We start from the raw sequence: 144,179 nt of genomic DNA on the forward strand, positions 1-144,179 counted from the left end.
TATACATTACTACAAATGTACCTATAAATTAACAGGATATCATTCAGTGTGGAGGAGAGCAGCTGGAACCTAATGACACCTTGGAGGTCTCTTGGTTACTCTTTTTAGAAAATAGAAAAAAACCTGCCTCCTTCCAGGTAATACATAAAAATAACACTTTAACACAAAGTGTTCATCCTGCCTGTACGCTTCCCCTAAAATGCCGTGTGAGCAACTCAGAATTAAATAAAATTAGGACATAAGAATTAACAAGTACACCTAAAACAGACAAGAAGTGTAAGGAAGGACTGCTTCCTGTAATCCTAACCATATTGTTTCATGGATAATTTTCAGAACATAAAAATACAATAAATACTATAATGGAAATATAGGGATTCATTTATTACTTTTTGGTTTACAAACAAAGGCACACAATAATGCTTCTATTTCCTTCTTATAAAAGATTATCAATTTACATTAAAAAAACCCCCACAAAACAAAAAATCCCAAGTTAATTCCTACAGACAACACAAAAAAAGGGGGAAAAGGAAATTCTTTTCCCTGCTTTCAAGCTTTATTACACAGGTTCAAAATGATTATTTTATGCCATCCTTAAGTCAAAGAACGTACTGCCCATGCTTCTCTGCACTGAATCTTAGGACATGTTAATGTTGTCAAGTCAAATTTAAATACAGTCTCAATGACATCACAATTTACAAATGCGTATTCCAGGATTAAAACTGAATGGGGGGAAAAACCCCAAATGTTTCATAATACAGTTTAATCAAATGAGTTAAATGAAATAAGAAACATTTAATTTAGTAGGCTATCCTGTTAAATAACAAGTTTGTGTAGGAAACATAATCAAACAACTAAAAATCACATCTAGTAAATGACATAAATGACTTCTCAAATCTTTAAGTCTGACTTAAGTTCAAAGTCTAGTTGGTGGGGATTAACAATCTATATACTCTTTATACTAATCTTAGAACTTTAAATTCTAGAATGACAAACCAATTTATTCATTAGTTTTCTTTTGACCACAGAATTCTAAACACACAAAATTAATGCAGCGGCCTCAGCACCCTCTCAGTTAACATTTCTTTAAGCTAGATTACAAGAACAATAAAACAGTTCAGAAGACATACACTCCCTATGCACTTCACAGGCCTGCCCAAGTTGTCCCCAACTCTTTTGCAAGACACAAAGACAATTCATCTGATTCTAAGTCTATTCGGCAAAAGTATAAAAATCATACAAACGTCAGCATGTTTTCGACACATTATGGAAATACATTTGGAGAGATGGAGTACTCAATGTATATTATGTGGACCACTTTAAATAAAAGGCATCATTATTTATTCCATTTTCAGACATTGTCATGGTCTCTTATACCTTTATATAAGGTATGGTCCTAGACCAGAGACTTTAGTATCATTCCAAAGAATATAGAGATATTTATATACATATTTCTTTTAAAATAATATTTAAAAGTTTTACTACACAAAATCTGGCTTCAACATGGAAGCATTTTTCCTTTTCAAGATTATACACCTGCATGAAAGTAGGTGATTTCCTTTACATTTAGTTTTTCATAATAGCAAAATAAACTTCTTATACATTGCATTTAAATTGACAAAGAAAGTTAAGATGTAAAGCTCCATGTAACTTTTTGTATTGTGAACTGTTGTCTTTAAACATACTCCAGATACACTGTTGATTATTTAATATAGTACAACTTGATCAACTTAATTAGAAGTGTTATGCTGAACAATTTGTTAAATCAAATGTATGTTAAAACAGTAAGTAGAGTTAACTATTATGATTAAAAGGGAATTTTAATGTATCATTAAAATATACATCAATTTTCTTGCTATTGTTTCTATAATGCATTTCTTTCTAAAGCTAAAACCACATGCATAAAAAATAAATGATACCTTCAAACTCATTCAACAGTTTGCTACTGTTGTGGCATGTAAATAAAGTCCTTTATTTAATTTCATACACATTATCTGAAGCATTATTTTATTTTTCGTGAAGGAATTCAACTTTCAAAGTCAAAATTAGTATGTGTTTACACACGAGGACATTTTCTTAACGTTATTACTACCTGCAAATACATTCTTCCATAATAATGCACTTTCAGTTTTCATTGGAAAGATAACACAAGCCTTTTAAAAGTCCTAAGAATAAAATTTATAAAGGGAGGAGAACACAAGTATGGTGAATCCCTCCCAACTCCCACTTCCAACAAAGTCTCAAGAAATCCTCCTGCTTCAAAACATACACGCAATCTCACAGGATTTTTATTGGATCATAATGTGGACAAGAAAACTGTATTCCTATTCTTTTTGATACTAACAGTTTTACTGAATTTGTTTTCACTTTCTGTCAAAAAACACGTAGCATATGTTGTTGATATGGATTCTCAAACCCATTTAGATGCAATAGGGTCATTAGAATAATATAGCCTTCTGATTTTAAAAGCAACTGATTGCTAATTGAAAAATGATATGCATCAGACATTTAATCAGAAAAAGAAAAATGAAGACATGTCTTTCATGTTTGATATCATTTAACTTACAGAATGATGTGAAAATAGGTTGGTTATAATTTTAACAAAACTAAAACCCACTTCAACTCATGAAAAAAATCAAACAATGAAGAATCAAATATCTACCAACTTAGCTAGTATTACTGTCCAAATAAATGTCTTCCATTGCACTGAACATTAGAATTAGAAATTCACTATATGTTAAGGCATATTTTAATTAATATGTTCCAGAATTGCACAGTTATACTGGTCAGTGTTCCTATTTCCCCACTCTTGCCCTCAGCCCATCCCTTTCTTCTAGGGCTCAAAATATTAAGTCATGGTTTTGGTGGCTATTGTAGATTTGAGCTGGCATAACACAGTGTGTTCACTAAGTTTTATGAGCATAAACATTAAAATGTTACATAAAATGTATCATAATTTACTTCGCACTCTGATCTAAGATGGTTTAATGTCTTGAAAAAAGGTGAGATGACTTAAGTACATTTTACATTTTGTGCATTTAGATCACCACATGTATAGATGTTCTAATGCTGAATTCTTGGTCTTCAGTATCTCATAGTGCTGGATGCTCGGAAGTATGACAGAAACTTGTAACACAGACTAACCACAAAGTACCAGATGTTTCTTGCCATTTGTGATCTTGCAATAAAAATGCGCCAGATGAGGATCACAAGGATAGTATTAAAACCATAACGTATATTCCGCAACCTGGAAAGCAAATCAAGAGATATGTTAGACAGTATTTTCTAGAATAAAGTATTGTTAGATGGCAGCTAATTAATAGAGTTTCTAAATCAAAGCTCAAATCCGTATTAATTTGAAACTTATGCTAGACATTAAGTATACTGTAAATAAAACAGATACGTTCCTTGAATTTCTAGAGCTTCCCATCTAATCTAAAAAGGTTCATTCGTTACATACATCACAGTACAGACAAAATAGAGCAAAGTTTTTTTTTTGACATCTTTAGTTGCTTACAAGTTGTCAGACAAGTAACTTACTCCTTCAGTTAGAGCTGACAGTCATAAGATCACAGGCCAACCGGACAAGCCCTCATCCAAGTATAAAACATGGCATTAACTTGATAAAGGAGGATCTTCCCTTTTCTCAAAGAGTAACAACATATTACTCAGCTCATGTTTCAACAAATTTTGATGTTTCTGATGGTGTTTCAAAGAAATACAAACCTTTAGATATGTAATAATGCTACATAAATTATACTCACTTCAGCAGGCAGTGCAAGATAGGACTGCAATGTAAGAAAAATGATGTAGAGAAAAAAGCTTCGAATAAGGAGTCAAAGATCAATATTCTAGTTTGCTTTGCCACTCAATACAATATGGCCTAGGCAAATACAACTTTCCTAAGCCTCGATTTCCTCATCTATTGAACTGACTGCCCTGCAAAGTCTCACAGAGTTATGAGGCATGAGAGGGATAAAAATGTGAAAGTCTTTAAAAGTGTCATAAAAATCATATTAAAAAGCACTACAAATATAAGAGATTACCATTAAAAATTATCTGCATCTTTGAACGATAGATTACCAGTGATTTTTCCTCTTCTATTTTCTGAGTATTAAAAAAAAAACCAGTATGTGTTACTTGTATAAAGAGATAAAGATACAGCTCTATTTTATGTAAGAAAAAATATTCTATGTTGAATAATGTATTTTCTTCTCTTCCTCCAAAGATTATTGAGGATTAAAATAAAAAAAAACCTTTAAAATAGATTATCTACATTTTCTTTCTTCTAATATCTTTACCTTTTAAGTAGCAATATAAAGAAAGATAATAGTAATTTCTGAAACTCAATTCCACCTGAACTTCATACTAAGAAAGATATAAACTGAAGACAGTAAGTTTCAACAATCTTAGGCTAAAGTAATACTACCGTAGTTCCAGTCCAAAGGTAAGTAATTTTCCTTAATATAATAGATTAGCAATATCTTTTATTCAATATACCAGTTTACCAAAAAAATTGTGGAATATTTCATAAGGAAGACAAGAAGCAATCAAATCCATGCATCAAACTCACTTGTTCAGATGTTTTCTGGCTGCAGGGAGGCCAGACATTTCTTCATTCAATACGTACTTCTTAGTTCCCAAGCAGTAGTTCTCTATATATTCTGCCCAATGTAACTGCCGTACATCAATATTGAAGGTCTACGTTAACAAAAAAATTACTGATTATTTTCTTGACTAATTTTTCTCACAACCAGTCAGAAGTTCATACTTTTTCTGAAGGCCAGTTCCAAGTGACATAATTACAAAATTCTTAAATACAGAATTAACTTCTGAAATCTTACTGCTAGTCACAGAAAAGTTCTTATTCCTAGTTCATACCATCCATTAAACATGGAAACATTTGAGAAGATAATCTGGAAACTAATGTCAGCATTTAAAGAGAAGTAGGTTAAATGTAAGAAGAAAAAAGCCTGTACCATTTTGCTAAACAAAGAAAAAAAAGACAAAATTCTATTGTCCAAATAGATCTATGTATTCCTCACTACTTTATGCATGTACTGATACATTTCCAGTTCCTTTCTATCCGCAGTCTCTTCTCTCTTCCTGTACATCAAGCCTACTGAACAGACCAATGTTCCTGGAGAATATTTCTGACATCAACAGACGTTATAAAAACAACATCTGACATCATATCTTGATGAAAGCTGGCAAAGGAGTTTGGATAACAGTAATTCGACTATTTGATGAAAATGATAGGTAAATCCAGAAAAGAAAGCCTTCAGAAATGTTACGGCAAAATAAGAGGGCTATGCACTGCTCAGTGCCCCTTAGCATATAATCAGATAATTTTTTGGAGTTACAAAGATATTATTTAGTATATACCATCACTTATTTAAAAATAGCCAATTCTAGGAAGGGAAAAGCTACTATAAAAAATTAGTAAAATATAAAAATGCAGTAACTCTGCATTAAAATGAAGACTTAGGAGACATTTTGAGAAGGTATATGTGTATGTTATTGGGAATCCCATAAGAACAGTTTTTTAAAAAAATGGAAGAGAAGCAGTATCTGAGAAGACAATGCCTGGAAATTTTCCAAAAATGATAAGAAACCAAGTCACGAATTTAAAACACAAATACAACTCCCACTCCCCCATCCCTGCCCCAATACACATCTAGGCATATGAGAATCAGAAAAAGGTCCTATAGATTACTTCCAAAAGAATAACTATTAGACTGTAAGTTGACTTCTCAATAGAAGCAATGAAAGCCAAAAGACTGAGAGATGTTTTCCAAGTACTCAATGAAAATAAGTGCTAAGGTAAAACTCTATGCCAGTGTAAATATCCTTCAAAAATAAAGGTGAAATAAAGATATTTCTAGAGAATAAAACCTGAGACAATCTGACATCAGCAGAAAACCCATGCTAGAGAAAGTAAACTCAAGGATATTCTTTAGGCAGAAGGAGAATGATTCTAGATTTAAGTCTGGGGATACAGGAAGAAATAAAGAGCAATAAAAGGACAATTAACTCTGGTAAATTTGTATGAATATTTACTGCATAAACCACAATATACCGGCTTGTGTGGCTTAATATATATATACAGAATTAAAACATGCATTATGGCCAAAACCGAAATTACTTTTGCACCAACCTAATAACAACAATAACAGATACATGCTGATCCTTCACTATCAGAGAAGGGTAAAAGTATCAATTTATATTAGACCTTGCTAAATTAAAGGATACTATAATCTCTAGAGTAACCCACTAAACCAAAAAGGAACATAATTCTATGCAACACACATAAGATGGGAAAAAATAAAATTATTCAAAATATAATCTAAAGGGCAGCAAAAAAAAAGAAAAGAAAAGAAAAAAGGACTTAAAACCAGCATGACAAATATAAAGCACAAGTCAGGCTAAATCTAAAATGATAGGAATTACATAGGAGTTAAGTTCTCCAATTAAAGGCCAAAAATTGTGAGACTGAAAACAAAAACTAAGAACTATATGCTGCTTACAACTAACTATATGCTGCTTACAAAAGACATATCCAAACGATAAGACACAAAATGACTGAAAATAAAAGAATGGAGAAACACACACCATATAGTTCTACCAGCAATGTATAAGGATGCTGATTTGTCCAGGGACTCACCAGAGTACATTGTCCAAGTTTTAATTTTTGCAAATTTGATAAATAGTAAATAATATCCCAGTCTAACTTTAGTCTGCATTTACACTGAGTAAAGCTGAGTATCTTTTCAAACTTGTGAATCATTTTCTGTAAACTATTCATCTCTCTAATCTATTTTCTGATAGGATTAATTACTTTTTCTTTTTCTTTTTTTTTTTTTTTTTTTTACAATTTTTATATAAGCATTGTATGTACTAGGGAATATATCATTTTGTTATACCACTATATACCACCTAAGTGACTAAAAATAAAAATCAAAATTAAAAGGCCAAGTGTTATGGAGGATGTGGATTAACAGGAACTCTCATACACTGTCCTTTGGAATGTAAACTGATACAACCACTTTGGAAAACTGCCATTACCTGCTAAACTGAACGTATGAATGCCCTATGCTATCCTATTTCTAGGTATATACCCTACACAAATGTGTACATATAAACATAAAGAATGATCGTATGATAATTATTCCTAATAGCCAGAAACTGGAAATAACTCAAATGTCTATCAACAGAAGAATGAAAAAATACTGTATAATACTATTTATGTGAAGTCAAAAATAGGTAAAACTAATATTTCGTCCTAGAATTCAAGAGCTGTTCCCTTTGGGAAGAAGACAAAGGAGGTAGTGATTAGGTGCATTAGTCCATTCTCACATCCCTACAAAGAACTACCTGAGAATGGGTAATTTGTAAAGATAAAAAGGTTTAACTGGCTCATGGTTCTGCAGGTTGTACAGACTTCTGTTTCTGTACCCACCTGTGCCTCTTGGGCACTTTTAATATGGCTAGTCCAAACTGAAACATACTATGGAGTATAAAATGCACCCTGGGTTTTGAAGGCTCAGTATGAAAAAACAGAAAGTAAAATATCCTTTAAATAAGTTTTAGATTTTTGATATGTTCAAACAATATTTTTGATTATATATTGAGTTAAATAAAACATTATTAAAATTAAAAAAATAAATGGGAAGAGAAAGGAAGTTAGTACTGTATGAAAAAAGAAACTCTTGAGAAACTGTAATGAACCAAATCTACAGTCTTTTTTCTTTCTTGGAGACAGGGTCTCACTCTGTCACCCAGGCTGTAGTGCAGTGGCACAATCTTGGCTCACTGCAACCTCTGCCTCCTAGGCTCAAGCCATCCTCCCACCTCAGCCTCCCAAGTAGCTGGGACTACAGGCATGCGCCACCACGCCTGGCTAATTTTTGTATTTTTTGTAGAGAGAGGGTCTCACTTTGTTGCCCAGGCTGGTCCTAACTCCTGAGCTCAAGTTATCCACTGGCCTCCCAAAGTGCTGGGATTACAGGTGTGAGCCACCACGCCTGGCCCCTACTGTCTATATAAGACCTACATTAATCTGAGTTGTGCTAAAAACCTAATCAGATACTTTAAAGGGGCCCTGGCTTATAAATGCCAGTTAGCTAATTAACTAGGCTACTGGTAGAAGCAAAGGCAAATCCTTATCAGAAAACTGTAATTTCAATCCTGGCCTCAAAAAAATTCTCGCAGAAATCCTCAAAGAATATAAATTTATAGTCAAACAAATTTTTTTTTAAAAAATTAGGTGCCATGGGTGACACCCAGCTCAATCAATAGATGGCAGAATCAGATGCTGCAAATCATCTGGAAGTTTAAATTATCAGAAGCAGAATGCAAAACAATCATATTTAATATGTTTCAAGAAAAAATTCTAGAGACTGTTTAAGAAACATTTATAAGATCTGAAAAATAAATTATACTTTCTAAAACTGCAAATAAGACAACTAAAACTCTACATTCAATTGGATAGTTTAGACACAGCTGGCAGACTGCCACAGAATCTTAAATTATCTAGAGTTTAGCCCAGAAACACAGAGATACAAAATAGGAAATTAAGGTTAAAAGATTTGGAGGACAGAATAATCTAACATACACTAGGAATTTTGGAAGAAGATATAAGAATAGTGAAGAGGCAATATTTGAAGAAACACTGGCTAAGTATTTCTCTGAATTGCTGAAAGACACCAAACCTCAGATTCAGAAAGCCCAATCCAATCAAGGTAAATTTTTCAAAATTACACCCACTTTCATAGTGATACTGCCAAGCAGCAAACATAAAGAGAAAATGGAAGAGGAGACAAGAATAAAAGATCACCTATAAAGGAAGAGTCAACTACTGACTTTTCAATAGCAACAACGTAAGACAGAATATAAATAAACAGGTTTTTTTGTTTTTTTTTTTTTTTTGAGACTCTCACTCTATTGTTCAAGCTAGAGTGCAATGACGTGATCACATCTCAATGCAGCCTTGACCTCCTAGGCTCAACTGATTCTCCCACCTCAGACTCCTGTGTAGCTGGGACTACAGGCACAAGTCACCACGCCTGTCTCATTTTTTTATTTTTGTGGAGATGGGTCTTGCTATGTTGCCCAGGCTGGTCTCGAACTCCTGGCCTCAAGCCATCCTTCCACCTCAGCCTCCAAAGTATTGTGATTACAGGCATGAGCTACTATGCCCAGTAAAAAAGTTCTTTAACGTGCTGAAATCATGTTCCAAAACCAAGGGTGAAACAACACACATATCAGACAATCAAAAACTGATAATTCACTATAAAACAGACTCCCTACTAAAACATATTCTTGGTATGCTGAATATATTTCAGACAGAAAAAAGATCATAAGGAGAAAATCTGAGAGCACAGACATTGGTATACATATATACATATTACACACACACACATATATAGAGAGAGAGAGAGAGAAAGAGAAATCTAAATAAAAACTAAATGAACAAAATAATATCTCATCATGGGGTTTAAACAGAGAACTGGGCTGGGTGTGGTAGCTCACGCCTATAATTCCAGCACTTGGGGAGGCTGAGGAGGGTAGATCACCTGTAGACCAGCCTGGCTAACATGGTGAAACCCTGTCTCTACTAAAAATACAAAAATTAGCCGGGTGTGGTGGCGTGTGCCTGTAATCCCAGCTACTAAGGAGGCTGAGGCGGGAGAATCACTTGAACCTGGGAGGCAGAGGTTGCAGTGAGCCGAGATTGTGCCATTGCACTCCAGCCTAGGCACAGAGTGAAACTCATCTCAAAAAAAAATAATAAAAAAAATAAATTTAGAGAACTGAAGTAATGTATTAATACAACCATTTTAAGTGAGTGGGAGTGGTAATCACAACTAAAACATTTTAAGGTTCTAAATAATATTAAGGAGGAAGCTATAAATATTGCTTAATTTAGTCTGTGTTAGATATACATGTTAAAACATCTAGAGTAAGCTCAAAAAGAACATACACAAAGAATTTAAGTTCCAAACTAACAAAGGGCAAAATGTGGAATAACAAAAAGTAAAAGAGTTTATAAAAAACAATTTCTTCGAGAAGCGTTTTCTCAAAACTCAAAGAAAACAAAGTGTTTGAAAGAAAAACACATAAAGATAAAATTCTCTCTGAAAGCAACATTAAGGGAAAAAAAGAATCAACATTTCAATCATGCTTTGAAAATACCTTTGCCACTCTAAAATATTTGTATTAGAAATGTTAAGATACAGCAATTTTATTTCACCACTAACAATTATGACTAAAGCTTTATGAGAGACTATAAATAATGGCTTTCTTGTTGCATAATAGCTGTGGAAAATATTTCTCAGGTTGCTAATGGTTCTGTAATTAGTATCCTACTTATTTTCTAATATAAAACAGAAAATACTTGCTTGCCTTTTTATCTTCAGGGTTTAGTTGATTCATTAACATATTGACATTGTCAGTATTCCAAACCCAAGAATTACTTGTGAAATATTCAAGAAACACCATAGCTTTGTGAAGACGAGTTATTGTTTTCATCATCCTGTATTGTAAGAAAAATTGACAGATTTATATTTTGTATAGATTAGGAAAAATCCTATTACCACCCAGGGTGTAAGTTTCCCCCAATATAGACATTAATATTAAAATTATAACATTTAATCATTAAGTGTACCAAATCAGCAGGGAATAAGAATATTTCTGCATCTTGAATGAACAACTTATAAATCCAAAAGGAAACTAAATGCTTTTTGAAAGCAGCAGCAAATGCATTTAATACTACCTAAACAGAGTTCTGCTGATACATAAAATTAATTCTCAAAGGAGACACAATACTCTTAAATTTTCTACACAAAATACTAAGCAAATGAATGGATTCAATTAATATTTCGTTGCTTTCTATTCCTTAAACTACATTTTAATTCACAGCTGCATTTCCTAAGATTTCCTGTGAATTCATAACATACTGTGTTATATTTATAATTCCAACTCTTCAGCACTGCTGAAGCAAAGAATACAGAAATGTTCGTTTGCCACACAGTCAACTCTATTCATTTAAAAAAACAAAACAACTTTTCTTTAACAATGATTGGCACCACTCTTGATCATCTGGATATGCTGTGAAATCAATGACTCATGCTGAAAACTATCTGAAACAGATACCCACTCACCTCCGCATACCCCACCAATACGCATCCTTATAGAAATAAAGGAGTGTGACACCCTTTTAAAAGTGTGTCTTTAAAGAAAGAGTGTGATTGTTTTTGAAAGTACAAGGAGCTTTAATCTTCAAATCTGTCATTTTATATATCATGGCTCACTGTAAGTCATTGATATCATAACACTAACTTAAGCAGTAACATCTATACAATAATATTTATGATAAGTAGGGAAAGGGAAGAAAGAACTTTTTGAAACAAAACAAACACCAAAAAAATCCCAACTTCTGTGAATAGAAAAATAATTTGTGGAGAAGTACTTTTTAGAGATTTCATTTATATTATAATAACAATTAGCATTATATGTATCGAATAGTTTAGACAGTCTCAAAATTAGGGGCTTTAGAAATAGGAGGGGCATGGAGGAAAATTACATTAGAAATGAGGAGAAAAAAAACAAGAAAGTATCATTAGCTAAGCAATTCTGATAACACATTCAATACATTTAGAAATAAACTATGAATCCAGAATAGTGGAAGAAAATGAAGCAATATAAATTAGGTAAAGAAAAACTATATTTCATTCAATAAAGTAATTTCAAAATAAAATCTCAATTAAACGCAAAATGAATTATCAAGCATCAAAGGTAGTTTTTGAACAGGGATAGTTCTGTAGATAAAAAGCATCTGAGGGGGAAAAACACATGCTGCTCTTAGAAAAGGTTAGGTGATTATTTTTTTCTAAAAAACAAAAAGATACAACAAATCTGTCACTAAATCAACCCATACTCTCATGCCAGTTTAGCATACTTAAATCTCTCTCTCACACACAGTTAACGTGGTTTTCCTATATATATCTTATTAAAAGTTTTTTCTTCTTAACTTTTTTTCACTGATAATTCTCTCACCTAATCTTATCTTCAGATTCATTCAAGTGACACAGTCAACCCTAACATCAATCAGTAATTCAGCCATTCAAAAAATAATTGCAATAAAAATTGGGGAGGGGGAAGATATTTGGAAGGCCATATATTTGTGTGTGAAATTTATTATTTATTATGCAACAAAAATACTGGATTGAAAACAGTTGAGGAATAAGAAGAAATGTAAAACTTTGCATCATCACTCCTTGGTTAAACATACCATAGAACAGATGTTTATGACTACATTGCCTGTTATGTTCTGAATATGTATTTATTCTTTATTACGGCAACTTAAAAATAATCACAATCCTTTAGACTAAGTCAAGATCTTAATGATTCTCTAGTCCAGGGTTTCTCAACCTTGGCACTATAAATATTGTGGGTCTGATCATTCTTTCTTGTGGAGGGCTATCTTGCATGCTCTAAGATGCTTGTCACCATCCCTGGCCTCTAGGTGCTGACAGCAGCCCTTCCCCAGTTGTGATAACTAAAAATACCTGTGAACATTATCAAATGTCTCCAGTTGAGAAGTATACAGATTAAAAATAGATATCTGGTTTAGAGAAGTTAAGCTAGATAAAGTTATGCTAGTCAACCAAAACATAAGATCATGGAGCCATTTTTTAAAAAATGTCAGGTCAGATGCTTACCTAGCTCACATTCAGAATTACGTAAACGAGTAAACTGGATGAAATGAATGACATGACTGACATCAGTTTAATGTAGAATTAGGCATTATAGTAAGGCCCCCATATAAGGTATAAAGTCTATTACTGTGCTCAATAAATTTCTGAACAAATGAAATAATATAAATTAAAGACTTTGTATTTAACATTTATAAAATTGTCTAAGTAAAAAAACCTTTATATTCCTTGTTGCCTTCAGACTATAAGCTCCCAGAAGTCAAGGATCTGTCCTGCTTTGATACTTAGAAAGCCTCACACAGCACAAACCTCAGGTAAGAAGATTGTTTACTTAATATTTCCTATTTAGGAAAGATGAATTTCCAAAGGTGCCTATGATATGATCTCCCATCCTACATGCCCACCTACAATACAATGTCACCTTGACTGTCTTCTCAATGAAAGTTGAAAATAACTTAGAACCAACAGAATGAGGTGGAGGTGACACGATGTGACTTCCGAGGCTAGGTCAGAAAAGGTGTAGAGCTTTCTGTCTTGCTCACTGAATACTCACCCTTGAAGCCTTCAGTCACCTTGTATGCTGTCCAACTCTCCCTGAGGCTGCCATGCTGCGAGGAAGCTCAAACTAGTCCACAGGGAGAGGCCACATGGAGAGGGTCTGACACTACTGGAGAGAGAGAGATGCCCAGCCACCCCAGCTACTGTCCCCTTCCCCCCTTTACCACTCCCTCCACAGCAAAGCTACTCCAGTCCCTGTCTGACTACAATCATTTGAAAGATCCTGAGCCATTACCATCAAGCTAACCCTTCTAGAATTCTTGACCCACAGAAATTGTGACACACAAATAAAATGATTGCTTTAAGACACTAAGTTTGAGGTGACTTGTTATGTAAAACAGATTAACAAATCTCAACACAGATCTCAATACTAAGAGGGTCTGCTACAATAAAAACCTAAAACATGTGGTATTAGCTTCAGGGTCAAGTGGTAAACAAAATCTGTAAGGCCTGTTAGGTGAGCAGTAGTGAAATGTGAAAGGACAAGGAAAACATTATTAATGGAAGCCTTAAAGGGTTTTAAGAAAGCTGTTGGTGAGGGCTTGAAGTAAGGACAACAAACTGTCACTTCTGGTTATATGGAATATAGAAAGTGTACCTAATAAACTCAATGATCTAGCCGAAATTTGCTGAAAGAGGGCAAAAGAGGATAAAGATGATCTTTAAAAAATGAATTATTTGAGTGGAAATTTGGAAGAAATGTAAAATGTCAGCCAGGAATTCTTTAAGAAATGGTGTCTGAGCATAGCAGGGTAGGGGAAGATGAATCCTTTGCTAAGACTTTAGAAAGACCTAGGTAGTACCTTTTAGAACTTTCAGACAGACAAAAGGCACTCTCTAAATCTTAAATGTGTAACAGAAACTCTTACTGTTCAAAAGGCGGGATCTAAGAGGCAAGGATCTAAGATTTAAAAGTGTTGTCCCACTTTTAGAGGACCCAAGATAGAGAAGGGCTTGTGTCAAAGAGATTTATGGGTATGGCTTTAGTCTAATGGATTAGATTCCTTGAAAACAGATACACCGGAAACCCACACAATTTTTAAGCAATCATGTCAGATTAAATGTAAAGGGATAGACAAAAAAAACAAAACAATGAAGAAACTGCTATATTAACGGTCAGCAAACCAGGGCCTATATACCAAATCCAGTCCACCAACTGTTTTTGTAAATAAAGTTTTACTGGGACACAGTCATGTTCATTCATTTACCTATTGTCTACAGCTGCTTTCATTTTTAACAGCAAAGATAAGTAGCTTCAACAAAAACCTTATGTCCTGCTAAACCTAAAATATTTACTATATGGCCCTAATTTACAAGGAAAGCTTGCCAGTTCCTGCCCTGATCCCCTAACCTTTCATGGGCAGGAAGCAGGATAAGAAGGCTACTCGGCTGCACACAGAGCCCACAGGCCAGTTTTTATGCATAAAGAAGGATGACTCAGAGGGCAGAGGCAAGAACCTCAGAGAACTCCCAGAGAATAAGACTGAGCTCCTAATCAAGAAATCATCAACATATATCTGACTGGAATTCAGAAATGTTATAGACCAGTGTTTGCTGGGTGTCTCCCAATTTCTCTCTTTTTGAATAAAACTGTCTAAAGCCATTTCCTATGCTTACCATCATTTATAATGGGTGTATGTAACTCGTTGCTTTAGTTCACAGATCAATTCTTGAGGAACTATACTTGAGGAGCTATACTGACAAAATCACGCCTAAAAAGCCTCATCTTGTCAATCTCAATTGACCAGATTTAGAAGACAGAACCCTGGCTTCCAGCTGATGTCACAGGGATCTAGGGCGGTAGGGGGGTGGGGACGCATGAAGGGGAAGGCAGGATGAGGAGGGAAGAAGCAACTGTCCTTTCCATGTAGAAGAAATATGAACTGTTTTGGCCAGAAGGTTGACTATAGCAGATTGTACTTTCCAAAAACGATGGCAACAATATCCTTCATCTTGACTACTTTCTAAATCCCCTTATTTGGACACAGGGCGGGGAATATCACACACCTTGGCCTGTTGTGGGGTGGGGGAAGGGGGGAGGGATAACATTAGGAGAAATACCTAATGTAAATGACAAGTTAATGGGTGCAGCACACCAAAATGGCACAAGTATACATATGTAACAAACCTGCACGTTATGCACATGTACCCTAGAACTTAAAGTATTAAAAAAATGTGCTATGTCAGGCACCAAAATAAAATTATGAACATATGAAAAAAAATTTAAGAAGATTTGTGACTCACTTGTGACTAGAAGAATGAGGCAAAAGTGATGCTGCATGACTTCTACGGGTAGCTCAAAAGGCAACACAGCCTCCACCTTACTTGCTAAAAGACTTCCCCTTGAAGCCATCAGCTGCCTTGTAGGAAGTCTAATTCCCCTAAGGCTATCATTAATCCTTGCAAAGAACTACATGGAGAGATCCTTATGACATGACAAAGAGTAACATCGGTCCCCTTGCTATTCCATTGCCTCTCTGCCCACCTGCCTCTTTCATCTGATCACAAACACACGAAAGACTCCAAGCCAAAACTGCCCAGCGGATTCTTTCTCAAATTCCTGATCCTGACAGAAATAACTGAAAGAAGTAATAAAATGACTGTTGCTGTTTTTAGCCTCTAACTTTGAGATGATTTGTTGTGCAGCAACATCTCCTCTGAATTGTTTAGTAAACTAGCTGCTCACTTATTTTTTTAAAAGTTTACTAAGCCCCCTTTCTTTGTGTAAGGCAATGTGATATATTTAACTTGTTTTATTTTTTGACCCAGTTTTTACTTTTCTGCCCTAAATTATAACAATCTTAATGCAAACAAAGCATGCACTGCCATCATTCATGAATTTACACCTGCTTTTTAGCCATGAAAGAATGCTTCCAATGGCAAGTACTGCATTTTGCAGATCATTCTAGAAAAGTCTGAAAATATTTCTTTATCTGTGCTAAAGTTGTTCAACACCTCTCACATATTTCAGTTAGCTAACATATAGGGTTAGAAACATCATGGAAAAGCGAATCCACAGACAATACCTACAAGGAACTCAGATCCTGATACACTGTAATTGGCAGATACTTCACTTTTATTTTTTGAGTAGTTGATGGAAGTTCTGGGATCAGCATCTTCTTTATACAAAAATACTCAAATCCTGAACTCTCCAATCAAAGACTCTACTGTAATGCCATTATAGTTTAAAAAAATAAGTATTTTTATAGTATATCCCACTGTAATTGTGTGGTAAAGACAGTAGGAGATCTTTAAGTTTGTGGGATTTCAACAAAAACAAAAAAGAAAGAAAGTAAGGCTATAGCAACTATAAGAAAACAAAGTTTTCCATTTGTTATTAACTTTTTTTTTCATAACTATGCCATTCCAAACCTGGAAAATTAGTCAAAAACTGAAATAACCATATTATAAGCTGAATGGGCAGTTGAGATATTTCAAGTAATTTTCTAGAAGCATCCTATATTTTTCACATAAAACTGCACCATCCGTTCAAAGCAAAACCTTTGCCCTTAATCCCCTATAATAACTCATCCCTAGGTTTTTAAGAGGGAGAGAAGGGCTCAATTTCAGCTTATAATAACTATGATAACCATGATGTAGGACATTTCCTATATTATGGAATTTTGGAGGATCAATGACCCAATACGATGTGGTCCATAGTTAGTGTCCCCAAAGACCTCCAAATTCTAAGAAATGTCCTAGCATTCTGATTGTGATTAATCAGGTGAGTAAATCTAAAGGTAAAACTCATGCTAGTGATTTTCCATCTCTCCAGCAAGCTTCCACCACCTTACCAATACATAGTGTATTTACTGCTATTCTTCTTACCGCGGTTTCTGACCTGTCAACATGAGTGCAATCGAGCAATAATGCAGATACTCTATGGCTGACACCCTTCCGATAATGGTGCGATAGGCTGTTGGAATTAAACTTAAAACTGGGGCACCTGAATACTTGGTTTAAAGGATTCATCTTGAAGGAATGACTTACATAATATCCTGTAGGAAAAATAAGCGTCAAAGCATTTTAAATATTGTTATTTAGAAAGAAACCTAAAGTAAGACCTAGAATTCAATACATGACGATAACTTATCCAAACTTTAAACAAATTAGAGTGACTTACAACACTACCTTTGCTTTTCTGACAAAGTCTTAAATTCAAGAGTCTTCTCATTCACAAAAGGCTATTAAGCCTTATCATAAGCATAAACAAATACAGAGTTAATATGCATTTTAGTGTAAGCATGGGTTGTTTAACAGTCAGAGGAACAGATAAGACAGAGCTAGTCACCATTACCTTGGGCTTCTTCCAGTCATCCTGAGGTAGATATCATACAGGAATGCTGGGGCCTTATGGCTTACAGCAATCCAGTAATGATATAAAAGATGATTGGAGGTTAGATTTACATTGGGCCGTCTGAAGGCCTGTTCGAGAGGATTCCTCTTGAAAGTGGAAATTACATGGTACTCTGAAGAAGAAAAGTTGTGTAACAGCTTTGATAATAACCATGTAATGAAGTTTTGAAAAAAAAAAATCACGTTTTTACAATGCAAAATATTTTACCAAAGATGTCAGAGTTCGTTCATTTAAAAAACAAACTTTTCTACTCTCTAGTAGCTAAGAGAATATGGTTATTAGACTGCTAAACTCAAGTGGTTTTATAACTGCTGCTATTCATGAATTTTAATTAGATGAATGAATTTTTTCTAAAATTCACTCTTAAAATCCTTTTAATGTTTTACCTATGTCAGTTTACAGTGTCACTTTCTATATTTCACCTCTCTCGATAGCTTCTTTCTTTCTGTTCCTCTTTCCAGACTCTTATTACTGTACTTACTTAAAAAAGAAAAGGAAAATAATCATCCTTTGCTTAAGATGCTTAAATTAACATACATCAACAGGCTTAAAACAACCCAAAATTAATTTCTGTTGTAATTTACATAGGCTATGTAATGTCAACACAATCAAACCTAGTATCATCTATATTAATACTTTACTGGAAATGTATACTGAGATAGTCACTAAAATATAATGCTCAATTTCAGCTTTTACTAAACTTTATGACACAATAAAAGATTACCAAAAAACCTAACTCATTAAAAATGTTTATTCTTAAAAGAATACTGAAAATAATTAAAGTTAAAATCACCTTAGATTTTATCTTTTTCTTATATGTTCTAATGGTCAATTTTACACTGAAATAAAAATGCCATAGAAAAATTCTAGGACAAATGTCATACAAAATTTACATTGAAATCAAAATTGTTCTGCAGGGGTAATTATTCAATTAGAGGTTAAATAAGATCTATCACTAAATCAATGCCAAAAAAAATTTTACTTTAAATTTGAACTCATCAACCAACTATTTAAAAATGATTCAATTTCAATGGGTTTTAACCATTTCTATTTAAGTTATACTATTCCTATAGAACTAGGAACACGTATATCTGCTGTGAATCTGTGAATTTAAATAGATTAATAAAGGTTAATAGAAAATATTCTGGCAAACTGTATCCTACTTCCTAACTCCTTTATTTATTACTCTGAGTACCACTTGATATACCACCTCTTGTAAGAAGTGATACTGTCTATGGATAGGCAATATCAAGACCAAGGGTGCTCACAAGGGAGAAAAAAAGCACTGTTCCCATGCTATAGGTATCTATGAGGGCTACTGCAGATGGCAGCAGAAAAACAGCAAGGCTTAGACAAGGGTAGGGTGGGTGGGTAAGAATAGACAGCAGGATACTTTTAAATTTGTGAAACATTATTAAGGACCACAAGGTAGTATTGGTAGATATTACTTCTAAGATGACAATTAAGAACAAATTGGTAACTCAGTGGCCTTAATGTCTCATAAGTATTCTAACATTAAAACTTCAGGGAGCTTGGTTCTTTAAGATTTATTCTAACATTCAAAAACACAGGTAAAATCATACCAACTTCGCCCCAGTGGAAGGGATTAGTGCTGCCTGTTGTACAATTATACACCATGATGTTTCTTGGTCTGCAAAGACAAAGATGAAACCAATTAATCATAATAAGAGGCCAAACATATCCAATCTAAGTCCTACATAGTATTCGAGAAGACATGAGGATGATGGGCATCTTTTCTATACTAATTATTATTTTTTTAATTATCCTTAAAAGATTAGTTTTTATGTTAATGACTATTTACAATTACCCTTTCTTCTTCCCCTACCAAAAAGAATTACTTATTTAAAAAAAATACATTTTTTCTTTCACATTTTTCCTCCTTATATTATTAGGAATATCTGTTTTTAAACATGAGGAAAACATCAAACGACCTCAGCTCTTCTTGTCTTTTTCAGAGGATCTAGTTGAAAAAAAATTATGGACTAAGTTTCCTTATGCCAGAAACAACATATTCACATAATCCTATCTTTCTTTTTTTAGGACAGAAAATACTGATTATCAAAAATAAGGGTAGTTTACTACCTAGAAAAAAGAAGTTATTGGGAAGTTTAAAGTTTAAGTGTTACCTGTGAATGCTACTATTACCTTTTAAAGGAAAGATGCTCATGGGTTGATTAAAGCTGCTCTGGTTTAATCAATCATGTTTAATATATGTAACACCATGTTTAATACCATGTTTAATATATGTAAACCATGTTCTGTGAATTTCAGCTTTTTATATATACCAAGTTTTAGTTTGGATTAAAAAATCATCCTTAGGGAGTTTTTTGTTGTTGTTGTTGTTGTTGTTTTTTCCATTTTTAACCTCTAGTGAACTTGTCTATCTTGTAAGTAATACATGAGCATTAACATTAATTTTTCATTACTACTGATGGGAGCACTTGCTATTGTCTGTGATAATACCAACTTTTGGAGTTGGCAGTGCTACTGCCTAAATATTGGTATGGCAATATCTGGATGGAGGGATTAATTAACATTACTCAATAGGTATGTCTTCCCTTTTCAGTTACTACATATTTAATAAGCGACATTGTCACCTCATATACCTATTAACTCCGGAATACCAGGCTGCCGCAAGACTCATGTTGACAACTACATCTACAGGAACAAGATCTGCAAGGGCATTGTTGGAGGCACGTATTGTTCGAAGAATTCCTTTCCCTGCCTTTGTTGAAATTAAAAACAACACCTTAAGATATATAAGCCATAGTGTATATTTAAAGATATACAAAAAGCAGAAAAATGTATAGAATATTAAATAAATCAAAAGGTTTACTTACCGCAATAAAGAGACCACTTGGTCCATTAAAGTTATCAATCCATCCCTAATACCAAAAATTTTAAAAGGGGGAGAAGCTTAGAAACATTATGAAGCTAGAGACTTATTATTTGAACTCTACAACCCCAAATATATACTTGGTAGCTGTCTTCTAAAAACTAAAAAACATACTAGATTCAGGCCAGACTATTTCTACCAGTTCCAAACAGAAGCAGTCTTCCTCTGGGATCAAAAATGATTGAGTAAAATCATTTTCAAAGGGTTACCTACTACTCTTCCATTAACTCTCTGCAAAGAGAAATTTATAAAAGAGGGTTTATATTGTTAAATACTTTGGTAAAATTAAGCTTGTTCAAGTTTGATTTTATGCTATTTACTAATTCAGTATCCTGAGACTAGGGAAAATGGTAAATCCTCCTCAAAATTATGAATAAAACAGAAAAATAGAATAATTGTCAAAGCAACAAGAGATGCTGTCACTTACTACCAATATATAGACCTTGGTTTTGCCTAAATCAATTTACCCAACTGGTTTATATTTCTGCTTTCTCTCATTCCAGGAATTCACAAATACCTTAACACCCTGTACCTTTTTTAGCTTTGTGATCTACAGAGGAAGGGGTCTACCTCTTGGAAGATCTGCTTCTTTTTGGTACTAAGAAACAAAACAAATCTCCTCTGACTTAAGAAAATGTCACAGCTTCTGATTTAATTTTCAATTAGGATTTTTAAAATGTTGATCTACATTTCTATACACCCAGCATCACATTATAGAAATGAAAGTACCAATAAAATTAACTCTATGAACACAAAACAGCTTTGCCATGGTAATTCACCTTTAGTAAATAATACCTGTTCTTAAAGAACTGCCAGCTCTTTTTATACAACTTAAAATTCTCAACTCCAATTATTTACAAAGGTTTCTAACAACTTACTGGAAAAGGTTCTTTCCAACTGGCACCAACAATCGATGGCCTTACAATTGCCACATTTAGTTTTGCTCCTTCTTGTTGTACAACATATTCTGCCAATGCTTTTGTGTATATGTATGTATTAGGTCTGTCTCCTATCAATTTTGGCGTGATATCATTTACTAGGCCATCATCCATCCACCTGGTAAAGAAATTGCATACAAATATATTTCCAGATATTTTACTATAAAATGAAAAGCTACTTAATTGAACTTTGCACATTCAAACATACCTGTTGTTCTGACTCAAATCATTTGACAATTTTTACTGAAAAATGGAACTCAGTCTTATTTTTCTTAAACATCAACTACAGGTCCACAATCCCTTATCAGCAATTTCTATATCCAAAAAGATCTGAAAACTAAGAGTTCTTTTATAAATCATACGGTGGATAGCAAAATCTGATCTACACTGACTTACGGTCTTCTTTTTGATACAACTTAGTTTAAACGTTCATATATTTTATACGTATTTGATGAGGGATACTAACCCAGATCAAGTTAAAGTTTTTTCTTATTACATAGTACATAAGTTATATTCCCTCTCTAAAGTCCAAATAAATTCCAAAATATATCTGAAACCTTTTAGAAGGTTGCAGATTAGGAAATATAGATCTGTATATAACCACCTAATGAAGTAACATGTTAAATTATATACAGTTACAATTAACATACACTTATAATGAACATAAAAGGCATAAAAGGCCTAGTATGATGAACAATAAAAATAAATTGAACCATGCTATAAAAATTCAATTAGCAACCTACTATGAAGTCAAAAAATTCCTCCAATTCTCTTTGAGGAAATGGTCTACTCTGTTCATCTGTAAAAGGAGGGTGGTATACTAGGTGGTGTCCATGGTTTTTCCTAAACTTCTAATTCTAATACGTTATGTACTTGTTTTCAGTTCTAATATGTTATGTACTTGTTTTCAGTTCTAATACATTATGTACTTGTTTTCCTTCTTGTCGATAATGTTATGTATGCAAGTAGACTCAGTATATTGTCATACTCTAATGATACCCATACTAATTGACAAAAAGGCATAAAATGGAGATCAAGATAAAATTTTCTTCTGTATATGGAAGTACTTTTTGTATATGAAAGGAAAAGAACATTAATTAAATTGAAGGGAAATTGCTACCCAACTTAGGAAAAATTCCACCATGGAGATGAGATTTGAAAAATGAAAGGGATAGTTGACACGTGGGGGAAAAAAAACCTGCCTAAACTCAGGAGAAACTTTAGCCAGTACGCCTTATTACTAGAACGAGTTTACAGAACAAACCCATGAGTTATCTTAAAATTATGTTACCTAGATTTCTTTGCGCAAGGAAAGGAGATACAGCATTAGCTTACAAGTTCTTTTTCAGTTTCTCAGATGTTTGTATATATTGTTAGTAAGAGAAAAAGTAAAATGCTTCATTAACTTCCACACTCAACTTTTCCCACAGATATTAAACACTTCTGTCTATTGACCTATGAAGAAAATGAAGTAGATATTTGGGACCATCTAAGAAAACGAGTGAGAAAATAGAAATTAGGGAATTACAATGAAAATGTCTTGGTAATTTCTCATACTTATTTTTTTTTACAATCTGTTTCTTCATATTAGCAGGAAAGCCTTAAAGAAAAGACTGTGCTTATTTTAAGAGAAAGCAGCAGATGTTAACTAAGTAGTTAAAGTGGATAGAATCTCTGGAAAGAAAGGACACTAAAAGAGACAGAGAAAAAGAAAGGACGAAAAAATTCAAAGATATTATATAAGGATTAACAAATGCGAAAATATGGTGGATACTGGAATGTTTATATAATTGCAGTCTATAGAAGTAAAAAAGATCTCTCTTTTTCTTGGCTGAACCTTGTCTGTTTGATGAGAAAGCCTAAGCTGCAGCACATGAGAACAAGGTCATGGTATACACTACCTCATTTAATCCCTATCTATCAATACTCACAAATAATTTTCATGTAATAATTGCTGACAAGATCTCAATCCTCAGAAAGATGATAAACAGTAAGACAAAGGGTATGAATTAAAAGACTATGATTCCTCTGATTCTCTAATAATTAAAGGCCCCTCTATAGATATACTCCATGGGCGGGGGGTGGTGAATGCAATCCTTTAATAAATTAGAGGCCTGCTATTAAACAGGCAGTCATGGGTCTCCACAGGTACTTCTTGGTTGCTAAGATTGATTCCCTGAAAAAGAGAGCACCTAATATCACTAATAAGATGTTCAGGAGCCTTCCTCCAAATGTTACCATTATACTTGGTCAAAAGTGAAAACTACACATTGACTTCACTAACATTTATTTAGATATTAATCTATACAATAAAGAGAATATAGGGGATATGCAAAAAATTTTTTAAGAAAAGAGATATACGTATGTGTGTGTTTGTGCATGTGTATATGGGGTGTGGTGACGAATAGAGGGAGAAGAGTTTGAATCCAAAGGTTGTTTTTTTTTTTTTTTTTTTTCTGAGACAGAGTCTCGCTGTGTTGCCCAGGCTGGAGTGCAGCGGCGCGATCTCGACTCACTGCAACCTCTGCCTCCCAGATTCAAGCAACTCTCCTGCCTCAGCCTCCTAAGTAGCTGGGACTACAGGCGCCCGCCACCACGCCTGGCTAATTTTTTTGTATTTTCAGTGAGATGGGGTTTCGCTATGTTAGCCAGGCTGCTCTTGAACTCCTGACCTCATGATCCGCCCGCCTTGGCCTCTTTTGGGATCAAAGTAAACGTATATAAATTTCAAACAAACATACTCTAAAGAATCAATCAGCTTCTTGGGATCCACAGGTGGTGGATAGACGACTTCATCAATATGCTTTCGATTACAGTAGGCGTATGCTGTTGATACATGCATGAACACTTCCAGATTCTTCATTTGTTGTGCAAGGAGAATAAGCTGTCGCGTTGCAATCACATTTAACTGAACAGCATCTCTGTTTAAAAAGAAAAAGTAACAATAGAAAATTAGGAAACTATGTTATTTATTTTACCTGTTTAAAAAAATCTTATTTTCATTAGAAAGGTAGAGAAACAGAGACAGAAATTTTTGTTTCTTTACAACTTAGCCTTTAGCTGTGATTGTGTGTATTTTATTTCCATATTAAATATGTTCACTCTATCAGCTGTGTTAAAAAAAATTTTTGATTATAAAATAAACTGCATTGCAGCACTTAATAATTAAAGTAGAGTGCTCGCTTTGGCAGCATATATACTAAAATTGAAACGATACAGAGAAGATTAGCATGGCCCCTGCGCAAGGATGACATGCAAATTCGTGAATCGTTCCATATTTAAAAAAAAAAAATAAAAAAAAAAAAATAATAATTAAAGTAGAAATTTAAAAATTATGTAATTGTCCAGGAACAAACAGATAATTTCAGTCTTTAGCTTCTATGCACACATTTTGAAGTCATGCTGGACTTATTTTTAAAAAGTATAATCTTGCATAATATGGATGTGCCACAGGGAGAAAAAAACAATGGCTAAGTAATTTTAAAATGTTAAGGTACAGTCACTAATAAGGGTGATACAGCCAGAGAAAACTCAGAAACATTAAATTATATTAACATACGATCAAGAAAGAATATGTGTATTTCCCTCTTTGTAGCAATCAATCCAAACACTTTTCTAAGGCTACCTTATAAAATTCAAAGGGACATTATAATAAAACTGGTACATTTGTTACAAGGCATATGCAAAACCCCAAAATAATCTATATATTCCCTTCTTGGAATTTACTTGAAGTAAATAATTCCACAAAAGCAAAAGCATATAAGCAGAAAAGTTATCAATGAAGCATCATGTAATAATAAAAACCTAGAGAGCCCAAATATTCACTATGGAATATGGAATGACTCAATAAAGTAGGTATTTTATCACAATGAAAGAATATAAGTCACTAAAATAATTATGTGAAGTCTATAAAAACATGAAAAATTTGTATGAATAATACCAAAAAAATACATAAATATGATGTGAAGCAGGATTAAAAACAAGGCTCTGGAATCAGGACTGTGTTCAAATCCTGACTTGGCCTACCTATCAGGACATAAAGTTACTGAAGCACTCAGGCCTCAGTTTTCTTACCTGGAAATGGGAACAGTAATGAAACCCACCTACTAAGACTGGTATAAAATTAAACAAATAGCTTGCAAGCATTTAGCAGTATTTCTAACATAGTCACCAAACAGGCAGTCAACAAATATTTCTTAAGGTAATGAGATGGTGGATAGATTTGCTTTGTATTAATCTTCTGTTTACAGCTTTTTAAAAACTGACCAAGAGATCTATTGTACAACATAAAGACTATAGTTAATATCAACGTATTGTTATTTTTAAAAATTATGAAGAGAGAGGCATTCTCACCACACAAAGTATGAGATAATGAATATGCTAATTAGCTCATTTGACCATTACAATGTATACATATTTCAAAACATGTCGTACACAAAAACTTTGGTCAACTAAAAAAATAAAAACAAACAAAAGACTTAAATACTCAATACCAGTGAGAAAAGTGGCAAAGTAATACACTGTTGTTGATACTACAAACTGACACAAATGATTTGAAGGAACCTAGGACATGTTCAAGTACCAGGAATTACAGAAAAGGTATATTTATTAATCTAGTTAACCTGTTGAAATTAACTCAGAGGAAAAACTTGTTCTAATCTTCATTTTTCAAATAAAAAGAAACTAAAATTCCTTAAAGTTTATTCTAAGTGAATAATACATAAACTGTGGTATGTCAACATGATGGAATATCATCAAATCACTAAAATTATAACTACAGAAAAACTTAGAAATACAAAAATTGTTTCTATATTAAGTTTTAAAAGTAAAATTAGAAAGTCTATATTTATAACAAAGAAAAATACTGTTCAAACACAAAGGAAATTTTTTTAAAAAACAAAAATAGTTTTCAGTACTTTCCAAAATTCTTTTATTTTCAGTATTTAAGAAAAAAATCCAACTATTGTTTTAAAAGGCCAGGATATTTCATAGATAGAATCCAGTCCACTTCACTGTAAAGCAGTGCTTTGATGTCTATCACATTTGCAAAACAATGGGGATAGGGAGGGTGCTGTTTGGGAGAGGAATACAGAGAATATTCTGTTACAGGTTCCTGAGGACAGGACAACAAGTTCTGGGTCACCAGGAACAAGGAATAACTCCAGGAGAGAAAAAAAGTCCTGTGCCATATTTTTTCTTTTAATTTAATAGTATCCGAGACTCTATGAAAACATACTAGAAATAATTTTTTTTAATGAAATAATTGGGTTGAGCTCTTAAAATCATGGATGCATCTTTTTATTTTTCTTCCTTGTCTCAATTGAGGGAGAAAATCTGTTTAAGTGAAAATCCAACAAGAAAGACATTTCACACAGAAGATACTGTCCACTAGACTATAAGGGAATGCACTATTTTCTTTTGCATTTGCAAAACAATAGGGGCAGGAAGAGCAATGTTTTGGGAAAAGTACACAAAGGATATTCTGTTACATGTCCCTGAGGATGGTGACAGAGTTTCTAGGTCACCGAAAATAAGGGATAACTTGAGAGGAACACTTCTGTGCCTTGCCTTTTTCCCTTTGCATCTGTACCTGAGAGCCCAAACTTGAAGCCATTCTGCGCCCACATGAGTAATGTCTAGTATCTCTCTGCCAGGCTAGTCAACCTAACTCTGTTTTACCTCAATCCAATTTCTACTCCATTGACCTTCAGAATGAGACTCTGACATGTGATATCAGAAGTCATTTAGTACTAAACAAAAATAATATTTTCGTTGTTTTGGTCATACGGAGTCATAAATGTATCTTCAATAAGACAGGCTTTTGGGAGAGGGGTACAAAATGAGAAACTCTTTGTAATTAGAATCCTTCACTAAATGAAGACATGGAAATCACTTCAAAGAAAAATTTAAGAAGAAAAAAAGCTCAATGACCTGAAATGCCAATACATTTTCTTGTTCGTTTTTCTTCTACAGGCATCTTAGGTTCTTCAAAGAAATCTATGTTGATAATATTTCTAACGACCTTAAATCAGGGTTCTCATACTTGGCATAACATATACCTGGCAGTGTATTAAAAATGCAGACTCCTGGACCTCATCATCAGATACTTTTAACACATGAAATGAGGTCTGGAAAACTATTTTAAATAAGTTCTCCAGGCATTTTGACACAAATCTCTTTTCCACCCTCCTGCCTCTGAGAAAATATTGTCTAGATGAGATCTCATCACTACTGCCACCATTTTTTAAAAATCTTAATGAAAATACAGACACAGACATTTAGGGAACAATGAGTCAATCTTAGAGTAAGGGGCTCAGTCATCTGTAATTTAAAACATGTCTCCAAAGCTGATTCTGACAGCAATGGTCCTAAAGGGACAAAACAAGGTCCAACAGTGACTAAATCACACCTAAGACTCTTGCTAAAAACAAGAACTCTGGAGTATGCTTCCAAAATTAAAAAGTCAAACTTTGGCAAGTCTAGGAATATGCATTTTTAACACACTTTCCAATAATTCTTAAGATTCTTAATACTTTCTAAAGTTTGATAATCAATGACCAACAAACTCAATAGTTTCTTGATCTTTTCTAAGCATCAATCTTAACTTCCATTCCTTTCTGAAAATCTTCCATATTCATACCTTGGGTCTTATCACCCAGAATTCTTCTATTTCTAAAATTTTGTACTATGAATTTTCCCCAAACCACACCATCTGTCCATCTATCTCTCCCTTCAGCCTGGTTTTTGTCCTCACATTCTCCAGTTTCTTGCCTCTCCATTACTGTCAACTCTATTGACCCTGTCTTACTTGCACTTCCTTTACTAGTACCTTCCCTTATACCAGATCCCATGATGAACTACTTAAGTCACTCCTTTTATTACCTTCACTTCTCCCCTCGCTTTTTTTTTTTTTTTTTTTTTGAGATGGAGTTTCGCTCTTGTGGCCCAGGCTGGCAATGGTGTCATCTCGGCTCACTGCAACCTCCACATCCCAGGTTCAAGTGATTGTTCTGCCTCAGCCTCCCAAGTAGCTGAGATTACAGGTGTGCACCACCATGCCCGGCTCATTTTTGTATTATTAGTAGAGACGAGGTTTCACCATGTTGGCCAGGCCGGTCTTGAACTCCTGACTTCAGGTGATCCACCTGCATCAGCCTCCCAAAGTGCTAGGATTACAGGCGTGAGCCACCAGGCCTGACCCTCCCCACACTTTTTGTCAGTATTTCCTTATGAATCCTAAGCCTGATATCTATTTTTCACCTGTCTCAAGATTTAGGAACCACCACATCTGAAAATAAGTGAGCTCTATCTACCTTCTCTCAACTCTAATAGCATTTCACATATGTTCCTTAATAAATCCTTATTTTCTATCTATATTATGGTTATTTTGCATATCCTATCTCCTCTAGATCACATGCACTTTGCAAATAAGATCTGTGTGCAATTTATGTTGGTTTCTCTCCCAAGGTATTGGGCTTAACGTTGTAGTAACATCTGAAAACTTCCCCCCAACAGTAAAAGCTTCATGCCATTTTTTATTTGTGGGTTAACTTAACAAGTAGTTATGAAGAGTAACTGTTAGTGAAACCCTGTCTCTACAAAAAATACAAAAATTAGCCAGGCATGTTGGCATATTCCTGTAGTACCAGTTACTAGGGAGGCTGAGGTGGGAGGATCACTTGAGCCCAGGAGGTCGAGGCTGCAGTGAGCCGTGATCTTGTCATTGCACTCTCAGCCTGGGCAATAAAGGTGAGACCCTATCTCAAACAAAAACAAAAACAAACAGTAATTCTTTCATACGAAGTTGTTATATGCCTACCGGGAGTATTAAAGAGTGTCTGACCCAAACCTAACATCCTATCACCACTTGGATGTCAACATACATTAAAATTGCTTCCCAGAAATAATTTCAATGTAATGACAAGGGCTAGATCAATGAACATACATGCCTTGAAAAAGGAAGAGAAGAACAATGTAATATGTAAGATGCCTTCTGCTATGGCATCTCTAGTAAAATAAGAAAATAATAACGAGAAGGTGTCCTTTTCATTAATGGTAGCCTTGCTTACCCTAGGGGGACAGAAAGTAAGTTCCCTGAAAGTGCTGTACTTTGATCCTGCTTGTAAAGCTTCCCTTTATGAGTTTTACCCTAATCAATGTTTCCTGTTCACCTTTCAAAGCATATAACTTCCCCCATTAAGTCAATGAGGACTATACCACCATTAGCCAATATCTACATATGCTTTTCATGAAAACATGCTAAGCTTCATAAAGCTGTGTGAACTCTTTCTTTTGTCTATGAAGGAAATAATAAAAGCCAGAACTATGGGGGCAAAAAATCTATTATACTGACCACTTCACACTAATGAATTTTAGGAAAAGATAAAGCACCAAAAATTAGAGATCACATTCTCAATCTTGGAAATGCTAGTTAAAAACAAACAGTTAGACCTATATACAAAAATATATACACACAACGAAAATTTTAAATGTAAAAAATAAGGAGTTTTGTTAGTTTATGAGGGTATCAGTCCCTTTAAGATTTCTTATAGGTGTTACTTTTAAAAATAATTTTTAAAAGTCATTTGTATACAGCTTTATTTGAAGATTAATACATGTTCATAGTAGAAAAAATAATATGCAGGTAAGACTAAAAATGTACCTGTAACTGCAACATTCAAAGATAAATGTATTATCAGCAAATATAGAAAGACATGTACATAAATACATCTACACATATATTTTATGAAAATAAGATATTATAGTCCTAATAACATTCTTTTGTCACCTTTGAATCATTAACACATAATGGCTGCACAATATTTTACCTGTCGGCTGCACAGAAAGAGCTAAAAAATAAATAAAGTAACTGCTACACATTCAGATTTCCTGTCATGGACAGGCAAACAGACATCACTTAAACTTCCTGAAGGAAAAAAAAATAATCTTTTGAGAAATGTTACTTCAATTTTATAAATCAGGAAGCTGAGGCTTAAGGAGGTTAATAACTTACACAAACTCACCAGTAAATAAATGATATGGTCAAGATTAGAATTAGTGTATGTAATTCCAAAGCTCATGGCCCTTCCATTACAATGCTGCCTCAGCTTCCTCAAGCGTACAATGAATTTGCCTATAATATTATAGTAGGTAAGGTGACCATGGAATAAAATAATTAATGAGAAAATACCTTGAAAACCCACAAAGGACTAGATCTAAGGGACTATTACAGTGCCCTCACCTGGAATACAGGCAAAACATACTGTAATGCTTTGGCACTGAACTGTCACCTTATATAATGTTGACTGATGTTTATACTTCCGTATTAGATAAAGACAATATGGGGAATAATATCAAACCTTTTGTAATTAGAACTTAATTTTTAATTTTTTTTATTCCTAATTATTTTGTTTGTAGAGACAGGGTCTCATTATGTTGCCAAGGCTGGCTTCAAGCGATCCTCCCACCTCAGCCTCAGAACTCAATTTTTAAACTTCTAAAAATGTATTTTATTTTTAAAATTGGCATAACTGTACATATTTATAAGATACATAGTGGTGTTTTGATGCATACAATGTATAGTAATTAGATCAGGGTGACTGGCACATCTATCATCTCAAACACTTACCATTTCTTTGTTAGAGCATTCAATATCCTCCTTTTAGTTATTTATCTTTAAAACATTTTAAAGAGAACGTTTTACGTTTCAAATAGCTTTGAAACCTATACCAAGTCCATACCATTTTAATTGGCATGAGACTATACAATTAGATTGACATTATAAAAACTGTGTTTTTAGCCACACTGTCAAAAAGAATGCTCTGAATTCAGAACCATTATTTGAAATGCATACTCATTACATTTTTTAGGAATAGTGGACATTTAGAGTCTTTTTCTTGCAACAGGCATCGTGAAAGATGTCTAAATTATTTTTTAAATTAATGTCCAACATACCTTGCCCCTAGCACTACCACAAAAGTTTGAAAATAAAAAAACTTTATTATTTTAATTTATAAGTGTGTGATTTAAATTTATAAGCAATTTTACCTTATCCTGTAAAACCTGAGCCTAATTTTGTTTATTTTCATAAGGATAGGATGTGAATTAGAAGAATAAAGCTGCTGGGGTTTAGGCTTCTGAAGAAAGAGAAGATAAACACTATTAGTTGTTAAGACTAAGTTTTCTTCTACTCCATTTTTTGCCTCTTCCCTGTTGCATGTTTAAATTCATGGCAACTTCTTCCAATAAACATGTATTAGTTATCCAAGGTTTTTAAACTGAGAAGAAGAAGAAGAAAATTCTTTTAACACTTGGTAGGACACTGAAAGCCACAGTTAACATATGGCAAATAGTTTCAAATCACAGTCAAAACAACTTGACTAAAAAGTAGAATTAAAATGAGATTTTTAAATAACTATACTGAAGTCCAAATATTATATAATTACCTGTACTTACCTTAAATTTTCATTAAACCTTACTGTAGCTGCACAGTGGAATATAATATTTGTAGAATCTATGATCACCTCTTTATCTTCTTCACTAAGAGCCAGTTTAGGTTGGGTGAGTTCGCTGTTGATTGCTATAATTTTCTCTCTAAAATCTGGATTTTCATCTCTCAATCTGTCAAAGAGCTATCAAAGGGGAAAAATATTTTAGGGCAGTATTTTTCCACTTTCTAACACTCATTATCACCATTTTTTCCCACCAAGGATGACTATTTTTTTAGAAACTTAAACTATGCAATTCCTAAAGTTGCTATTCTTAATTGCTATTATTCTATATAAAAAACACCCTATGAGTCCTACACTATCATCCCCATTTTGCAGATAAGGAATCTGAGACTCAGAGAGGTTAAGGAGTTTGCTAAGTACATAAAGCTGGTAGTTCAGAGTTGAATTTGAACTGTCCATGCCTTGGCTGATTAGATTGTATCACCCCTCAGAATAGACTTCAGCAATAGACATCAGGACAATGTTTAAAATGATCATTCAGATTTCTAAAATCTAGATCTTAATTTTTCACTTCACTTCATTTTTATTTTATTCCCTTTTGGTAGATTAGAGAAAAACATGATTTACATTCTACCTAAAATTTTAGAACAAATTTTTAAAAAGGAAAACAAAGTCAACATGTTAAAGGAAAAAGTTGGTAAGCAAATGCAAACTAGAAACTGAACAAACTTTGGAAGTATTACATATACAGGATTTAAACTGCAAATTCAACATTCTTTAAGTGTACCCAAAGGAATAAATTTTGCTAGACAATCAGATCACAAAATGATTACAGTTTAAAGGCATATTCAATTGTGAGTCAAGTTAAACTTTTTATCCCAGATTTGACAGAGGAACACTGATGCTACCTCCAGGTCACTGCACTAACACATTTGAAGTTCATACTTGAGGTTTAATGGGAGTCTTAACTTAAGGAGAAAGACAAATAACATATCAGTGCTCACTTTTACCTTCCTGGATGACTTTAGTATATAACAGTCTTCTCGCTCCTACTGATAGCTTCTACTGCTACTTCCACTGCTAGCACATGACTTGAATATTAATGTATTCTTATATTAATAAAAACTTACTATTTCATATGAGCCAGGCAGGAACCTTCTAGATTCTAAAGACACAACGAAATGGCCGTTGGTCCAAGTAAATGTACAATTAAAATATAGTGTTCTAAGTAATAACAGATAAGTGTTATGGGCCTGCATAGGAGAAACAACTAACCCAGCTTTGAAGGAACACACACAAGCTGGCTTCTCAGAGAAAATGACACTTAACAGAATGTGTGTGTGTGTGTGGTATGTGTGTGAGTTAGGGACAAAAGTGAGGGAGGAAGGCCCTGAAATTGCAAAGTAGAATAATAGTGTTTCTAGGCAGAGGAAGTAGTATGTATAACCCTTAGAAATCAGAAGGCATTAACATGCTTGGGAAATTAAAAATAATTCAGTCAGCCTAGAACATAGAGTATGCAGGAAAAAGCGGCCAGAGTTGTATGGAGATAAGAAAGGCCAGATAACTGTGTCTTTTAAGCCACGTTAAAAAGATGAATTTTATTTGGGAGTAATGGTGAGCTACTGATAGATTTTTTTTTTTTTTTGAGATGGGAGTCTCGCTCTGTTGCCCAGGCTGGAGTGCAGTGGTGCGATCTTGGCTCACTGCAAGCTCCACCTTCCAGGTTCACACCATTCTCCTGCCTCAGCCTCCTGAGGAGCTGGGACTACAGGCACTTGTCACCACACCCAGCTAATTTTTCTTTATTTTTAGTAGAGACTGGGTTTCACCATGTTAGCCAGGATGGTATCGATCTCCTGACCTCGTGATGCCCCCAACCTCGGCCTCCCAAAGTGCTGGGATTACAGGCGTGAGCCACCACGTCTGGCCGCTATTGATAGATTTTAAGCAGAGAGGTGATACAAGCACGTTCATAATTTTTAAAAAATCCTTTGGCAGTAATGAGTTTTAGGACACTCTTGTGGTTACTCATATCAAGATATTTACTGGTCTGAATCAAAATAATGGCAATGAAAGATTCAGGATGGAACATTCAGGATTGTGGCCAATGACTGGATTTGAGAGATAAGGAATGCAAACTTCATTAGGGTAGGGTCCATATCTATTTTGCTCAGCATACAAGTCCAAGAGAGCAGATCTTGCCTGGCAAGATAAATACTTTAAACATTTGTTAAGTGAATAAATTCAGTAGACTGAGGAACACAGGGAGAGAAAGAAGTACTGTTTTGGAGATACAAATTCAGTCTTGTAACTGTCGAGTGTAAAGTGCCTACATGACACCCCAGAAGACAGGTCTAGTAGAGGTGACTGGCTTTGTGGGTCTAAGTTCAGGGAGAGCGCTAGACTATCAATATAGATTTTATTAACCACATACAGGTCGTAACTGAAGCCCGGAGAATAGGAAAGAGTTTATCCAGGTAGCAGCAATAATAACTACCCAAGATCCTAACTATATGAAACTAAATCCAAATCTAATTTAAAGGACATCCATTCATCTCACATGAAACAGAGGGAGGCTGAGTAACCATCTCACTGGACCTAGTAAGATATCAAGGCCTAAGCCTGAAACTTGAAGAATATCAATCCTTATAGGGCAAGCAGAGGAAAAGTAACCTAAGGAATGACTAAAAAAGTACTTTTTAACACCCTAAAGTCATATTTCTTCATTCTCCTGATTGCTCATGACCTTTAATTCCCTTTAATATCAGCTACCTATACCACTACCACGAGGACATGATCATGCTGCTCTTAAATTTGCTAGATCTTAAATGTGATATTCTTCCCTTCTTTAGCCAACATCTCTTTACTCAATACCATCTTTTCTGGTGCTTTCAACCCACTAGTACCCAATTAGTTCCTACTTTACTAAGTTTACGAATGCCTTTTTAATATCCTTGATTCTCTTTCCTGAATTTACTTTATGATCAACTACTTCATTTTAGTTTTTATTTTTTTGAGACAGGGTCTCACTCATCACCCATGCTGGAGTGCAGTGGCACAATCTCAGATCACTGCAACCTCCGCCTCCCAGGTTCCAGCGATCCTCCCACCTTAGCCTCCCGAGTAGCTGGGACCACAGGCATGTACCACCTTGCCCAGCTAATTTTTGCATTTTTCAGTAGAGATAGGGTTTCTCCATATTGGCCAGGCTGGTCTCGAACTCCTGGCCTCAAGTGATCCACCAGCCTTGGCCTCTCAAAGTGCTGGGATTATAGGCATGAGTCACTGTGACCAGCCATGATCAATTATTTTAATTCAATCTTCATCACCCAATGGAGTTTCTGTTACCTGAGACATTCCCATAAGTCAGTGGTTCTCAACCAGGGGTGATTTTGGTCCCCAACAGACATTTGGAGATGTCTAAAAACATTTTGGTTGTCACAAGAGGGAGTGAGGCCAGGAATGCTGCTGATAACCCTGTAATGCATAGAATAGGCCTCCAGAACAAAGAACTAGCCAGCCCAAAATGTCAATGGTACTGAAGCTGAGAAACCCTACTATAAGTCAATGTCCCATATGGTGGTATGTGCTCTTGGAATTATGTTCTTTATTCCTATTTCAAATCAGGTAGACCATACCTAAAATTTCCTACTAACTTTAAGTGCACACACACTGCTATCTGACATAAAAAGGGCTCATTTTTATGGACTCACCAGCAATGCTATACATAATGGAGAATACATGGCTTTAGGATTAAGTGGTAGGATATGCCAGGAGGTAACTGAAGGCATAAGATAAAATTACATAATTTCATAAAGTATCAAGTTTAGTCAAATATTTGGGGAAAAAAACTTTTTTTATATTGAAAATAACAGCTGTATGTTCAGGCTAAACCACTGAAGTTCAATGAAACCTCAGGCTCTAAGTAGAAAATACTCATTTTCTTAGGCTTGGTGTGGAAGAAATTTTAGAAGCACTGCTCTAAAGACCCTGAAGAAGATGCCCAAGTCTTCTTCATGTTTTACTCAGACCCTCAATTCTGGCCAGCACATCAACTTAAATATCTGTTCCTATCTCCTCCTGACACGACTATCACTTCCTCTTCCTTCCCTCTTCCCTCTTAAAAACTGTCTAAAAGGCCAGGAATGTATCTTACTTATCCCTGAATTCAACCCCCTGCAACAAGTCAAACCCCCAGGACTAAACAGGCACAATAAATATCATCTAAAAAATAAAAAGTGAGTCAGAACAAATAACCCCTCACAGCGGGGAGAGGAATATTAGGAGAAAAATTAAAACATACCAATTACAAGAGGTTCATAATAAAAATGCCAACATGAGTAAACAAAGGGCAAAGGGCAGAGACAGCAACAAAACACACATGTAGACATTTTACTTAGAACAAGTCTTGTGGTTTTATAGCCCCATTGATGACTCCTTCCTTATAGGTTTTAAGGGAAGCAAAGGATTCCAGAAGGGTTCAGCAAAGAATCAGAGAGAAAAAATGATTAAGGGAGACTAATGTCGACTAATTTGAATAATTTCAAAGTATAATAATAAATTTTAAACTTCTAAGAAAGAATCTTACATCCCATCATTAAAAAATAAAACCAACATAATGAGGAATATCTGTTGCATGGTGTCAAACAAATGCTAATGGGATATGACAATTAATTCCAAAGAACTATCATAAAGGTATATGAAGTTCATTCAAAGTCAAACTCTAGTTGGTTGCTATGAAGAGGGTTGCTACAGTTTCAGGATTTTTTAAGAGGCCTATAAGAATGTAGATATTCAAATGAGTGTTATTCTAATTATAAAAGAAATGTTCTACTTGAAATTCCTTTTTGAGATATGCCTGCAGTCAGATTCCTTATGTGTACCAAAATTGAGCTTATAGCTTTCCGATTCAACTTATTATTTATTAGTAAATGCCAGATAAATTCATTCACTTTGAGAGAATTCACAAACTTATGATAGTGAAATAATTTTACTCCAGCTCATTTCCATTTTTTCTTACAATATTTTTCCCAAGGCTCAAAATGTTTGACATAGTCTTATATTCTATATGGCCCCTCTGTCATCTATCAAATGGGAATATGTGACTTCTCTACCTCCTAATACTGTTGTGGGGGAGTAAGTGGTGTTTATAAATTTTATCAAAGCACAGTCTCTCACAGAATAGTAGGTAGTCTCACCACCTAATTACTATTATTGTCAAAAGACTATTTAAATTATTTAGTAGTTACAAACAACCTCCCTAAAAACATACTTTAGGCCGGGCGCGGTGGCTCAAGCCTGTAATCCCAGCACTTTGGGAGGCCGAGACGGGCGGATCACGAGGTCAGGAGATCAAGACCATCCTGGCTAACACGGTGAAACCCCGTCTCTACTAAAAATACAAAAAACTAGCCGGGCGAGGTGGCAGGCGCCTGTAGTCCCAGCTACTCCGGAGGCTGAGGCAGGAGAATGGCCTAAACCCGGGAGGCGGAGCTTGCAGTGAGCTGAGATCCGGCCACTGCACTCCAGCCCGGGCTACAGAGCAAGACTCCGTCTCAAAAAAAAAGAAAAAAAAAAAATACTTTAAATACCTACCATAAAGGTAATTTAGAGCTTGTTATACAATTTTGCCAGTCACAGAGGAAAACTTTTTCTCCTTGTGATTCACAAGTCATATCCAGTTTCTTGCCATCCTGTAGGAACTTACTAAATTTTTTTTACCAATTTTTTCAGAATACGGAAGAAATATACTAAGCTACTGACGGTTACAATAATTACACACACAAGCACACACTTTTTTCTCCGTTCCGAGTGCTCATTTTCCATACTTACCTTGCCACTAAGGACTTCTTCCACTCGCTCTTGTGGTGTCTGTCCAGCTTTCTGCCTCACCAAAACATATACTGAATTCACCTTAGGACAAGACCTCAGCAACTTTTCCAGAAGCACCTTCCCTAGAAAACCGGTAGCTCCCGTGAGGAGGACATTCTTGCCTTCATAGTATTCTGGGATTGAAACCATTTTGATCCTAAGAAAAACATGGCAAATAAGCATTAGTTTAAGGATTCACCATCATTCTTACATACTAAAAATCTCTTGGTATTCAAATAAGTATTTTTAAAAGCAGGCAAAAGTCAAAATAGAACATTAACAAGAGAGGACTCTAACCTCTAGTTCAATGTAGTAAAGTGGAAAGAAGAATGAGAACTATAGCTTATTTTAACCCTGTGTTTTACCCTTGTATCACCTCAGACAAGTCACTCACCTTCTCTGGAACTGAGTTTCTTTGATACAATTTGTACTAAAGGATGTGTAAAAATTCCTTCCAGCAGTAAGAACCCAAATCTTCATTCAGTCTCAGTTACACCCTAAACACAAATGAATGGTGTTTCTCTGACTCCAAAGGGATTTATAACACCAAATACAGGTCAGCAGCAAGACTCAATTATCTAGCTTGTGTAACACTGGAGGTGTCATATTCGCCTATCAACACCAACTGAAACAAGAAGAGGTAACACCAAGCCCTTTCTACTACGTGTCTCTTAGTGACAGTATATCCAAAAAGTGCTTAAATCTCCCTTTTTAAAAAGTTAGAGTAAGAAATACATGAGCTGACTTATCTTCCCTACCCAAATTCCACTGAAACAGCAGAAAAGATATATTAAGAAAACAAACCATAATGAAAGGAAAAATAAAAACAAGGTGAAGAATTCATGCATTATATCACTACAAAAAGCTCTAACACATTCAAAACAATGCTCTGTATTGTTTAGAAATGCATACAGATGGAAAAATATTAATAGATGCATGAGAGGGAGTGCAATACAACCAGAGACAGAATAAGGAGTTTGAATTGTATTTATGTTTTATTTAAGCTGGGGAGTAGATACATGTGATTTCTGTCCAAATTTTTCATAATTAAAAAATATATATATTCCCATTAACAACCTGGAAAAAATAGCTCCATTAAACCAAGCCAAACAAAAAGGAAGAAAGAAAAGAAATAGAAGAATTTCTAGAAGAAATAGATAAGACTGAATTGGTAGAAGAGCCATACCAAAAGAAACAGCAACCCAAGCAAAACAAGCACAGGAAAGGACTATAACGAGGCAAGAGCTCTTTTTACCAGTCCCCTAAATGGAACCTGGGAGAAAACACCAAGGTCACGATCCAGAAGCTGGACTAAAGCATAAGGAAATCAAGGTAATTAAAAGACTGTTCATAGAACAGCAGAGCTACTCATGACAGTCTTACTTTCTGCATAAACTTTGGCTCCCAGGCTTAGTATCTAGATCTGATTGAGAAGAGCATCCAGCATGGGTACCAGGGACAAAACAGAAGTGGAACTGATCCTGATGGTTGCTTCAAACCTCCACAATTGAAGGTGGGGAAGGCAGTGGATCAGGAGAGAGCTAACAAAAACTACCAAAAGAAAAAAGCATTTACAGCACTCAGAATACATTTTAGGTCCTCAGCCTCTGCTTCTGGCCTTAATGCAAGCTTGTCCAACCCGTGGCCCAGGATGGCTTTGAATGCAACCCAACATAAATTCATAAACTTTCTTAAAACATCATTAGTTTTTTTTGTGATTTTCTGTTTGTTTGTTTTAGCTCATCAGCTGTCATGAGTGTCAGTGTAGTTTATGTGTGGCCCAAGACAATTCTTCTTCTTCCAATGCGGCCCAAGGAAGCCAAAAGCTTGGATACCCCCACCTAAAAGGAAACTCATGCAGAGCTCTCAACCATACCATCTGTGAAAAAGCTCTTTTGAGGAAATAGACCTCAAAAAACTAAAGGAAGCCAGTATCAGCTACCAAAACCAACCACCCTATTCCATTATAAATACGAATAGATAACCACAGATCACCAGATATTTTAAAGAAAAATACCTACAAAATAAAGAAAGACCAAAATGAAAAGCAATAGAACTACAAAGGAAACTAAGGTAAGGAAAAATGTTAAGAAAACTTAAATTCCTATATTCTCCAAGTTGTTCACAAGACTGCTGCATCCATAATTACTAAACAAGGAAACAAATAATATGAAAGCACTTAGAAATTGGAAATTCAGGTGTAAGTACAAAATCCAATAAATAAATAGACTATTAAAATTAATAGCCCCCAAGTGAATTTAAGAAGGTCACCAGATTACAAGGTTTATATGGAGAAAAAATGTATTTCTATATACCAACAACAAATAGTGAAAAATTTTAAACTCAAAATTACACCACTTAAAACACTACAAAACACCAAAATTACAGAAAAAAGTAAGTGTTAGTGAAGACGTACAAAAATTAGAACAATCATACACTGTTGGTGGGCCTGTAAAATGGCTCAGCTCCTGTGGAAAAACGTTTGGCAGTTCCTTAAAAAGTTAAATGGAATTATAGTATGATCCAGCAATTCCACTCCTAGGTAAACACACCAAAAAATTGAAAACAGTACTCAAACAAGTTGACACAGGTTTGTAAGGTTAATTATCCCCTATCCGAAATGCTTTGGACCAGAAGTATTTCATAGTTCAGATTTTTTTCAAATTTGGAATATTTGCATTATGCTTACTGGTTGAACATCCCCAGTATCTGAACATCTGAACATCTGAAATCTGGAAGCATTTCCTTTGAGCATCACGTTGGTGCTTAAAAGTTTTTCTTTTTGGATAAAGAGTCTCACTTTGTCACCCAGGCTAGAGTATAGTGACGCGATCTCGGCTCACTGCAACCTCCACTCTCCCGCCTCAGCCTCTGAGTAGCTGTGACTACAGGTGCCCGCCACCATGCCAAGATAATTTTTGTATTTTTAGTAGAGATGGGGTTTCTCCATGTTGGCCAGGCTGATCTTGAACTCCTGACCTCAAGTGATCCACCCACTTTGGCCTCCCAAAGTGCTAGGATTACTGGCATGAGCCACTGCACCCAGCCAAAAGTTTTGAATTTTGGAGCATTCTGAATTTCATATTTTTTGATTAGGGACACTCAATCTATAGCAGCACTGCTCACAATAGCCAAATGGCACAAATAACTCACATGTCAATCAGCAAATGAATAAACAAGTTGTGGTATACACAAACAACAGAATACTACTGAGCCCTAAAAAAGAACAAAGTTCTGATACTTACTACAGTATGGATGAACCTCAAAAACATATCAAGTGAAAGAAGTCGGACACCAAAGGTCACATATTGTATGATTCCTTTCATATGAAATATCCAAAACAGATAAATCTACAGAGACAGAATGCAAATTGGTAGTTGCCTGTGCCTGTGGCATATGGGAATAGAGAGTATAGAGAAACTGCTAAAGGAGTTTTACTTTCAAATGATGAAACATTTTGGAATTAGATAGAGGTGGCAGTTGCACAACACTGAATGTACTAAATGCGACAGAATTGCTCACTTTAATGGTGCTATGATTTGAATGTGTCCCCTCCAAAAATCAGTTTTTGCCAATGTGATACTATTAAGAGGAGGGTTAAGAGGTGATAAGGGCAGGAGGGCTCCTTCCTCATCAATGAGATTAAGGGCCTCATAAAAGTGGCTTCACTCAACATTGGGCTAGTTTGCTCTCTTGCTTTTCTTTTGCCTTCTGCCAGGTGAGGACACAACGTTCCTTCCCCCTGGAGAGTTCAACAACAACATGCCATCTTAGAAGCAGGCAGCAGCTCTCACCAGATAACCAAAACAATTGGTACATTTTGATCTTGAACTTCCCAGCCACCAGAATGGTGAGAAATAAATTTCTGTTCTTTATAGATTACCCAGTCTAAGATATTTTGTTATAGCAGCACAAAACAGATGGAGACAAATGGTTATTTTATATTATATGAATCTCATCTCAATAAATTATTTTTTAAAAAACCATCAAGAATTGGAAAGGGATAGAAAAGATATATAAGACCTCTATTCTAAAACCTACTAAATACTGACAGAAATTAAACAATACCTAAGTAAGTGGAGACATATACTATATTCCTAGATTGGAAGACTGAAGATGTCAATTTACCATCCTTAGAGTCAATATAATCCCAATCAAAATCTATGTTGTTTTTTTAATATAAAAACTGAGATTTTAAAATGTTTATGGAAATACAAAGAGCCAAGATTAGCCAAGACAAACATAAAGAACAAAGATGGAGAACTTACATTACCACATATTGAGATGTATTATAAAGTTACAGAAATGTAGTATTGGGACAAGAAGAGAATGGTGCAGAGTCAATTATCCATAGAGAAAGAATGAAATTTTGACCTCTATCTCACACTATACACAGAAATTCAGATAAACTGGAGATCTAAATGTGAAAGGTAAAACAATTAAGTTTCTACAAGATTACAGAGGAGGACCATTTCCATGACTTTCATGTAGTCATTTCTTAAATAGAATATAAAAAGGAAAATATTGCTAAACTGGACAAAACTAAAATTACATTTATCCCAAGACATTAACAATAAAGAGAAAAGGCAAACCAAAGTAAAAGATAGTTGTAATCTATATATAATGAAAACATTAATATCCAGAATACATAAATATGTAAATTCCAAATCAATAAGAGATAAACCAATAGAAAAATGGGCAAGGTTTGAACAAACAAGGAAGAGTATACAAATGGGCATTACAAAAGAGGATCGGGCCAGGAGTGGTGGCTCACACCCGTAATCCCAGCACTTTGGGAGGTCGCTGGTCAGGAGTTCAGAGACCAGCCTGGCCAACATGGTGAAACTCCGTCTCTACTAAAAATACAAAAATTAGCTGGGCGTGGTGGCACACGCCTTTAATCCCAGCTACTTGGGAGGCTGAGGCAGGAGAATTGCTTGAGCCCGGGAGACAGAGGTTGCAGTGAGCCAAGATCGTGCCACTGCACTCCTGCCTGGCCGACAAAGCAAGACTCTGTCTCCAAAAAAAAAAAAAAAAAAAAAAAAAAGGATCGAAATGACCAATTAGCACATGAAAAGGGGCTCAACTTATTAGTTATTGAGTTAAAACCCCTATGTGATCCCATTCCACTGACCCTCAGAATAAGAGTGCAGAATAACTGGAACTCTCATCTTACTGCTGGAGGAAGTACTGGTTGATATAATACTTAGGAAAGGTGGTACTACCTGCTAAAGCTGAACATTCACATATCATATGACCTAGCAATTCCACTCTTAATTATACACCCAATAGAAATGAGTACATATGTTCATCAAAAGAACAAGCAAGTATGGTTATAACAGCATCATTTCCGTTGGCCCAAAATAAAACCAAAGTGTTCATCAACAGTATAACATACACAGTGTGGTATATGCATATGATGAAATATTTAAGAACAATAAAAATGAAGGTACGATCGCTAAAACACAACGTGAAGGGATCTCACAAAGGGAGCATTGAGCCAGTAAGGGCAGGTAAAAAAGTGTGTACTACTATATGCCATTTGTATAAAGTTCAAACTAGGCAAAACTTACCTATGGCCAAAGGTCTTGCAGGGAAGAAGATGGAGTGACTAGAAGGTAACATGAAGGAGACTTCTGGGATACTGGTGATGTTCTATTTCTTGATCTGGGAGGCTCATTTTTTAAAAATTCATCAAGCTGTCCACTTAGAAAATATGGACTTTCTGAATTTATTATATTTCGATAAAACATTTACTTTGAAAAATAAAAACAAACAGGGTGACCACATGTCCTAGTTTGCCTGGAACAAGCCTGGTTTATACATGCTGCTCCTACTTAATTTTGATTAATTAATTTCTCAAAAATGTCTCAGTTTGCATAATAAACTATATGGTTACCTTCATTATAATCTACTTCAGGTTTGAGACTATTTCAAGATTTCAATGACAAAAAGCCTAATTAAAACTATAGAGAATAGCTGAACAGTCCCAGCTATTCTGAAGGCTGAGGCAGAGGGATCACTTGAGCCCAGGAGTTCAAGGTCAGCCTGGGCAACACAGAAGACCCCCATTTCTTTAAAAATAAATAAATAAAATGGTTTGATGTCAATAATCTCATATGGGAGATATGAAGAATAATTCTGCATCAATATAGTTCCTAACAAGTAGATATTAATGACAATTACATACTCAATATATATTAAATAGTATACTTAGAACATACCTAGGACAGCTAATTGTTTGAGCTTTTTGTTTTTCTTATGTAAAAATTTATTCAACAAATATTTTTTAAGGACCTACTAGGTACCAGGCACCAGAAAGTTTTCCATAGGTGTACATATGCATCTAAGACAGGGAAAGATATTAAGCAGTTTTCCCTCTAACAATTGAGAATTTAGAGCCTGAATATGTGATTAGTTCAACCCTAAAAAAAAACCAAAATGATGTACTTCCTTCAGTTATCAAGACATCTGCCCTACCAAAGCCTAAACAGCTCATCTCTCACCACCAAATAGCAGAAAATTTTTACCAAACTTAATTCTCCTCAAGCCTAACAGAATAAAGATTGCTTTATTCAATAAAGAGAGTTGTAGAATGAAGTGGCTTCTTTCAAAGCTATTAACAAATGATTTTATACTACTATAATGACTTACGGTTTTCCTCCTAGGGAAAAAAAAAAAAAAAAACAATTCCCACAACTTAGCACAATGCCACCAAAAACTTTACAAGCACTAAATATTTTTAAACTCTGCCTCTGGCTCAAAGGAAAGCCGCATTAATTTGAAAAGGAATGTACTCTTGGCTTCCCCATCCAAACAATACACTTTACCCTACAAACTTACTGGCAAAGCCAATAAAAATGAGAGTTCTTTTAAGGGAAGTTCGGACTTGTCCTATCTTCCACAGTTCTGCCAGAGTGGCCAGAAGCAACTAGAAAAGCAAAAGCCATGAAAGGAATGCTGACAATCCTTCCAGAGCATGCTGTTCAGATTCCTACTACACAGCAAGATATCTACAAGTGCCTATCATCTGTTGAGAAGTAGCTGCACCACTGCAATAGGAGAAAAGCTGCAACATTAGCATTCACACACATTTGGTGAAGGCGATGACAGGACTGTGGAAGGTGATTCACATTTATTTTCACTGTTCTTGGGCTGCTTTAGGAAATATCACCTAGCAGTTGTAGCTAGCTATTTTGTTCAAAACACACCTTATCTTTTGACTCAAATTAAAGAAGCAGAAATCTTTCTGAAGATCAGCAAAATGCTGAGTACCATGTATCACCATTATTTTCAAGGAATTCACTTAGGCTTACTTACAAAGTGGGTTTTCCTAGTGGCTGTAAAAAAAAAAAAAAAAAAATCACTTATTTGCATTTGTAAGTGCCTTAAGAGAAACACATTACAAAGCTACTTAAGATATATTTACTTGCTAGGAGTTCAAGTCCAAACTCTGCCATTTAGCAGCTATGAGATCCTAAGATAAAGCTACTACTCTGAACCTGTTTCCTCATAGGCAAAAGAACACGCAGGTCTCATGGACCAAAAGAGTCTGAAATGATCACAAATGGAGAATCACAGAGAACTTCCAAGGTAACACCCCACTCAATATAAACCTGCACTTTTGTAACATGATTGTATTCTCTTAATAAATGCCCTAATATTAATGGAAGGTTAATCATGTTGTTTCATTAGTTTTAGAAATTTTGGGTAATTAAAGACAAGCTCCTCTCATTTTCAACTTTTTAAGAGTTTTTTAGGCCGGGCGCGGTGGCTCAAGCCTGTAATCCCAGCACTTTGGGAGGCCGAGACGGGCGGATCACGAGGTCAGGAGATCGAGACCATCCTGGCTAACACGGTGAAACCCCGTCTCTACTAAAAATACAAAAAAACTAGCCGGGCGAGGTGGCGGGCGCCTGTAGTCCCAGCTACTCCGGAGGCTGAGGCAGGAGAATGGCGTAAACCCGGGAGGCGGAGCTTGCAGTGAGCTGAGATCTGGCCACTGCACTCCAGCCCGGGCTACAGAGCAAGACTCCGTCTCAAAAAAAAAAAAAAAAAAAAAAAAAAGAGTTTTTTAAATAGATAAAGCAATTAAAATGAGAGATTGGAGTATTCTAATAATCAGAAAAGTATATACCTGGTCCAAAGATCGTGAGTTATCACAATTGATTGTTCACAGTTATAGATAGAACTCTTTGTTCTACTCTTTCCCTTCTCACTACTGCACTTGACTAGTCATGTTTTAAAAAGCAGAAAAAATTAACATTTTTTTTTAAAAAGGCTGCTTTTTGGCGCCAAGAAATAAGAATTACTTTTTCTGTATTAGAATTTAAAACAGCTCAAATTAATTAAAACTTTTACCATAATGTTAGCTGATTATTTCAGATACTTGCTAAGCAGTAAGACAAATATGAACAAATATATAAGAAGTGGGGGATGGGGAAAGGAAATGAGAGGAAATTCCATGGGCCAGCCAGGTAGAATAAGAATGGAGTTTGAAAGAAGACTCACCAGTGATGAGAAAAATATATAGTGAAGAGAAGAAAGGGAAAGAAAAATTTATTTAGCACAAACTGTCTCTCTCTCATGCCTTCAGATACTATTTTCCAAGTCTCCTTAATAACTTTTCTTGCCTAAGGTCCCTCAGCTCATGTATATGGGTAGGGTGAAATTGGAACCAAATCTTCTAACTAAATCCCACTTTTAGAGAAGGCACATAAAGTTTCTACTTGTCCTTCAGCGAGGTGAGGCATCACAACATGAATGAGAATTGGGTGCACAGCACTAGAAGTTCAGAGAAAGTGAAGGGGTTAGAACAGATGATCCGGAAGGTCCTACCCAGTTCTAAAGTTGTATGACTCACCACAGGAGGAAACAACAGCAGTCTCCACTACAAGGCCTCAGCTTTTACTAACTGAATACAATAGACAAGAATCTGCTCCACAGAAAACTTTAACATATGAAATAAGACAAACTTTGCTGAGAATCCTTAAAAATTCCACATCATTGCTTTAATTAAAAGTTGATGGGCCAAACAAGCAACTCAGTATAGAAATTTTACTGTAAAAAAATTCAGGCTCTCTCTTCCTTTCTCCACCATCATTGTGTGTGCTCGACTCGGCTTCTCACCAAGTCTTCTCACAAGAGTTTCCAGATTAAGCGTTTCCTGGCCAAGAAACAAAAGCAAAAAATGGTCCCATTCCCAGTGGATTTAGATGAAAACTGGTAATAAAATCAGGTACAACTCCGAAAGGAGACACTGGAGAAGAACCAGACTGGGTCTATAAAGAATTGCACATGAGATGGCACACATACTTATGCTGTGTCAAGGTCATGACCATGTTACCATATCAAGCTGAAAATGTCACCACTATCTGGACAGTTGGACATGTCTTATTGGGAATATATTTTTTTCTCTCTGTATGTGCTATGAAGGTACCAGTTGGCTGGGTTCAATAACAAATATGTGAGACCTTGCATTTCAAAAAAAAATAAAAAATCAGGTAGTTAAAATCTAAAGGCAATTAGACTTTACCAGGATTTCCCTGAGGGCCATTTCCAGAGGCAGCCAATAAGAGAGAGAAAAGATAAGTGGTCTACTGTCAACCTTAGAACACTACTCAGAAGACCATGTTCTAGGTAGATTTAATTGACACTATCAATTTGAATAAAAAGACAACATTTTCAGGTAAGATGCACATATCAAAGATTTATTTCCAACCCCACCCTACCTGACCCACAGAGAGAATCTTACCTAGAGAGAATCTTTTATTGAAATACTAGAAACAAAAAACCCCCAGGGCAGTAGAGGTAATAAGGTAAGGTAGAAGGTAAGAAGTTTTGGGGTCTCGCTTAAGACTAATAATAAATTCAAACATGTTTCTACAAATACCTATACCAAGGTAATCCTATGTATCACTTCAGTTTGAAAATATGCATTGGAACTTAAATGCCTTAAACTTAAATGGTCACCATGTTCACAAAGCAATAAAGTACACAGACTAGTGAGCTATTAGGAAACTAAATATTTAGTGAAAACATTTTCAATACTGAATGAAATGAGGCCCAGCTTATAAACTGCTCCTTCCTAGATAACGTAGGCCCTTCATAGAAATAAGCCTTTCAGATAACCCGGTGCCAAGACACAGCAGAAATCCTTGGGGCACCGAGTCTAGCAGGTTTAGGTTAGAATCTAAACCTACCTGTTTACCTTGCCATTGAGCTTGCTTACCTGTTTGGGTCCGCAGTTTCTTTATCTTTAAAATACAGATAAAACACCCAGTCCACCCAACTCCACCTCATAGCATTTTTGTGAAGTTAAACACAAAACACTGGGTAGACAATTACATTTCCTCATGCATCTTCCCTTTACTTCTATGATAATGATTATCAGTATGGTCCTTCAGCTGTCAGTCTGATCTGTAAGATTTCAGAAATAGTCTAAAAATTTTTAATGTTATGCTCAACCTATATTTTCCTTCTTTTACTAATCTTTATTACTTAAATTCATTTCACTTCTTTATTAGATGGAAAATGTACTAAAAACATTACATGGTTACTTATGTATGAAACAAATAATTCACAGGACGCTAACAGGACGGATTTCTTGAATGGAGTGTGAAAAATTATTCTCCCTCTTGAGATAATGTTGATCTTGGGATTCGATGTACCTTCTTCTATCTCCTGTGAGATTCACCTCGTTCACAATGTTCACTATGTTCACAAAGCAATAAACTACATAGAATATACAAATATAGTACAATAATCAATATAGTACTGCAGTCAAGTCTAGACTGGCTCTGCTCGTATGCATCTTTCTGTATCATCATTTATTGTACAAACCCAGTAACTAACAACAGGTATGTTTGTAAGGCCTCTTAGTTCCATGTTTTAGCTGCTACACATTTATTTAGGGAAACTAAGTACTGCAACGGAAAGTCTCAAATTGAATATCTAACCATTAAATCCAGTTGCCTAAAAATTTTACCACCTATAGCTATACCTGGAAGTCTGGCCCATTTACCTATTTTTTTCTATTAAAATTGGCTCTTCTAAATCAAAACCTACCAATGAAGCTGGGCACAGCTGTTCGCGCCTGTAATCCCAGCACTTTGGGAGCCCAGGCAGGAGGATTGCTTGAGGCCAGGAGTTTGAGACCAGCATGGGCAACATCGCGAGACCCCATCTCTATGAAAAATTGTTTAATTTCGAGACCAGCCTAGGCAACATCGCTAGACCCCATCTCTATGAAAAATTGTTTAAAAAAACAAAAAACTTACCAAAGGAGAGACAGTGGGGTGAGCAAATGGACAAAGAACAAAATATTAATATTTCACCTGTTTTTTTTTTCTTTTTTACTCCCAATCAGGTGCAATTCCTGTGTTTAACACAGCCATATCCAAGGCTGCTTTGTCATTAACTCTTTTTTTTTTTTTTTGGGACACAGTCTTGTTCTGTCGTCCAGGCTGGAGTGCAGTGGCGTGATCTCGGCTCACTGCAACCTCCGCCTCCCAGGTTCAAGCAATTCTCCTGCCTCAACCTCCCAAATAGCTGGGATTACAGGCACCCACCACCACGCCTGGCTAATTTTTGTATTTTTAGTAGAGACGGGGTTTCACCATCTTGGCCAGGCTGGTCTCTAACTCCTGACCTCAAAAAATCCACCTGCCCCAGCCTCCCAAAGTGCTGCAAAGTGCTGGGATTACAGGCATGAGCCTCCGCTCTGGTTGTCATTAATTATTTAACTAATTCTGCTTATCTCATTATCTTATCCCTTTCGGCTGGAAGACCACATGGTAGGAGTACTGAAAGAAATTCTAGCAGCAGATAGAAAGTTAAGTTAAATAATCTTTTAATATTCATTAGATTGCATGACTTTAAAAGTAAAAGAAAAAATAACTTCAAATGTCCTTTAAAAGGGGGAACTGGCCAGGTGCAGTGGCTCATGCCTACAATCCCAGCACTGTGGGAGGCCAAGGTGGGCAGATTGCTTGAGCCCATGAGTTTGAGACCAGCCTTGGCAACAAGGCGAAACCCCATCTTGAAAAAAAATACAAAAATAAGCCAGGAGTAGTGGTGCACACCTGTGATTCTAGCTACTTGGGAGGCTGAGGTGGAAGGATCACTTGAGCCCAGGAGGTCGAGACTACAGTTAGCCTTAATAGCGCCACTGCACTCCAGCCTGGGTGACAGAGTAAGACCCTGCCTCAAAAGTAAAAAACTAAAAAAGTAAAAAGGATAATCAACTGAGAAATAGTCTAAACCAGGAGCTGGCAAAGGTTTCTGTAAAGGGCCAACTAACAAGTATTCTACTTTGTGAGCCATACAATCTCAGCAACAACTTCTCGGCTCTGCCACTGTACCACAAAAGCAGCCATGGATGATAAATAAATGAATGGGTGTGGCTGTGTTCCAATAATACTTTAAAAAAACAGGAAGACAGTTTGCAGGCCATAGTTTGCCAACCTCTGTTTTAAACAGTGATTTCCAATATTCCACAAACATTCAGAAAAATGAAGTATAAATGAGAAAGACATCAAAGGGAAAGCAGTACAGTCTAAATATTCGTTGTCTATGATTTCACTACTACTATTGTTACTGGCACAACACTGTAAAACGGGCAATAAATGCTTGTTTGATACAATAATACCTTCATAAACAAAACAACAAATTAATGCCAGGCTTCAGAAATATAGATATGCCAGAGGCTGAATGCAAAAGGATGACATTACCTATAGCCTTTTTCTAGGTATATACTTTTTAAAATCTGTATTTCTAAAAGGAAAGTCCATTAAGATATGCAGGGATGAGGCTTGGGCTGCATTATTTTGCAGAAAAGACTACAAGTGAACAAGAGCACAGAATATAATCCTGTCACAAACTCAGAGAAACTCTTGCCCACTACTTTGTTCAAAAACTTCATACAACAATAAAAAAAAAAAAAAAGCAGAGAATTTAAAAGTATGGATGGGATAGTAGTGTTGAATGGACAGTAGTATTCTGGCTACCTATCACTAGGTAACAAAATCACTCTAAAACAGTGTTTTCAAACAACCACCATTTTTTATTTTCTTTCACAATTTTTATGAGTTAGCAATTTGGAAAGGGCTCAGCTAAGCAATTCTGGCTGAGTGGTTCTAGCTCCGGACTTTAGCCTCTTTGATTTTCCCAATGAGATAGTCTGGGCTTCCTTATAGCATGGGGACCTCAGACTAGTCAGATGCTTACAAAGCTGCTAATGACTTAAAGACCAGTACTCTTGTGAGCTAGGCAAAAGCTCTCTCACCTTTTCTGACCTCGCCTTGGAAGTCATACAGTGTAATTTTTTGCCACATTCTATTGGCTACAAGTGATTCACAAGACTGAACAAATTCAAGGGAATGAGAGAACAGTTAGGGTATGTACAAGCTCACACATGTGCAATGGGAAATACTGTTGCAACCATCCTTAGAAAATACAGTCTGTCACAAAGAGCATCAAGTAAAGTAACTGCCTGTTACTCTTGAGACTGTCAACCACCAACCCATGTTGGACCTATTTCACAGGTCTATGGTACAACAAAGAGTTGTTTCTTACTGCATATTTTTTTAGCCACTCAAAACCCATTTTAAAAATATGGACTCATGGACCTCACACTTTGAAATATTCTGTCTACCCAATAACCTCATCTACTGAACAATAATTTCACATTCCCATGTTCAATTAACTTTCCCACGTTCAATTAACTATGAACTCCTGAACCCGGTTTTAGCTGAACTAAGGAGCAAAGTTCTGCAGCATTACCATCTGGAGTTGACACAACTCTAGTCAAAAGCAAGACAACTTGTTTTACAGAAGTTAGACTACGAAGAAGCCTCGAGCTAAGTATATCCATTAAGATTTTCTGATTCCCATCTGAAACATATTGAAAACCAATGATCCAGTGTTTTTTCTACTATATTTTGGTAACTGTAGTCATCACTTAATGTTTTGATTAAGACTGCTATGGTTTAGACATGGTTTGTTTGGTCCCACCAAGTCTCATGTTGAAATCTGATTCCCAATGTTGGAGGTGGGGCCTGGTGGGAGGTGTTTGGGTCATGGGGACAGATTCCTCATGAATGGCTTGGTGCCACTAAGCATTCTCACTCAAGTGAGAACTGGCTCAGTTCTCAGCCACAAGAACTGGCTGCTAAAAAAGGCCTGGCAGCTCCTCCTCTTTCTCTGTTGTTTCCTCTCTCACTGTGTGATGCCTGCTCTCCTTCACCTTACACCAGGAGTGGAAGCCTCCTGAGGCCCTCACCAGAAACAGATTCTGATGCCATGCTTCTTGTACAGCCTGGAGAACTGTGAGCCAAATAAACCTCTTTTCTTTATAAATTACCCAGCCTCAGGTATTCCTTTATATCACTACAAATGGACTAAGACAGACTCAACATCAAAGAAAACACCATCTGAGCCAGGCACAGTGGCACACAACTGTGTGCCCAGCTACTTGGGAGGCTGAGGCAGAAGAATCGCATGAGGTGAAGGGTTTGAGATCAGCCTGTGCAACAGGGCGAGAACCTATCTCAAAAAAGAAAACCTCACCTGAAAGAAATCTATAAGCAACAAAAAAAGAGCCAAAATGCATACCCAAACTGTACAATTTAGTGTAGTCAAGCTCATAATAACAGTGGGTTCCTTTCTCCTTTTTCAAAAATTAAGGCTTATTGAGCATTTTCCACAAGTAAAGATTAGCTGTAGCATCCTGGTTAACATTTCTTTTTTCAATAAAAGATGCTAGTGTCCAACCCTGTGGTAAGTACCCATTGAAGTAGATATAATGGCCACTCTGTTTGCCTACACAAGCACTGATTTACCAATATTTAACTGTCTATATCCTATTTTCCCCAATACTTCCCCCCTAAGGCACTTCTTGGTACTAAGGAATCTAAAGACGTTCATGAGTTCTTAGGCCACTATACAACTGTTTCATATAGTGATGCTATTCCCTAAGCATGGCACTTTGACAAGAGTTAAAATGCTTCTAGGATCTTACTATCCTAGGAAATGTTACACACTGAGAAAAATAAGATTCAGAATTCCTCTGAGTGATGTAAAAATCAAACATAAAGACACCTTTAAAAAGTCAAATTCTACTCTATCAGAGAGGAAATGTCAGTTTTGTCGCATTAAAATTATCTGCTGATCAGAAAACAAATTTTTCAATAATATACATTTTCCTTTGTTTCTGTTTCTGTCCTTAAGGCTAGAACCAGTAGGGTAACTTCTCTACTATAAAGCCTACAGAAGGCGGGCTGTGTTCTTGTTAACACACGGCTTGATAACACTGAATAACAAACAGGAGGAAGCACCCAAAATAACAAAGAAGTAAACAGTTCTAACAATTAGTAAAGTTAGTGAAATTGGAGGGAAAAAAAAAAACAGTCTGCTGCTTGCAAAAACATGTATTCAATTTTCTTTTAGGGGAAGAAAACAGTTTTTTAAATAAAGTAATTCCCGTAAGTCATATATGACTCTTTTTTTAGGTAAACTATTGTTTACCTAATAATACTTTTTACCTTAATAATACTTTTATTACCTTAATAATATACTTTTATATTATATATTATATAATTATACTACTTTTATTACCTTAATAATACTTTTTACCTTAATAAAAATGTTTTCATATTAAGACATGAAATTGTAATCCTAATACTTTCAGACTCAGAGAAGTGAAACATAGTATTCCAATATACAAAGATATACTAATATTTTAAGTGTACTACCAAAGACAGAGCTTTTCAAACTTTTATAACAGAATTGCAATATCTTTTTTGCTTAAAAATTTATAAAATTTGACTTCACGATATACCTAAAGATTTATATAAAATATTTCAAATTACTGAGTAAAACTGATGTTATAGGAAAATGTACCATGTTTACCCTGAACACTACATATACACTACACACAGCTTCACCCGAAATTAACACAGGTAAATTATGTATGCTTCATATATATGCTGTATTTTCTCTCTCTGTTTCTTGTGTCACTTTCTTATTGCTGCCTTCTGAATCCGTTCTCAAGGCTGAACCTAAAAACAGGACTCAGTTCTTTAAGGCAGCATTTGTAAAGGTAAATGGGAAGTGTATGCCTTATCCCAAAGAGATTAAAGATGTGTATTAGCATATCAAAGACTACAAATGTCCTGAGGTTAAAAACAAACAAACAAAACAAAAACTCACTAAATTCTATCTAAGCCCCGCCCTTCATAAATTTCCCAACACGGCTAGGAAAACAATGCTCATGAGAAGCTCAAGGATTACTAAACCAGCCTTCAAAACTAATGATTTTCCAAGAAAGGGCCAAGACTCCTGATGGACTATAAATGATTTAGAAAGCATGACCTTCCTGGTCGGGTGCAGTGACTCATGCCTGTAACCCCAGTACTTTGGGAGGCCAAAGCGGGTGGATCACAAGGTCAGGAGATCGAGACCACCCTGGCTAACACAGTAAAACCCCGTCTCTACTAAAAACACAAAAAATTAGCCAGGCATGGTGGCGGGCACCTGTAGTCCCAGCTATTAGGGAGGCTGAGGCAGGAGAATGGCATGAACCCGAGAGGCGGAGCTCGCAGTGAGCCGAGATTGCGCCACTGCACTCCAGCCTGGGCGACAGAGCAAGATTCAGTCTCAAAAAAAAGAAAAAGAAAACATGACCTTCCTTTAATCCATAAAGCTACTTACGAATAAACTACTAAGCTAGTTATTAAGAGTTGCAAAAATGAGGACTTTACTAGAATGTAAAACTTCAATTTGTATTCCACTAGTATGTCCAGTTGCTGCAACTGGCAATGCTGGAAGCTCCTACCACATATGCACACTCAAAACGTAGAAGTCTGTAACTTTCAAGAGGGGCACTTGCCATCAATGAAACTGTGTTGTCTTTAGTTGGTCTTCATTTTCAATTGTCATTATTCTTACCTTTTAATTAAAAATTACCATTAGGTTTGGCTCATCATTATCAATTTAGTTTTTAGTTATTTTATTATAACTGTAGAGAATATACTGATACAGTTCCATCACCAAGATTTGAGGCCTGCAGTTTTCTAATTAGTCTAGACTTTATGACAAGTATATTTTTTGTGACTCAATTAAGAACCATCCATATCGCTCTTCCCAAAAAATGCTTATACCTTGACAATTGTTATTATTCCATTAGAATAAAACATTTTTATTTCTAATTATTCCATTAGAAAGTAGAAATTATTGAGCTAAAGAATGACTCAGCTAAAAGGCTAGGATTAAAAAAGCTCGACAGGCACTGTTCTAAGGGTTCTCACTCTGGCTATGACGTCGCTAATGTACGGGGCAAGTCTTAGCCCCAGCCAACCTTTCCACATGAACCAAATGTGGCAAAAGAACTCAGAATCGGAATCAGTCATGTAAGTAGTAACTTCTTTGAACCTGGATGTCAATGATCCTTCCAGTGTCTAGTTTTGAGTGGGGAAAAAACAGCTTTTAGGAATGAATTTAAATGACTAAATCCCATAACAAATTCTCTTCTCAAAAATCTTTTCCTAGTTTATTTTTAAAACTATGCCAAGTTCATAGACACAGCTTGCAACTAAATGCTGTTGGGCAAAGATCACCCCAGAAAGGTATAAAAAAGCATGATGAAAATGTTTTAAGAATTGTGGATTCTTAATATCTGTTTCCAACTATGGAATGGAATTAAGCTCCTAAAACACCTACCCCAATAAATCTTGTAACTATGATTATGTTAAAGATGGAAGGAATATATGACGGCAAAGTAAAAACATTATGGTATAACAGTTCAGGAAATTCTTAGCCAATTTATCAATAACTTAGTTACCATGCTAAAAATCCTAGTGTTAATATACTTCCTTCTCCAAATACTGAGATCCAGAATGAAAAGACAGCCAAAATAAATAAGCACAATAGACTTACCAAAAATCAGGTAATGAGAAACAACGCTGTTGGGATTGCCATAACCAACAGACCTTAGGCAAGTCAACCTCTCTGGTCACTCTTTAAATTCACTGAAGGAGAGGCCAGATCACTGATTGCTAAAATCTCTTCTGGCTCACACAGTCTGTATTTCTACTACTATGTATTGGAATAAGTTGTTTCCTACTAGTAGATTAGGTACTTGAAAAATTATTAACTCCAACAGGTCACAAGGGTATCACTTTAAAGCAATTCACCTAATATTCACTGAACTTGGAACAGTCTGTGCACAGCTCTGTGGGGTCAAATGTCCCATTACCAGCTAATTCACCTGTTCCTATCTCCTGAGAATTCTGCTTATGCTAACAATCATTATCATAATTACATTTTAATTATAATCCACAAGTTTTTAAAGCCATATATTTCTAAGAAACTCATTTAGGGCCACTCCTCAAACTAAGTGAACGATGAGCACTTGTATCTCAGGGCTCCAGTGAGAATCAATCTTTTGTCAGCCAAAAACAGTTTCTAAGCTCCTGCATTACTTCCGGTTGTTTCAACACAGATGTGAACCTCAAAATACTTTAGCAGATCCTTCCCTCCACAGATCTTAACTGCCTAAGGACACAGTAAGTCAAAGTTTTTACTTCTAGGGAAAAAAAAAAGTATTTATGCATTTATTCATTCGTACGTCATATATTCTACTTCCTGTTAATACAGGATGGACAGGAGCCATTAAATAAAGTACGGTTTCTAAGCTCCTGCATTACTTCCGGTTGTTCCAACACAGATGTGAACCTCAAAATACTTTAGCAGATCTTTTCCTCCACAGATCTTAACTGCCTAAGGACACAGTAAGTCAAAGTTTTTACTTCAGGGGGGGAAAAAAGGTATTTATGCATTTATTCATTCATATGTCATATATTCTACTTCCTGCTAATACAGGATGGACAGGAGCCATTAAATAAAGTACCACACGCTTATTCCAAAATCTTCAGTGAAATAATTCCTATTTATTAAACTGGCTACAGCTTGTTTTTCCCCAAGAATTCAATTAAGAATTAGTCTAATTTTTTAATTAGGCATTTGCAATAATAAGCTTTATCATTTTATCACTCCTAATAATTAAAAACACTTGTTTGTAAAAGGCAAGCAGAACACACAGAAAGATAACTGAGTTGAATTTTAGCAGTATGCTTTCTGCCTACATATTAAAGAATAAATTATTAAGCCAGAATCCACAGACTCCAAGGATATCTGAATGTACATTTTTCTGATGAGACGGCACAACACTTTGAGGAGATGCTCAGAGAAGTTCATGACCTTTGACAAGCAATTTCTGCATTAGGGAATATACTTTAAGATTTTATTCTCAGAATACTTCAAAATAATAAGCTATAATGATAACAATTCCCTAAATTCAAGGATTTCTCATGAATTGTCATGCCAACTTTTCTGGAAAAAATTTCATGTAAGACAAAAATGATCTAAACTAGGTATTTCAAAAAAATCTTAAAATTGTCAAATAGTTAACATTTAAATTAAACACACACACACACACACACAACTGCACACCAAAGCTGATGGCACAAACCCACAAACATTCTAACAAGAATGGATCCATTAATACATGTGGTATTAAGATATTTAGAAGGCTTTTTAACAGAATGTGCCAAAAAATTAACCACAAACAGAGATATATTCACAAAGGAGTGTGTCCTAATTTCTACTACAGCAATTGGCTTAGTTCAAGTTCTGATGTAACATCTACACTGTGCCAATTACATGTTGTAGTGGTCTACAAGATAAAGAGAGAGAGATACAGAGTTAGATATAACTTATTCTATGAAGCCAAAGTTAGATTTTCTAAGTGCATGCTTTATCCACGTGATTACCCTCACCTTACTCCTAAATGTTCTTTCTCTCTATTGCCACTTGTTTAAGTTCTACTTTCATTCTAAAATAATGTCAGTTCCCACTTAAGAGTCTCCACCACCAATTTTGGCACATGATTCAGTGTTGCTACATTCTGTTTCACATATGTACATAGTCTCTTCAATTATATTATCCCTGCCCTACAGTAGCTTACTATATCTAATTTCTCGTGCCCAGAACAGTATAACGCTCGTCTCAAAATACATTTATATGAACAAATTTGCACCTCACTTGGATTAACATGTCTATTATTATACTTATCACACTGCATGGTAATAACTGGTTAAAAAAAAAAAAGTCTAGGGATTTGCTTCAAAATAAAGAGGGAAGTGGGTGGAGGTATGGATGAAGCAAGACTGACCACAAGTTGGTAACTCTTAAAAGTTGGTGATGTGTGTATTATGGCTGTCGATTTTCCATAATACAAAGTTTACAGAAGTTTGCTTCTCTTACTAGAGGGCTTCTTAAACACAAGTTCAAGGGTTTTCTTCTTTGTACGTCTATCCAATACAGAGTAGACAAATTGAACTTTACTAAAACACATTTCATTCTTTAGGTAGAACTACTTTTCAATGAAACTTCAACATCTTTTTGACGGTACTTTATTTAAATAATTTTTCATTAGCTCAAATAAAACATATATTCATTCATTATTTTCTGGGTCCCTACTTCCTAAGATATGCTGTCCTGGTAAATGTAGGATACCAAAAATAATTTATCCTCTCTAATAAATTAAGAAGGGAAAGAAGGAAGATGAAGAGAAAAGAAAATACTGTAAAATGCAGTAATACGGTTTTTAAGAAAGACATCTAAGGCATCTATGTTTTTAATTAGAAAGAAGGCATACAACCCATTCAAGGCAGACGGGTTTAAAATTTCTTCTCCCCTCCATTTTACAGATGAAGAAACTAAAGCCCATAGAGGGGAAGTGACTTGCCTAAAGTTACACTTCAAGTAGCTAACAAAATAAAAATTAAAGCTCAGATCTACCGATTCACAGTTCAATTTGAATTTTCTTTCTTTCTTTTTCTTTCTTTTTTTTTGAGACAGAGTCTCGTTCTGTCATCCAGGCTGGAGTGCAGTGGCGCAATCTTGGTTCACTGCAACCTCTGCCTCCCAGGTTCAGGCAATTCTGCCTTAGCCTCCCGAGTAGCTGGGACTATAGGTGGGTGCCACCACGCCTGACTAATTTTTATATTTTTACTAGAGATGGAGTTTTCACCATATTGGCCAGGCTGGTCTCGAACTCCTGACCTTATGATCCGCCCACCTCGGTCTCCCAAAGTGCTGGAATTACAGGCGTGAGCCACTGCGCCCGACCCAATTTGAATTTTCTCCATCATAACGCTTTTCTCTACACTATAATGTTAACTAACAAAAGATAATTAGTTATTTTATTGGTAGTAGACATTTCAATTATTTATTAAATCATTTTTTTTTAATAATAGGATAAGATGGGGAAGCCTAGGAAGAAAAAGTGCACAACAAATTGGTAAGATACTTATGTGTGAAAACTATATGTATATGCCAGGCTTCATCAATTTTGAGATACATTTAAGACATAGTATCCATTTCACAAATATTTTGAATACAGACAAGACATCTTCAAAAAATTCTAAAATATGAATTTAGAGATGGAAAACATCCATCTCTAAAGCAAGAAAATATAAGATATCCTATGAGACACCAAAAAATCACTGTCATTTATTTACAGGCAGTGTCACAGAGCACAAACACTGAGAGCAAGAGTCTCACCTTCTAAGGTAACAAATAGTTACTAAACACCTAAGGCTTGTGGCATTTTTTTTTTCAATTGAAGGTATAAATCAGTCCTCCTTGCTACTAGTTTCACAAGCATGAGTTTTGGAGTTAGACAAAGAAAGGTTTGAATCCTAGCCATGTCCCTTTAACTCTCCAACTTTGGAAAGTTACTAACTTCTCTGAGTCTCATTCTCCTCATCTGTAATATGGTATTCACATTTTAGAGAAATTATATGAGAATCAAATGTGATAATTTATTGAAGGATTATGGTACAGTGCCTAGATGAAATAGGAATCACATTAATATCATTTCTTCTCAGAATCCCTATGGGCTAAGTGAAATTAAACTAAAAGCTAGATTAATTTACGCAACTCTTTCCTCTCTGTTTAGGAGACTATCATAAGTCTGTATTGATCCTAGGGCAAATCCTACTAGTTTGGGTATCATTCTTTGAATAAGAAAAGCTTATTTTCTTGAAGTCTGTCTCCACCCTTCAATTGAGAACCAAAAAAATGGTGAAGTTATAAGTGTTTAAGTTGATCAGCTCTATCTAAATCCAGCACTTTCATTTTGTCTTACTGAACTGAAACTCTAAGCCTATTACAAACCCACTGATGAGAGGAACTATAGAACTAATGTGTAGGAAGAAGAAGGATATAAAGCCAAAAGAAACAGTTAAAATGACACAATTCTATCAGTGGTTTGTTGGGTTTTTTTAAACTTTAAATTCATGTATTAAACTCTTAAGAAAACAAATGTTCAGGAAAGCCAAGACTGTATCTCCACCATTCGGGTGTGTTAGTTAGTAACTGGATCCTTCAGATTAAGCAAATACCATCTTTCACTACATACAGTTTCAGTTTCCATCAGTGACAATCCAGTCATTTCCAAGATGGGAACACACCTACCAAGGTGGCTCTTACGGAGTAGGGACTGAAATAAGACTATCTTCTCTCCTACCCCAAGTTCAGACTAGCCAACCCACATTTTCCTGAGTATTCACTCATTTCAGTTGAATGCTTGTCCCCACTAATTATAAAAATAATGCTCACTCTTTTTTTTTTTTATTTTTTTTTATTTTTAGACAGGATCTCACTTTGTCACTTAGGCTGGAATACAGTGGCATGATCAAGGCTCACTGCAGCCTCAACCTCCCGGGCTCCCACCTCAGCCCCCCAAGTAGTTGGGATTACAGGTGCGCACACCACCTTGCCCAACTAATTTTTTTTTTTTTTTTTTTTTTTTGGTAGAGAAGGAGTTTTGCCATGTTGCCCAGGCTGCTCTTGACCTCTTTAGCTCAAGCGGTCTACCTGCCTCAGCCTCACTCATTTTTTAAAATTTGAAAAAATACTAAAAAGTACAAGCATTTTAAAGCATCCATGATCTTTCCAGTCAAAGATTAAAACATTACAAAGGGCCATACCATTATCTTTCCTATGAATTTGACCATAACTGTGAAAACATTTAAGTTTGTATAGAGTACCTGCCACTAAACACAATTAACTACCAACCCAAACATTAATATCTTTATTCCAGCTTTCTTGTGACTAAATTCACATAACTTTTTTTCTTACTTAACTCAATGGTTTCTTCTCAATTGTTCTGAATCTCTCAGCTATATATTTTGTTGCTAACCACCTCCTCTTTAAAACTCTATCCCAGGTTTCTCTAGTGTATTCCTCAGTATCTATAGAAATCTCTCCAACTAATCTTTTTCTTTCTTCACTGGCTCTTCTTACATAAACTGACAATCTCTAGAAAATAGATAAGGTCTGACTTGAATTTTCTTGTCAACGTTGAATACCCAGCACTTAGTACAGTGCCTGGCATCAAGCAGATGCTCAATTAACGTTTACTGACTGATTCTGCCAATCCTGACCTGTCCCTTCCTAGCTGTGTGAGCTTGGTCAAGTTATATCTCTCTGAGCCTTATCTCCCTCATCTATAAAATACAGATAATCAGAAGATGATATAATAAATATTTGGAAGGTTCAAAACAGTGTCGGCCACAAAGTAGCACCCAATAAATTTTGCTATTATCAATACACTCTAGCACAGGACTCAAAAATGTTTTCGATTATGATATATGTTTGACCGTTAAACCTATCTCTCAATAACCTTACTTTCACTTCATTCTCCTATAACTATCAAATAATATTTTTATGCTCTTTCCTGTATTACCTATCTCCAATCCATTAACTGTTAATTTTCTCTCCTAACCAACATAAAAAAATTATTTATCAGCTAAGCTGCAACATAGACTTACTTGATTTCCAAACCCTTAAATCTTCATTCAAATCTTCAATTACCATTTTTAATTTGTCACTCTTGTCCATAGTTGCTTATACCAAGTACAAACTCCCGGAATGTCATCCTCATGTCTTCTAATAACCCACATCCCAACTTCTGGTTCACAACTTCTAGTGATGGCTCAAAACTCACCTCTTTCAGGAAACCTTCCCTGATTCACTCCACACCACTCAGATTACTATTCTACTCCAAGTCGCCTCAGCACTTAGGTATTGTTATACTAAGGGCAAATGTGATCACAGGAAATAGCATCACTAAGAAATCACTTTCACAAAATTGTTTCTAGATCATAAATAATGGTCCATTAGTTAAAATGCTTTGCTGATCTCGTTAACAAGGAAACATGTTACACAACAAATGCTCTCTTTGGCTTCTGTCCTTGACTCTCTAACTCTTCACAAACCTTTTGTCCCATCCTCAAACAGAAACTCTATCTCCCATTTAAATACACTGGAAATATGGTAGTGGGCCACCTTCTTTTCTACTACTTCTTCTCTGACCTCAGTCTCTGCCTCCAGCCTCTATCCACACCCCATAAATAAAAATTCCAAAAGCTTCATATAGAATAGCAGAGATGCATACATACTATGTCTTTCCTGAGTGAAAAAAAAACAAAACTGAATTTACTTAACTACAAAATTCTTCACAAGGGTGATAAATTTCCCAACAAGCCTAATACACAATCGAACTCCAGAAAACTTATATGGAATTTTTATGGATAAATTTATGGAATAATTTTGGCCGGCGCCGTGGCTTACGCCTGTAATCCCAGCACTTTGGGAGGCCAAGGCGGATAGATGACTTGAAGTCATCAGGAGTTCGAGACCAGCCTGGCCAATATGGTGAAACCCCGTCTCTACCAAAAATACAAAAATTAGCCGGTGTGGTGGCATGTGCCTGCAGTCCCAACTACTCGAGAGGCTGAGGCAGGAGCTGATCACTTGAACCCGGGAGGCCGAGGTTGCAGTGAGCCAAGATCACGTCACTGCACTTCAGCCTGGGCGACAAAACGAGACTTTGTCTCACACACACAAAAAAATTTATAAAATAAATAAATAAATAAATTTATAATTTTATGGAAAATGTATGGAATAACGGGGCCTGGGCAGAGTGGCTCACCCCCGTAATCCCAAGACTTTGAGAGGCCACGCTGGGAAGATCTCTTGGGCCCAGAAGTTTGAGGCTGGAACGAGCTATGATCTCGCTAATGCACTCCAGCCTGGGAGACAGCAAACCCTGTTTCTGTTTACTTTTTTAATTAATTTGAAAAAAAGACATCAGGATTGTACTTATACGTTAATTCTCACTTGTGTTACTGTGAGAGATCTTGCATCATTTTTATGTTATATTACACATGCCCAACATGACAGTTGAGAAACTCCCCTGGAGGGCAGTTTTTCTGAGAGTATCTTCTGATGTTGTCTTTAAACCAGCACTTTTTTTTTAAATATAAAGAATTAAGGGATTCCTGACTGCCATCCAGTCAAAAGCAAACAATATGTATGCCATTACTTCGGAGGGAGTGAGTTTTTGTGCTGCTGAGGCAAAACAAAGAGATGGACTGTCACAGGGATGGCAGGAGGGGTGGAGTGCAGGAGGAGGATCAGCCCCGGTAGTGAGAATTAAAAACTTTTCAGTGTTTGGCCCTCGACTAGCAGTAAATTAACCTTCAAACCTAACCAAGACACTACCTGAGACCTCTACTCTCCCACACTGCAGAATCAGACAACTGTTCTTGCTCAACTACTCATAAAAGATTCACAACCTTCACCTACCACACATAAATCTACCGCGTTTGCTGCTAGTATACTTTGTCCTAACAGACCAACTAATGCCTTCTAGTCCAACAGCCTCCCGTCCACACCTCACATAAAACCTTCTCGCGGCCACCTTCCGGTTTCAGTAGGTGCCTCTTACTCCAGATCCACGTGTCCCCAGTTCTCCAGAAACCTTCACCTTCAAACCCCAAGCCCGTCCTCCCTTCACTCCCAGCTGATCTCTCCCCAAGCCCTATCAATGCTTACTTCTAAGAGGCCAACCAGACTCCCTGGCCCCGTGCCTTCTCCCTGAGCACCCTTTTCAGAGCATCACCTTATTTCCCACCACTTTCCTCCTCCCCAGACCCGAAATCCTGCAATCACAGGCCTCCCCCTTTGCCGCCACCCTCCAGCAAGCACGCGAGCCCGCTGCTCGGTTAACTACCCCGCCCCACCTTCGCCACCTCTACGCAGCCTCCTACCCCAGGCGGCCCCCCGGGCTCCGCGGCTACAAACCAGGCCCCACCGTACGTCCCCCTCGCGGTCCCGGCCCCGTGAAGGGCGGTGGCGGGGCCAAACGGCGCAGAGACCACCCGCGCAGAGGCAGGCGCCCTCACTTCTGGGCGTACCCGGGCGGGGGCGGGGGCGGGACGGCTGGTCGTCGCCCCCACCTCGGCCCGGCCTGCAGCCCCGGCTCCCGCAGCCGCTGCCCCAGCCAGGCGAGGAGGAGCCCGCAGCCCGGCCGCTCCCGTTGGCGCACCCGCCTCTCACCTAGACGCAGAGGCTCAGACCTCGCTCTCCCACTGGCTGTCCAGCGATAGCTGCGCCGCCGCCGCCGCCGTCGCGCTCTCTTCACTCGCTTTTCCACCGCCCCCGACCGGCTGCTGAAGAGCGGACGGGCAGTGGCACGTCCATTGGCTGAGGCCCTCACTCGCGTCAGCCGGCCCCGACCGCACCTCGCGATGTGAGTGGCTGGCGCGGCGCCTCTTTTCCACATCCGCTTCTGATTGGCTCTCGCGCACACCCTTAGCAGGAGGACCACTCCTCCTCCTCCCTGCTTTAGCTTCCCACCCCCAACCCGGTTTCCCTCCGGGCGGGAGCGGGGCAGGAGCGGAAGCCAGCGGAACGCGAACGGCCAATGGGGGTGAGGAGGGAGGGCCGGGAGGTGGGCCCTACGGCCGGCCAGCTCGCGGGGGAATGCTCAGCCAATGGGCCCGCGCCCCACATCCCGAGTCCTGGAGCGCCCCCGCCGGCTGCTGGCGTCCAGTCGGGTCGCGCCCAGGGCCACGCCCGGCTGTCCGTCGCGCGGGAGGGGCGCCAACCCCTAAGGTTGGGAGCAAGCGGCGAGGCCCGCGCGGGAGACAGCGGGGCTGCCGTTGTGGCGTGCTTAGCGCTATTATGGTGGGGCCTGGGGGCCCTGCGGCCAATGCTGGGCGTGAGGGATCCGTTCAGAGAACTACCAGCTTGGCAGGTGTGGCCCGGGTCGGTGAGAGCGGAGAGCTCTGTGGACCCCTGGAGCCTCCACGGGTCTCATCCAGCCCCAAGGCACTGTGGGCCCATTCATTCCATCTTCCACTTCCTCCAAAATAATACCCTACAAAACTTACCGGTAGTGACAGGAGTTAGAATAACGTTTACTTCTGAGGGGTGGGGGCACACGAGGGAACCTATAGAAAGCTGGAAACATTGCGTGTTGATCCTGGTGGTCGTTCCGGGCTGTGTACACATGGAAAAATTCATCGAGCCGGACACTTAATAGTATTACCAGACTCATACAGTTCATTTTAAAAAATAATAAAAGGATCTTAAGAATTCTGTAATAATATTACCACAACCTTTGGGCTCCGTGGGACTCCATTGTATAAACAGTCGGCATTAGGATTTAGCTGTCATTCAAAACAGGCAAGCCATAGGAAGAAAATAAAGGATTTGTGAGAAGCAAAAATGAGTGAACACTCTTGGCAAGGTGAATAGCATGCACAGGTTGGTATTTAGGGATGGGCCAGGATGGCTCAGAGTGATTTTTCGGTGGGGATTTACAGCTTGTTTCAGTGCCTGGCCCTGTTAGTAGCTAAAAGCAGTCATAGTGCTGCATCCAGTTGGAAACTACAAAAGCTCACTGAGCTGCCTACTTTGTGGCAGATGTTAAGTTCTGGCTCAGGAAACTAATTTGAATGCCATGGCTTCTGCCTCGATGAGCTCACAGTCTTGCACCAAGTACTGTCATTTCTGGAGGAGGGCACAGAACACAAAGCTAACACACTTTCTTACCCTCAGGGATGTCACATTCTCCTACTTGAGGCAAGACACTGTATGCCTGGAACCCATCCAGTCCAATAGCCAAATTCATAAATAGCCAGGATCAGGTGAAACACTTCTTAGAAGTGGGTCAAAATAGTCTCCCAAAACAAACGTAAGAACTTTGGACCAAATTCTAACCTGTAAAAGAACACAAGCAACAAAACAAAGATTACAGTATTCATATTTATTAATTTAGTCATTAAAAATTGTTTAAATCAGGTAAATGCCTTTATTTAAAGTGCTTGTCACTACACTAAGCATATAAACTTGAATAGGACAGTATTCCACAGAACATAGGGTTTAATGGAGAGACAGACGTAAACAATGCCAGTGTAATACAGGATGAGGGAATACCTAGAAAGAAGATGTAACTCAGCATGGGGGATTCGGGAGCATCTTAGAACACGTGTAGTTAAGTCAACCACTGATGAGGTTTATCAGTACTGATAGGGTAATATCACTATAGAAAATAGGCACTATTTCCAGAAAATACTTCATAAATTTTTCGTTGTTTGTGCATACGTCTTAATTTTAACAATTGATAGAAGTACAAAACCAAAGTAGTACTTAGTTCTGAGGAAAACATGATATAAATAGTAAGTAATCACTTAATAAATGATTCTCAAAAATAGCTGTACACTTGAGAGCATAAAGGGATCTCATTTGATTCAAGTCAATGTGTATGAAATGTGTACCTCCAGCAGACCCACACAAATGGACAGAGTGCTTTCTGGAGGAAGATTTTTAAAAAAATAGATCACTCTCCAAGATGGTACAATTTCATGGGTAGGGCATGTTGTATGACTTGAATCTTCCATAATATACCATCATTCTTAAATGAATTCAGAGAATTAACAAATCTACAAAGAGGGAGTAATTAAATAAAAGGCAGTGAAAGATTTTGCACCAGAGTTTAAACTAGAAAAATGTAATGACATCAATCATTCATTCATCTGCCTTTCCCATCTTTATTCAACAAGATCCCTGAAATTGGGCTGCCAAATATTGATTGGTATCAACTGCATTATAATTTTATCCAAACATGAAACAACTCTTCATGCTTTTGATCCATGCTATAAAAACAATATCTTGTAAATGAAGGTAAATTACATCAAGCCAAAAATGTACTATTATAGTTTCTAGCCTAAAGGGAGACACTATATATCACTGAGATACTATATATCATTGAGAAAATATATAGGAATAAAAACCAAAACCAATATGCTACCCTTAACGTGGTTAGCATATTGGCCATAACGTGGCTATTATGACTCTCAGAATTTCATAACTTTTTAGAAACAAAAAACAAGTTCAAGCATTTTTATGCAAATACTGCTCTGAGGAAACACTTTTCTTCTGGCATGTATCATTTTCTAACACATTTTTTTTTGTGGGAATGTCTTATTCAGTATAGTTATGATGAAGTCTTCACTTTATCCTCACAGCAACCCTATGCAAGTATTCATCTATTCATCTAAATTCTATAGAAGACAAGCTTGAGGCTCAGTGAGACAAGTAACTTGTCTAAAGACATATAGCTGTTAGGTGGCAGAAGTGGGATTAAAATCTAGATCGATTTGATGGCAAGCCCCATTATCTTTCTACTCATGCTACATTTGCCTCTTCCAAAACCAGACCAAGTCATTATGTCTTGTCATTATACATCTTTGTATTCCTCACAATGAGTAGTACACAATCTTTTTTTTTTGAGACGGAGTCTCACTCTGTCACCAGGCTGGAGTGCAGTGGTGCAATCTCGGCTCACTGCAAGCTCCGCCTCTTGGGTTCATGCCATTCTCCTGTCTCAGCCTGCCAAGTAGCTGGGACTACAGGCACTCACCACCACTCTCTTGACCTTGTGATCTGCCCGCCTTGGCCTCCCAAAGTGCTGGGATTACAGATGTGAGCCACCATGCCCAGCCTTCAGCCTTTTTTTTTTTTTTTTTTTTTTTTTTGAGACGGAGTCTTGTTCTTGTTCTGTCTCTCAGTCTGGAATGCAGTGATGCAATCTCGGCTCACTGTAACCTCTACTTTCCTGGGTTCAAGCGATTCTCCTGCTTCAGCCTCCCAAGTAGCTGGAATTAGAGGCACCCGCCACCACGCCCGGCTAATTTTTGTATTTTTGGTAGAAATAGGGTTTTGCCTTGTTGGCCAAGCTGGTCTCGAACTTCTGACCTCGTGATTCACCCACCTTGGCCTCCCAAAGTGCTGGGATTACAGGCGTGAGCCACCACGCCTGGCCCAGAATCTTATATACACACCCCTCACGGAATTCACCAAATTAATCCTTCTTTTCACCATGCTTTACTTTACAGATTGCATGACAATAGAAAATATAAACTATTTAAAAGTAACTATAGTACATTAAAAATATTTGTTTTGATAAAACTAATGAGAATACAACTTTCTTTGTAGTTGCTGTAGAAAACCCATCATAGCTGTCTAGAATGCACCAGAGATGTTCACTCTCAGCATAGACAGAGTTACAGGCAACTTTTCCCAAGTGAACTAAATTTTAATGAGAGCAGTATTCTCTATAGTTCATTTTATGATATCTGCCTTGCCCTGCACCCAAAGATGCTTCCAGAATAGGTCCACTTTAAAAATATTTTTAAAGCCTGTTAGTAAAAACAAAAACAAAAAATCCTGTTAAGGTCTATTAAGGTTTTAACATTTCCACCAGTACATCGATTGCCTGTCTAGGCAAGTACACACAGGTTCCTGTGGCTTCATTTCCTCAGTATCTGTTCTGGGTGTTTCAGAGATGTGTGAAATAAGTTTGGTTTTCATCTAAAAGGGAGTGCTCTGACCCTCAGATATTCTACAAGTTTAATCTAAGTGGAACAAAAATGGAGCTGCTATGTCCCTCGATCTTCTAAATTATTCTTTGTGTCTTGACTATTGACTTTCTGGTTCTCAACTATCTCCTCTAGACGTTTATTGTTAAAAGTGCCCTGGTATTACTGAGCTCCCAGGTTTTGGGAAGAAGAGGCACAGTATTTGTAACAAGTTTTAGATACCATCTGTTGTCAATTTCCCAAGCATCATTGTGAAAAGAAAGTAGCTTGTTGGCCAATTTATTTCCACATCTCATTAGATGGTCATTGTTCTGCCTGTCTTTTGTGGGTAGCATTGCCATGGTTTGGAGTTCATTTGGGAGCAATAGTAACTGTACAGAACTCTGGAAATTATTCTTCTTTTTCCTGTCTTCTTTTCTTTTTCTTTCTTTCTTAGGGATTTGCTCCCTTTGCACATGAGTCAGAACAGAGCTGCCACAGATGCCCAGAAATGAGAATGACTAATTTGACATATTTTATCTAAGGTCATAGCATGTCCAAGGTGTAAGCCCCAGACTCTGACTTGCCCTGTTCTTTGCGGGGTGCTTCTTGAGAATAGCACCTAAAGTCTCTAAAGTCTCTATCAGCACACCCTTGGGCTTCTAAGGTAAGGCCTCCTCCTGGGTAGATTTGCAAAGAAAGGCCCTAGACTGGGAGAACTTCACACAGCCAACCACACCTATGTGTAAAAAAACTTGTCAGTGTCTACAAAGGCATGACTCTAAGGAAATAAAACATTTGACTCATTTGCTAATCTCCAGTTATCCAAAGTAGAGAACAGTGCACAGATTACAGTTTCTCCATAAACAAAGCCATTCAATCATTCTATTATGGTATTTCTTAGAGCAGCCAGTTATTTATATATATATATATAATTAAAATTATTTTCATCTGGTTTTTTACATTTTTTATGTGCCTACTAGAAAAGTTAAAATTATATGTGGCTGTTAGCCAGGAATGGTAGCATATGCCTATAATCCTAGCTACTCGGAAGGCTGAGTCAGGAGGATCACTTGAGCCCAGGAGTTTGAGGTTACAGTGAGCTATGATCATACCACTGCATTACAACCTGGGGAACAGAGCAAGACTCTTTCTAAAAAACAATAAAAATAAATTATTTGTGACTTGTATTATCTTCCTGTTGGACAGCATTGATCAAGATGGCAAAAAAGGCCGAGGGTGGTGGCTCACTCCTGTAATCCCAGCACTTTGGGAGACCAAGGTGGGTGGATCACTTGAGGTCAAGAGTTCAAGACCAGCCTGGCCAACATAGTGAAACCTTGTCTCTACTAAAAATACAAAAATTAGCCGGGTGTGGTGGCAGACACCTGTAATCCCAGCTACTCAGGAGGCTGAGGCACAAGAGTCACCTGAACCCGGGAGACGGAGGTTGCAGTGAGCCAAGATCGTGCTGGTACACTCCAGCCTGGGCGATAGAGCAAGATTCAGTCAAAAAAAAAAAAAAAAAAAAAAAGGCAAAAAATGATAAACACAATAAAATGTAACTGCTACAGGAAAAGTCAATAGAAAGTATTGTGGGCACACAGAGGAACAACTGTGTAGGAGATTCTAGGAAGGCATCACAGAGGAGGTAATATATGACTTGAATCCCAATGGGTGAGTAAGGGTATTGATACGTATTTCCCAGGCAGAAGATGAGCATGTAGAATGTTACATTAACATGAAAGAGTGACTAGCAAGTTGAAACGTTAAAAATAGCTTGCTGTTTCTCAAGTTTGGCATAGAGGGCAGGGTGCTCACTGAAAAGTAGTAAGAAATGAAGTTGGGAAAATAGATTAAAGCAAGATGTGAAAAGTCATGAAAGCCATGCACTATTGATATTTTTAATAAAAAGGATTGATGTTTTTTGAGCTTTAGAAAGGTAACTCCAGTGGCCACATGGAAGTTGAACTAAAGAGAAGAAAAGACTTGGGGTGGGAGAATAGGAAACAAAGGTAGGAAGTTTAAATGACTATAATTTTGGGCAATGGTAGTGGGAATGCAGAGGATAGGGCCACAAAAAGTATCTCAGAAGTAGAATTGACGAAAACTGGTAACTCATGTAGGAGAAATAAAGGAAAGAGAGGAATTAAGAGAGATGGCCGAAAGTGTTCCCACTAGGTCATAGGCTGGAGTGACAATTTCCTTCTGTTCATTCAACAGATATGCTGAAGGCCCATACGGGTGCCAGGTAGTAGGGTATTGGTGCTTAATGGGCTGCCAGTGACAATGTCATAACGTTGTGTGATTCAGTTTAAAACATTTACTAGAGATCAGGCATGAGCCACGGTGCCTGTAATCCTAGCACTTTGGGAGGCTGAGGTGACCACTTGAGGTCAGGAGTTCAAGACCAGCCTGGCCAATATGGTGAAACCCCATCTCTACCAAAAATACAAAAAAAAAAAAAAAAAATTAGCCGGGCATGGTGGCACGTGCCTGTAATCCCAATTATTTGGGAAGCTGTGGCAGAAGAATGGCTAGAACCCAGGAGACAGAGGTTACAGTGAGCTGACATCATGCCATTGCACTCCAGCCTGGGCAACAGAGAGAGACTCCGTCTCAAAAAAAAAAAAAAAAAAATTTCTATTTTATGTACTGTTCCTTGTGTAAGAGCATGTACTTACCTTAAATCCTGTCCTTAGGTCTAAACAACCTTGACCATAAATCAGGCCCTAGGCATATTCACATAACATTTTTGGCTTTTCCTACAGTTGCCCTACACATTCCCTCCCTATGGTATATAAGCCCTGGGTCTAGGAGGTAATGTTATAGGGGTCCATCTTCTTGTCTTGCTGCTGCCCAAAACACAGACATGGCTTCCTCTTATAAGTCCCTATTAAATGTTTTTTGTTTTGTTTTTGAGAAACTTAGTTTTTCAGCCTCTTTCTTCAACCTCTCAGCTCCCTTGGACCTCTGTGGGTAGATTTGCGTAGACCTGCCCACCACAGATATGTGGCAAGCCAGGCAGGAGCTGAGAGACCAAGAAATGGGCAAAGGAAATAAAGCATCCATGGGGGAAATCCCAAGGTGGCCAGCCACTTCAATGTGGAGTGGTGTGGCTTACCTGTTAGACATTGGTAGGCCACCAAGCAAATCCAGAAACACCCTGAAAATGCTGATGGATTTAGAGCGATCATTAACTGTGAGCCATCTGTCACACATCACACTGCTGTAAGGAAGAGTAGTGAGTAGCTGATGCAGTCAGTTGGCTGCTTCTGTGGGTAGTCCATTTGACAGTGGAAGCCCAGCTAACAGCAGAAGCAAAGTAAGATGGCTTGAGGAAACACTTTTAAAAAGTGTTTTTTAAAGAGCTCTATAGTCAAAAGTACATGTATACTGTTTTAAGACCTCTGTTCTCTCTGTAAAACTTCTCAGTTGACTGAATTCTGTTTTTCTATCTGTCTGTCCCTCCTTTCTCTTGACGCCCTTGATATCACATGAGGGACCTGAAAAAGGGAATTTGAAATAGCTTGGTGTGTTAGTCCATTCTAACACTGCCATAAAAAAATACCTGGGACTGGGTAATTTATAAGAAAATAGGTTGAATTGGCTCAGGTTCTGCAGGCTGTACTAGAAGCATATCCGCTTCTGCCTCTAGTGAGGCCTCAGGAAATTTATAATCATTGCAGGAGACAAAGCAGGAGCCAGCATTTTGCAATGGCTGGAGCATAAGTGGGGCAGGGAAGTGCCGCACATTTTTAAACAACCAGATCTCATGAGAACGCTATCTCGAGAACAGCACTAGGGGGAAGGCGTTAACCATTCATGAGAAACTACCCCCATGATCCAATCACCTCCCACCAGGCCCCACCTCCAGCATTGGGGATTACAATTCAACATGAAATTGGGTGGGGACACGGATCCAAATTATATAATTCTGCTCCTCATCCCTCCCAAATCTCATGTCCTTCTCACATTGCAACATAAAATCATGCCTTCCCAACAGTCCCCCCAAATCTTAACTCATTTCAGCATTAACTCAGAAGTCCAAAGTGTCATCTGAGACAAGGCAAATTCCTTATGCCTATGATCCTGTAAAATAAAAAGCAAGTTATTTACTTCTAAGATACAATGAGGGTATAAGCAGTGGGTAAGTACTCCTGTTCCAAAAGAGACATCAGCCAAAAGAAAGGTGCTACAGCCACCAAGCAAGACTGAAACACAGCAGGGCAGCCATTAAATCTTAAAGCTCCAAAATAATCTTCTTTGGCTTCATGTCTTACAATCAGGATGCACCTGGTGCAAGGGGTGGGCTCCCAAGGCCTCAGGCAACTCTGCCCCCATGGCTGCTCTCATGGGCTGATATTGGGTGCTTATGGCTTTCCAAGTGCATGTTGTAAGCTGTTTGTGGCTCTACCATTCTAGGGTCTGGAGGAAAGTGGCCCTCTTCCCACAAATCCACTAGGCAGTGCCACAGTGGTGATTCTGTATGGGGGCTCCAACCCCACATTTCTCTTCCACACTGCCCTTATAGAAATTCTCCGTGAGGGCTCTGCCCCTGCAGCAGGTTTCTGCCTGGACATCCAGGCTGTTCCATTCATTCTCTGAAATCTAGGCAGAGGCTCTCAAACCTCAAATCTTGCATTCTGCACACCCATAGCCTTAACACCATGTAGAGGCCACCAAGGTTTATGGCTTGCACCCTCTGAAGCGGTGTCCCAAGCTGTACCTGGGTTCCTTTCAGGCACGGCTGGAGCTGGAGTGACTGGTATGTAGGCATCAGTGTCTTGAGGCTGCACAGTGCTGCAAGGCCCTGGGTATGGTTCACAAAACTATTGTTTTCCTAGGGCTCTGGGCCTGTGATGGGAAGGGCTGCCACAGAGGGTCTCTGAAGTGCCTTCGAAGCATTTTCCCCATTGTCTTGACTATCAGTACTTGCCTTCCTTTTAGTTATGCAAATTTCTGCAGCTGTTTGAATTCCTCCCCAGAAAATGGGCTTTTCTTTTCTAACACATAGTCAGGCTGCAAGTTTTCCAAACTTTTATACTCTGCTTCCCTTTTAAATATAAGTTTGATTTTTACATAATTTCTTTGTTCACATATATGAGCATAGGTTGTTAGAAGCAGCCAGGCCACATCTTGAACACTTGGCTGCTTAGAAATTTCTTCCATCAGATACCCTATGTTATCACTCTAAAGTTCTTTCGCCGATCCACAGGGCCACAGGCAATAGTGCAGACAGCTTCTTTGCCAAGAGGTAACAAAAGTGACCTATGCTCCAGTTCCCAATAAGTTCCTTATCTCCATCTGAGACCTCATCAGCCTGGACTTCACTGTCCATAACACAATCTGCATTGTGGTCACAACCATTCAACAAGTCCCTAGGAAGCTCCTAACTTTTCCTCATCTTTCTGTCTTCTTCTGAGCCCTCCAAACTCTTCCAACCTCTGCCTATTACTTGGTTCCAAAACTACTTCCACATTTCCAGGTACTTCCACATTTCCAAAACTACTTCCACATTTCTTTGTAGCACTGCATCACTCCTCAGTACCAATTTTCTGTATTAGTTCATTCTTGCACTTCTATAATGTAATACTTGAGACTGGGTAATTTATAAGAAAAAAGGTTGAATTGGTTCATGATTTTGCAGGCTGTACAGGAAGACTGTACAGTGGCTTCTGCTTCTAGGGAGGTCTCAGGAAACTTACAATCATGGCAGAAGGTGAAGGAGGAGCCAGCACTTCCCATGGTTGGAGTAGAAGGAGAGAGATAGAGGGAAGTGCCACACATTTTTAAATAATCAGATCTTGTGAGAACTCTATCACGAGAACAGCACTAGGTGGATGGTAGTAAACCATTCATGAGAAACCACCCCCATGATCCAGTCACCTCCCACCAGGCCCCACCTCCAGCACTGGGAATTAAATTTCAACATGACATTTGGGCAGCGACACAGGTCCAAACCATGTCACCTGAGATCTCTGGGAAAAACAGGGAAAGCTGACAAAGACTCCTTTTTTGGGAAGGAATCTCTGTTTTTCCTCATGGAACCCTAAAAGTTGTAAATGGATAGATTCCACTCAAGTTTAAAACTGCTCTCTTTTGTATTGTTTTATCTTTTGTATATTTTAGGTATGCGGGGACATAAGAGGTTACTTTGTACTATGAGAGGACTTGACATCAGTGTGTATAATGGCTGGAAGTCATGGGCAAGAGCTACAGTGTTAGAGGTGACTGATGACAGTTGCTTACACTAAATGGTTATTTCCACAAGGAACTACCTGTGTTTCTTTGGTTTATGTATCTAGAGGATACAGAAACTCTTGATACTGAGAGATAAAACTCCATGGGGGACGGGCTGATCACTGAATTGGCTGATTGGCATGGGGTTGCCCACCAGCCTCAGGGAAATGGTCTTGCAGGAGGTGCACTGTGGTAGCATTGCATTAACCAGGTCATGGTTTTTCTTTTTAAGGACCCAGGATTCAGCATAAAATGGAATCCTTGATTTCGTGGGATCTAAGTCTTCTGCCTTTCAGTAAACATTAGGCCCTAAAAACTGCATGCTTTCTTTCCTCTGTTCATTGAAGGGTCATATAGTTTGGCTCTGTGTCCCCACCCAAATCTCATCTTGTAGCTCCCATAATTCCCATGTGTTGTGGGAAGGATCCAGTGAGAGATAACTGAATCATGAGCGTGGGTCTTTCCTGTTCTGTTCTCGTGATAGTGAATAAGTCTCAAGATCTGATGGTTTTAAAAATGGGTTTCCCTGCACAAATCTCTCTTTGCCTCCCACCATACTCCTTGCCTTCCCCTATGATGTGATGCCTCCCCAGCCACATGGAACTGTAAGTCCATTAAACCCTTTTCCTGTATAAATTACCCAGTCCTGGGTGTATCTTTATTAGCAGCATGAAAACAGGTTAATACAAAGGGCTTCACCCTGAAGCTGGTAATCTAATTAAGAAGCTAAGTTAAAAAGAAGATACTTTCTGTCAATCTTATCTTCAGATAATGATGTTTAGGTCTAAGTTCTGTGCCTTTGAAATTAAACTTTTCCTTTTTTTTTTTTTTAATACTTTAAGTTCTAGGGTACATGTGCACAATATGCATGTTTGTTACGTAGGTATACATGTGCCATGTTGGTTTACTGCACCCATCAACTCATCATTTACATTACGTATTTCTCCTAATACTATCCCTCCCCCAGCCCACCACTCCCCAACAGCCCCCAGTTTGTGATGTTCCTCTCCCTGTGTCCATGTGCTCTCATTGTTCAGTTCCCACTTATGAGTGAGAATATGTGGTGTTTGGTTTTCTGCCCTTGTGATATTTTGCTGAGAATGATGGTTTCCAGCTTCATCCATGTCCCTGCAAAGGACATGAACTCATCCATTTTTATGGCTGCATAATATTCCATGGAGCATATGTGCCACATTTTCTTTATCCAGTCTATTATTGATAGACATTTGGGTTGGTTCCACATCTTTCTACTGTGAATAGTGCCACAATAAACATGCATGTGCATGTGTCTTTATAGTAGCATGATTTCTAATCCTTTGGGTATATACCCAGTAATGAGATTACTGGGTCAAATGGTATTTCTAGTTTTAGATCCTTGAGGAATCACCACACTGTCTTCCACAATGTTTGAACTAATTTACACTCCCACCAACAGTGTGAAAGCATTCCTATTTCTCCAAATCCTCTTCAGTATCTGTTGTTGAGATGGTATCTCACTGTGGTTTTGATTTGCATTTCTCTGATAACCAGTGATCATGAGCATTTTTTCATATGTCTGTTGTCTGCATAAATGTCTTCTTTGAGAAGTGTCTGTTCATATGCTTTGTCCACTTTTTGATGGGGCTGTCTGTTTTTCTCTTACAAATTTGTTTAAGTTCTTTCTAGATTCTGGATATTAGCCCTTTGTCAGATGGGTAAATTACAAAAATTTTCCCCCATTCTGTATGTTGCCTGTTCACTCTGATGATAGTCTCTTTTGCTGTGCAGAAGCTCTTTAGTTCAATTTGATCTCATTTGTCTATTTTGGCTTTTGTTGCCATTGCTTTTGGTGTTTCACTCATGAAGTCTTTGCCCATGCCTATGTCCTGAATGGTATTGCTTAGGTTTTCTTCTAGAGTTTTTACGGTTTTAGGTCTTAAATTTAAGTCTTTAATCCATCTTGAGTTAATTTTTGTATAAGGAAGTGATCTAGTTTCAGCTTCCTACATATGGCTAGCCAGTTTTCCCAGCACCATTTATTAAATAGGGAACCCTTTCCCCATTTCTTGTTTTTGTCAGGTTTCTCAAAGATTAGATGGTTGTAGATGTGTGGTGTTATTTCTGAGGCTTCTGTTATGTTTCATTGGTTTATGTGTTTGTTTTGGCACCAGTACCATGCATTTTGGTTACTGTAGACTTGTAGTATAGTTTGAAGTCAAGTAGTGTAATGCCTCCAGCTTTGTTCTTTTTGCTTAGGATTGTCTTGGTTATGTGGGCTCCTTTTTGATTCCACATGAAATAAAGTAGTTTTTTCCAATTATGTGAAGAAAGTCAGTGGTAGCTTGATGGGGATGGCATTGAATCTATAAATTACCTTGGGCAGTATGGCCATTTTCACGATATTGACTCTTCCTATCCATGAGCATGGAATTTCCCTTCATTTGTTTGTGTCCTCTTTTATTTCATTGAGCAATGGTTTGTAGTTCTCCTTGAAGAGGTCCTTCACATCCCTTGTACGTTGGATTCCTAGGTATTTTATTCTCTTTGTAGCAATTGTGAATGAGAGTTCACTCATGATTTGGCTCTCTGTTTGTCTGTTCTTGGTGTATAGGAATGCTTGTGATTTTTGCACATTGATTTTTGTATCTTGAGACTTTGCTGAAGTTTCTTATCAGCTTAAGGAGATTTGGGGCTGAGACGATGGGATTTGCTAAATATACAATCATGCCATCTGCAAACAAAGACAATTTGACTTCCTCTTTTCCTAACTGAATACCCTTTATTTATTTCTCTTTCCTGATTGCCTTGGCCAGAACTTCCAATACTATATTGAATAGGAGTGGTGAGAGAGGGCATCCTTGTCTTGTGCTGGTTTTCAAAGGGAATGCTTCCAGTTTTTGCCCATTCAGTATGATATTGGCTGTGGGTTTGTCATAAATAGCTCTTACTATTTTGAGATATGTTGCATCAATACCTAGTTTATCGAGAGTTTTTAGCGTAATAGGCTGTTGAATTTTGTCAAAGGCCTTTTCTGCATCTATTGAGATAATCATGTGGTTTTTGTTGTTGGTTCTGTTTATGTTATGGATTACATTTATTGATTTGCATATGTTGAACCAGCCTTGCATCCCAGGGATGAAGTCAACTTGATCGTGGTGGATCAGCTTTTCGATGTGCTGCTGGATTCAGTTTGCCAGTATTTTATTGAGGATTTTTGCACTGATGTTCATCAGGGATATTGGCCTAAAATCCTCTTTTTCTGTTTTGTCTCTGCCAGGCTTTGGTATCAGGATGATGCTGCATAAAAAGAGTTAGGGAGGATTCCCTCTTTTTTGATTGATTGGAATAGTTTCAGAAGGAATGGTACCAGCTTCTTTTTGTACCTCTGGTAGAATTCAGCTGTGAATCCATCTGGTCCTGGACTTTTTTTGGTTGATAGGCTATTAATTATTGCCTCAATTTCAGAACCTGTTATTGGTCTATTCAGAGATTCAGCTTCTTCCTGGTTTAGTCTTGGAAGGGTGTATGTGTCCAGGAATTTATCCATTTCTTCTAGATTTTCTGGTTTATTTGCGTAGAAGTGTTTATAGTATTCTCTGATGGTAGTTTGTATTTCTGTGGGATCGGTGGTGATATCCCCTTTTCATTTTTTATTGCGTCTATTTGATTCTTCTCTCTTTTCTTCTTTGTTAGTCTTGCTAGCGGTCTATCAATTTTGTTGATCTTTTCAAAAAACCAGCTCCTGGATTCATTGATTTTTTGAAGGGTTTTTTCTGTCTCTATCTCCTACAGTTCTGCTCTGATCTTAGTCATTCCTTGTCTTCTGCTAGCTTTTGAATTTGTTCACTCTTGCTTCTCTAGTTCTTTTAATTGTGATGTTAGGATGTCGATTTTAGACCTCTCCTGCTTTCTCTTGTGGGAATTTAGTGCCATAAATTTCCCTCTACATACTGTTTTAAATGTGTCCCAGAGATTCTGGTGCATTGTGTCTTTGTTCTCATTGGTTTCAAATAACATTTTTATCTCTGCCTTCATTTCGTTAGTTATGCAGTAGTCATTCAGGAGCAGGTTGTTCAGTTTCCATGTAGTTGGGTGGTTTTGAGTGAGTTTGTTAATCCAGAGTTCTAATTTGATTGCACTGTGGTCTGAGAGACTGTTGTGATTTTTCTTCTTTTGCATTTGCTGAGGAGTGTTTTACTGCCAATTATGTGGTCAGTTTTAGAGTAAGTGTGATGTGGTGCTGAGAAGAATGTATATTCTGTTGATTTGGGGTGGAGAGTTCTGTAGATGTCTATTAGGTCTGCTTGGTCCAGTGCTGAGTTCAAGTCCTTGATATCCTTGTTAAGTTTTTTGTCTTGTTGATCTTCCTGTTTTGTTGATAATATTGACAGTGGGGTGTTAAATTCTCCCATTATTTTTGTGCAGGAGTCTAAGTCCCTTGGTTGTCTCTAGGAACTTGCTTTATGAATCTGGGTGCTCCTGTATTGGATGCCTATATATTTAGGATAGTTAGCTCTTCTTGTTTAATTGATCCCTTTACTATTATGTAATGGCCTTCTTTGCCTCTTTTGATCTTTGTTGGTTTAAAGTCTGTTTTATCAGAGACCAGGATTATAATCACTGCTCCTTTTTTGCTTTCCATTTGCTTGGTAGATCTTCCTCCATCCCCTTATTTTGAACCTATGTGTGTCTCTGCAAGTGAGATGGGTCTCCTGAAAACTGCAAACTGATGGGTCTTGACTCTTTATCCAATTTGCCTGTCTGTGTCATTTAATTGGGGGCATGTAGCCCATTTACATTTAAGGTTAATATTGTTATGTGTGAATTGGATCCTGTCGGCATTATGTTACCTGGTTATTTTGCTTGTTAATTGATGCAGTGTCTTCACAGCATCGATGGTCTTTACACTTTGGCATGTTTTTGCAGTGGCTGGTACTGGTTGTTCCTTTCCATGTTTACTGCTTCCTTCAGGAGCTCTTGTAAAACAGGCCTGGTGTTAACAAAACTCTTGGCATTTGCTTGTATGTAAAGGATTTTATTTCTTCACTTATGAAGCTTAATTTGGCTGGATATGAAATTCTAGGTTGAAAGTTCTTTAAGAATGTTGAATATTTGTCTGCACTCTCTTCTGGCTTGTAGGGTTTCTGCTGAGACATCTGCTGTTAGTCTGATGGGCTTCCCTTTGTGGGTAATGCAACCTTTCTCTCTGCCTGTCCTTAACATTTTTTCCTTCATTTCAACCTTGGTGAATCTGACAATCATGTGTCTTGGGGTTGCTCTTCTCGAGGATTATCTTTGTGGTGTTCTCTGTATTTCCTGAATTTGAATGTTGGCCTGCCTTGCTAGGTTGGGGAAGTTCTCCTGGATAATATCCTGAAGAGTGTTTTCTAATTCGGTTCCATTCTTTCCATCACTTTCAAGTACACCAATGCAATGTAGATTTGGTCTTTTCAAATAGTCCCATATTTCTTGGAGGCTTTGTTTGTTTCTTTTCACTCTTTTTTCTCTAATCTTGTCTTCTTGCTTTATTTCATTAATTTGATCTTCAATCACTGGTATCCTTTCTTTTGCGTGATCAAATTGGCTATTGAAACTTGTGCATGCTTCACGAAGTTCTTGTACTCTGGTTTTCAACTCCATCAGGTCATTTAAGGTCTTCTCTACACTGGTTATTCTAGGTAGCCATTCACCTAACCTTTTTTCAAGGTTTTTAGCTTCCTTGCAATGGGTTAGAACATACTCTTTTAGCTCAGAGAAGTTTGGGATTACTGACCTTCTGAAGCCTTCTTCAGAAGGTTTCTATTACAAGGTAATAGAAGTTAGCTCATCAAACTCATTCTCCATCCAGTTTTGTTCCCTTGCTGGCGAGGCATTGTGTTCCTCTGGAGGAGAAGAGGAATTCTGGTTTTTGGAATTTTCAGTCTTTCTGCTCTGGTTTCTCCCCATCTTTCCAGTTTTATCTACCTTTGGTCTTTGATGTTGGTGACCTACCGATGGGGTTTTGGTGTGGATGTCCTTTTTGTTGATATTGATGCCATTCCTTTCTGTTTGTTAGTTTTCCTTCTAACAGGCCTCTCAGGTGCAGTTCTGTTGCAGTTTGCTAGAGGTCCACTCCAGACCCTGTTTGCCTGGGTATCACCAGTGGAGGATGCAGAACAGCAAATATTGCTGTCTGACCCTTCCTCTGGAAGCTTCATCCCAGAGGAGCACCCACCTGTATGAAGTGTCTGTTGGTCTCTACTGGGAGGTGTCTCCCAGTCAGGCTACACAGGAGTCAGGGACCCACTCAAGTAGGCAGTCTGTCCATTATCAGAGCTTGAACTCCGTGCTGGGAGAACCACTGCTCTCTTCAGAGCTGTCAGGCAGGGACTTTTAAGTCTCCAGAAGTTGTCTGCTGCCTTTCGTTTACATATGCTCTGCCCCCAGAGGTAGAATCTAGAGCAGCAGTAGGCCTTGCTGAGCTGTGGTGAGCTCCACCCAATTTGAGGTTCCCTGCTGCTTTGTTTACACTGTGAGCATAGAACCACTTCCTCAAGCCTCAGCAATGGCAGACGCCACTCCCCCAGCCAAGCCCTACCATCCCAGGTCAATCTCAGACTGCCATGCTAGTAGCGAGAAAGCCTCCATGGGTGTGGGACTTGCCGAGCCAGGCATGGGAGGGAATCTCCTGGTCTGCCAGTCACAAATACCATGGGAAAAACCACAGTATTTGGGCAGAAGTGTACCATTCCTCCAGGTACATTCACTCTCAGCTTCCCTTGGCTAAGAAAGGGAAATCCCCCAACCCCTTGCACTTCCCAGGTGAGACGACACCCTGCCCTGCTTCGGCTCACCCTCCTGGGCTGCACCCACTGTCCAACCAGTCCCAATGAGATGAACCAGGTAACTCAGTTGGAAATACAGAAAACACCTGTCTTGTGCATCGATCTCGCTGGGAGCTGTAGACTGGAGCTGTTCCTATTCAGGCATCTTGGAAGCAACCTGAAATGAAACTTTTCTATTTTTTTTTTTAACTAAAAGTCATGTCTCTGGAAATGACTGATAGTCTCCAACAGGGGTAAAGAAACTATTTGAAAACTGGCAAATGAAGAATGTTATAAATCTATAAGATCAGCTTCTGTCTGTGTCTCTGTATGTCTTATATGTGTCACATGTATTTGATATTTACTACCAACTTATATGAGAGAACTCTAATTGATTGGCTTAACGAAAAAGCACACCTGGGGCAGAGCAAGATGTCCGAATAGGAACAGCTCCAGTCTCCAGCTCCCAACGCGAGCAACACAGAGGACAGGTGATTTCTGCATTATCAACTGAGGAACGCAGCTCATCGCCAGCAACGGATCAAAGCTGGATGGAGAATGACTTTGACGAGATGAGAGAAGAAGGCTTCAGTCCATCAAACTTCTCAGAGCTAAAGGAGGAATTACGTACCCAGCGCAAAGAAACTGAGAAGCTTGGAAAAAGAGTGGAAGAATTGATAACCAGAATAATTAACACAGAGAAGGCCATAAACGAACGGACAAAGATGAAAACCATGACACGAGAAATAAGTGACAAATGCACAAGCTTCAGTAACTGACTTGATCAACTGGAAGACAGAGTATCAGCGATTGAGGATCAAACGAATGAAATGAAGCAAGAAGAGAAATCTAAAGAAAAAAGAAGAAAAAGAAATGAACAAAGCCTGCAAGAAGTATGGGATTATGTAAAAAGACCAAATCTATGTCTGATTGGGGTGCCTGAAAGTGAGGGAGAAAATGGAACCAAGTTGGAAAACACTCTTCAGGATATCATCCAGGAGAACTTCCCCAACCTAGTAGGGCAGGCCAACATTCAAATTCAGGAAATACAGAGAACGCCACAAAGATACTCCCCAAGAAGAGCAACTCCAAGACACATAATTGCCAGATTCACCAAAGTTGAAATGAAGGAAAAAATCTTAAGGGCAGCCAGAGAGAAAGGTCGGGTTACCCACAAAGGGAAGCCCATCAGACTAACAGCAGATCTCTCGGCAGAAACTCTACAAGCCAGAAGAGAGTGGGGGCCAATATTCAACATTCTTAAATAAAAGAATTTAAAACCCAGAATTTCATATCCAGCCAAACTAAGTTTCATAAGTGAAGGAGAAATAAAATCCTTTACAGATAAGCAAATGCTTAGAGATTTTGTCATCACCAGGCCTGCCTTACAAGAGACCCTGAAGGAAGCATTAAACATGGAAAGGAACAACCGGTACCAGCCATTGCAAAAATATGCCAAAATGTAAAGACCATCGAGGCTAGGAAGAAACTGCATCAACTAACGAGCAAAATAAGCAGTTAATATCATAATGGCAGGATCAAGTTCACACATAACATTATTAACCGTAAATGTAAATGGACTAAATGCTCCAATTAAAAGACACAGACTGGCAAACTGGATAAAGAGTCAAGACCCATCCATCTGCTGTATTCAGGAGACCCATCTTACATGCAGAGACATACATAGGCTCAAAATAAAGGGATGGAGGAAGATCTACCAAGCAAATGGAGAACAAAAAAAAGCAGGGGTTGCAATACTAGTCTCTGATAAAACAGACTTTAAACCATCAAAGATCAAAAGAGACAAAGAAGGCCATTACATAATGGTAAAGGGATCAATTCAACAGGAAGAGCTAACTATCTTAAATATATAGGCACCCAATACAGGAGCACCCAGATTCATAAAGCAAGTCCATAGAGACTTACAAAGAGACTTAGACTCCCACACAATAATAATGGGAGACTTCAACACCCCACTGTCAACATTAGACAGATCAACGAGACAGAAAGTTAACAAGAATATCCAGGAATTGAACTCATCCCTGCAGCAAGCAGACCTAATAGACATCTACAGAACTCTCCACCCCAAATCAACAGAATATACATTCATCTCAGCACCACATCACACTTATTCCAAAATTGACCACGTAATTGGAAGTAAAGCACTCCTCAGCAAATGTACAAGAACAGAAATTATAACAAACTGTCTCTCAGACCACAGTGCAATCAAACTAGAACTCAGGACTAAGAAACTCAATCAAAACCGCTCAACTACATGGAAACGGAATAACCTGCTCCTGAATGACTGCTGGGTACACAATGAAATGAAGGCAGAAATAAAGATGTTCCTTGAAACCAATGAGAACAAAGATACAACATACCAGAATCTCTGGGACACATTTAAAGCAGTGTGTAGAGGGAAATTTCTAGCACTAAATGCCCACGAGAGAAAGCAGGAAAGATCTAAAATCGACACTCTAACATCACAATTAAAAGAACCAGAGAAGCAACAGCAAACACATTCAAAAGCTAGCAGAAGGCAAGAAATAACTAAGATCAGAGCAGAACTGAAGGAGATAGAGACACAAAAAACCCTCCAAAAAATCAATGAATCCAGGAGTTGGTTTTTTGAAAAGATCCACAAAATTGATAGACCACTAGCAAGACTAATAAAGAAGAAAAGAGAGAAGAATCAAATAGATGCAATAAAAAATGATAAAGGGGATATCACCACTGACCCCACAGAAATACAAACTACCATCAGAGAATACTATAAACACCTCTATGCAAATAAACTAGAAAATCTAGAAGAAATGGATAATTTCCTGGACACTTACACTCTCCCAAGACTAAACCAGGAAGAAGCTGAATCCCTGAATAGACCAATAGCAGGCTCTGAAATTGAGGCAATAATTAATAGACTATCAACCAAAAAAAATCCAGGACCAGATGGATTCACAGCTGAATTCTACCAGAGGTACAAGGAGGAGCTGGTACCATTCCTTCTGAAACTATTCCAATCAATAGAAAAAGAGGGAATCCTCCCTAACTCATTTTATGAGGCCAACATCATCCTGATACCAAAGCCTGGCAGAGACACAACAAAAAAAGAGAATTTTAGACCAATATCCCTGATGAACATCGATGCAAAAATCCTCAATAAAATACTGGCAAACCGGATTCAGCAACACATCAAAAAGCTTATCCACCATGATCAAGTTGACTTCATCCCTGGGATGCAAGGCTGGTTCAACATATGCAAATCAATATACGTAATCCAGCATTTAAACAGAACCAAAGACAAAAACAACATGATTATCTCAATAGATGCAGAAAAGGCCTTTGACAAAATTCAACAGCCCTTCATGCTAAAAACGCTCAATAAATTCGGTATTGATGGAACGTATCTCAAAATAATAAGAGCTATTTATGACAAACCCACAGCCAATATCATACTGAATGGGCAAAAACTGGAAAAATTCCCTTTGAAAACTGGCACAAGACAGGGATGCCCTCTCTCACCACTCCTATTCAACATAGTGTTGGAAGTTCCGGCTAGGGCAATCAGGCAAGAGAAAGAAATCAAGGGTATTCAGTTAGGAAAAGAAGAAGTCAAATTGTCCCTGTTTGCAGATGACATGATTGTATATTTAGAAAACCCCATTGTCTCAGCCCAAAATCTCCTTAAGCTGATAAGCAACTTCAGCAAAGTCTCAGGATACAAAATTAATGTGCAAAAATCACAAGCATTCTTATACGCCAGTAACAGACAAACAGAGAGCCAAATCATGAATGAACTTCCATTCACAATTGCTACAAAGAGAATAAAATACCTAGGAATCCAACTTACAAGGGATGTAAAGGACCTCTTCAAGGAGAACTACAAACCACTGCTCAGTGAAATAAAAGAGGACATAAACAAATGGAAGAACATACCATGCTCATGGATAGGAAGAATCAATATCGTGAAAATGGCCATACTGCCCAAGGTAATTTATAGATTCAATGCCATCCCCATCAAGCTACCAATGAGTTTCTTCACAGAATTGGAAAAAACGGCTTTAAAGTTCATATGGAACCAAAAAAGAGCCCGCATCTCCAAGACAATCCTAAGTCAAAAGCACAAAGCTGGAGGCATCACGCTACCTGACTTCAAACTATACTACAAGGCTACAGTAACCAAAACAGCATGGTACTGGTACCAAAACAGAGATATAGACCAATGGAACAGAACAGAGTCCTCAGAAATAATACCACACATCTACAGCCATCTGATCTTTGATAAACCTGAGAAAAACAAGAAATGGGGAAAGGATTCCCTATTTAATAAATGGTGCTGGGATAATGGGCTAGCCATAAGTAGAAAGCTGAAACTGGATCCTTTCCTTACTCCTTATACGAAAATTAATTCAAGATGGATTAGAGACTTAAATGTTAGACCTAATACCATAAAAACCCTAGAAGAAAACCTAGGTAATACCATTCAGGACATAGGCATGGGCAAGGACTTCATGTCTAAAACACCAAAAGCAACGGCAACAAAAGCCAAAATTGACAAATGGGATCTCATTAAACTAAAGAGCTTCCACACAGCAAAAGAAACTACCATCAGAGTGAACAGGCAACCTACAGAAAGGGAGAAAATTTTTGCAATCTACTCATCAGACAAAGGGCTAATATCCAGAACCTACAATGAACTCAAACAAATTTACAAGAAAAAAACAAACAACCCCATCAAAAAGTTGGCAAAGGATATGAATAGACATTTCTCAAAAGAGGACATTCATACAGCCAACAGACACATGAAAAAATGCTCATCATCACTGGCCATCAGAGAAATGCAAATCAAAACCACAATGAGATCTCACACCAGTTAGAATGGCAATCATTAAAAAGTCAGGAAACAACAGGTGCTGGAGAGGATGTGGAGAAATAGGAACACTTGTACACTGTTGGTGGGATTGTAAACTAGTTCAACCACTATGGAAAACAGTATGGCGATTCCTCAAGGATCTAGAACTAGAAGTACCATATGACCCAGCCATGCCATTACTGGGTATATACCCAAAGGATTATAAACCATGCTGCTATAAAGACACATGCACACGTATGTTTATTGCGGCACTATTCACAATAGCAAAGACTTGGAACCAACCCAAATGTCCATCAGTGACAGACTGGATTAAGAAAATGTGGCACATATACACCATGGAATACTATGCAGCCATAAAAAAGGATGAGTTTGTGTCCTTTGTAGGGACATGGATGTAGCTGGAAACCATCATTCTCAGCAAACTATCGCAAGAACAGAAAACCAAACACCACATGTTCTCATTCATAGGTGGGAACTGAACAATGAGATCACTTGGACTCGGGAAGGGGAACACCACACACCGGGGCCTATCACGGGGAGGGGGGAGGGGGGAGGGATTGCACTGGGAATTATACCTCATGTAAATGATGAGTTGATGGGTGCTGACGAGTTGATGGGTGCAGCACACCAACATGGCACATGTATACATATGTAACAAACCTGCACGTTATGCACATGTACCCTAGAGCTTAAGGTATAATTAAAAAAAAAAAGAAAGAAAGAAAAAGCACACACTTATAGAAAAATAAAAACCGACTCAAATGCCTTTTAGTTCACATGACTTTAGTGGTCTTTGACAAATAAAACTTGTTTCAACATTTTCTTCAGTAATTTAAAATTTTAAAGTCATGTTATGTTAAATTAAGTAATCCTAGATTTTTCACTGGAAATTAGGGTTACTAAGAGTTTAAACAGTAGTTAGTATGTGTAATTAAAACTACTATATATAACAGAAACAATCTATATGGAGAGTATGCAAAGAAAGATGTGTTTTTGGTAAGGAAGTTTATAAAAATGACATAAAGATGTGGTTTTTGCTAAAGAAGAAGTGTTTTTTGTCTAGTTTAGATGTTAGTTAAAGGTTGTTTCAAAATGCAGGAAAAGGCTGGGTGTGGTGGCTCACATCTGTAATCTCAGCTTTTGGGGAGGTCAAGGCAGGAGGATTACTTGAGACCCAGAGTTTGAGACTAGTCTAGGTAACAAAGCAAGACCCCATCTCTATCAAAACAAACAAATAAGCAAAATCAGTCAGGCAAGGTGACACATGTCTGTATTCCTTGCTACTCAGGAGCCTGAGATGGGAGCATTGCTTGAGCCCAGGAGTTTGAGGTTGCAGGGAGATATGATGGCTCCACTGCACTCCAGCATGGGCTCAGGGGAAGACCAAGAAGAAGGAGAAGGAGAAAGAGGAGGACAAGGAGGAGGAGAAGGATGGTATAGATAAAATTAAACTAACAGAAAAAAAAGGATAGGCCAGGTGTGGTGGCAAATATCTATAATCCCAAAACATTGGGAAGCCAAGGCAGAAGAGTCATTTGAAACCAGGAATCTGAGACCAGCCCTGCAGTCTCAGCCACTCATGTTGCTGAGGCAGGAGGCTGAGGTGGGAGGATCACTTGATCCCAGTAGGTCAAGGGTACAGTGAGCTGTGATCATGCCACTGCACTCCAGCTTGGGTGGCAGAGTGAGACCCTGTCTTGAGTTAACGTATATATGAGTATATAGTATATATAATGAACACATTATGAATATATACGTTCATTTATGAATACATATACATTCAAATACATACTACACACATATACATATTACACATACATACATATATACACATGTATACATATATACACACTTGTATACTTATATACACATATGTATATACACATATATACGTGTGTGTGTGTGTGTTTATATAAAGAGAGAGAAAGAGAGAGAGAAAGGATAAAAGGGTGGGGATAAGGAACTTTTCATTCCCAGGTGGCCATGTGGTCACCATTCGTGGTATAGAGCTGCAGCTGTGCTGCACTCAGTTACTAAAGGTAAAAGTTACCAGTGGAATTCAGAGATGGATTCCACTCTTGCAGGAATGTTCACTGGATGCATAAGGAAATGCAAACTAATAAGGAAAAAGCAATATATTCAATCCCTTGGTTATTGTTATCTATGATAGCTAAAATGAAAGTAAAAGAGAGTGCTGGATCAGGTCTTGAGGCTGGACCAAGCTCAGATGTGGTCTGTCTGAGCTCAGGTCACCAGCCTCAAAACTACCCATGAGGGGCAAAATTATGCCAGGGCAACAGAAAGTACCTTTAAGACCTGTGGTCACCAAGAAGATAGTCAATGTGGGGGAAAGGAAAAACCAAGTTAATTATTGAAACCAGAGGATACAGTGTGCATAAAGTGTTCCATTTTATAGACAGGTATCATCAGCTCCCTGAGTAGCCTTTACTAAAGTGGATTGTGAGAATAACTAATTTAGGGGCAGTATCTTGGTTTTAAATGCTGCAGAGTGAAAGAGCATGTTTGGGTTGATGCAGGACCCACAGCTCAGTATTGAACAATGTATAGCAGATGACTATACATGATCCAGATATGCTGTGGGTTATACCTGAAGGAACAGCCAGTCTGGTGGACTAGATAAAAGCCACTGTAAGATATGTTTACCCGGAGACGGGGGCCTGCCCAACAGCCCCTATAAATGCCCAGTGAACTACCCCAGCTGTATTAATTTGTTCTTGCATTGCTATAAAGAACTACTTGAGACTGGGTGATTTATAAAGAAAAGAGGTTTAATTGGCTTATGGTTCCACAGGCTGTACAGAAAGTACTGTTAAGGAGGCTTCAGGAAACATTCAATCATGGCAGAAGGCGCAGGGGAAACAGGCATATCTTACATGTCCAGAGCAGGAGGAAGAGGGTGAAGAGAGAGGTGCTACACACTTTTAAACAACCAGATCTCGTGAGAACTCACTCACTATCACGAAAACAGCAAGGGGGGAAGTCTGCCCGCATGACCCAATCGCCTCACCAGGCCCCTCCTTCAACACTGGGAATTACAATTCTATATGAGATTTGGGTGGGGACACAAATTGAAACCATATCACCAGATGAAGCAGCTCATACGTTTCATATGCAAACCATGTGGGACTGGCTTCATGACCACAGGGCCATTCAAAATGCCCATTACCCAGGTCATGATAAATACTGTGGCTTGGGAGACTCCTTCTACATGGGCATCCCATGTGATGCCATTACTTCTGTAAATCCAATAATGGTTTGGTTCCAGGAACCTTATCAAATGTGCCATCACGGCTTTCTCTCATGGGTCTTACAGATGGTAATAAAAACATTCAATTAACTAACAAGAAAATGGTGAAGAGTAGAGGGAAGAGTCAAAAGAATCATCTCATGAAGGTGAGAATTTTTGAAAAGTTACTAAGCAATAAGGTGAATAAAGAAAACATTGGATTGGATGCAATGGCCCACACCTGTAATACCAGCACTCTGGGAGGCCAAGTCAGGAGGATCACTTGAGCCCAAGAGTTCGCTTGAACCTGGGAGGCGGTGGTTGTAGTTAGTCGAGATCCTGCCACTGCACTCCAGTCTGAGCAACAGAGCGAGACTCTGTCTCACCAAAAAAAAAAAAAAAAAAAAAAAAAAAAAAAAAAAAGAAAGAAAAAAGAAAAAAAAAGGAAAGAAAACATTGGGGTGAAACTACAAGAAAAAAAAGTCATGGGACTCATTCCAACAGGATGGAAATCTGTAGATGCTTATTAAGAAATGAAATGAGTGAAATAGAAATTGATGAGGTTAGAGCAAAGATTTTAATACCACACTATCAAAAGTTGAGTGAACCAAAGGGAGCCCCAAATGAGTTTTCTATATTTACTCCAGATCGAAAAAAAAATATCGGAAGGCAAAGGTTACAATGAGAATGCTGACCAATTGCCAGGGGCAATGTTGAGGCGAGTTACTTGAAGCAAATATGGACCAAAAGGCTCCACCCTGTGCTGGGAACCCATATCCTTTTTCGCAAGAGAGTGTAAAATGTCATGAAGGTGGAAATATGAAGTTTCTGGGACCAGAACAGAAAATGTAAAGGTTGACAGCATTGTGAAAGTTGAAAAGTTTAAAAAAGCTTCATGTAGAGTAGTTGTGTATCTTTTACCTAAATGTTTTATGAAAGTAAATCTTATGTTTAACTGGGGAATGTTTTCCCTACCTAGTACTTCAAAAAAGAAGCATGTAATTCTGCTCTTTGAGCAGTATTAATTGGGCATGCTAAATGGGAACCAGTGAGGTTGCCCAAGCCCACACAGTGTAGAGTAGAAGCTGGAGTGCTGGTAAGGACAAATTCTCCACCCAATGGCCCTTAGTGGAACATTTATTGGACTCACGGGGTGATGTCAGGGAACCACTTTCATGGGGATAGCAGTGCCCAAAAGAGTTCCATGATAAAGTTGAAATGGTTTATATAGCGTTTTGCTACCTAAGGCATGCAGAGATATGCATGAGCAGGGAACCTCTTTTTCCCCTGGGACTAACTCTGCAACTGTGTGAGGAGCTGCTGGATTCTAGGGAGACTGATAAACAGCTCTTACCGGACTGACAAAGAGCTGCGTGGTTTGTGGATGGCAGCTGTAAAGTGAAAAAACAACATCTTGTTTGGAAGTCTGCTACTCTGATTGAAGAAGAGTCAAGAAAACCTTTTTTGGCCAGGCAAGGTGGCTTATGCCTGTAATCCCAGCACATTGGGAGGCTGAGGTGGGCAGATCACCTGAGGTCAGGAGTTTGAGACAAGCCTGGCCAACATGGTGAAACTCCGTCTTTACTAAAAATACAAAAATTAGCCAAGCATGGTGGCAGATGCATGTAATCCCAACTACTCTGGAGGCTGAGGCAGGAGAATCACTTCAACTCAGGAGGCAGAGGTTGCAGTGAGCAGAGATCACGCCATTACACTCCAGCCTGGGCGACGAGAGCAATACTCCATCTCAAAAAAAAAAAAAAGAAAAAAAAAAGAAAACCTTTTTCTCTTAAGCTATTTATAGCTTGAAATTATACTATATCGAAATTATTTCATACCCAAATTACTTCCTGGCTACAAGAAGTCTCTAAAGGAGAATAGGGTTTTAACTTTCTTCCTGTGGTGGCTCTCTAACAGAGTAGGTTCTTTTTGTTATTGTTCTGACACACAAATTCTCTTTTGACGTAATCATTGTGTGCATCATATTTTTACTATTCCAATTATTAATGTTTTGTATCTCATTGTTTTACTTTTTCAAAGAAAACTGAAGCCATGGTATTTCAAAGACAAGAGATGATTCAATAGAGCCTGTTATTCTCCCTTATTTGGAATCCCACTGGGCCTGATCTGTTTTCCATTGCCGGTGCACTGCTACTAAAGCTGTGCCATATTAACCACTCTCTCTAAAAGCTCAGGGACCATCACAGAAGAGGAAGGTGCATGAGATTATAAAAGCCAGGTTAGCGAGGTGGAGTGTGGAGGCCAAAGCAACTCCATCTTAAATACTAATCTGCCATTTTGATTTTGGATTAACCCTAGTTCCAGGAATAGCTCTAAGATTTCTATTTTACATACTGTTCCTTGTGTAAGAACACATACTTACTTTAGATCCTGTTCTCAGATCAGAACAACCTTGACCATACATCCTGCCCTTATGCTATTCCTATAGCATTCTTGCCTTTCCCTATAGTGGTCCCACATATTCCTTCCCTGTGGTATATAAGCCCTGGGTCTGGGGACTGATGGAGCCACCACCTTGCCTCACCTCTACCTGAGACATAGACATGGTTTCTGTTCGAAAGTCTCTATTAAATGTTTCTTTCTGAGAAACTGAATATGTCAGCCTTTTTCTTCAGCTTCTCTGCTTCCTTGAATTTTTAGGGGTAGGTTTGCATAGGCCTGTCAACTGTGGAATGAGGAATCATCAAAATAAGTTATGTGAAATAAAGTTTGAACAATGAAGAGGAAACAAATATTCAGTAACTTTGGTTTTCATTCTGGCTTACCTAAGAAGATACCCTGCATGCCTTATGCTTGACTCACTGACACATTCTAGTTGACAAAACAGCGTAGCATTTGGTGATCTTTGGGTGGGGAAGAAAAGCCCTCAGTTACCGTAAGTATTAAAAATTATTGACAACCAGGTTACAGTCATGTTGGTCAGAAGAACTTGAAGTTAAAGGCAAAGTCTTAGAAGCCATAAAAAGTGAGAAAGAGGAAGGACCTAACATTTGACATACAAACGAAATGTGTACTTTTCTCTTTATCTCTGAAAAGAAAAGTGGCAATTCAGGTTACATGGGCCTTCGAACACATAATGATTAAAAGCACAAGGAAAGTACACAGAGATTAAAGAAAGATTCATTACACAAGAGGGAGTGAATCAAGTTTTTTTCTTTTAACGCAGTAAAAACCTGGTTGAGACTGGATTCTAGGGCCATTGATTATTATTCTATATTTTCCACAATACGACCAAAGCTTTTAATTAATAAAAATGTCAAGGGAGAGAGGGATGACACTTTTGAAAATGGGAGAAACTAGTGTTCTTATTATTTAAGAAAGTAAAAGAAATGTCAAAGTATAAGAAATAGGCTTGATTGTATGTAGCAGCTTTGGTGTTGCTGGGGCTATTCCTGAAAGAGCTGGCTACCAGGACAAATGGGCTAGAACAGCAATAAGGACAAAAGAGTGAAGGGGTAAGAGAGCGGGGAGGCGACTAGGGGTGTGTGTAGGGGAAGCCCATGATAAGATTTGGATTTGTGTCCCCGTCCAAATCTCATGTCAAATTGTAATCCCCAGTGTTGGAGGAGGGGCCTGGTGGGAGGTGATTGGATCATGAGGGCAGATGACCCCGTTGCTGTTCTCATGATGGTGAGTTCACATGAGATCTGGTTGTTTAAAAGTGTGTAGCACCTCCTCCTTTGCCCTCTTCTTTCTGCTCCAGCCATGAAAGACCTGCCTCCTTCCTTTTTGCCTTCCACCATGATTGTAAGTTTCTCGAGCCCTCCACAACCATGATTCCTGTACAGCCTGTGAAACTGTGAGCCAATTAAACCTTTTTTCTTTATAAATTACCCAGTCTCAGGTAGTTCTTTATAGCAACGTGAGATCGGACTAATGTAGCCCAACAGTTTGTAGGGCCTCATTTTGAGCCTTGGTGGTCCAGAAAGCAGACTTTAGATCCTAGGATGAGAGAAACTCAGTAACTAAATTTTCTGAGGCTGATGCAGTTGTCCTGAATGCTAGTTAATTGATTTACAATTTGAGGATATGTGGTGGTTAATACTGAGTGTCAGCTTGATTGGATTGAAGGATACAAAGTATTGATCCTGGGTGTGTCTGTGAGGATGTTGCCAAAGGAGATTAACATTTGAGTCAGTGGGCTGGGAAAGGCAGACCCACCCTTAATCTGAGTGGGCACCATCTAATCAGCTGCCAGTGAAGCTAGAATATAAAGCAGGCAGAAAAATGTGAAAAGAGAGACTGGCCTTGCCTCGCAGCCTATATCTTTGTCTTATTCTGGATGCTTCCTGCCCTTGAACATCAGACTCCAAGTTCTTCAGTTTTGGGACTCAGGCTGGCTTTCCTTACTTCTCAGCTAGCAGACTACCTATTGTGCGATCCTGTGATCATGTGAGTTAACACTTAATAAACTCCCTTTTATATGTATCTACCCTATTATTCTGTCCCTCTAGAGAACCCTGACTAATACAGGATATATCTTCCTAGTGACAGGATGCTCATGTGCCCTCTTTGATGCATTCCTTTTCTCAGGACCACAGTCCCATTTTGCTGTATTCCAAAATTTGCTGGTTAAACAAGGAATTCTAGCCAAAGGAGAGATCTAGACTTGAGGCATTTTTCAGACAACTCATGCAGAGGACTGAGGAAATATTCCTGACCTACAAAATAATACTTTACTTATACTAGACACTGCCAGAATTTGCTTTTCTGAACTTGCTTAAACATTTTAATATTACTTTCTAAATAATTTTAGATTTACTAAAAAGTTGTAAAGATAGTCTATAAAGTTTCCATATACCCTTAACCCAGCTTCCCCTAATGTCTACATCTTATACAATCATGGTGTAGTTGTTAAAACTAAGAAATTAACATTGCTGCAATACAAGTAACTATGGACTTCATTCAGATTTTGTCAGTTGTTTCACTAATGTCCTTTTTCGGTTTGAGGATCCAATTCAAAATCCTACATTGCATTTAGTCAATATGTTTCTTTAATCCCTTCTAATCTTTGATGTTTTCTCAATCTCTCCTTGTTTTTCATGGCTTTGACAGTTTTGAGGAGTTCTGGTCAGATACTTTGTAGAATATCTTTCAGTATGGGTTTTTCTGTTTTTCTCATGATTATATTAAAGTTATGAGTTTTGGGGAAAATTACCACAAAGGTGAAGTGCCTTTTTCATTACATCATAGCATATCAGGGAGGACATGCTATCAACATGAATTATCACTGATGATGCTAACCTTATCTACTTGGTTCATGTAATATCTGCCAGTTTTTTTCTCCCATATTCTGTTCTTTAGAAGAAAGTCACTCAGTTCAGTCCACACTTAAGGTGGGGGAAATTAAGCCCTACCTCCTGGAGAAACAAATATCTACAAAAACAGTTTAAAATTCTTCTGTACAGAAAAATTTCTGCTTTTCCTGCACTTACCTATATATTTATCATTTATTTATAGCAATATGGGCTCATGTATGTATTTTTTATTCTTTGGTTTATAACAGAATACCCTCAATATTCTGTTGCTCAAATTGTTCCAGCTTTGGCCATTGAGAATTCTTACAGGCTATCTCCTGTGTCTTTTTACAGTAAAATTGTACTTAGAAACAATTCCCCAAAACTCATGAGGCTTTTGGTAAATGAGGGGAGTCCTCGAACCAACCCACTGTGTATACCAAGGGACAACTACATGTACACACACACACAATCTCCTATTGGTTCTGTTTAGAGATCTCTAGGGAACTCTGGCTAATGCATACATCAAACTGTAACAAAAACACAGTGAATTCCCACAGAAATGTCTAGTTCCTATCTCACTATGAAAAATGGTGAAAACTCTTAGTGCTTATTTTAGTTCATTTGCTTTGCTATAGCAAAATATCTAAGAGTGGGTAATTTATAAATAATAGAAATTTATTTCTTACATTTCTGGAGGCTGAGAAGTTCCAGATCAAGTTGTCAGTAGATTTGGTGTCTGCTGAGGGCTCTCTGCCTCTAAGAGATGCCCTCTTAGAAGGTGCCTTGTTGCGGTGTCCTTTCATCATAGGAGGCACAAGGGCAAAAAAATAATAATAATAATAATAAGTGGGGAATCTCACTGGTTCCCCCCTGACCTTTCATAAGGCACTTATATAGGGAAGGGCATATGATCCAGTTCTGGCAAGATGAAAGAGAAAATCTGTTCAGGGGCTGGGGGAGGAAGGAAAAGAATTCTGAGGAAGATGCTCCTTTCTGAAAAAAAAATTAAAGACAAAGTCCTTTTAGTCTCTTCTTCTTTCTTGCTGCCTTGGACGCTGATGGACTGAATTCATAAAGCGTAGCCACTATCTTCTGATTCTGAGGTATGGCAGATCAGAAAGGTAAGAACAGCTCAGATCCTTAATGACATAGTTAGATTACTGAATCAACCTTGGAACTGACTACCTTTAGATATTAGGTATATGAGAGTGTCTTTATTGTTTAAACTGTTAGAGATTCTGTTATTTGCAGCCCAAAGCATCCTAAAAGATAGGGTTAAAACATAATAGGATTAGGGATCCATATTAAGAATTCTGCCACTCTCTGAAAAATACCTAAATCGTACAAGTGTAGAGAGATATGGGGTATTTAAAAAGAAACAAAGCTGGGTGTGGTGGCGAATGCCTATAGCTGTAGTCCTTGCTACTCAGGAGGCTGAGGTGGACAATCTCTTGAGCCTAGGAGTTACAGGCGATCCTGGGCAAAGTATTAAAATTCTGTCTTTGAAAAAAAAGTGTTAATCTGTCATGGGATTACAGTAAACAAAGAAAGAAAATAAAAAGAAACAAACATAACTTAAAATACTGTGTATATTCAGTACTAAGAAACAGGAGAAAATGTAAATGAGTGCTTTACACTAGGAAAATTTAATAAGAATAGCCATTTAATAAAGCAAGAACTCAAATATCAGATAAAACAACAACAGAAGATGGAAAAGGGAATAGCAGAGTTAAGAAAACAATTCAAGGATCAAAGTAACAACAACTGTCAGTTAATAAATTAACATGACATGGAATGGACATAACTGAAATGAGATTTCTAACCCAAAAGCAAGCCTGCTTACTCACTACAATGGTGGAGGAAAAGCAAATCAAGGTTAAATCAATTGGAGATAAGTTAGTCAATGTAAAATACAAACATAGAGCATGAGACTAATAACTGTCCCCGAAAGAGCAAGCCTAAAACATGCAGCAGAACAAAAATGTGTTTAAAAAAAAAAAAATAAAATAAAATCTGAAAATTAAAGGGGCCGTCTTGTTCCAGAAAAGAAAGTGATTGAGCTGAGATGACACATCAAATTAAGTTAAATTTTGAGGATTAAAGAATGTTCTTTAGGCATCCGTACAGAAAAATAAGAGGGGAAAATCAAATTATCCTCTACTCCTCCTTAGCAATATTCAATCAATGCCAGAAGATAACAGAGCAAAATCTGGAAGGTTAAAACGTGATACGAGAATATTTCATAGCCTAGTCGTTCGCATATAAAAGAATATTTACATTCCTAAGCATCCAAGAACTCGGAAACTACAGTACCCAGAAATTCTAGAACAAAACTGCTTTCAATAAAATCCATATATCCATGTGATTTGAGTGTAGACAAACTAAGAAAAAAGATTGGTGGTAAATAACGAATACATTTAATATAGAATTAAACAGCTGTGATACAAAGCATCATTGGAAATGGTATTTACCAAATACCTTTGATGATTATTACTAGGTAGTAGGACTTTGATTTTTTTATGTTCTCATTAATATGTCATTATGTTGATTGAATGCTTATCCAAGAATATGCTATATTTCTATCTTCATAGATACAATCATTATAAAAATACATTTATGATATAGTTTAAATACATTATCTTTAGAAATATTTAGGAGGGGGTAAACTTTTTCTGGAATACAACATGATTAGATTTTTGTCTTTTACATGTTTAGTACCTTGTTCACAAGAGTATCTTTGTAATACTTTTGTATTCTTTTAACCCAGAAGAATAGACAAAGCAGAATCTATCATTTTCTTGACCTTTGGTTGTTGAAACTACAGGTCTTCTCAGACTCTTTGAAAAATAAAAGGAGGGAACACATTTTGACTCACTCTATGAGGTCAGTATTACTCTGATACCAAAACCAGACAAAGATGTCACAAATAAAGAAAAAGAAACTACAGACCAATATTCCTTATCAAGATAGTCACAAAAATCCTCAGCAAAATACAAGAGCATAGTTTTGCATATGCAAACCAAATTCAGCTGAATATACAAAGGAATGTATTATGACCAAGTGAGATTTATCCCAAGAATGCAAGGTTGATTTAATATCAACCATATTCATAGAATAAAATGTGTAAAAAGCTATATAATCATCTCAGTATTTCTGATAAAAACATTCAACAAACTAGGAATTGAAGGAAACTTCCTCAATCTTATAAAGGGCACATACGAAAAGTCACAGCTAATATCATACTTAATGATGAAAGACTTAAAGCTGTCTCCATAAGATCAGGAATAAGACAAGGATGTTTGATTCTGCCACTCCACTTCTATTTCACATTGTACTGGACAGTATAGTCAGGGCAATTAGGCAAAAAATAGACATTTAACAAGCATCTGTATTAGAAAAGAAGAAGGAAAACTACTTCTACTTGCAAATGCCATAACCTTGTACATAGAATATCCTAGGGAATCCATTAAAACCCACTAAAATTAACAAATGAATTAATTTGCCAAGGTTTTGCAGGATACTAGATCAATATACAAGCATTGTATTCCTATACAGCAGCAATAAACAGCCAGAAAATAAAATTAAGGAAATTCAATTTATAATGGCATAACAAAAGTTAAACACTTAGAAAGAAATTTAACAAAACTTATTTACAATTTTGAAAGAAATTAAAGAAGATCTAAGTAAATGCAAAGACATCTTATGCTCATGGATTGGAAGACATATTATTAAGATGGTAGTACTCCCCAAATTAATCCACATATCAGTGTAATCCTTATCAAAATCCCAGCTGCTTTGCTTTTGCAGAAGTTGAACAAGCTAATCCTAAAATTCACATGGAGCAGCAAGAGACTCAGAATAGCAAAAATAATCTTGAAAAAGATTCAAGGCTGAGGACATAAACATTTTTATTTTAAAACAAGTTACAAAGCCCAGTAATCAAGACAGCATGGTGCTAGTATAAGGATAGAAATATGAATTAATAGAATTGAATTGAGAGTCCAGAAATAAATGCTTACATTTGTAGTCATTTGATTTTAAACAAGGGTGCCAGACAATTAATTCATGGGAAAAAGAAAAATCTTTTCAACAAATGATGCTGAGACAATGGAATATCTAGATGTGAAAGAGCGAATTTGGATCCCCTACCTCACACCACACACAACATAAAATAAAATGAAGAAAAGACCTAAATATAAGCACTAAAACATAAAACTTTCAGAAGAAAACAGGTGTGGGTTTTTGTTATCTTGGATCAGGCAATGGTTTCTTAGATATGCCACCAAAAGCACAAGTAACCAAAGAAAAAATAGATTGAACAACATTAAAATTAAAAATATTTGTACTTTCATGTCAGAAAAGTAAGATAACAAACCAGAGAATAGAGGGCTAAGTGTGGTGGCATGTGACTGTAGTTCTAGCTGCTTAGGAGGCTGAGGTGAGAAGATTGCTTCAGCCCAGGAGGTCAAGGCTGCAGTGAGCCATGATTGCCCTCCCGGTTGGGCAACACAGAGAGACTCTGTCTCAAAAATGAAATAAAAAATTAACAAACCACAGAATAGAAGAAAATATTTGCAAATCATTTGTCAGATAAGACTAGTATTCAGAACACATAAAAGATACTTTCATCCTTTCAACTAAACCATGAAAAGACAATCCAATTAAAATATGAGCAAAGAATTTGAATAGATATTTCTGCAGAGAAGTTACACAAATGACCAATAAGCACATGAGAAAAATGCTCAACATCATTAGCCATTAGGGAAATGGAAATCAAAACACAATGAGATACAATTTCACACCCCCTAGGATGGTTAACATTCAGACAAGTATGTATAAAATTTAGACAGACAAGTGTTGATGATGTGGAGTGGAACCCCCAGTGCATTGCTTTCGAGAATGTAAAATGGTACAGCCACTACAGAAAACAGTTTGGCAATTCCTCAAAACGTTCAACATAGAATTACCATAATTCCACTCCTAGGTATATACCCAAAATAATTGAAAACATGTCTACACAAAAACTTGTACATGATGTTCGTAGCATCATTGTTCACAGTAGCCAAAAGTGGGAATAACCCAAATATCAATGAATGGATAAATATATTGTGGTATAATGATACAACACAATATTATTTAGCCATTAAAAGAAATAAAGTGCTGACACACATTATAACATGGATAAGCCTTAAAAACATTATGCTAAGTAGAAGAAGACAGGCACAAAGAGCTGCATATTAAATGATTCAATTTATGTGAAATGTTCAAAATAAGTAAATTCATGGAGACAGAAACTAGATTAGTAGTTGCCAAGAGTTAGGGTGAGGGGAGAATGGGGAGTAACTGATGGAAACATTCTGGAATTATACAGTGGTGATGTTTGCACAAGTTTATGAATATACTAACAACTACTGAAATGTATTCCTTAAAAGGGTAAATTTTATGGCATGTGAATTATATCTCAGTTAAAAAAAAAAAAGAATGAGGGAGTGTGAGAGTCCTGGTATTGCCCTTGTTTGCGCTGGTCTTCTGAGACATACTAGCCTAAAGCATTAACTGAGAAAGGAAATAACTATAATATTATGACCCCTTCCTTTCCCACATGGAAAATGCCCCAAGAGAAAGCTGATAGAAAAGACAAGTTGATAGAATCCAGCAGAACCAAATACTCCTAGAAGAAAGTTGGAGTCTTTTTTGAGAGGCTGTAATCATTGCTGTCGAAAATATACACAGAAAAACAGAGCAGCACCGTTTTCCTCAGTGGTCTGACTCAGTTGTTTTGTTGCAAGACATTGAGAATCATCAAATAACAGTTATGGGATAGCTGGTGTAAGATACTTATAGGAACAAAGACAGAAATGTCAATCATGTGAGAAGGCCTGTGGGAAATCAGGAAAGGACAATAAGCCATGTTGCTTGGCAGTGGACAGTTCTAGCTTTGGCTTTCCAATATTCATCTTTTTCTCTTTTTCCCCTTCTCAGCACCCCAATTTCCATTTTTTCCATTGCCTTGTCCACTTTAATTAGTAGAGTTATTGTTTGGGACTTGACTTGTTATTGTTTGGGACTTGATTTGTTATTGTTTGGGAGCAGGTCTGTGACCCAAGCTAGGGCAACTGTATAAGTCCTCACTGGAATGTGAATCTCTGGCACAGGGATAAAGAGACTAAAGGTTCCCCTCGGTCTGCATAGCAGCACCCTGACTAAACCATTCCTGCCATGAGACGGCTATTGTCTCCAGAGCTGTCTTGGTTCTCACCAGTTCCTGAGCCTGATTCTCCTGGCTCTTGTCAATTTGGTTCTATTCCTAATTCCTCTACATAAATCCCCTTCTGCCTAAGTTAGAGCCATTTTCTGTGGTTTGCCACAAAAAGATTCATTCATGAATGGCAGGAACTCTGGTAGGACTGGGTCCAGTGAGACTGGATGGTCATGCAGAATCCAAAGCAGCCCTCGGTTCTCAGCAGGAGAAATTCAGAACCATTGCTCCAGTGTGACCATGGTCAGCTACTCTTTGCCTAACTGCTGCTCTCCAAATCTGTGTCTCTATCACCAATCAATTTCTTCACCTTTTGTCTTTTCTCTAGCTCACTGTTTCTATACACTCAAACTTTCAGTTATTCTCCTCAACACACTCATGATGCCTTAGGGAAGGAAAACCTTTCTTCTACCCTCTTAGGTTCTGTGGCTGGACCTGAGAATTAAACTGGTATAAAATAGATTACCAGGAGAAAAATGTGTGCATTTTATTTAATAGGAGCCTTCACAGGAAACATGAAGACCTGAAGAAGCAGTTAGGACTGAGAGCTTATATACTTGTTTAAAAATAAAGAACAATAAATTTGCAGAGAAGTGGCAAGACAGAATAGGATTTCTACTATTAATAGGATATTTACCACTTCTAGGAGTGGCAAATTGTGAAGGAATTTCTAGAAAGTGATTAGGAAATATAGAGAAGCTAAAGGAAGATAAAGGTTATTTTGGTAGGTTTATTTGTATAGATCCATTGCAGCATTGACTTCCATTCTCTGATGATAAAAATGTTATCTTCCTGGTCCATGGAGGGCATTGTTTTCATGGAAAAGTTTATGATCTGCTTGTAGGTAGAAAAAGGGAAGTCAGATAGCCCTTCCTGCATCTGCTGTTTCACAAACATCTGCAGCTCAAAGTAATGAATTTGCCAAAAGGGCCTATTTTGGGTGGCATGTTCCAAATCCAATGGTTATTCCTCAGTTTCATTTTATTAATCTTTCAGCTGTGTTTGACACAGTTGACCGCTTACTGTTCATTGAAATATTTCTTCACTTGGCTTCCATGACATTACATGCTTTTGATTTTTTCCTTCTACCTCATAATCTGCTCCTTCAGAGGCTCCATTGTTGATTCCTCCTCAACATGTGTTGGAGTCCACCAGGGCTCAATGCCCAGCTCCCTTCTCTATATATCTTCCCTCCCTAGATCATCTCACTACAGATCTTATATAAATAAAAAGATTTATAAGAGAATAGTATGAACAGTTATACACCAACAAATTAGATAACTTCAATGAAATGAATAAATTTCTAGATATACACAAGCTGCCAAAACTGATGGAAGAAGAAATAAAAAATCTGAATATAATTATAACAAGTCAAGAGATTGAATCAGTTATATTTATCGGGGGAAAACCCCACCCCTGATATTTATCATGGGTTCTTTTCTATTTCCTAGGCATCTCAGCTGGTTTGAGAAATAAAGGGAAAGAGTACAAGAGAGAGAAATTTTAAAGCTGGGTGTCCAGGGGAGACATCACACGTTGGCAGGTTCCATGATGCTCCCTGAGCCATAAAACCAGCAAGTTTTTATTAGCGATTTTCAAAAGGGGAGGGAGTGCACGAATAGGGTGTGGGTTACAGAGATCACATACTTCACAAGGTAATAGAAGATCACAAAGCAAGTGGAGGCAGGGTGAGATCACAGGACCACAGGATGGGGTGAAATTAAAATTGCTAATGAAGTTTTGGGCATGCATTGTCATTGATAACATCTTATCAGGAAACAGGGTTTGAGAGCAGACAACCTGTCTGACCAAAATTTATTAGGCGGAAATTTCCTTGTCCTAATAAGCCTGGGAGCACTACAGGAGACCGGGGCTTATTTCATCCCTTCAACTTCGACCGTAAAAGGCGGCTGCCTCAAGGGGGCCGTCTATAGACCTACCCTCAGGGCGCTTTCTCTTTCTCAGGGATGTTCCTTGCTGAGAAAAAGAATTCAGCGGTATTTCTCCTATTTGCTTTCGAAAGAAGAGAAATATGGCTCTGTTCCGTCCGGCTCACTGGCAGCCAGAAGTCTTATCTCTCTTGTTCCCTGAACATGCTGTTATCCTGTTCTTTTTTCAAGATGCCCAGATTTCATATTGTTCAAACAGACATGCTCTACAAACAATCTGTGCAGTTAATGCAATCATCACAGGGTCCTGAGGTGACATTTATCCTCCTCAGCTTACAAAGAAGATGACAGGATTAAGAGATTAAAGACAGGCATAGGAAATCGCAAAGGTATTGACTGGGGAAGTGATAAGTGTCCATGAAATCTTCACAATTTATGTTCAGAGACTGCAGTAAAGACAGGAGTAAGAAATTATAAAAGTATTAATTTGGGGAACTAATAAATGTCCATGAAATCATCACAATTTATGTTCTTCTACCGTGGCTTCAGTCAGTCCCTCCGATCGGGGTCCCTGACTTCCTGCAACAATGTTAAAACTTTGAAAAAAGAAAAGCCCAGGATCAGATGGCTCACTAAGAATTTTATCAAACATTTAAAGAATTATCACCAGTTCTTCTCAAACCGTTCCAAAAAGTAGAAGAGAAAATGAGAACTTCATAACTCATTCTATGAGTCTGGTATCACCCAATACCAAAGTCAGACCAAAAAAAAAAATCACAATAAGGCTGGGCGAGGGGGCTCACATCTATTATCCCAGCACTTTCGGAAGCTGAGGTGGGTGAATCACCTGAGGTCAGGAGTTTGAGACCAGCCTGGCCAACATGGTGAAACCCCGTCTCTACCAAAAACACAAAAATTAGCTGGGCATGGTGACACGTGCCTGTAGTCCCAGCTACTTGAGAGGCTGTGGCAGAAAGCAATTCTGTTTATAATATCATCAAAAATAATAAAATAGTAATAAATTTAACTCAGGGCATGCAAAATTGGTACACTAAAGACTACAAACTGTTGTTTGTAATACTGTCTTTATAGAAGACCTTGTGAATAAGTGAACCTTCCTCTATTCATGTGGAAGACTTACTATTATTAAGATGGCAATCTTCCCCAAATTTATCTACAGATTTAATGCAATCCTTATCAAAATTCCAACTTCCTGTTTTGTGGAAATGGACAAGCTGCTCCTAAAATTCATGTAGAAGAGCCAGGGACCCACAATAGCCAAAATGATCTTGAAAAAAATTAAAAAGTTGGAGGATTCATAATTCCAGACTTCAAAACTTACTATCATAAGACCCAACAATTCCACTTCTAAGTATATACACAAGAGAATTGCAAACAAATTGTTCAGACAAAAATTTGTATAGGAATATTCATAGCAGCATTATTCATAATAGCCAAGAGGTAGAAACAATTTAATGCTCATGACTGATGAATGAATTAAACAAAATGTGGTATATCCATATAATAAAATATTATTCAGCAATAAAAAGAAATGAAGTACTGATACATACTACAATATGGATGAGCCTTGAAAACATTATGCTAAGTGAAAGAAGCCAGACACAAAAGGCCACATATTGTTTGACTCCATTTGTGTGATATGTCCAGCACAGGAAAATCCATAGAGACACAAGCTGGTTACTGGTTGTCAGAGGTTGAGGACGAGGGTTGGAGTGGAATGTGGAATGAAACCCTAATGGCTAGGAGCTTTCTTATTTGGGTGATGAGAATGTTCTGGAATTAGTGATGATGGTTGTACAACATTGTGAACATATTACAATCACTGAATTGTATATTTTTTAAATGGTTCCAAAGGTAAAATTGTTAATGTAAATTTTACCTCAATTTTTAAAAATTGGCTTAGTGTGGTGGTGCATGCCTATAATTCTAGCACTTTGGGAGGTCAAGGTGGGTGGATGGTTTGAGCCCAGGAGCTTGAGAACAGCTTGGGCAATATGGCAAAACCCCGTTTCTAAAACAAATACAAAAATTAGCAAGGCATGGTGACTCACCTGTAGTCCCAGCTCCTGGGGAGGCTGAGGCAGGAGGATTACTTGAGCCCAGGAGGTCGAGGCTGCAGTGAGCCAAGATCATGCCCCTGCATTCCAGCCTGGGAGAGAGAGAAGGACCCTGTCTAAAAAAAAAAAAAAAAAAAAAATCAAAAGTCATAAATTGCTTCATCAACCTGTAAATTTTTTTTTTCAGTAACAAGACACTAACAATGTGAAAAAGATGGCCCGTCTAGAAAAAGGGTAGGTGACATAAAGACAACTCATAAGAGAAATAGAAGTAGTCTAGAAAGATACAAAAAGAGACTGAATCTCACCAGAAAACAGGAACATGCAAATTATCAATGAGATAGTAGTAGATCTGCAAAACTGAAAGAGTTTAAAAATATCAAGGGTAGCTAAGGGTGGGAAAAAGATGATCTCATATGCTGCCAATTGCCACAATTTTGCAGTAAACTAATAAAACTTTAAAACATACACACCCTGTGATTCAGCAATTCTACTTCCCCATATTTGCTCAAAAGAAATATCAATGTAAGTGCACAAGGATGCACATGCAAAGATGTTCGTTGCAGCATTGTTTGTGTATGCAAAAATAAGAAGTAGACTAAAGAGTATGGGGAAATAAATTGTGGTAAAGCCGCACCATAAAATACTACATAATCTTAAAATAAATAATGTTAATATGGAAATATCTCTAACATATAATATTGAATGAGAAAAAGCATGTTTCAGAACATTCTTCATTTATATAACATTTAAACTAACTTACAAAATTATTTATTCCCCATGGAAATATATGGATGAATGTATATAAAAGCAGAGAAAGAAGTCTAGAAGGTCAAAAATTTAAGTAATGTCAGTAGTTATTCATGGTGAAAGGAGAAGGATCCAGATTATTGATGGTAATCAAAGAGAATTTTAGCTTTATCTAAAATATATTTTACATGAAGGGATGATGATAATAATAAAGAAAAATTAGATTCAAAAGCCAAGATTTAAGTGGTGAACATATGGCTGGGTCCACTGGCTCATGCCCATAATCCCAACACTTTGGGAGGCTGAAGCAGGCAGATCACTTGAGGTCAGGAGATCGAGACCAGCCTGGCCAAGATGGTGAAACCCCATCTCTACCAAAAAATACAAAAATTAGCTGGTTATGGTGGCATGCACCTGTGGTCCCAGCTACTTGGGAGGCTGAGGCGTCAGAATGGCTTGAATCCAGGAGGCAGAGGTTGCAGTGAGCTGAGATCATGTCATTGTACTCCAGCCTGGGTGACAGTGAGACTGCCTCAAAAAAAAAAAAAAAAAAAAGAAAAGAAAAGAAAAAGAAAAAGAAAAAAAAAACTTGAATTAATTATTCAGTTATACTGAAAATTCATTAGAAAAGTTTTTCCAAACATCCAAAACCTGAAAAAATTATCAGGGAGGAATACTCTTGCAAAAATCCTTGAATTGGGCCCGGTGCAATGGCTCATGCCTGTAATCCCAGCACTTTGGGAGGCAGAGGCTGGTAGATCACCTGAGGTCAGGAGTTTGAGACAGGCCTGGCCAACGTGGTAAAACCCTGTCTCTACTAAAAATATAAAAATTAGCTGGGCATGGTGGCAGGCGCCTGTAATCCCAGCTACTAGGGAGGCTAAGGCACGACAATCACTTGAACCTGGGTAGCAGAGGTTGCAGTGAGCCGAGATCACACCATTGCACACCAACCTGGGCAATAAGAGCAAAATTCCATCTCAAAAAAAAAAAAAAAAAAAAAATCCTTGAATTGTGTCATCAAGGTTTCCTAATAATATAGACACAGATGCTATGTATGGAAGGGCTGTTGTTGCTGCATATAATTATTTAGTACAATAAACTATGGGTAGGGGGCGAGGGGAACAAATTAAAAAGCAAAAAAAAAAAAAAAAAAAGGGTAATTGCAAAAAAGAGAGGTGGCAGCAGTGTTTTAGAATGCTAATTATGACACAATGAGAAAAGCACAGGATCTGGAGTCAATAACATAGGCTAAGTTTGACTCCGCCACTTTCTAGTTGTGTGACCTAGGCAAAACACTTAACTGACATGTAAAATGAGAATAAGGATACTTGCCTTGCATAACTCACTGGATTGCTGAGAAAAGCATTATAAACTGAAAAGTAGTAACAAGATCAAAAGAATTCAAAAGAGAAAGGTGTGAAAGAGATCCACTCAGTAACATAAAATCCTCAGGAGAAGAGCTGCCAAAAGACTTGGGACAGATTTGTTCCAGAGAAACTAATTTGAAGCCAGTACAGCTTTATTCTTTATATTTTGCCTATTAGTGTAATCGCCAAGGATTATGCCCATGTTTTGCAGATCATTGCAGAAAAACTGCTCTACGATCACCAGCTGAATCATTTATATCACTACAGCCATGCCTATCTCACAGGTTCACTGACATAACTAAAATATATCAGTCTCTCTCATACACCCAAAACAGATGTTTTTGAGAATTATGTGTTCAAGTGATGCAGTAGCAGAGTGTAAATAAGATGGGGATTCTTGGGTGAGATTGCCTTGATTCAAAGGTGAGTTCCACACCTTAACAAATATGGAGGCTTGGAAAAATTACTTAATTTCTCCTTGCCTCAGTAAAATGGCTTAAGAAAAGTGCCCAATATGTAAAACTGTTAGGCAGTGAAAGAAGGAAATAAATATTTCTTAGAACAGCATCTAGCACATATTAAGCCCTCAATAAATGTTAGCTCTTTATTCATACGTTAGTGTCTTTATTTTAATGTATTAAAATATATAATACATTAGTATATTTTCTTAAAGACACTACTATGTTATATATCTCACATAGAAACTAAATGTGAGAAATATATATATATACACATATATATATATATCACTGCACTGTATGTTAATAAGCAAAAGACCATGAGATTGTTTTCTCCCTTTTTAAGGCCCCTTTCTTCTTCAAGGTTAAAATATCATTACATTTAAAATTAACACCATTAAAGAAGAGTTTGCATTTTCTGATTCCAGAGGCAAGAGTGAGAAGAGGAAAAAAATCCCACTTACTTAAATCTAAGACATACATTTAATTATTTTAAAATTATGGGCAAGTTGAGCCAAGATGGTTGACTAGATAGAGCCAGGAAGAGTATCTCCAACTGAGAGACCAGACCATGAAGAATACTGGCACACTCTGAACAGATCTTCAGAAGGAAGGCATTGAGAGTGGATGCAGACCCTAGGCTGAAGGGGTAGGAAGCTGGGAACACTGTATGGAGCTGCCAAGTACTTGTTCCTGGCCCCTAATGGCTCCTGAAAACAGTGTCAGTTAAATAGGCAAAGAGTGGCCCACCATTACCACAAACCTCCAGAATCCTAACTTCAGGACACCCCGTGACTCCCCAGGGACATTTGAGCTGGAAGGGAGAGCTGCTTGGAGAAGTGGCAGGGATGGGACTCCAGCCTGTGTGGGGCCCAGAGGGTTTGGTATGGAAACAGCTGAAGTGGAGGATGGCCAGGGACACCCATTCCCCATAGTTCACTGTGCTTATTTAGATGGCTTTGGCCTTTGTTGACTGTCAGGCCTGGTCAGAACAGGGCTATCTTGTCCATGGGATGGGACCAGTCTGATCTGAGCATCCTCCTGTCTACCAGTCTCTCCTGGGGTCCCTCCTTAGCCATGCCGGCTTGCAGCTCAGCCTTGGAGGCCCAACCAGGGCACTTCCTGGTGGCTGCCACCATAGCTTCTTCACCAGCAAACCCTGTATAACATTGGAGAGCTTCAGCAGACAGGTCCCTGCCAATATGAACCCACCAGCAGCTTCCCCCTACCACTTTGCCTGCATGTACCTGGCCACAGCCTACCCCTATTGGTTTCCATGTGTGTGTATGTGTTATGTGTAGGGACCTCACTGCCCTGCTGCTGCTGACGTGTGTGTGGACCTCACTGTGTTGCCACCCTGTTGCTACTGGTGCACATGGACCCTGCTGCACAGCCACCATTGGCACATGTGCATGCAGAGCCTGCCATGCCACTGCCAAGCTGCTGCCAGCACATGAACATAGACCTTGTTGCCAGCGTCCTGATGAAGCACTTTAGCTGGCACCCACCATCAGAGTGTTGCTGCCAGCAGACTGGAAGCATCTTGACCTCTCTAGCACAGCAGGTGCTTAACCTTGGGGGCCAGAGAACAAAGCTGTGGGCCTGGTCCCAGGCCCCTGGGATTAGAGCACATAGCCTGGGAGTGCTGAGATGAGGTTGGGTACCCTAAAGTCCTTCAGAAATGAAGCCAGTCAACTGAACCCAAATTACACCATAGTCAAACCCTCGAGGGCATCAAAGAATATTGAAGTAAAAACCCCTCCCCAAAGGAACTTCAGCAACTTCAAAGATTTGGCTTTTGTTGACTGTCAGACCTGGTCAGAACAGGGCTATCTTGTCCATGGGTTGGGGCCAGTCTGATCTGAGCCCCTCAGTTGAAGGCAGCAACTTCAAAGATTAAAGGAACATCAGCCCACACAGATGAGAAGAAACAGTGTGAGAACTGGCACTCCAAAAGCAAGAGTGTATTCCTACCTCCAAATCTCCAAACGATTGCCCTAGCTCCCCGGCAATGGTTTGTGGGTTTTTTGTTTGTTTTTTTGTTTTTGTTTGTTTTTTTTTTTTTTGGGATGGAGTCTTGCTCTGCTGCCCAGGCTGGAGTGCAATGGCACATTCTCAGCTCACTGCAACCTCCAGCTCCCAGGTCCAAGTGATTCTCCTGCCCCAGCCTCCTGAGTAGCTGGGATTACAGGTGCACACCACCACACCTGGCTAATTTTTGTATTTTTAGTAAAGATGAGGTTTCACCATGTTGGTCAGGCTGGTCTCGAACTCCTGACCTCGTGATCCACCCACCTTGGCCTCCCAAAGTGCTGGAATTACAGGCATGAACCACCGTGCCCAGCCAGCAATGGTTCTTAATCAGGCCGAAATGACAGACTTAGAATTCAGAATCTGGATAGAAATGAAGATTATCAAGATTCGGGAGAAAACTGAAACTTTCCAATTCAAGGAATCTAAGGAATGCAATAAAACGATACAAGTGATGAAAGATGAAATAGCCATTTTAAGAAAGAACCAAACTGCCAACTGATTTGATACAGCTAGAAAACTCATTACAGGAATTTCATAATATAATTAAAAGTATTAACAGGAGAAAAGACCAAATTGAGGAAAGAATCACAGAACACAAAGACTAGTTCTTTGAATCAACTCAGTCAGACAAAAATAATTTAAAAAGAATGAAAAAGAATGGATGACACCTCTGAGAGATATGGGATTAGATAAAAAGACCAAATTTACAACTCATTGGTGTCCCTGAAAGAGAGGGAGAGGAAGCAACTTGGAAAACATATTTGGAGATACTGTCCACAAAAATTTCCCCAACCTTGCTAGTGAGGTCACATTCAAATTCAGGAAATTCAGAGAACCCCAGTGACACACTATGCAAGATGACTATCACCAAGAGACCTACTCACCAGATTCTCTAAAGTCAATGTGAAGGAGAGAATATTAAAGGCAACCAGAGAGAAGGGGCAGGTCACCTACAAAGGGAACCCCATCAGACTAACAGTGGACCTTTCAGGAGAAATTCTACAAGCTAGAAGAGATTGGAGGCCTATATTCAACATTCTTAAAGAAAAGAAAGTCCAACTGAGAATTTCATATCTAGACAAACTAAGTTCACAAGCAAAGGAGAAATAAAATCCATTTCAGACAAGCAAATGCTAAAGAAATTTATTACCATCAGACATGCCTTATAAGAGGTTCTTAAGGAAGTGCTAAATATGGAAACGAAAACCTGTTACCAGCCACCACAAAAACACACTTAGGTACACAGACCATTGACGCTATAAAACACCTATACAATCAAGTCTACATAACAACCAGCTAACAACACAATGACAGGATGAAATTACAGATGTTGATATTAACCTTGAATGTAAATGGGCTAAATGCTCCACTTAAAAGTTCCAGAGTGGCAAATTGGATAAAGAAGCAAGACCCAACTGTATGGTATCTTAAAAAGACCCATTTCACGTGCAATGACACCCATAGGCTGAAAGTAAAGGGATGGAGAAAAATCTACCAAGCAAAGGGAAAACAAAAAAAGGCCAAGAGTTACTGTTCTAATTTCAGACAAAATAGAGTTTGTCCCATCCAAGTAGTAACAGGCCTAATCCTGCTTAGCTTCCAAGATCAGACAAGATAGGGAGCATTCAGGGTGGTATGTCTGTAGAGTGGACAATAGACTTTAAACCAACAATGATCAAAAAGAACAAAGAAGGATACTACATAATGATAAGGGGTTCAATTCAATGAGAAGACTTAACTATCCTAAATATATATGCACTCAACACTGGAGCACCTAGATTCATAAAACAAGTTCTTAGAGACCTGAGAAGAGACTTAGATAAACACACAATAAAAATGATAGACTTTAACACCCCCACTGGCAGTATTAGACAGATCATTGGGGCAGAAAACAAACAAACAATATTCAGGACCTAATTCAACACTTGATCAAATGGACCTAACAGATATCTATTGAACACTCCACCCAACAATAACAGATATACATTCTTTTCATTTGCAAATGGAAGATACTCTAAAATCCACCACATACTCAGCTGTAAAGCAATTCTCAACAAATTCAAAAAACCCCAAATCATACCAACCACATTCTCAGACCACACAGCACAATAAAAATAGAAATCAATACTAAGATCTTGCAAAACCATACAATTACATGGAAATTAAACAACATGCTTCTGAATGACTTTTGGGTAAACAATGAAATTAAGGCAGAAATGAATAAATTCCTTGAAAGTAATGAAAACAAAGATACAACATGCCAGAATCTCTGGGGCACAGCTAACATAGTGTTAAGAGGAAATTTTGTAGCCCTAAATACCCAGATCAAAAAGTTGGAAAGATATTAAATTAACAACCTAACATCACAACTAGAGGAACTAGAAAATCAAGAGCAAACGAACCCCAAAACTAGCACAAGAAAATAAATAACCAAAATCAGAGCTGAACTGAATGAAACTGAGACATGAAAAACCATACAAAAGACCAATGAAAAAAATATTTGGTTGTTTGAAGGAATAAATAAGATTGATAGATCCATACCTAGACTAATAAAGAGAAAAAGAGAATCCAAATAAACCCAATTGGAAATGACAAAGGGGACATTACCACAAACCCCGTAGAAATCCATAAAACCCTCAGAGGCTATTTTAAACACCTCTCTAAACACACAAACTAGAAAAGTGGACAAATTCCTGGAAATATATTATCTCCCAAAATTGAATCAGGAAGAAACTGAAATCCTGAGTAAACCAATAACAAGGTTCAAAATTGATTAAATAATAAAAAAAATCTACCAACCAGAAAAAGTCCTGACCAGATTGATTCACAGTCAAATTCTACTACACACACAAAGAAGAGCTGGTACTAATCCTACTGAAACTGTTGCAAAAAATTGAGGAGGAGAGACTTCTTCTTAACTCATTCTATAAGACCAGCATCACTGTGATATCAAAACCTGGCAGAGATATAATGAAAAAAGAAAACTCAGGTCAATATCCCTGATGAACACAGACGTAAAACTGCTCAACAAAATGCAAGCAAATCGATTTTAGCAGCACACCAAAAAGTTAATCCACATGATCAAGTAGGCTTTACTGCTGGGATGCAAAGTTGGTTTAGCCTATGCCAATTAAGAAATGTGATTCATTGTTTAAACAGAACTAAAAACAAAAATTACGTGATCATCTCAATAGATGCAGAAAAGACTTACAATAAAATTTAATATCCCTTCATGTTAAAGCCCCTCAACAAACTAGGCATTGAAGGAACATATCACAAAATAATAAGCGCCATTTATGACAAACTCACAGCCAACATCATACTGAACATGTGTAAGCTGGAAGCATTCCCCTTGAGAACTTGAACAAGATAAGGATGTCCATTCTCACCACTTCCATTCAACATAACACTGGAAATCCTAGCCAGAGCAATTAGGCAAGAGAAAGAGATAAAAGCCATCCAAATAGGAAGAAAGGAAGTCAAACTATCTCTCTTCATAAACAATATGATCTTGTACCTAGAAAGCTCCATAGTCTCTGCCCAAAGTCTCCTAGAGCTGATAAACAACTTCAGCAAAATTTCAGAATACAAAATCAATTACAAATATTAATATAAAACTTCTATACATGAATAACTTCCAAGGTCAGAGCCAAATCAGGAATGCAACCCCATTCACAATAGCCACACATACCAAAATAAAAGAGCTAGGAATACAGTTAACTAGGGAGGTGAAATATCTCTGCAAAGAGAATTACAAAACACTGCAGAAAGAAATCACAGACTACACAAATAAATGGAAAAACATTCCAGGCTCATGAATTCGAAGAATCAATATTGTTAAAATGGCCATATTGCTCAAGGCAATGTACAAATTCAGTGCTATTTCTATCAAACTGCCAGACATTTTTTGTAGAATTAGGAAAAACCTATTCTAAAATTCATATAGAACCAAAACAAGAGCTTGAATAGCCAAAGCAATCCTGAGCAAAAAGAGCAAAGCTGGAAGCATAACACTACCTGACCAGACTTATACTACAAGGCTACAGTAACCAAAACAAGATGGTATTGGTACAAAAATAGACACATAGAACAATGAAACAAATTAGAAAACCCAGAAATAAAGCTGCACACCTACAACCATCTGATCTCTGACAAAGTCAATAAAAACAAGTAATAGAGAAAGGATTGTCTATTCAATAAATGGTCCTGGGATAACTGACTAGGCATACGCAGAAGATTGAAACTGGACTCCTTCCTTTCACCATATACAAAAATTAACTGAGGATTGGTTAAAGACTTAAATGTAAAACCTAAAACTATAAAAACCCAGGAAGAAAACCTAGGAAAGATCATTTTGGACATAAGACTTGGCAAAGATTTCATGATGAAGACTCCAAAAGCAATTGCAACAAAAACAAAAGTTGTCAAATGGGACTTAATTAAATAAAGAGCTTCCGCACAACAAAAGAAACTATCAATAGAGTAAATAGACAACCTATAGAATCAGATAAAATATTTGCCAACTATGCACCTCACAAAGGTCTAATATCTAGAATCTATAAGGAACTTAAACAAATTAATAAGCAAAAAACTAGCAACCCCATTAAAAAATGGGCAAAGGACATGAATAGATACTTCTCAAAAGAAGACATATGCACAGCCAACAAGCTTATAAAACAAGCTTATAAAAAATGTTCTACATCACTAACCAGAGAAATGCAAATCAAAACCACAATGAGATACCATCTCACATTAGTCAGAATGGTTATTACTAAAAAGTCAAAAAAAAAAAAAAACCCAACAAACAAAAAGCAAAACAAACAAACAAACAAACAAAAAACAGGTGTTGGTAAGGGTACAGAGAAAAGAGAATTTTTATACACTGCTGCTGGGAATGTAAATTAGTTCAGCCATTGTGGAAAGTAGTTTGGATATTTCTCAAAGAACTAAAAATAGAACAACCACATGTCCCAGCAATCCCATTACTAGATATATACCCAAAGGAAAATAAATTGTTCTACCAAAAAGACACCTTCACTCATATGTTTATTGCAGTGCTATTCACAATAGCAAAACATGGAAACAACCTAGGTGCCCATCAATGGTGGATTGTGTTTATAAAATGTGATATATATATATACACACAATGGGATACTACACAGTCATAAAAAAAGAATGAAATTATGTCCTTTGCAGGAACATAGATGTAGCTGCAGGCCATTATCCTAAGCAAATTAATGCAGGAACAGAAAATCAAACTTTGCATGTTCTCACTTATAAGTGGGAGCTAAACATTGAGTACATACAGATGCAAAGAAAGAAACAATAGACACCAGGGCCTACTTGAGGTTGGAGGGTAGGAGGAGAGTGAAAATAAAAAACTAACTCTCAGGTACTACATTCATTAACTGGGTGATGAAATAATCTGTATACCAAACCCCTGTAACATGCAATTTACCCATGTAACAAACCTGCACATGTACTCCCTGAATCTAAAATAAAAGTTGGAAAGAAAAAAATTATGGGCTATAATGTCATCATTTGTTCAGTTGTCCATGTAAATGCATTATTCACAAAGAATCAACCAAGGTACAAATTAAGTTATCTCTGAAAACATAAAACCTAAAAAATCATATAATTTATCACACAATTTACCAATGAAGATCATCCTCAAAAATTACTTGGCACCTGTCTGTATTTCCTGCAAACAGATCTGTGAAACATGTTGAAGAGCGACAGATACTATGAGACAGTCCAAATAGAACTTTTTATGGACTATATATTCCAGGCAACTTATCCTCATTCACTGAACATGTTTCCTGTTTGTCCTTGGTTGTATTTGGTAAAAACCCTAAAACTGATACTGAGCTTCATGTCCTCAGAGGTGGATGTGGAAAAGTCTCTTCCACTGCAATTATAGCTGTATTATTAGGACCTTAATTCCTATATACAGCATGAAGGAAAAAACTGTATTGGTCTTCGTTATGGTTTAAGTGTGTCCCTTACAAGGTTATGTGTTGGAAAGCTAATCCCTCTGCTCTCATGAATAATGAGAGTTCTTCTCTCATGAATGGATTAATGGCACTATCACCAGAGTGGGTTCATCATCACAGGAATGGTTTTATAATAAAAGTGAGCTCTCTCTGGCTCTCTTGCTCTTGCCCTCTCACCATGTGATGCCTTCTGCCATGTTCTGAAGCAGCAAGAAGGTCCTTGTCAGATGCTCTTGGACTTCACAACCTCCAGAACTGTGGGCCAAAAAGTGTCTTTTCTTTACAAATTACTCAGGCTGTGGTATTGTGTATAGCAAAATGAAATGGATGAAGACAGTCTTTTTTTTTTTTTAAATTTATTTATTATTATTATACTTTAAGTTGTAGGGTACATGTGCATAACGTGCAGGTTTGTTACATATGTATACTTGTGCCATGTTGCTGTGCTGCACCCATCAACTCGTCATTTACATCAGGTATAACTCCCAATGCAATCCCTCCCCCCTCCCCCCTCCCCATGATAGGCCCCGGTGTGTGATGTTCCCCTTCCTGAGTCCGAGTGATCTCATTGTTCAGTTGCCACCTATGAGTGAGAACATGCAGTGTTTGGTTTTCTGTTCTTGTGATAGTTTGCTAAGAATGATGGATTCCAGCTGCATCCAAGTCCCTACAAAGGACTCAAACTCATCCTTTTTTATGGCTGCATAGTATTCCATGGTGAATATGTGCCACATTTTCTTAATCCAATCTGTCACTGATGGACATTTGGGTTGATTCCAAGTCTTTGCTATTGTGAATAGTGCTGCAATAAACATACGTGTGCATGTGTCTTTATAGCAGCATAATTTATAATCCTTTGGGTATATACCCAGTAATGGGATGGCTGGGTCATATGGTACATCAAGTTCTAGATCCTTGAGGAATCGCCATACTGTTTTCCATAATGGTTGAACTAGTTTACAATCCCACCAACAGTGTAAAAGTGTTCCTATTTCTCCACATCCTCTCCAGCACCTGTTGTTTCCTGACTTTTTAATGATCGCCATTCTAACTGGTGTGAGATGGTATCTCATTGTGGTTTTGATTTGCATTTCTCTGATGGCCAGTGATGATGAGCATTTTTTCATGTGTCTGTTGGCTGTATGAATGTCTTCTTTTGAGAAATGTCTGTTCATATCCTTTGCCCACTTTTTGATGGGGTTGTTTGTTTTTTTCTTGTAAATTTGTTGGAGTTCTTTGTAGGTTCTGGATATTAGCCCTTTGTCAGATGAGTAGATTGCAAACATTTTCTCCCATTCTGTAGGGTGCCTGTTCACTCTGATGGTAGTTTCTTTTGCTGTGCAGAAGCTCTTTAGTTTAATGAGATCCCATTTGTCAATTTTGGCTTTTGCTGCCGTTGCTTTTGGTGTTTTAGACATGAAGTCTTTGCCCATGCCTATGTCCTGAATGGTACTACCTAGGTTTTCCTGTAGGATTTTTATGGTATTAGGTCTAACGTTTAAGTCTCTAATCCATCTTGAATTAATTTTCGTATAAGGAGTAAGGAAGGGATCCAGTTTCAGCTTTCTACTTATGGCTAGCCCATTTTCCCAGCACCATTTATTAAATAGGGAATCCTTTCCCCATTTCTTGTTTCTCTCAGGTTTGTCAAAGATCAGATGGCTGTAGATGTGTGGTATTATTTCTGAGGACTCTGTTCTGTTCCATTGGTCTATATCTCTGTTTTGGTACCAGTACCATGCTGTTTTGGTTACTGTAGCCTTGTAGTATAGTTTGAAGTCAGGTAGCGTGATGCCTCCAGCTTTGTTCTTTTGACTTAGGATTGTCTTGGAGATGCGGGCTCTTTTTTGGTTCCATATGAACTTTAAAGCAGTTTTTTCCAATTCTGTGAAGAAACTCATTGGTAGCTTGATGGGGATGGCATTGAATCTATAAATTACCTTGGGCAGTATGGCCATTTTCACGATATTGATTCTTCCTATCCATGAGCATGGTATGTTCTTCCATTTGTTTGTGTCCTCTTTTATTTCACTGAGCAGTGGTTTGTAGTTCTCCTTGAAGAGGTCTTTTACATCCCTTGTAAGTTGGATTCCTAGGTATTTTATTCTCTTTGTAGCAATTGTGAATGGAAGTTCATTCATGATTTGGCTCTCTGTTTGTCTGTTACTGGCGTATAAGAATGCTTGTGATTTTGGCACATTAATTTTGTATCCTGAGACTTTGCTGAAGTTGCTTATCAGCTTAAGGAGATTTTGGGCTGAGACAATGGGGTTTTCTAAATATACAATCATGTCATCTGCAAACAGGGACAATTTGACTTCTTCTTTTCTTAACTGAATACCCTTGATTTCTTTCTCTTGCCTGATTGCCCTAGCCAGAACTTCCAACACTATGTTGAATAGGAGTGGTGAGAGAGGGCATCCCTGTCTTGTGCCAGTTTTCAAAGGGAATTTTTCCAGTTTTTGCCCATTCAGTATGATATTGGCTGTGGGTTTGTCATAAATAGCTCTTATTATTTTGAGGTACGTTCCATCAATACCGAATTTATTGAGCGTTTTTAGCATGAAGGGCTGTTGAATTTTGTCAAAAGCCTTTTCTGCATCTATTGAGATAATCATGTGGTTCTTGTCTTTGGTTCTGTTTATATGCTGGATTATGTTTATTGATTTGCGAATGTTGAACCAGCCTTGCATCCCAGGGATGAAGCCCACTTGATCATGGTGGTAAGCTTTTTGATGTGTTGCTGAATCCGGTTTGCCAGTATTTTATTGAGGATTTTTGCATCGATGTTCATCAGGGATATTGGTCTAAAATTCTCTTTTTTTGTTGTGTCTCTGCCAGGCTTTGGTATCAGGATGATGTTGGCCTCATAAAATGAGTTAGGGAGGATTCCCTCTTTTTCTATTGATTGGAATAGTTTCAGAAGGAATGGTACCAACTCCTCCTTGTACCTCTGGTAGAATTCAGCTGTGAATCCATCTGGTCCTGGACTTTTTTTGGTTGGTAGGCTATTAATTGTTGCCTCAATTTCAGAGCCTGCTATTGGTCTATTCAGGGATTCAACTTCTTCCTGGTTTAGTCTTGGAAGAGTAAGTGTCCAGGAAATTATCCATTTCTTCTAGATTTTCCAGTTTATTTGCGTAGAGGTGTTTATAGTATTCTCTGATGGTAGTTTGTATTTCTGTGGGGTCGGTGGTGATATCCCCTTTATCATTTTTAATTGCGTCGATTTGATTCTTCTCTCTTTTCTTCTTTATTAGTCTGGCTAGTGGGCTGTCAATTTTGTGGATCTTTTCAAAAAACCAACTCCTGGATTCATTGATTTTTTGGAGGGTTTTTTGTGTCTCTATCTCCTTCAGTTCTGCTCTGATCTTAGTTATTTCTTGCCTTCTGCTAGCTTTCAAATGTGTTTGCTCTTGCTTCTCTAGTTCTTTTAATTGCGATGTTAGAGTGTCAATTTTAGATCTTCCCTGCTTTCTCTTGTGGGCATTTAGTGCTATAAATTTCCCTCTACACACTGCTTTAAATGTGTCCCAGAGATTCTGGTATGTTGTATCTTTGTTCTCACTGGTTTCAAAGAACATCTTTATTTCTGCCTTCATTTTGTTATGTACCCAGTAGTCATTTAGGAGCAGGTTGTTCAGTTTCCATGTAGTTGAGCGGTTTTGATTGAGTTTCTTAGTCCTGAGTTCTAGTTTGATTGCAGTGTGGTCTGAGAGACAGTTTGTTATAATTTCTGTTCTTGTACATTTGCTGAGGAGTGCTTTACTTCCAATTACATGGTCAATTTTGGAGTAAGTATGATGTGGTGCTGAGAAGAATGTATATTCTGTTGATTTGGGGTGGAGAGTTCTATAGATGTCTATTAGGTCTGCTTGCTGCAGAGATGAGTTCAATTCCTGGATATCCTTGTTAACTTTCTGTCTTGTTTATCTGTCTAATGTTGACAGTGGAGTGTTGAAGTCTCCCATTATTATTGTATGGGAGTCTAAGTCTCTTTTTAAGTCTCTAAGGACTTGCTTTATGAATCTGGGTGCTCCTGTATTGGTTGCATATATATTTAGGATAGTTAGCTCTTCCTGTTGAATTGATCCCTTTACCATTATGTAATGGCCTTCTTTGTCTCTTTTGATCTTTGATGGTTTAAAGTCTGTTTTATCAGAGACTAGTATTGCAACCCCTGCTTTTTTTTGTTCTCCATTTGCTTGGTAAATCTTCCTCCATCCCTTTATTTTGAGCCTATGTATGTCTCTGCGTGTGAGATGGGTCTCCTGAATACAGCAGACTGATGGGTCTTGACTCTTTATCCAGTTTGCCAGTCTGTGTCTTTTAATTGGAGCATTTAGTCCATTTACATTTAAGGTTAATATTGTTATGTGTGAACTTGATCCTGCCATTATGATATTAACTGGTTATTTTGCTCGTTAGTTGATGCAGTTTCTTCCTAGCCTCGATGGTCTTTACATTTTGGCATGTTTTTGCAATGGCTGGTACCGGTTGTTCCTTTCCATGTTTAGTGCTTCCTTCAGGGTCTCTTGTAAGGCAGGCCTAGTGGTGACAAAATCTCTAAGCATTTGCTTATCTGTAAAGGATTTTATTTCTCCTTCACTTATGAAACTTAGTTTGGCTGGATATGAAATTCTGGGTTTAAAATTCTTTTCTTTAAGAACGCTGAATATTGGCCCCCACTCTCTTCTGGCTTGTAGAGTTTCTGCTGAGAGATCTGCTGTTAGTCTGATGGGCTTCCCTTTGTGGGTAACCCGACCTTTCTCTCTGGCTGTCCTTAAGATTTTTTCCTTCATTTCAACTTTGGTGAATCTGGCAATTATGTGTCTTGCCGTTGCTCTTCTCGAGGAGTATCTTTGTGGCGTTCTCTGTATTTCCTGGATTTGAATGTTGGCCTGCCCTACTAGGTTGGGGAAGTTCTCCTGGATGATATCCTGAAGAGTGTTTTCCAACTTGGTTCCATTTTCCCCCTCACTTTCAGGCACCCCAATCAGACGTAGATTTGGTCTTTTTACATAATCCCATACTTCTTGCAGGCTTTGTTCATTTCTTTTTCTTCTTTTTTCTTTTGGTTTCTCTTCTCGCTTCATTTCATTCATTTGATCCTCAATCGCTGATACTCTTTCTTCCAGTTGATCGAGTCGGTTACTGAAGCTTGTGCATTTGTCACGTATTTCTCGTGTCATGGTTTTCATCTCTTTCATTTCGTTTAGGACCTTCTCTGCATTAATTACTCTAGCCATCAATTCTTCCACATTTTTTTCAAGATTTTTAGTTTCTTTGCGCTGGGTACGTAATTCCTCCTTTAGCTCTGAGAAATTTGATGGACTGAAGCCTTCTTCTCTCATCTCGTCAAAGTCATTCTCTGTCCAGCTTTGATCCGTTGCTGGCGATGAGCTGCGCTCCTTTGCCGGGGGAGATGCGCTCTTATTTTTGGAATTTCCAGCTTTTCTGCCCTGCTTTTTCCCCATCTTTGTGGTTTTATCTGCCTCTGGTCTTTGATGATGGTGATGTACTGATGGGGTTTTGGTGTAGGTGTCCTTCCTGTTTGATAGTTTTCCTTCTAACAGTCAGTACCCTCAGCTGTAGGTTTGTTGGAGATTGCTTGAGGTCCACTCCAGACCCTGTTTGCCTGGGTATCAGCAGCAGAGGCTGCAGAAGATAGAATATTTCTGAACAGCGAGTGTACCTGTCTGATTCTTGCTTTGGAAGCTTCCTCTCAGGGGTGTACTCCTCCCTGTGAGGTGTGGGGTGTCAGACTGCCCCTAGTGGGGGATGTCTCCCAGTTAGGTTACTCAGGGGTCAGGGACCCACTTGAGCAGGGAGTCTGTCCCTTCTCAGATCTCAACCTCTGTGTTGGGAGATCCACTGCTCTCTTCAAAGCTGTCAGACAGAGTCGTTTGCGTCTGCAGAGGTGTCTGCTGCGTTTGTTTAGTTTACTGTGCCCTGTCCCCAGAGGTGGAGTCTACAGAGACAGGCAGGTTTCCTTGAGCTGCTGTGAGCTCCACCCAGTTCGAGCTTCCCAGCAGCTTTGTTTACCTACTTAAGCCTCAGCAATGGCGGGCGCCCCTCCCCCAGCCTCACTGCTGCCTTGCCGGTAGATCACAGACTGCTGCGCCAGCAATGAGGGAGGCTCCGTGGGTGTGGGACCCTCCCGGCCAGGTGTGGGATATGATCTCCTGGTGTGCCTGTTTGCTTAAAGCACAGTATTGGGGTGGGAGTTACCCGATTTTCCAGGTGTTGTGTGTCTCAGTTCCCCTGGCTAGGAAAAGGGACTCCCTTCCCCCTTGCGCTTCCCAGGTGAGGCAATGCCTCGCCCTGCTTCAGCTCTCGCTGGTCGGGCCGCAGCAGCTGACCAGCACCGATCGTCCGGCACTCCCCAGTGAGATGAACCCAGTACCTCAGTTGAAAATGCAGAAATCACCGGTCTTCTGTGTCGCTCGCGCTGGGAGTTGGAGACTGGAGCTGCTCCTATTCGGCCATCTTGCTCCGCCCCCCTGAAGACAGTCTTGACCACTCCAGTCTTCTCAGTGGCTAGCGTGTAGTAGATGTTTACAAAACATTGGTTAATGTGTAAATAAATAAAATAAAACATTCCTACTTACAGCCAGAGGTTCATTTCCTCTGGGACATTATAGACATAAATGTATGTAGGCATTTTTTAGTTTCTTAATTATTCCCACAAAGAGTACTGTCCTCTTTAGAAAAATGAAACATTGTAAGCAACAGTTCTTCTAAGACTGTCAGTCCTTAATGTGGTGATAAAATGACCCAGTGCCAACTCCCACATATTCCCAATTTAGCAGACCAACTCAGAGAGGCTCATGTTTTCACAAAACCAGGCCCTCAGGTTAGAAAAAAAATTATATCCAACTCTAGGAGACCACCAATAGAAGATGACTTTCCCAATATACATATTTGGGTCCTTCAGTCTATGCAGCACTCCTAGCAGTTTTAAACAATTTGTGATAATAATTCTCCAAGGTGTGGGTAAGAAGGGATGTAGAATGAATAATAATAATATAATTATTAAATGATATCTGGATTTCCTCTCCAGACCTAGTCTCATAGGAGCTCCTGATGCTTATATTCCTGGGCTATCCATTGCAAAGTCACCACAGAGCAGTTTATGGTTTCCAAGGTGTGGGGCTTATCATGCGCCTCCAGAAAATGCACACAATAGCTAACAAGACATTCCTCATCTATGAAGAGAGATCACTAGGATAATAAAATTTTGTGAATTATACTCCTTGGGGATAAGAAAGAGCCTTGGTTTACCTCAAATAATAGAGGGTATACTGTTTTTTTGCTGTTTACACTGCAATCTATTCCTTACTTTGCATTGTAGGGAGCTCTGTGTCTCAAGTTTCTTTGACAACTGGCTTCCAGGTAGGTTCAGCCAATGGGAGGCCTTTGGAGAAATTGGAATTCAGAAGGTGAGGGAGGAAACTTAGATTTTTCTCCATGTCTTGCTCTATCTCCAGCAATGTCTCTGGTTCCAATTCCTGATAGATAGCTCCTCTCTCTATGGTACCAGCTCCCTCTGGGCAACATTTTTGGGCTCTTGTAATTCCACTTCTTTCCTTTGTCCTCTGGCCCTAGACATGGTAGTAGATCCCTGCTATTGTTAATCTCTGATTTTACTTATCATACCCTATTTGACTTCTCAGTGCTTCCATAACCCATTTAATTAATTAGCTGGATCATGATTGACAAAGCACATTTATACTAACCCTCCATGTGCTTTGGGAACCCGGGATGAGTCAATCAGACTATGAGAAAAGCAGGATCTGTAGTATAGCCAAGCTTCCCAGGAGCAGAAACTGGAACCAAGGCGGTCCTTCAGACCTCAGCACAGGAGTTTATTGATCCTCACTTTGATACTCTGTCATCAATATGAGTCAGCTATTTTCTTCATACACCCATTTCTTTACTGATGACTTCCTCCTCTTCTACTCTCATTGTGTTCTTTGTGTTCCTCATGACTTTGGCTTATTCATAGTTTTTTAATCTCTCTGTCTTTACTTTACACATGGCCTAGCATGGCTTTGACAGATTCTCTCCATATCGAAAACTTTCTCCTTTAGCTCCCACTAATAATATGCTTCTATTTCTTACTATTTGTTGATTCAAAGATGTGAGAGTGGAAATCTGATTATCCAAGCTCATATTTTCACAGCATCACAGGAAACAATGTCATAGGTTATAGTCAGTCTGTGGATTGGGGCTACCCATGACTAGGGTTCAGATTCAAAGACAGAGAGAGAGAAAGAGAGAGAGAGAGAGAGAGAGAGAGAGAACATGGACACATTCGGTTAAAATTATAGGTTGTGGAATCAGACTGCAAAGGCTGAAATTTTGTCCTGCTACTACCATGTGTCTATGGTATTCTCTTTGAACTTCCATATATTCACCTGTAAAATAGAGATAATAAATGTGCCCATATCATAAGCTTGTTGTGAGTTAGTATGTGTAAAGCATCTACCACAGTGCCTGGCACATGGTAAGCACTCAATAAATGTCAGTTATTATGATATTACTACTAGTAGTAGTAGTATAGGACAACTCCTCAGATGGGATAGTTTCTCTCAGAATTAAAAAACATTTTAAACCCGTAAATACTTAAGAATAAATCTAGAAAAAGATGCACAAGACTTCTACATAGAAAATCACAAAACATGGCTAGGTGCTGTGGTTCACACCTATAATTCCAGCACTTTGGGAGGCCGAGGTGAGCATATCACCTGAGGCCAAGAGTTCTAGACCAGCTTGGCCAACATGGTGAAAACTTGTCTATACTAAAAACACACACACAAAAAATTAGCTGGGTGTGGTGGTACATGCCTGTAGTCCCAGCTACTTAGGGAGGCTGAGGCTGGAGAATTGCTTGAACCCAGGAGGTGGAGGTTGCAGTGAGCCAAGCCTGGACAACAAAGGGAGACTCCATCTCAAAAAAAAAAAAAAAAAAAAAAGAAATAGAAAAGAAAATCACAAAACACTACTGAAAGAAGTTAAAAAGACACAATTACACATAAATTATAAAACTGAATATTAAAAAATATCAGTTCTTCCCCAAATTATTCCTAGATTTAGTGCCGTTTTAATCAATATGCCAGTAGGTACTTTTGTATATGTGGAAACTGACAAACTAACTTAAAAATTTATATGGAAAAACAAAGAGCTAAGAGTAGCATCATACTCTTATAAAAGAACAAAGTTCTTACTCTATAAAACAGCAAAACTTCTTATAAAGTTACAATAATTTAGACACTGTGGAATTGTCAAAAGAGTAGATGAATAGACCAAAGAACAGAATAGAAGATCCAGATAGACCCAAGGAATTTAGATACTTGATTTATGATGAAGGTTTTACTGAAGATCAATAAATGGTGCTAAGTTAATTAAATGCCAACAAATAATATGTAGATATACCTTGATCTCTACCATACATAGAGCACAAAAAAAATTCCAAGTAAATTGTAGGTATAACGTGGAAGCTAGTAACCTATAAAGCCTCTACAGTATTACAGAGAATATTATCATGATTTTAGAATATACAAAATTATTTGATAAATTGAATTAGGTTAAAATTAAGAAATATAGTTCATGAAAAGGCACCATTAGGAGAAAAAGCTTTAGAGTGAAGAAGAGGTGAGAATGACTCCCGGACCAACCACAGCCACTGCATCCTGTGGCCACTGCAACCCATGCCCAGCGCCTACCACCCACCACCATCTCTGACACCATGCCCAAGAAGAAAGGCTAAAGGGGATGCTAAAGGAGTTAAAGCCAAGGTGAAAGACAAACCACAGAGAAGATCTGTGAGGTTGACTGCTAAACCTGCTCCTCCAAAGCCAGTGTCCAAGCCTAAAAAGGGCCCTGCAAAGAATGGAGAGAAGGTACTCAAAGGGAAAAAGGAAAAAAGTGATGCTGGCAAGGAGGGGAATAACTGTGCAGAAAATGGAGAGGCCAAAACAGACCAGGCACAGAAAGCTGAAGGCACTGGAGATGCCAAGTGAAGTATGTGCATTTTTTATAACTGTGCACTCCTGGTGACTGTACAGTTTGAAATATTATTTTTATCATGTTTTACAAAAATGCAGAATTCTGTTTTACTTTTTTTTTAAGTTATGCTGTTAGCACACAGAACACTTGTTTTTGAGGGAAGGGACATATGTCACTTATAGAATGTCTCCAAAGTTGGATTGATGTGGGGAAAACACCTTTCCATTCTAGATTTGACAGATTTCCTTTTGGCTCCCAGGAGGAGGGATTCCATGACTTTGAGACACATGGCCACCTTGGCACAAATATTTTGTGGTATGAAAAAAGAGATCCATTTTTCATGTCATCTTCTCCCTTTCCACCTTTCAACATAGACTTAACTTCCTTAAATCCAGACGCCTGTTGGGACCTGACCCCCAGTCATTGGTTACCAGTGTGTCAGGCAATCTGGACTTTCCAGTGATGCCACTGAGATGGTGCCCTTCAAAAGAGCAGTGGTTCTGTTTCTAGACTGTGGATCTTCAGATAAATTCTGCCATTGTTTTTCCAGTTCCTGAGAGTCAGGGTTGGCTCATGAAAAGTTGTTAAACAACATGCTGAATATGAAATGTCAACCCTCACTCTAAACTTCCCCCGTTCAGAGCATCAGATGAAGACTTTATTCTGTTTCACAGTGGCTTTCTAATTTTTGATAATCCATTGAAGAAGGGAGTTTGAAAGTTGTGGTATACTATTAACAATTTCTGCCCATATCCTGCCTGATTGTTTATAGAAAGTATCTTTAATAAAGCTGGATACAGTTTGGCTTGAGAAAAAAAGAGAGAGTAAAAGCTTTGAGAAGATATTATTATATGTGTCTTTCTATGCATAAATATCTATATCTAATCAAAGCTTTGTATCTGGAATCCATAAAGAACGCCTATACATCAAGAAGAAAAAATTGAAAACTCAATTTTAGAAATGGGCAAGAGAGTTGATCAGGCACTTCACAAGAGGATATCAAGTGGCCAATACACATTTGAAAAGGTGCACAGTTATTAGAGAAATACAAAGTAAAATCACACTGCAATACTACTTTGCACTCACCAGAACAACGAAAACTAAAAAACAGTGAAAATGCCATTACTGGGAAATTGTGAAGCAACGGTATCTCTCAAAACACTGCTAGTGGAAATGCATAATGATGCAACTAATTTCAGTCCTTGATACAGGAAATGAATGAATATGCATATCCGAAGACATGTAACAGAATGTTCACAGAACAGTATTCATTATAGCTCAAACCAACTATCACCCAAAAGCTATTGTAGTAGAATGGATAAATAAATTGCAGTATTTCCAGATCGAAGTTACAATGAGATACCATTTCATATCCACTAGCATGGCTATAATCAAAAAGCAAATGTAAACAAGTGTTGGTGAGGATGTAAAGAAACTGGAACCCTCATGCATTGCTAGAGAGCATGTAAAGTGGTGCAGCTGCTTTGGAAAACAGTGTGGCAATTTTTCAAAGGTTAAACATAGAGTTACCATATGGCCAGCTAGTATATGATGTTCACGAAAGTATTTTTCATAGCAGCCAAAAAGCGGAAAAAACTCAAATGTTCATCAGCTGATGCACGGGTAAACAAAATATAATATATTTATACAATGGTATATTATTTATTCATCCATGGAAAAAGAATGGACTGTTGATACATGCTACAACACGGATGAACATTGAAAACATTACACTAAGTAAAAGAAGCCAGACACAAAAGGGCATATATTATGATTCCATTTATATGAAATGTCCAGAATAGGCAAATCCATAGAGACAGAAAGTAAGTAAGTGGCTGCCAGGGGCTTGTGGGTGGGAATAGGAATGAGGAATGGCTGCTAATAGTTACAGGGTTTCTTTTTGGGGTAAAAAAAAATGTACTGAAATAGATAATAGTGATTCTTGAACACAAACTTGTGAACATACTAAAAAGCCACTGAATTGTAGACTTTAAATAAGTAAGAATTATATGGCCTAAAATGTCAATAGTATTGAAAATTAAGAAATCCTGTCTAGGCCAGGCTCAGTGGCTCATGCCTATAATTCTAGCACTTTGGGAGGTTAAGGTGGGCAAATCACTTGATCTCAGGAGTTCAAGACCAGACTGGGCAACATGGCAAAACCCTGTCTCTACAAAAAAAGTATAAAAATTAGTTATGGATACTGGCATGTGACTGTAGTCCCAGCTACTCGGGAGGCCGAGGTGGGAGAATCACTTGAGCCCAGGAAGTTGAGGCTGCAGTGAGATTCCACCACTGCACTCTAGCCTGGGCGACAGAGTGAGACTCTTTCTCAAAAAAAAAAAAAAAAAAAAAGAAAGAAAAGGAAGAAAGAAAAAGGAAACTCTGATTCAAATACATGCTAAATGCAGTCACTTCGCTACAGATAGCTACAACGCAGACTATAAAACATAGCCTTTAGCTAGGCAGCCATATACTCAGCTAAAAATTTTACTGTTATATATAACAAGGGTTGCCATACTATGGCTAGAGACCAACTTCCACAAGCACCTATTTTTGTAAATGAAGTTATTGGAACAGAGCCTGCCCAATTGTGTATGTATTACATGACCCTCAAAGCCAAAAATAATTACTATCTGGCCCTTCACAGAAAAAGTTTGCTGGATTTGCTTTTTAAAAAAAACAGAAAGAAGAGCTATTGGGGACAAATAATCTCTGACACAATCTCCCGTGACAGAAACAGTCTGAGTTCCACATGGTATATTTCTTGAGTGGTACAGCTCTTTCAATTCACACATAAAAACAATTTTTCACCTAACAACCCACAGCTTCAGTGTGGGAAGGCAGAAACAGTCTCCGTAAGGAGTGCTCCCCTCTGGCCTGAATGTGAAAGCTGACCCACTGATCCATACAAATTTGATTCTCATGGGGAGTATATTTTTACAGGCATTGTCCCCCTATCTTTTATTTAGACTTTGGTCAGGCCTACTCTGGTCCATCAGACATCTTTCAATATCTTTATGCCTCTGTTAAATTGCAGATACAACTAGACATATGTGGGAAGATAACGATCCTAATTCATCTGGCCACACCCCTTTTGCAAATGGGCTGAAGGGTAATGCCACTCATGAACAGAATCTGAACTCTCCAAGATTGCATTTCTATCAATACATCCTATTATATTTCTTAAAAATGCAAACTACCTTGTTGATTCCTTTTATTAAATTATTTACCCATAACTCAACAAATATTATGTTCCTGGCACTGGCTATAGAAGTGAACAAATTAAATCCCTTTTCTCATTGCACTTATGTTCTAGGGTCTGGAAGGTGGGGGTAAGGGTGCAGAAAATAAATGAATAAGCAAAAACACAGATATTGCTGAGTGAGCGATTGCAGAGCGGAGAGGGGCAAGAGGCTATTCAGGTAAGATGAACGGGGAAGGTCATTCTAAGGAGGTGATAAATGAAGACTCTGCTGAAGTGAGATAGCAGGTCATGTGACCCAACTGGAAGCATTTCTGGGAGAGGAAACCCAAAAGGCACAAATACCGTGAGATGGGAACAAGCTTGATGTATTGAAGACCAGCAGGAATGCTGTGGCTGGAATGGAGTAAGCAGAGAAAGAGAAGGAGGAGGAAAGGCTGGAGAGGCAATCAGAGGGCAGATAATGTAGGGAGATGGCAAGTCATTTGAGCTCTAAGATAAGGGCAGTGATATAATCTGATTTATATTATGAAATACTTTGGCCACTATATAGAAGGTAAGGGTGAAAGCAGAAAGACTAGGTAGGTGGTTATTGCAACAGCCAGATGTGGAATGAGGGTGGCTAGGGCTGAGAAGACAGTGCGGGAGAAGGTGAGGAATGCCTGGATTTGGAATATATTCTGATGTTACAGGTAGCAGAAATTGCACATAGATTAGATGTAGGACATGAGAGCATAAAAGAATTAAAAAAACAATGACTTCTTCATAGAAACAGAGAAAAAAACAATCCTACAATTTATATGGAACAACAAAAGACCCAGAATAGCCAAAGCTATCCTAAGCAAAAGAACAAAACTGGAGGAATCACAATACCTGACTTCAAACTATGCTACAGAGCTATAGTAACCAAAACAGCATGCTACTGGCATAAAAACAGACACATAGAGTGATGGAACAGAATAGAGAATCCAGAAACAAATCCACACACCTACTCATTTTCAACAAATGTGCCAAGAACATAGATTGGGGAAAAAACCATCTCATCAACAAATAGTGCTGGGAGAACTGAATATCCGTATGCAGAATAATAAAACTAGACCCCTACCTTTTGCCATATACAAAAGTCAAATAAAAATGAATTAAACGTTTAAATCTAAAATCTCAAATTATGAAGCTTTGGGGGAAATCTAATCTCCAGGACATTGTTCTGGGCAAAGACTTCTTGAGCAACATCCCATAAGCATAGGTAACCAAAGCAAACAAACAAACGGGATCACATGTTCTCACTCATAGGTGGGAACTGAACAATGAGATCACTTGGACTCGGGAAGGGGAACATCACACACCGGGGCCTATCATGGGGAGGGGGGAGGGGGGAGGGGGGAGGTGGGAGGGATTGCATTGGGAGTTATACCTGATGTAAATGACGAGTTGATGGGTGCTGACGAGTTGATGGGTGCAGCACACCAACATGGCACAAGTATACATATGTAACAAAGCTGCACGTTATGCACATGTACCCTAGAATTTAAGGTATAATTTAAAAAAAAAAAAAAAGCTTCTGCACAGCAAAGGACACAATCAACAAAGTGAAGACACAAGTGACAGAATGGGAGAACATATTTGCAAACTATTCCTCTGACAAGGGATTAATAGCCAGAATATATAAGGAGCTCAAATAACTCTACAGGAATAATCTGATAATCTAATTGATCTAATAATCTCATCAAAAATGGGCAAAATATTTGAATAGACATTTCTCAAAAGAAAACATACAGATGACAAACAGGCATATGAAAAGGTGGTCAACATTATTGATCATCAGAGAAGTGCAAATCAAAACTACAATGAGATATCATTTTACTCCAGTTTAAAACAGTTTTTATCCAAAAGATAGGTAATTATAAATGCTGGCAAGGATATGGAGAAAAGGGAGCCCTCATACACTTTTGGTGAGAATGTTAATTAGTACAACCACTATGGAGAACAGTTCAGAGTTTCCTCAGAAAAACTAAAAATTGAGCTACCATATGATCCAGCATTCCCACTGCTGGGTATATACCCAAAGGAAAGGAAATCAGTATATCAAAGAGATATCTGCACTCCTATATTTGTTGCAGCACTGTTTATAACAGCTAAGATTTGGAAGCAACCTAAGTGTCCCTCAACAGATGAATGGATGAAGAAAATATGGTACATATACACAATGGAGTACTATTCAGCCATAAAAGAGTGAGATCCAGTCATTTGCAACAACATGGATAGAACTGGAGATCATTATGTTAAGTGAAATAAGCCAGGCACAAAACCACAAACAGCATGTTCTCACTTATTTGTGTAATAAAAAATCAAATCAATTGAACTCACGGAGATAGAGAGTAGAAGGATGGTTACCAGAGGCTGGGAAGGGTCGTGGATAGTTGAGGGAAAGGTGGGAATGGTTAATGCGTACAAAAAAATGCCTACTATTTGATAGCACAATAGGGTGAGTATAGTCAATAATAACTTAATTGCATATTTTTAACTAACTTAAAGAATATAATTGGATTATTTATAATTTAAAAGATAAGTACTTGAGGGGATGGATACCGCATTCTCCATGACATGTTTATTTCACATTGCATGCATGTATCAAAACATCTCATGTACCTCATAAATATATATATCTACTATGTACCCACAAAAATTTTAAAAAATAATTTAAAAATTTTTAAAAAGAAAGGATCAAGGATAACTTCAAGTCTGGGGTCTGAACAATTGAATAAATGACTGTGGCATTATCTGAGATGAGGAAGTCTGGAGGAGAAGCAGATTTGGGAGATGGAGGAAACAGAGTCTTACTCTGGAAATGCTACATTTGAAATGCCTGTTTGACAAGCTTTAAGCTCAGAGGAGACCTGTAAGCTCGCTAAAGTCATGGGACATTCAGAAAAGACAGGAGAGCAGAATTCTGAGCAGAGGAGAAGAGATGGATGCACAAGTAAGGATTTGTCCATAGATAAGAGAATGGCAATCCCATTCATTGTAATCCAAGGGACAATGGAGTAAATGAATGTAAATGCTAGAGGTTTGGTAAATTTGTGATGGGCAGTTACAAGATGATCAGTTGAGAGTAAGAAAAGGGAAGGGGATGTTGAGGATTTGAAAATGGAGAAGGGTGAACATGATTTTCAGAGAACGTAGGGTAACAGCATAAATATACATGGCATAACAATGCTGGCAGGTCTCTGTATATTATGTACAATGATGGGCTTGGTGAAAGCAATTTGGAAGTTAAAAAGATTAAAAGTAATGAGTACAATCAATAATAATTTTCTTTGACTCAATCATATTCTGGGAATTGGCCCAAGGCAGTAATTGAAAATAAAATAGTAATGCCTGTCAAATGCGGATATTAAGTTTTATTAGTATCATAAAAAACTTTTCCCTATATGTTGGGTAATCCAAATGACTGTTTATGTAGTAGCCACTGGGCAATAACTAAGAGACTCCCATTCCTCAAGCATGAGGGAGGGAGAGAACTTGGCTCCCTATTCCGTATGAGGCTCTTGGCAAGTCCTGTGGCCCATCCTTGGCCTGGGTCCTGTGGATCTCTCTGGCCTCATCTAGCACCAGGGCTCTCTGGCACTTTATGCCCTAGAAATACTGGATGGCTTGTAGTTGGCTTACACATGGTATTTGGTTCACTTCTAGGGCAGCTCAAAGAACTGTGCTCTTATGTGTTCATTACTGGCACTACATTCTTATCAAAAGATAAATCCAAGGGACAGAGTAAGATTGTCTAGAAGACAATAGTCTTCTAGGCAATTGTATGTAGATGTTATTTTCTTTGTTCAACCCAAGCCAACCAATTGGAATAGGAACAATGATTCTTTTTAGCCTCAGATATGTCTGTTCCTCATTCTGATGACTAATTTAAAGCAGAATTTCAAACAAAAAGGGCGATTCTTGCAAGAGATCTGCAGTGGTGAGGAGAATGCTAGGGATTTGCATCTTGAGCTCATAACACACCTCAGCTTCCTCAAGAGACAGTATAGTCAGTTGTGAAATCACAGACTGGCTGACAACAGGCTAAATGGGTTTGCATTCCTAGCTCTGCCGTTCACTCATAGGGCCTTGAACAACTTCCTGAACCTCTCTGTACGTTCATGTCCTCCTTGTTAGAATAAGGATATAGTAGTACATGCCTCAGAGAGTTGTTCTGAAAATTAAACGAGTTTATCTATCCAAGGTATTTAGAATGGTTCCTAGCTGTCTCAGTTATACTTACAGGATGTTAAGTTATGGAAGTGATTGAGTAAACACAAGCAAAAGATAATCTCATTGAAGGAGGATTTTAGTTACTTCCTAGAGCAGGGGGCATGCCCTACCATGCAGGGCCACATGGGGAAGCATCAGTGTCAGTGAGGAGGCAGAAAAGAGCAAGGGGAAAGCCTGGCCCAGAGCCTTTCTTGGGTTTTCAATGGGAAAACAAGGCAAGGCAGAGGATACAAGTTAGAATAGGCTACTTTGAATAATGTTTGTGGGCTGTGGGTTATAGGATGATCTCTAGCTGTCTAGTACCTGGCCCTGGGTGATTTGGGGCAGGAAGTATTGGCTTGGTATATGAATTAGATGAAAGAGGAGGTTGGGGATATGGACTTGGGATCGGTGGCCTGCAAATGAGATATATATGTGCAGGCCAGTTGTTTATCATGTATAAAAGTTAGCTGACCCTGGGAGGGGCAGTCTCTTTCTGCCAAGCTAGCCTCCCCCAAAAAAGCCAAAATGTCATAAAATGGAAAATCTGTGATGAATACACTAACCCATGGAAATTGCTGTATAAGTGATAGCTACTCATATGCAGGGGATACTGAGTCCTGTTAGACATCAAAGACAAGGAAATTTCACATGGGACTGACCAGTGTAAAGAATTGAGTTGCTCTTGTTTTACAGGTGCCAGAAAGTTTAGAAAAACTCCTGTCAAAATTTGTCTGTTGGTTTTAGTCCCCTCTGGTTCTGGAAAACTCCATGTCAACTCCAGTTTCTGAAACAATCTTGGTGACTCTGTGGTCTTAAAAATTATAACTTTTTGTGCCTGTCTACCTGCTGGTTCACATGGAAGCCAACTTAGGGATGGGCTTGACCACATTCTTCCTTTGACCATGGCACCAAAGCCTTTACATTAATTAGCACTTTTAAATGTGATAATCCTAAACTAGTACCACTAAACTAGACTAACCAAATAAATAAAAGTACAGAAGTGTGTGTGAGCCAAACATGGTAGTAACATAGAGTATCATGGGGACATGTTGGGGACTTGTAGAAATACAATCGTGAGGTAACAGCTGCGTCAGTTCTTCCTGATATCATCTGAAAATGACCCTCAACATTGATCAACAGCTTATTTTATCTGACCTAGTTTTTAGGGCCCAACTTGCCTTCTAGGTTGGTACATGTCTGTCAGATTAGAGCTCTTACAAGGCTACCCTTGACCTCATGCACAAGAAGTTTCATAAACAAGTGAAGAAGTGGTGGAAGTGAAACGAAGATGAATAAATTGGTTTGAGAGTTCTGTCAGAAAATATCTGTGGGATTTTATTTATTTATTTAGAGACAGAGTCTTCCTCTGTCTCCCACCCAGGCTGGAGTGCAGTGGCGCAAAGGCAGCTCACTGCAACCTCCACCTCCTGGGCTCAGGTGATCCTCCTGCCTCAGCTTCCTGAGTAGCTGGGATTATAAGTGTGTGCCACCATGCCTTACTACTTTTTGTATTTTTAATAGAGACGAGGTTTCACTATGTTGGCCAGGCTGGTCTTGAACTCCTGACCTTGGTCTCCCAAAGTGCTGGCATTATAGGCATGAGCCACTGCAACTGACCAGGACTTTATGGCAATTGATTGGAATACAGGGCATAAGCAGGGGGCAGATGCTGAAATCTAATGATCTTGGGAAATGGGTGTTACCACTGAGAAATGAAGTTAAAAGAAAATTGGTTTGGAGTGTCAAGAGAGTCCATACTGGACATACTGTATTTGAGGTGAAGTGATGTCCAAATAGATTTGTCCTGTAGGAAGGAGGAGGTGTGAGCCTGGGTGAGAAGATGAGGTCAGGGTAGGAATGGTTGTGAAACCTGTGAGCAAGGACTAGGGTAGCCTAGGGCATGTGCCTGGGGTGTGGTGGAGGGAGAGAAGAGAGTACTGGAGAAAACAGAGACCAGGTGGTCAGAAGTAGAAGATCCAGGTGGCATGATCCCAGAGAAGCTGTGGAGGTGAGTTCACAAAGTAAGGAGCAGGCAATTGTGTCTAATGAAGTGCAGAGGTTACATGGGTCAAAGGAAAACTGATCATTGGATGTGGCAACACAGGAGTCCTTGGCAAGAACTGTCTGTACAGTGAGGTAAGGAAGCCACCTCCAACAATTAAAGAAACACTTTATCTGGGTTAGAAAGAAGTGACCAGCGTAGATAACTTAAGTTTCACAAAGAAGAGATGGGTAGACATACATACCACAGGGGCTCAGTTTATCATTTCTACTTTAACAGTGTTATATTTGATGGACTCACAGGTATTCTTTTTTCCTTTTTGGAAAGAATGTGAGAGTTCTCCAACTGAAAATTGAACTTTAAGATTAATGCCAAAGTGGTCAAGCACTGTGGCTCATGCCTATAATTCCAACACTTTGGGAGGCCAAGGAGTTCGAGATCAGCCTAGGTAGCATGGTAAAACCCTGTCTCTACCACAAAAAAATTAGCCTGTCATGGTAGTGCACACCTATAGTCCCAGCTACTGAGGAAGCTGGGATGGGAGGATCACTTGAGCCTAGGAGGCAGAGGTTGCAGTGACTCAAGGTTGTGCTACTGCAGTCCAGCCTGAGCAACAAAGCAAGACTGTGTCAAAAAGAGGAAAGAAGAAAATGAAGAGGAAGAAGAAGAAGAAGAAAAGTGGGAAGAGGAGGAGGAGGAGGAAGGAAAAGAAAGTTTAATTCTATTGTTACTATTCAGCACTGTGTTAACAAAAAGAAGAAAAATCTGTCTGCCCTATGGTAATATCCATCCTCCACAACAAAATTATTACATGGTACATCTGAAAAGAATAACAACACATCTCATGTTGTGCTACTCTTCTGTATATTATTGTGCATTATAAAGATAATTTTTTTAAAAAAGAGTAGATTTTCGGCCGGGCGCGGTGGCTCACGCCTGTAATCCCAGCACTTTGGGAGGCCGAGGCGGGCGGATCACAAGGTCAGGAGATCGAGACCACGGTGAAACCCCGTCTCTACTAAAAATACAAAAAATTAGCCGGGCGCGGTTGTGGGCACCTGTAGTCCCAGCTACTCGGGAGGCTGAGGCAGGAGAATGGCGTGAACCCGGGAGGCGGAGCTTGCAGTGAGCCGAGATCGCGACACTGCACTCCAGCCTGGGCGACAGAGCGAGACTCCGTCTCAAAAAAAAAAAAAAAAAAAAAAAAAAAAAGAGTAGATTTTCATAAACAAACAGAAGTTTCTGTTAGGCTTTCAAATGCCACCTTCTAAGAGTAACTTCATAGAATTTCATAGTGCAGATTAACAATGATAATGAATACAATTATAACTCCCAAGATTCATGTTCAAATGTTATGGTCATATGTGAGACATGCTCCAATTGACTTCTTTGCAGAAACTGACAGGCTAATTCAAAAATTTGTATGGAAATTCAAGGAACTCAGAATAGCTAATCAAAAACAATCTCTAAACAGAGGAATACATTTGGAGGGCTGAAGCTTCCTAATATCGAAACTTTTGACAAAGCTACATCAAACAAGACAGTGTGATCTGGATGTATAGATCAATGAAGTAGAACTATGAGTCCAGAAATAAACTCTCACATTCTATGGTCAGTATATTTCAATAAGAGCCTCAAGACAATTCACTCGGAAAAGACTAATCTTTTCAATAAATGGTGTTGGGACAAATGAATATCCCAATGCGAAAGAATGCATGTGGACCTCTACCTCATATCTTACACAAAAATTTACTAGAAATGAATCAAAGACCTAAATGTATAAGTTTATAAAATGCTTATAAGAAAAAATAGGTTGTAGATCTTCATGACCTTAGATTAGGCAAAAATTTTTTATATATGAAACTAAGAACACAACCAACTACAGAAAATATTTTAAAATTTCTCTTCCTCTGAATTAAAAATGTTTGTGATTCAAAAGTCACCACTGAGAGTAAAAAAACGACCCCCACAAGGGGATAAAACATGAAAATCATAAGTTTACTAAGAGACTAGAATCCAGAATATATAAAGGAGACTTTCAACTCAATCATAAAAAGACAATTCAATGAAAACATGAGCAAAAACTTTGAATAGACATTTCTTCTTCAGAACAGGAAAGATTTCAATAAAATTCTAAACGATGAAAAGTGAATAAGAATGTATTACTGGATGAGAATCCTGGAATAAGCTCCAAGGGGCTGCCATATAACTAGGAGGGAGAGGATCTGCCTGGCAACCTGTAAAGGCTCTGAAGTCTGAGAGGGCAGACAGGACTGAGAGCAGGAGTGAGAAATTGACTGAGTAGAGAATTCAGTTAAGGTTAAAATGCATGTGCAAAGGCAGCAGGAAATGTCATACCTACCCTCCTCTGGAGAACCCTGCGGTGGAAGATGGGGGATAGGAAGATTCTTCTCTAAAAAGTTAAACATTTTCCATTAACTTTCCTGATGTGGGTTTTTGAAGCATGTGCCTTTTGTGTCCAAGCCACGTGCCCTCAGCCCAGCAAGGATTTTAGTAGCAGCTCTAGTGGGTACTTCCCATGCACAAGTTCTCCCACCTCTCAGTCTCCCTGTGCTTTGTTCAGCCTTAAAGCTTCTCCTGAGGCAAGGGGACATCAGTCATTCCCTCACAGGGTAGCCAGGAAATATTCCTGAGAGCAAACCTCAGTGGGAGATGGGAATCCACAAAAAAAAATGCCCCAGACACTCATCCTGCAGAGGGACAATGCTAAGGCTCATTTTATATGGTTCTTCAGAGGCTCCCAGGAGAGACTGAATCTCACTTTTCCATGTAGTGACTAGCTGAAAAACACATCTCTTCTCAGCAATTTCCATTTATCTGCTCATGGTCTTTATTTCCAGAATCCTCCTTCCTGGGATGAGCTCCTGCACCCAAGTCTGTTTCAGACTTTCCTTGTGGGAAATGTAAATGTTTGTTTAAAAGTGTATAGATCTCTCTCTCTCTCTCTCTCTCTCTGTCTCTCTCTCTTTCTGTCCCTCTCTCTCCTTCCCCCACCCCCGTGTGTGTATACACACACACACACACACATAAATATATACATCTGTCCTAGAAAGTACAAGAGACAACTTTCACTACTCAGTAAACCAAATTAACTTTCACACATGTGATTGTGATATGATGTAAAGGCTTTGGGGACCTTGGTATTAGAGTGGGGTAAGGAAGCTGACTCTGTCTTCAAACACTGATATAAAGATTCACCCAGGTTCCTTCCAGGGAACTGGCCCCTCCAGGCCTTCCCATTACCACAGCAGGTATCATTAATTTCTTTTTCTTTTTTGTATCAAGTTAAATCTTATGCCAAGAGCAGTGATAAGCCTGATATCAGTCATGTTTCAGGACTCCCTTTCTTTCTTTTTTTTTTTGGAGATGGAGTCTCCCTCTATCACCCAGGTTGGAGTGCAGTGGTGCGATCTCAGCTCACTGCAACCTTTGCCTCCAGGGTTCAAGCAATTCTCCTGCCTCAGCCTCCTGAGTAGCTGGGACTACAGGCACACGCTGCCACACCCGAGTAGCTGGGACTACAGGCACATGCTGCCACACCCGGCTAATTTTTTGTACTTAGTAGAGACAGGGTTTCACTGTGTTGCACAGGTTGGTCTCAAACTCCTGAGCTCAGGCAATTCACTCATCTTGGCCTCCCAAAGTGCTAGGATTACAGGCACGAGCCACCACGCCTGGCCTCTCCCTTCTCTTTCTTTGGGCCTTACCAGGATTCTGGAGCTTCTTCGGGTTCTGGATGAATAAGGGAGAGTTCTCTGGCATTCAGTCTGTCGAGATCATTGCTGAAGATATGTTCAAGGCCCAACATCATTTAGTCCAGGAGTTTTGCCACAGGACGACAGCTCATGAGACCTCATTACACAGAAGGCAGATGGCTTAGTTGTGCCCACTCAACTCCAAGGACCTCTGCCACAGATCCCCAAACCCTGGCACTGAGGGTGCTGCCCTGTTTCAAGGCAGGTACCTTTATCTTCTCAGTGCACTGCATTTGAGTAGTTCTGATTTCTGTCACTTAAAGAAACCCACTTCCCTACTTCTTCACTGGCTGTCTCCCACTTTTTCCTAATCTGACTTTGCAGGGATCTGGTTTTTCCCTCCTCCAACATGAGACAAACACCCTGGCTCTCTTTTCCTACTATTTTCTCTCTTTCATAATGGACTTACTAGGTTGTGAAGATGCTCTAGATAAAACAATGAGTACCCTAACTTAACATCCTCAAGAGTATATTCTGGAGATAACACTTTCCAGTCTTTAGAAAATTAAAAGCTGGTATTCCTAACTAAGCAGCATGCTGCTTCTAAGTGGCCGAATGCAAATAATACTGTGGAGTATTTACGTAAACATCTGGTTCTGCTTAATGCTAAGTAACTCATCATATTACACTTGTCTTGGCTAAAATGGCCTTCTTAGTGTTTCCTGGTTAATCTAGAGGCTAATTAGGTCTGCATCAGAGAAAAATGGCATGAATACATAATGTGCAAATTACATGAGCATATTTGCAAATGGTGCTCCTAGATACTTGAGAATTGAGAGACTCCTAGTGAAATAATCCAAGGAAAATTCTCTCATCCATATGACATTAAGTTGTTTTGGCAAGAGAAAATGGCTCATGTCGAGTAGAGTAGATGCTAAGGAAAGCGTGAGCCTGGCCCATGTCCTCAGCTCACATAGGAAGTCTAGTACAAGGAAGGGCTAAGCACAGCACAACATAGGCATATAGATAATGCTGGGCTGGCCTCTCCAGTCAGGCCTCAGCAGCAAATGTTAGGGTAAAACTACAGTTTTGCCACAGGACCATACTCCATGACATAGTCCCTCTTAACAGAGAGAGAGCTGGGATATGAATGTCTTTGGAGTAAGCCTTAGGAGCTGCATTTTTTGAGAAGAGATGGTATCTTCCTTCTTTCCTCTCCTCTGCTACTAGCAGGTAAGAGGAAAGTGAGGATTAAACATGTCATTGGGATGCATCAACTTGATATAGCAGAAAAGCCAGGGAGAATGAAAAGATGGCTGAGGAGAAATGAGAGAACTGCAGTATGTGGGGGTGGCAGTGTTGGTGCTCACATGGGAGACTGCGACTGACACTGGGAGATACACAGTTGTATCAGCTTTGGCATCACAGCATCAAAAAATGGGATGGTCTACTCAGGTGTTCAGCCATGGTGTAGGTGTGCAGAATTACACCCAGGCATAGCTGACAATGCAGATGTGAAGCTTTCAAGATGGGAACTAACCAGTGAGGGTCAGGTGAAGTCAAATGGAAGGTGCTGAGCACTGATGTGGCCCTGTGTTGATTGGTCACTTTGGAGAAAGTAGAGAAGGTGATCTTCTTACCTTGTCCTCTGGGGCACACTCCTGAAAGAAACATGATGAAAGATGATATTCTCAAAGGCAGAACTTTCAGGAATAACCCTTCATGTCTTTGACCTCATCCTGCAGAATGAATTCCTTACCTACTCTTAATGTTATTGTTTTGTTTGTTTGAAGACAGACTCTTGCTGTGTCTCCCAGGCAGGAGAGCACTGGCACAATCTTGGTTCACTGTAACCTCAACCTCCCAGGTTCAAGCGATTCTTTACATGCCCAGCTAAGTTTTGTATTTTTGTAGAGTTGAGGTTTTGCCATGTCCCCCAGCTGGTCTCAAACTCCTGGCCTCAGGTGATCCACCCACCTCAGCCTCCCAAAGTGCTAGGATTTCAAATGTGAGCCACTGTGACCAGTCAATGTTATTTTATTTTATTTGTAATTATTTTATTTTATTTTTCTTAAGTTCCACATTCATTATAAAAAAAAAGAAGAAGAAAATTATAGAAACACCTGTAATAGCTCCTTGAAGTCAACCACTGTTGGTTATATAGGCCACATGGCATTTTTGTAAACCAATACAGACATGTTTTTCTGGGAGGGTGGTCAAGAAACATGGGCTGAAACAGTATATACTTTTGTGACTTGCTTTTCTGAACAACTAGTGAAAAAAAAGTTTTATTGTGGTTATTACAAAGACTCTGCAATTATTTGAAATATGTCAGTGACCCTCCTGGCCTGGATTCCTCAAAGATGCCAAAGAATTTAGTTGGTCTGGAGCTTTGTAAGATGGACTGAGACTAATATAGGAGGAAGGGAGGCCTCTCCTCTCTCTTCCCTGAAGTCCCCCCAATCCCTAGATTTTAAGAGCTGAATAATGAAACTCAGAGCATCACTCCAAAATGACTGTGCCTCCCTCAAAGTCCCAGACCACAAGGCCAAAAGAATGACAGATAATGGAGGAACCAACAGAAAAGCCAATTCTCCCTTTGGTTTTACCTAGGTTTTACGGGGAAAACCTTCCTACCTTACTGAGCGAGCTCTACTCTATTTTAGCCTTTTTTGCTTTTTGTCATGTAACACTCTGATTCTATTGTTCCCTGCTATATCTCCTTTTAATTTTTGGCACAGTCCAAGACTACTGTCTTTGATATTCCATTTGAAGGATAATGGGAAAGCTTCAAGGAATACAACCAAGAAAATCTATGTCATACTTCAGGATTCCCAGGGCAGGCCCTGGATGTAGTTTGGCAGGAAGCCATAAGATAGGATGGGTAAGAGCATGGTCTATGGGGCCAAGACTGCCTGAGCCTCCATCCTGGTTCTTCTGCTTACCAGTGTATGACTCAGTTTGGGCAAGAAACTTTACCTCTCTGCATCTTAGTTTCCCATTTGAAAAACAAGAGTGTTTTATATTAGAACTTACAACACTAGGTTGTTTGTGGAGTTTCAGTGAATTGTTAGACATAAAGTACTGAGAGGTGAACACTCAGTTATAACTGTGAGCTATTAATATGACCTCAGGAGTCCTCAGCCTCCCATTTCTCCTCATTCACTGAGGATCTCTCCCTCAAACGTTTAATCTCCTCTCCTCTCCTCCTCTGTCCCATTCTCACCTCTCCTTGGAAAGAGATCATGCATGTTTGTGCCCCAATGTAAAAGCTGAAGGGCATTTGAGATCTCATAGGCCTTAACCTGAAATTATGAATCTGGAGTTGCAGGTGCTGCTGACATTTGGAACATGCCTCCTACAAGATCATTCTCAAAGCTGGCTGGGAAGAGGATTCTTCATGGTTATAATGGTCATCAATCTGATGTCTCTACAGTATTAAAATAATAAAGTCCCTAAAAGATATTCCCTGAGGATCAGAGTCCACTGCAGCCCAGTCACATGAAGGCGGAATTTTCTTTCACAACCCTGTGTACTTATCTGCATCAGGGACCAGAGGTGGGGTCAGAAGCCTCTCTCCTCACAGTTTCTTAATGCTGGATTTTCACCATTTCTCTTTTAATGCTTATGAAAGCCTCTGCTTTGACACAGTTGCTGCCATTTGGCACATTACCTTCTCTTCTTCCTGTGTCTGTCATCTGTTGACATCCTGGGTGCCAACACTCATTCATCAAAGACTCAGTCACTCAGCTGGTCAATCTTTCTCTCTACTCTTAATCTGCCCATTAACATTGGTAACTTTAGTATCTAGACAGCACTAATTATCCAAAACCCTGGCTTTTAGGTTTTTGATTATTTTATTTTCAGTGGACTTCTCCACCCTTCTCACCTTATCCACATACTCCCAAAGTTACACCCTGGATCCTGCCTTCACCTAGAACAATTCTGCCTATAAAATCACTAAATCACCAGACAGCCCATTCTCCACCACCATGTAGCATAATTTCTGCTTATTTTCTTTTCTGCCCTCCATATACTTGTTTTTCAGACTAATGTCTGGTCTAGTTAAACACATAGTTTCTTAGAACCCTCTTGCCTCCTCTTGTCCTTATTTACTTTTAATCTAATTTTTTAAATGTTGTTATTTTTAATTTTGGGGAGTACATATAGGTATATATATTCATAGAGCACATGAGATATTTTGATACAGGCAAGTAATGCACAATAATCACATCAGGGCAAATGGGGTATCCATCCCCTCAAGCATTTATTCTTTGTGATACAAACAATTCAATTATAGTCTTTTAGTTATTTTTAAATCTACAATTAAGTTATTATTAACTATAGTCACCCTGTTGTGCTATCAAATACTATGTCTTATTCTGTCTTACATTGTACCCCTTAATCAGCCCCACTTTTCTCCCGCCTCCTCCCCGCACTACCCTTCCCAACCATTGGTAAACATCCATCTACTCTCTATCTCCATGAATTCAATTCTTTTACTTTTTGGCTCCCACAAACAAGTGAGACTATGCAAAGTTTCTCTTTCTGTGCCTTGCTTATTTCACTTAATGATCTCTAGTTTCATCCATGTTGCAAATGACACAATCTCATTCTTTCGTATGGTGAATAGTACTCCATTGTGTATATGTACCAACCACATTTTCTTTCTCCATTCATCTGTTGAGGGACACGTAGCTTGCTTCCAAATCCTGGCTATTGTGAATAGTGCTGCAATAAATGTGGGAGTGCAAATATCTCTGTGATGTGCTGATTTCCTTTCTGTTCGGCATGTACCTAGTAGTGGGATTGCCAGATCATATGCTAGCTCAATTTTTAGTATTTTGAGGAAGTGCCATACTGTTGTCTCTAATGGTTGTACTAATGTGCATTCCTACCCACAGTGTACAATGGTTCCCTTTTCTCCATATCCTCATTAGCATTTATTATTGCCTAACTTTTGGAAAAAAAGCCATTTTAACTGGAGTGAGATGATATCTCATTGGAGTTTGATTTGCATTTCTCTGATGATTAATGATGTTGAGTACTTTTTCATATCCTTGTTTGCCATTTGTATATCTTTTGAGAAATGTCTATTCAGATCTCTTGCTCATATTTAATTGGATTATTACATTTTCCCAATAGAGTTATTTGAACTCCTTCTATATTCTGATTATTAATC

The 144,179-nt window shown here is 38.2% G+C and overlaps 1 protein-coding gene and 1 non-coding gene across 5 annotated transcripts; one reads left to right on the top strand and one right to left on the bottom strand.

Annotated features, from left to right (window-relative positions):
* Positions 1 to 355: 355 nt before the first annotated feature.
* LOC105486916 (fatty acyl-CoA reductase 1) lies at positions 356 to 64,431 on the bottom strand. Of its 4 annotated transcripts, none has more exons than XM_011750057.2 (12): positions 64,278 to 64,431; positions 37,770 to 37,965; positions 31,939 to 32,114; positions 24,225 to 24,404; positions 21,424 to 21,601; positions 20,490 to 20,534; positions 20,256 to 20,374; positions 19,212 to 19,279; positions 17,569 to 17,740; positions 10,402 to 10,531; positions 4,571 to 4,698; positions 356 to 3,244 (listed from the first exon to the last, which is right to left on the bottom strand). In XM_011750057.2, exons 2-12 carry the CDS (start codon positions 37,956 to 37,958, stop codon positions 3,082 to 3,084), a joined length of 1,548 nt encoding a protein of 515 aa, XP_011748359.1. In that variant the 5' UTR covers positions 37,959 to 37,965; positions 64,278 to 64,431; the 3' UTR covers positions 356 to 3,081. The 4 variants fall into 4 exon arrangements, with proteins under 4 accessions (XP_011748359.1, XP_024650236.1, XP_011748357.1 ...); XM_024794468.2 differs by lacking the exon at positions 17,569 to 17,740 and adding an exon at positions 17,113 to 17,269 and having other exon boundaries at positions 20,247 to 20,374; XM_011750055.2 differs by having other exon boundaries at positions 20,247 to 20,374.
* Positions 24,659 to 24,765, top strand: LOC112427597 (U6 spliceosomal RNA). The gene has a single exon (XR_003019281.1). It is a non-coding gene; the product is annotated as a U6 spliceosomal RNA (small nuclear RNA).
* Positions 64,432 to 144,179: the final 79,748 nt, after the last annotated feature.

This window comes from Macaca nemestrina, chromosome 12 (genome assembly GCF_043159975.1).
Source record: "Macaca nemestrina isolate mMacNem1 chromosome 12, mMacNem.hap1, whole genome shotgun sequence".
NCBI lineage: Eukaryota > Metazoa > Chordata > Mammalia > Primates > Cercopithecidae > Macaca > Macaca nemestrina.

Excerpts from the sequence above, each read along its gene's own strand:
- LOC105486916 (XM_011750055.2), bottom strand. The coding sequence starts at position 37,958 with ATGGTTTCAATCCCAGAATACTATGAAGGCAAGAATGTCCTCCTCACG. Across the intron at positions 20,375-20,489 it reads CAAGTGGTCTCTTTATTGCG|GCAGGGAAAGGAATTCTTCG; the intron begins GTAAGTAAACCT and ends ATTTCAACAAAG. Across the intron at positions 4,699-10,401 it reads TAAACCCTGAAGATAAAAAG|ACCTTCAATATTGATGTACG; the intron begins GCAAGCAAGTAT and ends TTGTTAACGTAG.